This window comes from Vigna unguiculata, chromosome 6, assembly GCF_037176805.1.
Source record: "Vigna unguiculata cultivar grain cowpea cultivar isolate G323 ecotype 2 chromosome 6, ASM3717680v1, whole genome shotgun sequence".
NCBI classification, from domain to species: Eukaryota; Viridiplantae; Streptophyta; class Magnoliopsida; order Fabales; family Fabaceae; genus Vigna; species Vigna unguiculata.
In genome coordinates this window covers 39,731,891-39,876,069 of record NC_140797.1, presented here as the reverse complement: position 1 = coordinate 39,876,069, position 144,179 = coordinate 39,731,891, and the positions used below count along the sequence as shown (strand labels likewise).

Below are 144,179 nucleotides of genomic sequence, written 5' to 3'. Positions count from 1 at the left end.
TTTTTTTTGAATTTTATTGTTTACTTTGTATTTTAAATAAATATAGGTATGGAAAGATAAATTTGTCAAATCATGTGCCCATGATAACTCATTATCAAAAATATATTCATCCCTAATTGTATTCATAAATGTAAACTTCATTTGTTGTTCATCTAAATACATAATACAACGTGGTGTTAATATAAAATTAGATACATGGTCAACTTTTGGAAAGATTACAAAGTAATTTAAAGTATTCAGAAAAAAAACGATTGAATTTGAAATATTCGTTAAAGAAAAGCCAATAAAAAATTAATTGTAGCAAATAATGTTTTTTAAGATTTAATGTTAATAAACAAATATTAAGAAGTAAAATTTAGGTGGATTATTAAGAAATCAAATTTAGACATTGTGGGGGCAATAGAAAGACTAAAATGTTGTAAGCAATTGACCTTAAAATATAAAATTCCACCTAAACAAGATTGGCTTAATTTGTTGAGTTAGCATTTTGTCTCGTTCTCGGTTAGGTGCCATTTATAGGTGGACTGGTATATATCATTTCATGTCCAGTTCTAATAAGCGGAGAGCAAGGTAAAAGAAAAGAAAAATATTTTTGATAATTTATTTGATGACTTAACGATCGATTCTTTTAAAAAAATAATAATATATTAATTAATGATTCATACTAAATTAAGAAAAAAAATAAAAATAAAAAGTAATGAATGAAATTATTGAATGACAGACAAAGACGACGGAAAAGGTTCAGATATAAACGATTTCTAAACTCAAACACAAGATTAAAACCATCGGCCAGATTCGCAAGAAAATATTGTATGAGAGACAAAGACGACGGAAAAGAAGGAATTATTGAAGATTAAAATTCACTCAATTATTGTGCGGTGTTTCTTTTCTACTTCCCAAGAGAAGGGCACAACATTACGAAATACTATTCACTGACACTCTATAACTTAATTGTAGATGCACCAAATTTCAATACATTTATCACAAACTATAAAAGGTAAACATTTTGCAAGACAGAAAAGATGAACGAGATTAATCCTTTAACTCCATGATGATGGATGTTCTAGTTCTTCTTGGAATCCATAGCCAAAATGGTGCTGAGATTCATTGGATACATATAATCTGAGGTTCCTGACAGTATCTGTTGGACGATAAACCCATTGGCCCTTTCTGATGGATGGAAAGGATCCCAAAACGCATAAACGCTACGATCAGGACACAAGTTCGATGCCACAGTGCATAATCCAATACCATTGAACCGTCCTTGACCGCAACATGCTACTTTTGATGTTACAAATCCTGCATGTTCATCCACCACTTTTCATATAACTTCTCATCTAAATCAACTTTTTTTAACTCTATGCAGCAAAGTAGGGTTAACAAAGAAAGAAAAAAAGGAAAAGGAAAGGGAAACTATTCTCCCCCACGTATGATTATGCATGGGACCAACCTTTATTAATGCCATCTACCTATATAACTTTATCCCCATTAAATACTCCCCTTGGTGTACGTGAGTTACGTGACTTTTTCAAAATACAAGTGATAAAATAATAGATGAGCTTTAACTAAACATTGCTACACATATATATATTTATTGTACATTTCACGTATTAATTTTAAGAAATTATGTGTTTCTTTCAAACAATCTGGCAGAAGTTTATTGCATATACCTACTCTACTCCATGGTTCATTAATGCATAAGCGTAATTAGTAGCATATTTACCATAGCGTTGAGGGTTACTGATGAAGTCAACGTGCATCTGTTGCGTGTTGACAGCAACAAAGACATCAGAACCAATTTCGCTGTTGAGTTCTCTGATTATCTGAACAAGTTGAGGGTTGAACAAGGACGCCGCACGCTGTAATTCAGCGGAGCATTCACCGTTTACGCTTCTCTGGGCCAATTCCGCCGGCACACAACCCAAAGGACCAGTTCCTGTCACCAACACCCTACGTGCTCCAATCTCGAATAGCCTCTGAAATATATATATATAACACCAAACATGTTCACTGATGTTGTTTTTATTATCATAATGAACCTTAATTACTTCAAACATGTACTGATAATACGTGTTTATTGTTTCATGTTGTTGACCATTGTGAGTAGAAAGACCTAGTAGCTACTAAAGAAAATTGATTTGCGTACCCTGAGAACTTTCTTATACTCAGAGATAATATACTTGACATAGTCCGGTAAATTGTATTGGCGTGATCTTGCGGAGTAAGGCACCAAGTAATAGTTATTGACGAAGTCATTGCCTCCAAGAGTGATGAGGACTAACGCTTGTTCTATTAAGCTTTGAGTCTGTTCAGGTCCTATAAGAGCACTCACCCTCTGCTGGTATTCCTCCCAGTACTGCAACTGTCTGAATATTCTGATTATGTTTACCTGAAAATTCAATACTGTAAATAATCTATCTGTATACACGTACCACTATATAGTCAATGCTTCCTTCGTTTTTTGTACATAAATAAGAATATCTGTATGTTTGAAAAATTGGACACTTTGAGCATGGATTTTCAACGCAGAAGAAGCAAGTGATGTGACTTACAAACTGGATTCCAGTGTCATTGAGAATTCCAATTCCAGCAGAAGCAAAGTTGGCACCGACAAGCAATCTTTCCCCGTTGAGCTCGGGATCTAAATATGGCAATGTGGATTCGCGCGCCCCAATAGCTTCACCTACACAAGAGCACATAAATAAAATATCAGAAAAATAACTAGTACATTATATTATACATGTACACACACACACAGTACTAGTACTAGTAAGATTGAAGCAATAATTAAGAAAAAGAAGTTTAAAAACGGAACTGATGAAGTCAGGAATGTTCCGGCCATTAGAGAAACGGCCAGTGGCTCTTCCGGTTGGGTAATCAATGCCATAAGGAGGAGAATCAGCACGAGCTGTAGTTGCCAAATAATTGTTGTTGCCATTATCTACAAGCGAGTCCCCGAACACAAAGAAGGCACGTTGTGCCTCTGCACCTCTCAAACCCAACAACATAGATATCCCCAAAACAACAATGTAACAACACGCAAGAGGCACAGAAGTAGCCATGGACGAGGAAGAAGGGAATATTATTGAACTGCAACTAGTGTCAGAGGTGTTCAGACACACACATATATATGTCTGTGGTGTCCGTGCATGGTGCAGAGAGGAATGAGGAAGAGGTGTTATATACTATGGAAAAGGTGAATGGCCCACGTAGCAAAAAGGTAGAACAGGTTGGAAATGATGGGTGTGAGGGAGAGACATGATGCATTAACGAAAACGAAACAGCCATGTGCTGAAGAAGCCCTCAATGAAGTAGTAGCTTTTGACCCTGTTTTTTGATGGGTGAAAGAAAGAAAGTACATGTAAATCTGTGCCTCATTAAGGACCAAAAACAACAACTGACAATTTCGTTACATTGCCCAGAACTGACACACATTTACCACTTCAATTATATCAAACTATCTTTGGCAGCATTTTGTATTTTGTACTCTACATGCATGTTTTTTTTCCTGTATGTACGGCCACACCAAGTTTCCTTATTTTTTACCACTCTCTTTGTTTTCGTCTAACAAGGAAAGAGAAGGAGTGCAAGATATTTTAATTTCACAGAGAACAGGATCCATACATTCTAATTAGCGAGTTAGTTATGTGGGGCGTTCAAATTAATTAATGCTCGTGAAAGGCAAAAAGGGACATACAAATTTCATTCCTTACAAAAAAAATACTTTTTTTTTCTGAGAAAAAACATGTCTCTCTAATTAGATAAAATGCATGTATATGTATAGAGAGAGAGACACTACACAGGAATATTATTAGAAAATATTTGTTAAGATGTGTATGTTCATGAACTGATGTCGTTGTTTGTGTCATTTAACCACTGATTCCTCCGACCATGGTTGTTGTCAACATCCTCTAATACAGCACTTTTGTTTAATTTTAATGCTATTAAAGTTCGTATATTTGAATTTGAATTATATATAGTTCTAGCATCACCTGTGACAGATTCAAACAAAGATCATGCTTTCAACAAATTTCATTATCTACATGCACTTTTGAATCCTACTTCATGTGTCTTTCATTGCAAAATTGATTTCGACTTCAGGTAATGTATAACACTATGCCCCATTATAATAATATTTTGTTCAAATTTATATCAACTTGATACTCTCTTCACTTTTTAACTGGTTAGTACTTTAATTTTTGTTGATTATTTTTTTTATCAAGATTTCACCTAAAAGAGTTTATTTAATATAACTTATTCTCAAATTAATTATTTACTTTAGTTAGTTTACTGAAAGAGATTTTAGAAAATAAATAGTAGCTGTTTTCTCACGTCCAGACCTATACTAATTCTGTACGTTATTAATCCTTTTATTTATTTTTTTCTTTTTCCACACTTTTTTTTTTCTTTTTACAATTTAGAAAAGTCTTTTCCATGTACATACATATGAAGCTATTTCCAATGGTCATCCAGCTGCCCCCATCAAATTTTACCTAATATTATCGACCAAATTCCTCCACTACTTCTTCATTTCAATCCACTTTTTTTCTTTCTCTCACACAACTAATAATTTATTTCTACCAATAAAAAAATAAATTAAGATATTTAATTAAATATAAATTAAATTATCCAAAAAACATTAATAAACAAAAATATAAAAACTATGGTATACAATTATGATATTTTACATATATTATAGTCACTTTTTTGTTTAATTAAATCTTTAGTACCTCATAAATTTTATTTGAATTTTTTCAATTGAGTCTCTATGAATTTTTTTTTATGTGAATAAGATAACGTGATTATTATTTTCTTCTTCTCATCTCCACTTACATGTTAATTCACTACTTTCCAGTTTAATCTTCTCTAATTGGTGATGAACACATTTTTTTTCTTTTTACAAGAATAAGTTTTCTCGTAAGTTAAAAGTGAATAGAAAAAATAAATGAATGAGTTAATTGATGGATGAAATGAGGAAGAAAAAAATGTTAAATCGCATAGAGGGCATACAAATTTATAAAAAAAAAAATTTAATTAAACTTAATTGTTTCTAAATTTATCCTTATTTTTAGGGTTTCTAATTTTTTTTAATATTTAATTAAAAGAATATCATGTCATGTGATTTCAAAAAAACTATCAATACAAAATTATTTACAATATTTTGAAACGTGGTTTATTATTGGATGGCACAAATTATTCATTTCGGTTTGTGTTGATAAAAAAAAAATTAATCAATGTAAAATTGTAAATTAAAATTAATTCTGAGTAACTTTTGTTTCTTACGTTTGAAAAACAAATATAACAAATATTACAAAAATAAATCTTTAATAAAAAAAAAGTATTGTTTGAATCAATGAATAAAAATAGATTAATAAAAATAAAGCAAAAGGAAATACATAAACTAGAATTAAACTTCGAACTATGTGAAGGAAGCCAAACCTATTTCTCCTATTACTTTACTGCCAATATAGTACTTTTCCCCAATTAAAAATATTTTATTTCAATAACCAAACATCTTAACTTCGAATCAAATCAAATTTAACTTAGCTCACCCTAATTAATATAAGAGGACAAAACAAGAAGAAACTCGGCGGAGAATTCAAACTTTCAAATTCAAAATTATTTATTTTATTTTATGAAAAACTATGTACAATTACAGTTTAAAAAGTTTATGGATTAAAAAAAAATAGTAATTTAAATTTTTTTTCTCTCACTGTTTGATTTGGTGTTTGATGAAATCGAATGATTGAATCAACCAATAAAAAAGTATTTTTAGGATAATATCAATGATCTTTTATCGTACTGGTATAAGTAGATATAGGTGAAGTTCCCAAATCTACACGAGATTTCAAAGGGTTTCAGAATTAAATATGAACAGTTAATGTATTAGAATTTTCTTTAAATTAGATATAGTAAAACAATTGAAGTCACTTTAAATTCAATCAAACCAATTATAGCGTGGTATATAGCCAAACTCAGACCCTGATAGTCTTCTCAATTATTTGGAACACATTGATGAATCAGTAAAACACTGTTTTCATTACATATTTTATATGTATGTTTGCATATATGTGAATAGAGTGGACCAACGCAACGATAAAGTAAAAGCAGTTTTTAATACTTAAAATGACGTTTGGTGTAATAAATATAAAATGAAATTTGGGAAGAAAAAATAAATTCATCGCATATAAGTAGAAATTGAATAATTTTTAAGTTATTTAGTAGAAAACAAAGAATGCTTTTCTATTTGAGAGTAGAAATTATAAAGATTTTTTTAAAATAACATAAATATAAAAAAAAAAAATTTCTCCATATCAATCCAAAAACTTCTCCATTACAAATGAAAGGGAAAAAAATACGGAGAAGTTTTTAGGTGAAACTGGCATTAATCCCTACCATCTATCATATTCTGAATATCGTTTGCCATTATGTTTTACCTTCGTACATATTTTTTTTTTCTCCATTTCTCGATCAAAATAAACAAGATCCACGAAAAATGGATGAGACGAATTTGGATTAGCAACCTATTTATCATTTATTAACAAAATTTAATTCCTCCATATTTACTTAAGTAATTCATTAACAATTATTTCATGAGTATCTATATGTTAAGAATTCGTCACATTATTTGACAAGTAATATATGAGATTATTTATATATAATTATTGAATCTATAACCTAGATTTTAGGGTCGAAAGTAACTTTTTTTACTTACAGGTGTGATCTTAGCAAACACATTCTATAATGAAATTCATGTTGCTGACTTTTGTCAAGAGAATTTTATCCTTACAAATTTACAATAGCAACGTACAATCCTAACATTATGCTAGGAAATTATTTTTGAATAGCATATAGTGAAATAATAATTCCATGGATTCACTCTAGCTATATTCATAGAGCACCAAGTTGAGTTTTTTGTGAATATTGATTTCAAGATTAACAAGTTCTTTTCTTGCTGTGTTTGGATATGTATAAGGGTTGGAGTACCAAATGCTCTGCAATCAATATAGTTCTTTGTTGATGATAAAAAATTCATATGAAAGATATAAATATATGGATAAATTATTTAAAAATAAAGTAGAAGAGTTGATGATGAGCTAGATTTTTAGAGAAGTAAAATATGGAATGAGTAGCACTAGGGAGTGATAAAGTGCAAAATTGAGTAGCCGCCATGATTTTTTTGAATATTTGTTGAGGAATTAAACAATAAAGTGATGATAAATGGTAATATATGATTAAAAATGAGAGTAAAGCATGAGCTGTATAGACATTTATAATACCAACAACTCTACACCTAATACCCTGGACATCACATAATTTGGCTGGAGAAACGGTTCAACTAACATCACAAAACTCTTAATTTCCTCTCTCTCTCTCTCTCTCTAACATCTCTCTCAACCAACATTGCAGCCTATTCAATTCCAACCAATTCAACTTCTAAAACTCTATCCCACTTCCTCAAAATCTATACCTACCTAGTAGTAACCAACTCATCACATATATATCACATGCCCATGCAATGCACCACCATCACATCATCATCATCATCATCATCATCATCATCATCATCATCATCATCATCATCATCATCATCATCATCATCATCTACACATTACAAAGAAATAGTAAATGCATTTGGGTTTTGGTTTAAAAAACATTCAAATGGAATTGAGATTAATTATTTTACTCCGTATAACGTATTTGGAGGCTGAGTTATTGTTACAACACATGAGTTAGCTAGGGCACCATGGCCCCTATATATTTATTTCACCATTGTTCATCACTTTTGAGGTTGGTGCACTCTTTAATGCATTACTGGGGATTTATACGTAAATTCACTTTTTTCTTCACTCCTCCTCATCCTCGATATCCTTTCTTGTGTTTTCCAGATCAGATATAAAACATATTTCATGTCAATAAGCTGGTTGAAAATATTAATTAAGATATTAAATTTTAAATTCATTTTTATTTCATGAGTAGAATCAAACTCGCCTTAAATTTCTAATATCTTTACATATATAAAAGATCACATGGTTTATTTTACTTAGATATCAATAGAACTGATATTTAAGATATTACATCAAAGTTTTGTCTTTTTCCTTTAGATATTTTCTCTGTATTATTTTTCATGATTAACTCACCATCATTTGGTTTTACATGTAAAACCAAGGTGATCCTTTCCCAGACAAGTCAAAGTCTGTGTTCTATTTATATGTTAGTTTGTGATGGATGGTGTAACTATTGTATTAAATAGCTTTTATAGTTCATACTCCAACATAATCCTTTTCCAATTCCTTTAACTTAAATAGGGGTGAAGAGAAGAATATATATACAGAAGCATATTTTTAATAACTCAGCTTTAATAAGGTTCATTATTAATTCTATCCATCTATCTACCATTTCTTTTTAGTAAAGTTTGGAACATTTGTTAATAATGAAATTTGCTGCTTAATAACGCGGTCTCGTACTCATTAACCGTTCAAATTTCGATAGTCCATAAAAATGTTTGTGACCAAAAAAATCAGTCATTTTCAGTTAACAACTAACATTGAAAAAAGAACCTTGTTGTATTCAAAACCTTACAAAAACATTCACTTTATCAACCAGAATACAAATACAAGGGACCAGTGGAGGAAACACTCTAATTAATTAATTAATAATTTTAACAATAACACTGATAATTCATTTGTAAAATCATTTAAAATACATTTTATTTTCCAAACTACTTGTTACGTTACACGATGGAAGACTTCACTGTACTTGTTCAAAATTTTGTGTTTTGAAAGAGGTGGTTGCCATTGCAAGAGGAAAAAATAGTTTATTTTGGTTATTAAAGAATCTAAATTATCTAATGTCATATAACCACCTTATCAAAACATAACTTCTCGATGATTATAATCATAATTCATAAATATATATATATAACCCAACAGCTTTTAAATCTAATTCAATTCCACAAAATCAGTTTATAAAGTGAGATTTACATATTATAAAATTATTTTATCTCTAGTCGAAGTAGAACCATAGTATATTTGTTTTCGTTTCTATCTAGGTTCAGAGAAAGTATTTCAGAAAAGAAAATTTAAAGTAATTAGATCCAGAGATAACACGAAGATAAAGGAATGATAGAGAAGAACTTAAATTTATTTGTGGTGAGACCAAAATTACTTCCAACAGAGAATAACAATCGGAGGAAGAAAGGAGCAGAAGATAAAACACACTACCTAGGGAATGATGATAAGAAGATCAAACAAACTTAGGTGGCACACATAGATATAACATCCTTTGACTTGTGGAGACATATTCAAATCGAAAAACGATGAATCAGGTCATGGAATCGAGGTCCATGATAGAGGTGAGATTCATGGGGTGCATGTATTCAGTGGTGCCTCTCAGAATCTGTTGGACTATGATTCTGTTTGCTTTCTCTGATGGATGGAATGGATCCCAGAACGCGTAAAGGTCTCTGTTTGGACACAGGTTTGAGGCTGGTGTGCACAGTCCAATCCCGTTGTATGGGCCTTGTCCACAACAAGCTATCTTCGACGTCACAAATCCTGCAGGCCCAAAACATTTCTAACGGGCTTATTGGGCTTCAATGTGGATTTCTTTTTAAGAAATTGATAATTTAAAAAGAAAATAACAAAAGCAACTTTTAAAAGCTACGTTGACTTTTAAAGGAACCTACTAAACAATGTCGTTTCCACATGCTATCTTTTCCAGGAACATGTAATTTAATTTGAAAGTTAAAAGGTGGTGTCTATAGTGTTGCATGCAGGGTGGTGCAGAAGCTATATTGATCATACCATAAGCTCGAGGGTTGGAAACGAAATCCATGTGCATGCGATAGGCATTAGCAGCAATGAAAACTTGGGAACCAACTTCTTCATTCAGTGCGTTTAACATTTCAACCAGTTGGGGATTGAACAATGCAGCAGCTCTCTGAAGTTCCACGTCGCAATCACCCGTTCTGCTTCTCATGGCTAATTCAGCTGGAACACACCCCATTGGTCCAGTACCCGTTACAAGAACTCTTCGAGTACCCAAATCATAAAGCCTCTGCATGTTTTCAACATACATGTGTTGATTAAATAATGAAGTAGATCAGAGAGAGATAAAATATCTAATATTTTGTGTCATTAATTGCTTGTGTTGTGCATTGAAGTATACGATGCTTGAAAGAGAGAAAACATATTTGGTATCCCTCACCAACCAAAAGATACCCACATGTCTTTTGTTTAATGCACATTCTTTCACACGGACCATAAGACTGGTGGTTACGTACGTACACCAATGCAGCAGAGCATTTTCGGAAACACGAATGACCCTTATTCTACGCTTCACAAATTCATGATGCATTTTGTCGTATGCATGATGATTTCCAATGCCGTGAATTCGTAAAATATTGCCAATATACCTTTTTTTCTATTATTATATATAAACTTCCAAAACAGCAACACAAAATGATTAATCATACTGTAACTGTTGTGTTTGGTGATGCATATACATACCCTCAGAACTTTGCGGTACTCAGAAACGAGATAGCGAACATAGTCTGGGAGAGAAAACTGGCGAGATCTTGCTGAATAGGGGACCAGGTAGTAATTGTTGACAAAGTCATTGCCTCCAAGAGTGATGAGAACGAGTGCTCTGTTTACTAGGTTTCTGGCTCCCTCAGCACCAATGTGTGCACTTAACCTTAGCTGATACTCCTGGAATAGCTTGAGTTGTTTGTAGATATGGATAATGTTCAACTGCCAAAACAATCATATACCAACCATACTATATATATCAGCTTTTGGAATACACGGTCACTGAAAGACTTTATACAAGTCACCCATTTATGCACTCTAAAAACACACCATGTTCCTCAATAATTTACAATTAATGTTGAAGCTTACAAATTGAATTCCCGTATCATTGAGAATGCCAATCCCAGCGGATGCAAAATTGGCACCAATCAGTAGCTTCTCTCCAACCAGTAAGGGGCTCAAATACGGCAGTGTAGGCTCTAGACCAAGTTCCAAACCTGCATGCAATTGATGTATGAATAAAGTAATAACACAAGCTTAGTTATGGTCATGCATGCAGATGATACATATACATATATAGAAACGTTAAGCACGAATGAACAAGTATATAGCATTGCTGATTTGATTATGCCAGATTAAGTGATTCATACTGATAAGGTCAGGGATGTTTAAGCCATTGGAGAAACGTCCAGTGGGAATGTGTGATGGGAAGTCAATGCCATAGGGTGGAGCGTCTGCTCTGGCTGTGGTTGCCAAGAAATCATTGTTGCCACTGTCCACCAGTGAATCACCAAAAACGAAGAAAGCCCTTGTTGGTTGAGCAGAAATAGAGCATGGTGCTACAACCAAGCTTATGATAGCACAAAAACCAAGCACCAAAAGATTATTCATGGCTGCAAAACAGGAGTGGAATGAGTTGTTTGTGTTGTGTAGATGTATGATTCTTAGTATCCTGAGTCGTGCTTTTCATCAAACACTTGGAAGAGCTATATATATATATATGCAAAGGTTGAGAGGTTGATTTATCTTACAAACCACATTCATAAATGTTTTGTTCTACCACCTCTTTAGATTTAAAGCAAACCGCCGAATCAAGAAGAAAGTACATCAAGTAATTGCTCTAGTGAGTGGTTTTAGCAGAAGCCAAAACCCTTCCTTCAATTTCAACATCCAAAACCAGCATATATAATTTCAAGCCGCGTATGTGGACAGAATTTAAAATATTGGCATTGTTTCCTACACAGTCACAAGCAAAAACCGAAGTTAAATATTTTCACCTCTGCTTTCTGGGCATAATGCTTGAGTAACTACGCAATTTATGTTATATGATATCCCCCGGTGTAAGTTCAACTTCCAAGAAGAAACTATCAAGTACATTTGCTTGCATAATTGCATAGCACAATGCACGACATTTATCAAAGTTGGCAGTTAACAAATTAATAGACCAACATGTTGGATGAGTAGAACTACGTTAATCAGCAATTAGGAAATTTCGTTCTGGGAAAAGTGTTAACAGTGGCTCATATGTTACTGCTTCTCTTAAACCCTAGGTCTGCGTTCCAGTAAAATGTCAGTAAAAATAATTTCGAGTAAAAATTTAGAATTTATGTGATTATATTTAGATACTTTTATTCTAATACCAGGAGTAACATCAATTATCCCTTAACGAAAATCAAATGTATCGGATTACAATTGAATCGTATATAGTATATAGATAGAAAGAGTTGTCTATATATGAAGTATAACTTTTAACTTAATCATGAGTACTTGATCCAACAGTTAATAGTAAATCATGGTATAAAAGTTTTGATTCATATAGCAAAAACAACCTAAATCAATTCATTAAAACCAATCATGAACGGTGTTTCAACACAATTCTATATCATATAATGTGAATCCGAACAGTTCTGTTTTGGAAAAAACCAATTTTTAGAATTAACTTTTCAATGAGAAAAAGAGTGGAATGAAACCCTGTCCACTTAATTTCACCCTGTTTGAGAAAATGTATTGGCAGTAAGAGAGAGGTGTAACTTTCTGGACTCTTTCCTTAGTGGGTAGCTTCTTACAGAGAAATGGAATAGAAATGTGGGACACTTATTAATGTTAGGATGAGAAAGTAGATAGTTAATACAGGGTAGATCCAAAAACCAGCTAAGATAAAAAAAAAAAATGTTTTAAACAAAAACTATTTCAGGTAGATTGAATACTAGAGTTGTGTTATCCCATCTTTGTTGTCTAGCTAGTTCTGGAACTAAGATAGTAATAATCATGACCTAAAGTTAAACAAAACTTACGTTAAGAAGTGGATTTAAATATAATTTAATCTTAAGATGAGATTTATGGTCATTTATATATTATAAACTCAACAAATAATAATAATAAACTTTTCGATACCAACAGGTACAATCAGCCTAACAAACAGTTAACAAAAATTATTGTTAAGAAATATATTTTAAATTTAATTTAATATATGAAATTTGTATTTACTTATATATTATAAACTTAACAAACAATAAATAACAAATTTTTTGATAACAGTGGATATCGGTTTAATAAATAATAAATTTCAGTAAAATATGTTCAAACTCATGATTCAAATACCAAATTAGGAAGTAGACTTTAAACTTATCTTAATCTTACAAAATCGATTTATTAGGTCTCATAGTAATCGAATAGGAGATAATACAATAAACTCAACATACAATAAATCTTCCTATAAAGAATGACACAATAAATCCGATAAACAATAAATTTGACTAGAATAAGTTCAAGTTCATATTATAAATATGTTAAGAATTGAACTTTAAGTTTAACTCAATCTCATAAATCTGATTTTTAAAATGAAATCTTCATTTACTTATATATTGAATACTCGTTTTATATCTTATCAATAAACCTTCCACCCGGATGGTTCATAGAATCAAGTATCGGCCATGTCGCTTTAGATGCATTATTGCAGTTCAGTCTAACGACAATCTCGTCAGAAGATCTTAAAGCGAAATCATAGTTGTTTTAAGCACCGGAAACTTAGGAAGATTATGAGAAATGTACGTATATAAAGGACAGAAAGAAGTTGTAACCCGAGAAATAAACATGTTTTTTTAGTATGGGCAAGATCTCATTAATGAATAATCGATGAAGTTTTTCTGTTAAACTTTACTATCACTCGTATCTTTGTTGATTTAGAACTAAAACATCAAATGATCAAATGATACTATTTATGTGTGCGCATTTGAGCTAAACAAAGCATAAAGAAAAACAGGTTGTGTTTTTCCCAAATAAGGATTGGATTATGGGTGAGCACGAAAAACAAACACATGTCCACGTGATTCACATAAATAGGGTGGCGTTTTGGTCTCAGCTACCCTCATCCAGCATCACCAGTTTTAGATTATTTCCCTTCACAAAGAGGCTTCCATTTTTCTGCGGTGTTTCACAGTAAATTCTTCTAAGATAATTTTACGAATTTTAACCTTAAGAATGTTATACTATATGACGAATTACTGTGTATGCCGAAGATATTGACTTTATAAGATTGAATTAAATTTAAAAAGGTTATCGAGATGACAGATTTCCACTTTTTTATACGGTGTTTTACAGTTAAATTCTTTTAAAATAATTTTACTAATTCTAATCATGTTATATTATATGACAAATGTTACAGATATCATATAAGTAAAGATAGAATGATTATATAAACAGAGGCCTCATTCTAATTAAATTTAAGATAAAATTTGTTTTTGTCCTTAACTTTCGGTGAATTTTTGAATTAATTTATTTCGAAATTTTGGATCAATTTAATTATTCATCTTTCAAAATAGGTGAATTTAGTCATTTTAATCAAATTTTGTTAGATTTATTTGATGTTTTATACGCATTTTAGGATTGTATTTGAGTTGTTTATATTGTTTGACACATTTTTGTTTTAATGTTAAGTCAAATACTATTATGAAACGCGCTTGAAATGTCAAATAAACTTAACAAAATTTGATTAAAAGGACTAAATCCACATATTTCAAAATATAAAAGATTAAATTGGTCTTGAATTTCGAAATGATCTAATTCTAAAATTCACTGAAAGTTAAGGACCAAAAATATATTTAACCCTTAAATTTATAAAAAAAATCAATTTTTATGAATAAAAATATATATATTACGAAAGTCGTAATTGGTTTTCCATCGCATAAGAGTCAAATTCTCTTAGGAGTGTGAAAAAAGTAAAAAAGTAGCTGATTAAAATGGCTATAGTATTAAAATTTAAAGTAAAAGAGCTAAATTAAACAACATTTTTTAGTTTAATTTTTACAATAATTTACTGAACTATTTAAAATATTATGAAAAAAAAAATATATATATATATATATATATATATATATATATATTCATATACAACTCAAATAAAATTTCGAATATTTGATATTAGTTTATTAGATAAGAATATATATATTGGTGTTAAATGAATTCATATACAACTTTAAGTTCAAATATATATATATATATATATATAGAGAGAGAGAGAGAGAGAGAGAGAGAGATAATTAACCTAAGAAATAGTTCACGCGGTTCAGTTTTATTTTAACTATGTTTTTTAGTTTAATTCAGTTTAATCATTACACAATTTAATTCAGTTCAAGTCATTAATTTCTAGTATTCTAGTCGTCGAAATTATATAATCTACATTGCTTTTTACTTTCTTATTTTTTTTATCCTTTTTCAGCGTTTAGCCTATTAAGGAAATTATATGTTTCTTGAACTGATAATTTTGTCTTAGTTGATCATAACAATTTTGTTGAGAAAAAAGTGATACATTTATTGAAGCATCAATTTCGATTTTTTTTAATTGAAATTACTTTTTAGATAAAAAATATTTAAATAAACAACTAAACAGAGTTTAATTCAGTTTTATAAAGCTATTTCATAATTTAATTTTCTTTTTTAAAACTAAACTATCAACCGTCGAACTTCTCCTCTCCATATTGAGGAATATTAAGTATTGTGTCATGTTTTTCATAAGACAATACTAATAACTTTTTTATTTATATTTTTATCTTTTATGTAATCTTTAATTAACTTACAAGATGACACTAATTATGTTTTAATTAATACTGTTATCTTTCTCTTATTCTTTTATTAGTTTTTTTTTAACTTAGGAAAAGAATAAAATAAGAAATACTATATTTCTCACCTTTTGGAAAGAATTTTAAGCCAAACATATTACTATACATCAATTAATACTATATTAAGATAATCCAGGATATATATCACTTTTATGACACTGGGCCAAATAATTATGTTTCCAATGCTCCTCTTAAATTTGAAAGTTTATTATACAGAGCATATAAACCATATTTTTTATATATTTATATTTATTGAACTATAAACTCGCATTTAAATGTGTCCTTCTGCACACCATTTTTTTTTAATTGTTGTTTTTTGTAGACAAACTAATTCAAATGGATTCCAAAAAAAAAAAGGTTTACATTTAGAAAACTTAAGGTATCAAGCAATTATTTTTGTGGATGTTTATTGCAAATAAAGCCTTGCAATGAATTGAAGAAAGTGCAATATGTAATTTAAGTTAAGGTTTGCATGGAATAGTTTTGTGAAGTGGTAGTGGTAGTACATTATAGATACCTAAGTTTATTACACTATAAGTTTGAAGCCCATATATGTTTTGGGCTTATCCTCTACCCACAAATTATCTAAACCCAAAACGATAAATGGGCAATAAGATACAAACCCTAAACTGGGACGTTCAATAACAAACCATGGAGTTTCCTTCTATTTTTCTCCCTTCAAATGAGGCCTTGGAGGAGAAAATGCTACGAATCCCATGGCATCAAATAATGTGTAACAATACAGCTTAAACAATGAAATATATAGCACAAAATGTAATGCAGAATGTGTGTGACAATCCTAGGTAGAAGAAGAAGAAGAAGATGATAATTAGGTCCTTGAATCCAAGTGCATAATGGTACTGAGATTCATTGGGTTCATGTATTTGGTGTCTCCAATCATGAATGTTTCCACAATTAATCTGTTTGCTCTCTCACTTGGATGAAAAGGGTCCCAAAATGCATACACATTCCTGTTTGGACACAGGTTAGACACTGGAGTACACAGTCCAATCCCATTGAAACGTCCTTGCCCACAGCATGCAACTTTTGAGGTGATAAAACCTGCATTTCAATATTCATGCTTTCAGATTCATTATCCATAGTTACTGAACCCATACAAAGTGTTACTTCATGCTTCTTCTGAGAACAATATCAGTATTCTGGCACTGCTCCAGATATTATTCTCCGACACTGCTCATGATCAGTACATAACAAATTTTCTAATCTTTTACTTTATAAGTTCGGTGAAGAGGGGAAAAAGAACTCTATAAAGAAGGAAATACACCGCCCAGAATATGAGTTATTATGTGAAAATGAAACAATCATTTTACTCTTACAATTGTTATCTGAATTACCTGTACATCCTGTACATGGACCATAATCCTTTTAAGTGTTTGCATGTTTTTACTTGTTAAGAATTTAACTATGAATCTAAGTCCTATGTCGATAGAAATGAAAAAATAAAATATTATATAAAAATGAAGATCCATAAATTCATTATCTTAAGATTTTAAGTTGAGAGTGATGTTAATCTTTTATGTAATTAGACTCCGGTCTTATAGATCTCATTAATATTATATCTCTCATAATAAACCTTCGAGAGACCTAAAACTCGTAAAATATAACACTTACATTACTCGTCGCGCGCATCAAAGTTTAATTTCGGACATTGTTTTAGTATATAAAAAATTCAGATAAATTTTCTGAAGTGGTATTTTTTATTTAAATAAAATAAATTTCTTTTAACAAACAATTTTTATTCTATATTCCTGTATTTTTTAAAAACATTATTATTATTATTTATTATTATTAATTAATTTTGGAAAGAGAAAACAGCAAAACAAGTCAGGCCCAGACCACTTCAAAAGTCATCTAATTTGGGCCCCTTATGGTCCCAACAAATAACTGCATGTTATGCAGTTTTTGATCCAATGTTTATGTTTATAAATACCTTTTCATTTTGTCTATTTTAAGAAAAAAAATGTATTTTTACGATATATTAGCATAATATTAAATTATATTAATTTTTGTAACTAATTTTCTGTAAATATGCACATTTTTCTTATTAATTTTAACTCACGTTTAAATTTCATGTATAGATTAAATCAGAACTAAGACGCGACAACATTTGTAGCATTTCAACATATAGTTAGTACCACCAATATTAGTTTAACTTTTGATATTTTCTTATATACACTCTCGTGTTAAAAAGTTTGACTCCTTTAACAAGTGCTCTAAAGCTTGCTTTTTTGAAAAATAATGATGTGACGTTGCATAATTAGTTCAATGACATTATAAAACATTTTACAATAATGATACTTTCAAATTAATTTCTACAAAAGTTATTATCAAGCACGGCTAATATTAAGTAAACTAAAACTATATTACCATGAATCCTTGACTTATACAATAAAATTGCAATAATGATTCATGTTTACATTTAAATTTTAATATTAACTACTAATGAAAATATTTCTAAGATCTAATTTTTGCGCTTTCGGGAGCTATATAGTTTCTCTTTTGCCAATTATCTTATATTTTTTCTAAAGGAAACTTAGATTCAAATTCAAAACTTAATATTGGGATAAGAATATCTCTATAGTCATACATACGATCATAAAATTAACATAAATATCTTACAAAATTATACATTCTCTTAAAATAAGCAATCTTATAATTGTTTAAAAACAACAATAATGTATTAATATTTCGGGTAATTTTGTTTTTAAGTTTTGAAATATTAGTATAATGTACTCATAGCTTACTAATTGCTACTCTAAATCATTAAGCCAACCATTACACGTAGAAATAACTTTTAGAAAAATGGATAATGTTTTTTTAAAAAGAAAAAAAAAAGTCAGTTTGGCTATTAATGTATACCTAAATTAAATCGTACAAATGATTTGGTTATAAATTTCTCACTCACATCTAAACCAGCACATGTATATATAATAATAAGACAATGATATTTTGACTACTAAATTTTGAAAATTTTCTTTTATAATATGATGTATCATTTTTTAAATGATTTTAAAATATTGAGAATGAAAAAACAAAAAAAAATGAAAAATCATTTAAAAAATACCTCAAAGATTATAAAAGAAAATTTTTAAAATTTAGTAGTCAAAAAATCATTTTCCATAATAATAATAGAAAGAGAAAGTTTTTGTTCATACCGTATGCTTGTGGGTTACTGATAAAATCCATATTGGATGCGAAGGCATTGGCTGAAATGAAGATAACTGAACCAATTTCAGAGTTAAGTTGATTCACCAACTGCACCAGTTGCGGGTTGAATAATGCAGAAGCTTGTTGCAGATCTGCTGCACACTCCCCATTTCTGCTATGCTGTGCTAATTCTGCAGGTACGCAACCTAATGGCCCCGTTCCTGTCACCAAAACTCGTCTTGCTCCCAATTCATAAAGCCTCTGCATGCATCGTACACAACTTAGAAATTAAGTTGAGATCGAAGTTTCACGTCGGATAAAAATGAGTAAAACGATTAATATATAAGGAGAAACACTTATAAACTCGTTATTTTAAGTAAGATCATTATAATCTTTAGGTCAAAATTGATTTCCTGATCTATTAATTGGTACCGAATTTTCATATGTTTCCTAAAAGAACACAAGAAACAATCATTATTATTACGCGAACAACCTAAAATATACTAATACTACCTACAAGTAATGGTCCTATATCTACAACCATTTATTTATTGCTGCTCAACAGTGCCCATATGCCTATACTTCAAAAAGACTAGGTGCAGGACAGAGATCACGAGTTATGACACATTAATTCTACATTTATAGTACCTTACCCCACATGCTTCTTACATCAATGTTTATAAATCGGTAGAATGAGTCAATAATGTTCAATGGCTTCAGCAACCCCTCATACCATACCATAACTCAACTTATTGCTTCCCACAACCACACATATACATCATCAAATTATTCACTGCTGAAGTCTAACACAAGTTAAGTCCACTCGGATAAATATTATATACACATATATTTCACTTTTTTAATTTGAGATTCGATTTTTTTGAGACTATATATTGTGTTGAATCATTTACTTTACTTTGACATTATGCATCTTTGACACCAGGTCTTGTCCTTGTCCAATTTATGTGTGTGTATTATTTTTTTCTGAGACACAATTAATCAACATGTCTTGTATTACTCAAGAACGTACAAACGTTATATTATACTAGTACTACAAATGAATGCTAGCAGATATCTTTTAGGTGTGATGGTTTAAAAGCGTAGTAAACTTCTACACTTTCAAACAATGTATTCTAAATAGGATAATCATACTATAACTTTCATTTTTGACTCTCATTCTTTACTTTCTGACTTGATTTAGTGTGAATTATTGATTAATGTACCACTATCTTTTCTTTTGAAAGAATCAATAATCACACTAAGTCACGTGAAGGAGTAAGGGATGAAAGTCAAAAAATGGAAGTCAAAATATAATTTTCTTTTTAAATAATATTGTTGTAAGGTAAATTTGTAAATGAATGTGATGAAAAAAAACATTTCATTAAAATTTAAATGAAAAATTATACTATAATAACTAAATTTTGACAAATTTTTTTTTACAATCGGAGTTGTTTATTTTTTCATTTTTTTATATTTCAAATCTATTTAAGATATGATAATTCAGGTTGTGAGATAAAGTTGTCAAAATTTAGTTGTTGTAGTATCTATATTCAATTTAAATAATAGAAAGAGATGTGGTAAAGAGTGGAAATGGGAAGTTAGTGTCACTTTTATCAGAAGAGGGCTTCCTACATATATTATTATCATAACGTAACAATCACTCTCACTGAATGAATAAAAAATAAATAAAACATGAAAATGTCATTTTCTCAATAATCAACGATGGCCACGATTTTGTTCCGTTTTAATTTTTTTTTTAAAAATACTATACAGACCTTATTTTAAAAAATAAAAAAACTTTATTAACAATACAAAATTAATTAAAATAAAACGCACCCTTAAGTTGAGCATGTAGATAGATGAAAAATCCTTACGGTGACCATAGAAGAGAAAGGAGCGAAAACACATCAAAGTGCTCGCATATGAAAAGAAAAACTACTACAAAGACTATATAAGGGTTTAACGTTGTTTCAATTCGAATAACATATCTGTAACAAAATTATGTTCATGTTATTTTTTTATAGCCGTTTATAGTCATAAAAACACAATTGAAAAGGAATTATTTTATTTGCAAATACTTAAATTAAGATAGTATTAGAAAAAAAAACTAAAAATAAATAAATAAAGAAAACACACTCTAACTTGTGCTCTCTTCTTTGGGAGAAAATTACAAGATTTAAAGTGGAAATAACATATTTAATCATGATATCTAATCATTATATATACATATATATATATATATATATATATATGAGGTGCAATAATAATATATAAATGAAAGTGTGAATATAATTTTTGAAACCAGAGGTTGAAATAAATATATAAAATAACTTATTAATATATATATATATATATATATATATATATATATATGAAAATATGTTATAAAAAACTTTTGTTAACCATATTGAATTAGTTATGTATCTATCAATCACAAATATTTAGGTTCATGTTTAAAATGTTGGAGTCTCGGTGTGAGAATATACATTGAGTGAAAAACCTAAAAGGACACTTCTTAAATTAAAGATGACATATGTTAAATACCAACTAGTTGAAACAAAACAAAATAATTAATTATATATGAAAAATGAGCATGACTTTGTCCCCATTGTAAACTACACCTTTGGATCGTGTAGGTTCAATCATGGAAGTTGTGTATATGATTTTAACATGCATGACGTAGCTTTGATAGGTGTTAATGATCGAAATTATAAAAAGGATAATGGTTATAATAATACTATAATAAGAGGAACAGAAGAGAATATATACCACAAGAATTTTGCGATATTCGGAAATAAGGTATACGACATAGTCCGGGAGTGCAAATTGACGTGATCTTGCAGAAAATGGCACCAGGAAATAGTTGTTAACAAAATCATTGCCACCTAATGTTATGAGCACCAGTGCCTGGTTCACAAGTCGTTGAGCCTGTTCTGCTCCAATTAGTGCACTCACCCTCTGTTGATACTGTTCAAAGTATTGTAATTGTCTGCTGATTCGGATTATGTTTATCTGCAAAACATATATACCAAAAGGATGATTCATTAATCATTATTAACATAGATTCCAGAACTGGTTTTGAAAATTTATATGATTTTCAGCAAAAGTTCTGTCAAAGTGTAAAAAAATGGTTGAAATGAACGAGAGAGAAAAAAAACGTTGGCATGTTGGCTTACAAACTGAATTCCAGTGTCATTGAGAATTCCTATTCCAGCAGAAGCAAAATTGGCCCCGACGAGTAGCCTCTCTCCATCGAGCGCAGGACTCAGATACGGCAACGTGGGTTCCGACCCAATTCGCTCACCTATTTGCACCACACACTTCTCATAAGCATATTAATTATGCAGCACTAACACTAAGAGGAACAATAAATGTAGCTTAATTAGGTTATCAAATAATCAAGAGTTTCAGAACATAACAGAACAAAAAAAAAACATAGAGTGATTGAAAGCTACTGAAAGAACTAATAAGAACAGCGACATGATTAGGGACCCAACTGATAATGTCCGGAATATTGAGGCCGTTGGAGAATCGACCAGTTGCCCTGTGAGTGGGATAGTCAATGCCGTAAGGGTATGCGTCGGCACGAGCAGTGGTGAGTAGGTAGTTATTGTTGCCGTTATCAACCAACGAATCGCCGAAAACAAAAAACGCTCGAGCCTCGGCTTGTGGAACAACAACAACGTTGTTCCATGTGATTAACACAAGCAACAAACATAGGAACATAGAAGAACCAAAAACGCTTTGGTCCATGTTGGTGGTGTAATGGTAAATGGTGGGTTTAAGTTTAACACTGAACTGAGTATGAAGAAAGTAATAAGTTTGGGGGTAGGTTTATATAGAGGTCAGTGGCTGTGATATTTGATGTGGTGAATTAAATAGCTTCTGCTACCACAAGCAGATGGAGATAACGCTCGTAATAAAGAGAGGCCTATCAATTTTCTATTTTGAATTCAATTCTATGTACCATAGTTCATGTGCGTTAAATGCATCATAACCGGCTTACAGCTAGATGTGTCTTTTCTACCCTCTTTTTTTTCTTTCGTGGATTTTATTTCTTCCATCTCTGAGAATATTTTACATTTATTGCCTTTTACCTAAGTGTTCTGTTTTCCAACTATTTCAAAGGGGAGGTCAATTAATTTTATTGGTAGCATGAGTATGTTATAGAAGAACAGGTGAAAGTCCAGAGTTGCCATTATGGATATGTATGAGAAAAAGAAGAGAAATGGTACTTACTATTATCATGTGTGTTGAAAGAAAAATACTTGAATCTACCACATTGAAGCCTCTTCAATATTTGGTCACTCTTGTTCCCAGTTTTCCCTACCCGGTTAGTCTGTATATGGATGGATCCTGCAGAAAAGGGTTAATAAATAACACTCCATGTGCACCATATATACACCTTCTTTCTCACCACCACCTTCAAAGATTTATACACCTACGACCAGGTTCGCAATTAATGCCCCTGTGCTAAAACATCAATTTTTTTGTTGCTATACCAGTGAAACTATCAGCAATTTCTACAATAAGGTTTAACCAACCTGAACTACTACACTTTTTTTTTTTTTATATTAAGTAGGATGAAGTTTGCATCCACTCATTCTCTTTATTCTCTTTAATCGTTTTGTCTCGAGGTAACCTGAAACTTCCAACCCTTCATACAAGTATATAGAGTTCAGAGTAATTTATAGAGCTTGTAGAGATGTCAAACAAAGTAATTTATAGAGTTTGTAGACATATGTGAAAATAAGCTGACTCGGCTCACACGAGTTGACTCGTTACGAGTCGGGTTAAAAATGAGTGAACGCAACCTAACTCACTTTTTGGTGAATAAGGAATCTTATCATTCAGCTCAATCCACCATGGGTTAGCTCAATCCATCATGGGTTGGTGGATTAAGTGACTTGGCTCACCAAACCACATAGCAAAATTATTTATTTATTTATTTTTAAATATTCAAATATTTAAATAATTTTATAAGCTAACTCATGAGATGACAATCACAATAAAATCAATAACTAATATTTTCATCATGCTCACCACCATTATATGATGAAGTGTTTTCAAAAAAGTGTCTGTATAATCCAAGAAAACATGGCTAATATTACATATTTTCTGTCATGCAATTCAACAAAATATAAATACAAAAAACTACAAATTTTTGTCATGTTAATTTAAAAAATTATTTATAAGAGGGTTGCGTGAGTGATTTAGTATTAAGATTATAGTTAAAGATTAAAATATCAACGTATATAAACTTGACAATCAAATTAATTAAACATTGAAACTATTCAAATATTATTGAGTAATATTCTAACAATTAAAAACATAAAATTTTGACTTATATAATTAGGAGTAATAAATAATTATTAAAAAAATTGTTAAAAAATATTGATGGATCACCTTCAACCCGTGAATTAAGTGAATCAGATTGAATTCAACCCAACCTAATTTAAATCCCTAATAAATCAGATTAGCTCACGAATTAATTCACATATTAAAATTCATTTTGACATTTCTGATAATTAAAATCCATTTTGACAGAATTTGCAACAAAACTAGACTTTCTTCATTGTTAAAACATGGATTACATCGTAGGACTAACTACTTTCAAATATAAATCAATTATATTTTACTTATTTGGAGAATTCAAAATAAGTACTGTGTTTTTTTTTTAATTTACTTGCTTGTCAGAAACGTTAAATGTTTTAAGGAAATAATATTGACATTTATTTTTTTAAATTAGAGAAATTGGACACTTCGTTGTTATTGCTGTTATCACGGTTTTGCTAATCTGTGTACCAATGCGTATTATCAGTTCTTAAATACTAGTTTGAAGGAATCAAAATTTTGAAAAATAATAAATATTTATATGATATTTCTATTATATTTAACCTTGATTTAAATTTAGTGATCTCGAAATATTATTTCCGGATTTTATTATTTTGTTGTTATTATTATTATTGGTTTATTTTTACGTTTCCATTATTTGTCCATAACTAACTTTCTTCCTCTTTTTTCAAGCTAATCATACTGTATACAACAAATATAGGCATGCAACATGTCTTTTATAGCAAACTAAAACTTAAATTCTAATATGACCCCCTATTTCTATCACATCTATGAGCTAGTATGTCGCCTTTATATATTTCATTAATGACATAAGCTATCCAGATTATTACTTAGAATTTAATTTATCATAATTCACTCATAATATAAATGTGTTAAAATGATGTGCAACTTCAAGAAAATATAAATCAATTTTATTATATAATTTGTAGATTGGATTGATGGGTGATGCTTATTTATTTTTTTAATTATTCTAGTGTGTATGTTTGTTGTTGTTAATAATGTTCCAAAGTTTAAAAGTTACATACTAGGAAAAACATACTTTTTGTCATATTGAAGATCCTTGTCATTTTATATAATTTTATTAATACTTTCATATGAAATTATCATACCGAACGGAAAAGCAAAGAGTATAATAAACCACCAGGAACACCTTAACTCCTGATGAAATAAATGAAAATGAGAAGAGTTAAAAAAATGTATTTAAATGAAAATGATTATTTTATGATTATTACTGACTTTATTAATAATTTTATTTCAATTAATTAAATTTTAAAAAAGCAAGATAAAATTCTATAATAATTATTAATAGGCATCATCACATAAAATAATTAAATATTTATATTCATTACTTACATATAATTATTAAAAATGTTTATTTAATATCGATCTCATATGTTATATATATATATATATATATATATATATATATATATATATATATATATATATATATTGCCTCCACTTCTCTATGAAATATTGTTTTGAATGATTAACTAAAAATATAATTCTCTAACATCTTTTGTTACAATGCTAAAGACACACTTCGTTAGAATGTATCGACCAAAACATTATTTTTCTTAATTTCGTTCATGTCCCGACAAACTTCTAACTTATTTAAGTAGAATTTAAAAAAAAAAAAATTAATGATAAGTACATTCTGAAAAATCATAATAAAATTGTATTGAAATTTTAAAGTTTAAACAAATGTATATATCCATACCAATATAATTACCCATTAAACTGCCAAAACGGTGCCTAACCTTATTATATTTTACCAAAATGAAGCAGACAACCTTCTGCAATTTAAAACTAACAATAAATTTTGTGATTTATTATGTAATCATTTAAAAAACATATTATTTTATAATATAAAAAATGCTAATCAAATACTTAATGGTGCTATGTTTTAATTTTCATAGCCTCAATTAATTATTGAAACAAATAAAAAGTCAATTACGAATATGTGAATTCTTTGTTTAATATACAAATAAATAATTTATATAATGACAGGATATGCTATCATTGTAGTTCATTGATTGGTTTCGAATAATTTAGTCTATTATAAAAGTGTCATAATTTTATGTAATTGTCAATTACGTAAGGTTACTTTTTATTCATTGTTATTTTTTCTAAAGTATAATTAATACTAAATTAAATGACTATGATAATGCAATATATAAAATTATATGTTGAAAAAATGTCAACTAATTTGTGTTGAAAAATAATATTTTTAATATTATTAAAAAAACACTAATTGTATTACTTAGTTTAGTTAGTTCAGCATTGGCATATTAATTAAATGCAAAGTATGAATTACTATAATTAAATTTTCGTGAATGCATAGTTCAATTAAGAAAACGTTCGCTTTTTTAATGTATTACATATCAATTTTCTAAAATTTTGATGTATGCCTTATAGTAATATTTATATAGCTTTTCAAATTAATAATTTAATTTGTATCACCGTAGTTTAAAAAACATATACAATTTATTGAGATGCTTATAATTTACTTTAATATGTTATTTTCCCTTTAAAATAATTATTTTAGTCTTGTTCTAATCTAATTTAATCATCACACCGCAAACAGCCATTTGGTCTTAAATAAACAAAAAAAATTAACTGTCAGTTATAATTTTTAAAATATATTCAAAGTCCAAGGTAAAATAGTTGATTGAAAAGTAAGAACAATATTAAAAAACAAATTATTGCCATCATATATTACGAATTAAAAATAAATCATATGTAATGTCTCTGCTTTTTCTAAATGATGAATATATTATTAGTTAAAATTGATTGAATCATATTTTTTTTAAAATACATTTTCTTATTTTAATTATATAATTAATAGTTAACATGTGTCTAGTCAGTTAAAGATTTTAAGTCGTTAATATATTAATTATTTTAAAATTTATTTAACTTTTATCGCTTCTCATAATTGGAAGTGAACTTTTTATTTTTCATGCATTGTAAATGCATGTAATTAATGTTTGGCATTTCATGGGACGTGACTAAAATAAATAAGATGGAGGAATATTATGCACTCACGAGGCATGACCGCCATAATCTAACCTTGCAATTTGAGGGAAGTAAATTACTACCATGTCCTTGCTTTTTTTTTTTATTTAGAATGATGTTTGTTGATGTTTTCTACAAAACTCGATTTAATTTTTTTTTTTTTAAATTACAATGCTCTTATTTAATTAAAAGAGAGAAAAGTTATACTCGCAGCCAATCAATTATAAAATATATATTTGATATGTATATTTATTATGCGTAAAGTTTCTTGGATACTGAATGCAATATCATGTATTAAATACCAGCAACCTTGTGCAAAGTGAAAATACGTTAATAGTTATATATATATATATATATATATATATATATATATATATATATATTGATTTTTAAAAAGTAACTTTAATATGTAACGATAAATAGAAATATTAAAGAACAATTTTATTTATTGAAAAATAGGTTGAGCCTTCGAATCATATATATATATATATATATATATATATATGTTTCTCTTATGAATTCATCTATGGTTTTAGTTATAATAATTAATATGAAAAATTTAAGTTACATAGATTATAGTTTTTTTTTTCATCAAAGACATAATTTAAGTTTGTTTTTAACACTTGAAAGCTAACAATACTCACAGATACAACACAAAACCAGCAATAGAGAAGAGATAGCATAGCACCAATGTAGCTAGTAAGATGGAACCAGCAGAAACATAGTACAATTTCGTTGCATGAAGTCACTCTAACTTAAGTAAAGTGCAATCATGGAACAGTCATGTTTTGTGTCTAGGGACCAAGCACCTACTAATACCACTCAAATTTCATTTTTCTCTCCTTGATGCTTTCTTCCACAATCTGTCAAAGCCTTCGCTCCACACAATATTCCTCCTTGTTTGATAGGTTGAACAGATGATCAGTGTACCTGTCTAAAAGGCTTCGATGCTTAAATCAGTTTTAGGGTCGATCGGTCGATAATCGTAACTGCTGTAATAAATGCGAAATTAAGATCCTCACCAACCTACCTCTGGGCCCTATTTATAGTTTCCGGTGTGGGCCTATGATTAGGACTCCTTAATCACGACCCAATGATCCCTTAATTGTGATTACTGACTTGTTTAATTTTAATTAAATCGGCTGATTGGTCCAGGTTTTCCGTTTGGCCGATCGATCGATGGTCGCTTGGCTAGGCGGGTTATCTTTTATGGGTAAGTAACCTTAAACAATGAAATGTGTTTCACCCGCGTGCCCGATCGACCGATGGTCGCTTTTATGGGTGAGTAACCTTAAACAATGAAATGTGTTTCACCCGCGTGGCCGATCGACCGATGGTCGCTTTTATGGGTGAGTAACCTTAAACAATGAAATGTGTTTCACCTGCGTGGTCGATCGACCGATGGTCGCTTTTATGGGTGAGTAATCTTAAACAATGAAATGTGCTTCACCCGTATAGCCGATCGACCGATGATCGCTTAAGTTTGGCACACGATCTATCTGTTGCTAGCAACAGCCTGTGGCCGCTCGGATTTGGTCCGTTAGACCGACGTACCGATGGGTTGTTAAGTGTATAAACCCTTTCGGCCTTGTTTGATGACGAAGGTGAAACGAGGAAGTTCAAGAATATTCTTTGTGTCGATGGACCGGTGGGCCATGCAGTGCCGACAGATTGGTAGGCCATACAGTACAAGTCACTTATTTAGTTTTAACTTTGAAGCCTCTCAAACCAATGCCTATAATACAATACCAACGTTGAATAAGTAAATTGATTAGGCTGTTTAAGAATTTCAGAAGCTTAAAACAAATTTAAGATGGAAGCATTTTATTTAAATTTTATTTTTGAATTTAAATTATCTATTAAATTATTGTAATTAATTTTATTTAATTCTCATAGTCTTCTTTAATTTCAAATTATTTTATTAGAGAATTAATCTCTATTATTCAATAAAAGGCTAAACTCTAACCTAGTAGTGTGCAATTAAATCCAAGTAAAAATTTCAGTTTTTCATAAAAATATATTCAAAAAAAATCTGAAAATTCATAAATTGAAAAGTACAAAAAAAAAAACTAGTCAAAAGAAACGCAATTTTAATATAATACAAGATCAACTAATAAAATAAATCAACATTGATGACTGTTTTACAATAATCATTTCTCAACAAGTGTACTGATATGTAGTAGTATCAAATAAATCAACATTGATGACTGTTTTAAAATAAATCAACATTGATGACTGTTATCCAGTTTTTTCAACACTGCATCCTTTTGGTAAAATAAAGATTCTCACTTTGTTGATCGTCAGATTAAGCTGAAAATTTGACATTCGATCCTAGACATGTGATTCTTCATTTTGACTGGTGGGATCTTTGTTTTGAAGTTTGGGGTTAGAGAAATGATTTTCACTGTTTTGATGTACTTTATGTATGTATATGTTTGAGATTGTAATCGGTTGATATGTGAATATGAAAATGTGATTAAAGATGTATATGATTGGTTTATATTATGAAATAAAGGTATGCAGTGAACTATTGTAAGGTATTTCTTGGGGAGGAAATCTCATTGATGATGTGTTTCATTAGGTGTGCCTTGACAGTCAATATTGTTCCATTTTTGTGAAGTTATCATGAACTCTACTAGCTATTCATACTCACGTAGAGGATATGGTTAGGTGGTGAGGGTAACAAGAGGTCTTTTCATAAGGATGGTTCCATTTTTCTTATGATTATAAAAGGGATTAACCCTGTGTGTGGTAGCTGTTAGAAATATTTTAATATAATTTTAAAAAATAAATAATTAAAATAAAAAACTTATTGTTACTGAAGTTTTTATAGACCTTTAATTTATGGGTTAATATTTTTTAATGACTAACAACTATATTCTTATTACTATTTACTTATTTGTCTCCCTTTTCTACCTATAAATATCACATAGGTACATGGGGAAAGACAGAATAACAAAGAATAACAAATACTAGAGTTTTTTCTCAAGAGTGTTCTTTTCTTCTCTATATTATCTTCTATATTATCTTCTATATTATCTTCTATATTATCTCCTATATTATCTTTAAGACAGTGGTGTTCATAAGGTTCGGAGATCCTTCGCTGCACTCGATCGATCTGATGAGTTGTTGTATATTGGGAGAGAAACGCATATGATAAAAAACACATATGATTGTGTATTGATATATTTGTTTAGCCTTGTGCAGTATGGGCGTTTTCTCTCTAAGGATAGCGCTATGCGTGCCTCAACGCATGATATTTCTACTCCTTTCCTTGTTTATTTCTTATTTATTATTGTTATTATAATTGTTGATATTGATTAATATTCATTGTTTTATATATATGTCTCAGTATTATTATTGATTTAATAACTATTATCATATCATTTTATATTTTTATTATTATTAGTATTGTTTGAGTAATCACTTTCTAACATTCTTAGAGAGAAAAATTTTATTGTTATTTCTATTTTTTGATTACTCATCTGTAGTCATTTCTAAAATTAAAAATAATATAGAGCTGAAGACTGAAAACACATTTTATAAACTAATGTGTTTCTTATTGTTATATGTAAATCAGTTTCAACTAAGCCTAAAAATTGAGGTGTATAATTGTTTCTATTTCTATTGGTAACGATATTATGGATAAATGAAATTCCTTCTCATTGAACAATTTTTTTTGTGTGATGTCTATAGCTAATGTTTATGTTGTTATATTAATTTATGCTTTAATATTGTCTATTCTTACCATTGATAAAGATGTTATATATCATGTTATATATTGAGAAATTTTGGTTAGAGACCATTCAAATTATGAAATTTTGAGGTTCAAAATTAATTAAATAGAGAAGTGATGATACATGTCTTTACAAATTAGTGTTTTTATGTAAAATTCATGGTATAATTCATTAAGCAACAATTTCATATGGTGTTAATATAATGGTGCATCGAAAGAAAGAAAGAAAAAATGCTTTTGTTTGATATGGTAAATGTTATGCTTCAAGTTTTAGCTTGCCTAACATTATATTAGTGAAATTTTATATCTTGCTTACCATATTTTGAACACAAAAGATTGAGATAAAACTTGTTATGAGTTATGAAAGAAAAAAGAACCACATTTAAAATATTTCAAAGTGTGGGGGTGTCTTGCAATGGTTAACATACATGTTAATAAAAAATTCTTGGTTATATATTATAAAGTGAATGAATATATACCTCACTGTTTTGCCATCTAGTGTGATATTATTTGTTTTTCTAGTTATGGCAATATGTCCAATTTCTTGAGATTATTGAATGATATTTTTAATGTAAATTGGATATTGATTTTGGTGACACAAAATCACTTATTGGTTATGGTTATGTTTTAACCTTGGATGAAAATGCCCTATCATGGAAACATGTTAAAAAGTTGTTGTTCTATCATGATCTATTATGCAAGCATAAATTATTCTTTTTTCCAATGCATCCTGACAATCAAATTATTATATTTAAAGTTTTTAGTAAAAATGTCAATGAAATTGAAAAATTGACATACGAGAATGAGAGACAAATATATTAGAAACTTAATTACTCATGATATTATCTCTCTTGACTTTGTCAGGTTAGAAAGAAATGTTGCAGATCTGCTTATCAAAGGGTTGATGCATCAACAATAAGAATTTAAGTCGTCAAGGGGAATGAGACTATAGCCCATAAATTAGTTGCAACAATGGACACCCATCTCCACATGAATGGCGATCCCATAGAATGAAGTTCAATGGGTAACAACGAAGTTGTTGTTGACTAAAGTACACCAAATTATTTGATTAAATTTTATGTCTCATTCCTATGTAGAGATGGCAAATAAACCCGTCCCCGTGGGTATTGCCCGAACCCGTCCCCGTTTTGACGGGGAATCCCCGCATTGACTGGGTATGGGTATGGGGAATCCCCGACTTTTTCAGTTGGGTATGGGGATGGGTATGGGGATGTACATATACCCGCCATAATACCCGTCCCCACCATATCTCCATTCTCGTTTAAATTATTAAAATATTCACAATTAATCAAGTAACCCTTATATATATATATGTATATATATATATATATATATATGTATATATATATTTTCTATTTTTTATTTCTTTTAATTATTTCACTTGTCATGAAACTCATTCTCATCTCCAATATATTTTTTATCTTATCATAACCTTTATGTAATTATGTTAAAATGACGTATGTTAATAAAAGAAAAATTATGCCTCACATTTGAATATTTATATTATTTTTTAATATTTTTATTTATTATAAATTTTCCTTTCACATGAGAATGTTTATACTCTCAATTTAAGGTAATATAAAAAAAATTCTTTACTTATTATTATTATTAATTTTTGTTTAATTTGAAGAACTCTTTTGTTTCATTAAAATAATTTTCGTTATTTTTCAACCATTAAGTATATATGTTGATATTTGAAAAGTTTTCTTAGTTCTCTAAGATATTTTTCGTCTTATCATACCTTAGTTGTACATTTGATTTCTTTTGTGTGATTTTTTTCGATAGTCTCTCAAATTATTTCTAAAACACACATTTGTTAGTTTTTTAATATTTTTATTTATTTTATTTATTTTCATCATGTAGAATAATATTTCGATATATTCTATCTAATTATTTTTTATTTTATAACTCATTATTAATCATAATGTAATTTTTTCACTTTAAATTCTGTTTGAAGTGGTTAAAATTATATATATATATATATATATATATATATATATATATATATATATATATAATGATATTTAGGAATAGTATATGATAATTCACTACAAAAAAAATATGAAATGGTGACTGATTTAGTTAGTAACTCATATCAGTCACTATTTTTTCGTCATTGGTGGTAGTAGTTGATTTATTGTCTGAATCAATGACTAAATTAGTGACCGATTCAATGATCGAATCGACACTTGATTTAGTGACCAATTTAATTACTGATTTATTTGTAATTTAATGACAAATTTTTTGGTCACTAATGATATTTCTATTTATTTTTAACCACTTCAAACATAATTTAATAATCAGTTCTCTAAGGTTTTTTTCATTTTATCATACCTTAATTATACATTTGATTTCCTTTGTGCGATTTCTTTCGATAGTCTCTCAAATTATTTCTAAAACACACATTTGTTAGTTTTTTAATATTTTTATTTATTGTTTATTTTCATCATGTAGAATAATATTTCGATATATTCTATCTAATTATTTGTTATTTTATAACTCACTATTAATCATACTGTAATTTTTTTCACTTTAATTGTATAAATAACTTTTATTTACTACAATATACAAATTTAATGTAATTTCTATGAATATTTTTTTGTCACTATCCTACATATATTGAAGTTCAAAAGATACAAAATTTATGTCAAAATTTTATTATTATGTTTATTATTTGTTCTATGTGTCATTTTGATCAAGTGATGTACTATAACTTTTATTAGTGTATAAAAAAGAGATTCATTATAATTTAAAAAATTGAAGTAAACAAACATTTAAAATATATTTTAATTTGAATATTTGTTTTCCTTTTATTATTTGTTCTTTGTGTCATTTTGATCAAGTGATATATTATAACTTTTATTAGTGTATAAAAAAAAGATTCATTAGAATTTAAAAAATTGAAGTAAACAAACATTTAAAATATATTTTAATTTGAATATTTGTTTTCCTTTTATATTTTTTTGAAATATTTTTTAATTTTATCAACTAAGTTCATCAATGTTGTAGTTTGCAAATTTAATAAATGTTTTGGTTCACATGAAATTTTATTTGGTATTCTAATATAAAATGTAAACAATTATAATTTATTTTAAGGTATTTGGCATCAAAGAAAATCCTCCTAATATTGAATATTTCATAATATTATGTTTTCTTTACCGTAATTTTTTTTCTTTTATAAAAATTAATATTGAAGTAGTTAGAACACTGGTACGGGTATGGGTACGAGATTATACCCGTTACCCGGTGGGGATGGGGATGGGAAAAAAGTTTGATACCCGTTGGGTTTGGGTATGGGGATGGGGATGAAATTTTTATGCGGGGATGGATATGGGATAGCGAAACCCGTCCCCGCCCCGCCCCGTTGCCATCCCTATTTCTATGGCAAGGTGTACTATAAATTGTGACAATAATTAGGTTGAGGTATGTGCATTATTATGCTTATTTTATAAAATACCTCTTAATAAACCCAATGGTTGAGGTATCTGCATTATTTTATAAAATACCTCTTAATAAACTCAATGACAATTATTGTAGGGGTGTGAGTCACAAACCACCCTTTGGGGTTTACCTAGTGAGTATGATAGTGGGGCCGCCATTGTGAGACATGGGTAAGTCTCTAAGTGACACTCATGAAACAGATACATGCACAAGGCCGTAACGTGCACCCACTAATTAGAACCTATAATGAACATCGATATTGTATGTGTTATTTACTAAAACCTGGTCACAGAGGATGTAGTTCAAGACAATCAAGTCTTTGCATTTTTTCGGGTGGAAGTTTATAAGCACTAGGTGTAAGGGTCAGACCCGGAAGGTTCCTTACACTAAACTACAATATTTTGTTTTAAAAGATAATATATTTTTGTTTTATTTTTTAAATTATGTGGGGGATTGTTAGAAATATTTTAATATAATTTTAAAAAATAAATAATTAAAATAAAAAACTTACTGTTACTAAAATTTTTATAGACCTTTAATTTATGGGTTAATGTTTTTAATGACTAACAACTATATTCTTATTACTATTTACTTTTTTGTCTCCCTTTTCTACCTATAAATACCACCTAGGTGCATGGGGAAAGACATAATAACAAAGAATAACAAATAAGAGTTTTTTTCTCAAGAGTGTTCTTTTCTTCTCTATATTATCTTTAAGACAGTGGTGTTCATAAGGTTCGGAGATCCTTCGTTGCACTCGATCGATCTGACGAGTTGTTGTATCTTGGGAGAGAAACACATATGATAAAAAACACATATGATTGTGTATTGATATATTTGTTTAGCCTTGTGCAAAAGGGACGTTTTCTCTCTAAGGATAGCGCTATGCGTGCCTCAACTCATAATATTTTTACTCCTTTCCTTGTTTATTTTTTGTTTATTATTGTTATTATAATTGTTGATATCTGATTAATATTCATTGTTTTATATATATGTCTCAATATTATTATTGATTTAATAATTATTATTATATTATTTTATATTTTTATTATTATTAGTATTGTTTGAGTAATCATTTTCTAACAGTAGCTTGGGGAGAGCACATTATTTCATTATTTCACCACAGGTACATGACTTCATTAGTTTGACACAAAAGGACGCATCCAGATAATATTGAGTTTATAAGAGTTTGATTCATAATGATATGTTGTGTGGTTGTGCTATATTTGTTGAATATATAAATTTGTATGCACATGGATTATTTTATAATGCAATTGTAGTCTCTTATTCAATTAGCTTACCCTTCTTTTGTATTATCTCCCTCGAGTTGTTTATTTTCTTTTGCAATGATCACCTTATTGGTGTAAGCAGATGAAGATGCAGGTGTAGTGGTACCTCTTGTGGTTGAAACACTATCAATTTGGACGATCGAGCGATATTAGATCCTATTAGGTATAGTTTGGAAACAGAAGAAATAGTTGAGAAATGTATGTGTGTGATATTATTGTAATCCTATATGATGACTATACTAATATACCATATATATTAGACTATCTGCTTTCTAAATATTCATAATAAAAATTTATTTTAGTAATTTTTAAGCTGCAAAAATTGAGATGTTACAAATTCAACACATACAAATCTCATCTTAAACGTTAAAAATAAGTTTAAACAATAATCCTGCACAAAAAAGTTACTATTGTGAACACGTTACATCAAATCCAAATCTTCTATCTGAAATTTTACTGAAAACATATATAATTTTCTTTAAATTTAATGACATAAACACTAAAGTTACTAAAAACCCAAGAATCTAAAACAAAATATTAAACCATAACATTATTTTAGCATATGATTAAATAAGTTGAGAAGTTCCCTTTTTTTAACTGACCTATTAATATTAATGATAATATCATAAACAAAAATGAGAAAAAAAAATCTATGAAAACATATAAACTTTTAAAAAAATGTAGATAAAGATGTTAATTACCTTCTCAACTGCTATGAAGTTCAATTATATACCGATATAGATAATAATTAGAAAAAAAAGAAATATAAAGTTTTGTTTTATTTTATAATGAGAGAGGTACGAGTTTTTCTTTTATTTCTTGATTTTAGGATTACAAGTAACATAAGATTTTCAATATAGCTAAAAAATATATCATTCGGTGGTATTAGCTGTTTGGAGGGAGGGGACAGGGAAAAGGGTTGGGTTAGAATGTCTTTTCAGTTGTTTTTGGGTTTAAAGAGTAAGTCAGGGTGTGAATAGTATTGCCCATGTTTGTAACCCAGCAATTATAATCGCCAAGATCCAAGAAGAAAGAAGTGAAAAAAGAATTGAAAATAGAAAAAGAAAAAAATTGTCGTTGATTTGTTTTTTCGTTTCAACGAAAGTCCGAACCGAACACGACAGGTTCAAGCTATAGCAGTACCCAAAACCCTAGCTAATCTCAGTAGTGAGGAACTGAAACGCACTGTGTTTGTAGGAGTTGAAGCGTGGCTGCATTAGATTATCCTATTCCGAGCTTGCAATTTCCTTCGGATCTTTGCAATGGCGGAGTCATTGCAATCTCTCGTTTCCCTCTCCGAATTGGTTTCCACTTCCTCCACTAACCAACGTGTTCGGGTATTCCGTCGCGAAATCCCTGCGTTCTTGAGTTCCTATGCCTCAGGTCAGCACCGAAACCATCACACCAATGCGCCATTTCCATTTCACACTCCCCAAACTCAATTCACCATTTCCATTTCCTCTAAACGGCGATCGTTTTATCAAGAACGCTGCTTTATTTTTGTCTCTGTTCTTGCTTAATCAATCATGAAGGTCTGAATGCGCGATTTGTTTGTTGTTCGACCTAATCAGTGTGGTCTATTTTGCAGAAATGTCAACCGAGCTCGCTTCGCTACTTACCGATATAGTGTTCCGAACGGTTGCGATTTACGATGATCTCAGATCGAGGAAAGCGGTCGATGAAGTGATTGTGAGAGCGTTAGGAGGAGAGGTGTTCATGAAGACTTTCGCAGGAGCTCTAGTTCAGAATATGGAAAAGCAATCCAAGTCTCAATCTCATGTTGGATGCTATAGACTTCTCAGTTGGTCGTGTTTACTTCTGAGCAAGAGCCAGTTCGCCGCGCTTTCCAAGAATGCTTTGTGTAGAGTGGCTTCGGCGCAAGCTTCTTTGCTTAGTTTAGTCTTGCAAAGGTCTTTTCGTGAGGGAAGGGCTTGCAGGAAAAAAATTTTCCGTTTGTTTTCCCAGGTTCAGCCCAACTGTCGTTTCTTTTATTTTATTAATAGTAATAATAGCAATGTCCTCAATTTTATGCTTGGGTTTAAGAGATGGTAGCTGTACAATATGTTTTACGACAAAATTGTACGATAATGAGAGTGAGAGAAGATAGAGAAGTGATGAGTGACGCTACTGTCAGTGAAAAAATATCATTGTATAAATTGATGTACGACTCACTATAAATAACACAACATGTAAAATTTTGACTTCCTCCTTTGCAGTTTCAATGTATATAAGAAATTATATTGTAATTTATATGTTTCTGCTTTTCAGTCACCTAATATCTATAAAGTCTACATGGAAGAGCTGAGAAATGGACGAATTCCTTTCAAGGATTGTCCTGAATTATTAATGTTGTTGCTGGAGTTCTCATTTCAGTCTCCCTCTTTAGTTGTGGAATTCAAGGTGAGTGAGTGTATGCAATTTTTCTTGTTTATACTTTGCATTGGGTTTGATTTTAACCTTCTAGGGTCTGATGTAGTTCTTTGTTCCTTACAGCCAACGTTTCTTGATATATATGTTAGTGCGATACTGAGTGCAAAAGAAAAGCCTGGAAAGAGTCTTACTGAGGCATTTCGTCTTCTTTATTTGCAACTGTCACATGAAGATTTTCAAAATATTGTTATACCATCTTCTGTTAAAATGCTAAAACGCAATCCGGAGATTGTGTTGGAGTCTGTTGGGATTCTTTTGAAGTCTGTTAACCTTGACCTGAGTAAATACGCAGCTGAAATTCTTTCAGTAGTATTAGCACAAGTTCGGCATGCTGATGAAGGGAGAAGGGATGGGGCACTGTCTATAGTCAGGAGTCTGAGCCAAAAATCTAGTAATCCAGATGCATTGGACACAATGTTCAATGCTATCAAAGCTGTTATTAAAGGTATTAAATTGCCTTATGCTTGTATATTTGGCTTGTTATGATACCAGTTAAACCATTTGGTGATGTGGGGGTTATCTTGATTTTTGATTGACAATGTTAATGGTGCTTTTATAATATATTTGACCACACAAATTTCATTCGAACAGGCTCAGAAGGAAGGCTTACTTTTCCATACCAGAGAGTAGGGGTGGTAAATGCAATACAAGAATTGTCTAATGCACCAGATGGAAAACACCTCATCAGTCTGGCTCGTACAATATGCGATTTTCTTCTATCATACTACAAGGATGATGGTAAACATAAGTTCTAATATTCTTTTGAATTTTGAATCTGTTATATGTATATTTTTCTTTACTAAGTTGGTGATATACTTTTTTATTCAATGATAAAATCATATATTATTAGAGAGGAAAGAGATAAAGTACATATTGTGGAAGGGGATCAGATATCCTCCTAATGAAATATTGGGGATCAGATAAAGTACATATTGGGGAGGGGGACAAATAAAATTAACATAATAGGCTACAGGGGATAAAAATGTGAAATGCCGTTTAATCTCTTTGTTCCTTTTTAAATGTTGATACTTGAGAAAAATATTCCTTCGTATTTATATGATTAACGTTAATTATATCTTCCTACACAAATTTTAATGAACTTACGCATTTATCATGGAAGTGTAAATAGAGAACAACTAATTTGTATTTATTGTGAATTAGAAATGATAAAATAGTCAATAGGGAACTTCATAACACTACAAGGAGCTGCAAAGGATATTATATTTTTTGGTTCCTGATCAAAAACCTTAACAAAGTCACTTAAAATAGTAATAGAGGAAGTAATGTTTACTTAAAACTGTTTTTTGCAATTTGTTTTTAACAGATTACTTTATTATTTCAGAAAATTTACGAGTTCTCTTTTAATTTTAAAGACCTTTTTTACATGTAAAAATCCCTTGCAAAAGGATCATACTATTATTTATTGCAAACTCATGCTCCACATTTAATTGACAGGAAATGAGGAGGTTAAAATTGCGATTTTGTCAGCCATAGCTTCTTGGGCAGTTAGATCTACAGATGTCATTCAAGAGAGTTTGGTTTCCTTTTTTGTTTCTGGCCTCAAAGAGAAGGAAACGCTAAGAAAGTGTTTTCTGCGTAGTCTACATACTATTTCCAAAAATGAAGATGCTATCTTAAAGGTGACCTGTTACTTTGATTTTTTATAATTCTCAATTTATCTTGTGCACGAATTTGATTCACTCATGTTTCAATTAAGTATTTTTCAGATGTTACCGTTGTTTGGTGCTCTTGTCCAACTTGTTAAAACTGGCTATACTAAGGCAGTACAACGTTTAGATGGCATGTACGCCTTGTTACTAGTTGCAAAGATAGCTGCTGTTGATATTAAAGCTGGTTTGTATTAGTAGAAATCTTTATTATTTTAAAGTCGAAGTACTAGTGTTCTTTTTTTTTTTTTTTAATTTTTTTTCTGCCGAAAAATTTCATTTGTTCTATTGTGTTCTATTTTCCCAGAGGAAGCATTGGTAAAAGAAAAGATATGGGCTCTGATATCACAAAATGAATCTTCGGTTGTGCCAATTTCTATGGTGATTACTCAACTAAAAATTGTTTTATAGCATTACACAGGATTTATTCTACATATCTGAAAATTTGCTCTGCAGGCTTCAAAGCTATCAATTGAGGATAGCATGGCATGTGTTGATCTTCTTGAAGTGCTTCTTGTGGAACATTTACAGCAGTAAATTTCATTATAATGCTAAAAAGTTGTCTATTGTTTTCGTCTTTATTGTTGTATGCTTTATTGTGTTTTGTTTTCTTTATCCTGCAGTACACTATCCAACTTCTCTGTTAGATTGCTGTTACAGGTAAAACATTTTTCATTTTATCAGATTCCTATATTAGTATTTTAAGTTGACTCATTTATTGTTAACTTAATGCAGTTACTCGTGTTTTTTATATGCCATCCGAGGTGGGATATTCGAAGAATGACATATAACGTTACTAGGAAGATTATCACGTCTGCTCCTAAGTTATCTGAAGATCTATTCTTGGAATTTTCAAAGTACCTTTCTTTGATTGGAGAAAAACATTTAGCCTTAAAAATAAGGTAAATAGCTTATTGTACACTGATATGCATATTTATCAATTAAATTAGTCAGCTGTACTTGGATGTGGTTATTTCAGAAAGGTGTCTCTTCATACTAATAGTTGCATATTTTGTTATTAGATTTGGACCTACAATAAGCTCTTACTGTTTCTCTTATCCAGAGGTCATAAATTATCTGGAAAGTTCCTCTTCAAATTCCCCTTTGGGATTTTTTATGCTTTTCTAAATTATTGGTAGTCATACGACTGAATAATGCTATTTTATAAGATTGGTAACAGTTGATAGTATCTTTAGTTTTGCTTCTGGAAAACTGGTGCCTAATGTTGTTGGAGTAATTTCTTCTACAATCTAGTAAATAATTCCTGTGCCTATCTTGCCTATCTTATTGGTCAAGAGGCTTAGAAGAATCTATTTTGGAATTCAATTTTTGTTGTTAAGTGCTCTTTTTCATACCACTTGTGAGTTCTCACTAACTATTATATAGGGTATCAAACATGGTCCTAGTGTTGTATAACATTTCAATCATACTCTTGTATTTCTGCCCTCGTCAATCTCAATCTTTTCCACTCTGCTTTAAAACTCTTAATATTTGAATTTGCAGTGATACTGATATTTCTTTGGATCCTCAAGTTTCGTTTGTTCCATCTGTTGAGGTGTTGGTTAAGGCTTTGCTTATGATGTCACCAGCAGCTCTGAAACATACTCCAGATTCATTTGTCAGAATATTACTTTGCTCACATCATCCATGTGTAGTTGGTAGTGCAAAAAGAGATGCGGTGTGGAAGGTAGCTTTTCTTCATACTTATGTGTTGTCTTATATAATTTGCACTTAATTATTTAATTTCTAATAAAGACCAACTAGTATAAACTCGGCAGTCTAGAAACCTGGCAACTTGTGCATGTAATCAGTTGATAACCTAATCTATCTTTTTCATAGAGTTTAACATGATATCTCGACCCTTTTTTAAAACTGTCGGCTATATGTTGGGAACATTTTCATCTAAATTATATAATAAAGAATATCTGTTATATATGTATTATTAGGAACAGTTTTATTTATTCCTGTATCTTATCTTTGTTAGTATTGGATATAAAATCTCCTTTATAAATTGTATTGATTCCTTTTTTCACAATATAAATAAAGCACTCATGCTGTCTTAAAAAAACACTTGATTTTAGCTCAATGTTTCCCTTTTTGCTAGAGTTCAATGTTGGTCTCATGTTGAGAACATTTTTATTTGGATTAGACAATTTAGAATATCTTGATTAAAATTGTATTATTAGAAACACTTTTATTAATTCTTATATCATGTCGATGTTATCAGAGGATATCAGATCTCCTCTGTTTAGGGTGAGTAGTTGGTTAATATAGTTGAGCATATGTTTTGTTTTGTAAATTTAAAATCATTAGTTGTTCCTTTAAGGTTAATTGCATATTAACATTAATTTTCGCTTTAAAAAATATATGTGATAATTATTAAAGATCAAGCATGTTCTCAACTATATTAACCATTAACAGAGTTTAAATAAAAATAATAAAATTAAAGTTGTTGTACTAAGATTCTAGTTTTTTTCTTATTGTAGTAAAAATGAAATATGTCGATGCTTGTACTGAACTAAATATTTAACCCTCTATTTATTGTACTAAACCAAGTTTAATAAGCCAGTCCATTTAAAATGGTTCTTCAACAATGAAGTTCGTCTTTTATAAGCTTATTACAATAAATACAAATAATTATGGGATACTTCATCCCTACTTACGTGTTATAAGATGCCTATAAATCATATTGTAATAAATCTGATTTTAATTTTATATTAGTATATACAAGAAGAATTAATCCTCAAAGATCATCTAAGATAATCTGAAATATTCTAAGATAAATTTTATTCATATTTTTCTCACCCCCACAAGGTGAAGCTTAGTAAGTTTTAGTTTGTTATGTGAAAATAGCTCTCACTTCCTCAAAAATAAAATAAAGAACATAAAATTTGAGGTAGACTAAGAAATTTGTTGGAAAAACATGTAGGAATGTGGGAGAAGTCAATGAGAAAAATATCTTAGCCAAATAGTTGAATGATCTTCAATATGCTAATCTAAGTTTGTCTGTCATTACTATTCTTAAAATCACATTGGGACGCTTCAAAACAATATTATTGGATACTCAAATTTTTTATAATTGAAACTTAGTTTAACAACTTCTGGGATATAGACAAAGCTAGTACTTATAGGGAGTAGATGGCTAGATGGTGCGTCGAGGACAGAGATGAGGCCTGTGTCATAAGACATAATTCATGCCAGCACCTCTGATTCAAATATGGTGCCAGTTTTTATGGGACAAAGACAGAGCTGGTGTATCTGGGACAAAGATGTGTCCAGTTCATCTGGGACAGATTTAGCTATTGCATCTATGACATAATATGAGGGCATTGAATACACAACATTGATGAGGCCAATGCGTCTTGGACATAAACGGGAGTAGTGTATCTGGCACATAGATTGGGCTAGTGCATCTGGGACTTGGTAGGGTTAGTTCATTTGAAAGGTAGCTAGCATAAGGTGTGTCGATGAAAAAGTCAGTGGTAGCTAATACAAATAACTGGTGGCAATCCAGATTAGCACAATGAAAAAAGTGATGATGCCGGAAATAAGATATACTGCTAGAGGTAACTGATTGGACTTCAATTATTTTGTTTTTGGGACTAAATAGTGAAAGAATGTCAAAAGAGATCGGTGAGTATAATTGCACTTTGAAGACTGTGGATGGATTGCACAATGAATTTATTTTATATCAGTTGATCACGATAAATAGAAAAATTTATAAGAAATTATTTCTACATATGATATGTCTATAAATCATAAGTCTGGTGCTAATAAGATATCCCTATAATTATAAAATTCGTAGTTAAATAATATCGAAGCAAATGGTAAAAATATAAGAGAAGAATAAATCCTAATGATCATCCAAGATTCTTCCATATTATAAAAATAATAATATCATCATATTATTGAAATAGAAAATGTATTTCTCATATTTTTAGCAATACATGTTGCGAGGTCATTATTTACTGTACATGTGTGCTTTGATTTTTTTTTTTCTGATTGGTTAGCTAACCTGTTTCATTTTATTTTCCAGAGGCTCTGCAAGTGTCTGCAAGCACATGGTTTTGTTGTCATTGATATTATTTCAGCTAACGTGGGGAATTTCTTAAAGGTAATTTACAAATCTTTGCGCTTTCTTTTATATTGTTAGAGTAGCTGCTGTGTGATTTACGTATACATAAGGGATGATTATATTAAATATCTAAATTTTCTTTTCAATATCTTACATGTTATGGCAAAATCCGTGATGTGACTGCTACATTTGGGTGTGTATTTGCATAGGTACCATGACCGATATTTCAATTTGTTGAATCTAGTTGTGGGTTTAATCAGTGTTATTAAACTCAGATCGGACCATACCGGACTTATTGGTCCAAAATGGTTAAATGGCACACCGGACCCATAGTTGGTTTGATCACAAGAATATGCCTGAACCTGGTACCGAACTGTGGTTGAATAGGAAACCGGTGATTTGTAGGTTATCTACATGTCTTCATTTTCTGTGGTTGCTGCACCAACAGCCATCCCAGCCCGTTCTTGAGGCCTCTGCACACAGTCTGCAGCATGCCTCTCAGTGTCTGCACACCCTTCTGTGTGATGGTTGCAGCATTAATTGGGATGTACAAGGAAATTGAAAGTTAAAATCTAGTTTATGCGTGGGTGAAATGGTCCAACGGATGACCAAATGATATTTTGAAAATTAAAATCTAGTCTTCATTTTCTGTGGTTGCTGCACCAACAGCCATCCCAATACGTTCTTGAGGCCTCTGCACACAATCTGCAACATGCCTCTCAGTGTCTGCACACCCTTCTGTGTGATGGTTGCAGCATTAATTGGGATGTACAAGGAAATTGAAAATTAAAATATAGTTTATGCGTGAGGGAAATGCTCCAACTGATGACCAAATGATATTTTAGTTTAGTATAACAATAACACCAAGATATCTTGGTAATGTTAGAAATAAATATTGAGTTGAAGGGGGGGGGGGGAGGGTGAATTGAACTTTTAAAGATTTTCGGAAATGGATGAATTTTTTTAATCTAGATATCCTTTAAAGAAAAACCAATTTTAGTCTCTAGAAATGTCAATATTATTGTTCTTTAACTTTCCAAAAGCATGCAATTAGGATTTAGTTCAGATATAACTTCTAGGAGATAAGGAAAGAAGAAGAAACAAAAGAATTTATATTGGTGCTCTCTCACAAGAAAGATACATTTAGTTGCGTAATCACCCTCATTAGACTGATCTACTAAATTTACTGTCTTAGTAGAATCCCTAAAGATAAAATGAAAAACAACATAAAAAGAACAAGATGTTCAACCGTAATAGATGTCCTACACCTACTTATGAAACCCTATCTTACATAACACTCTTGATCAACCTTGTCACAATATATATGAACTCCCAAAGAAAATAAAGATTAAGGAACAAGATCACTTGGACATATTATAGCTCCATTGTAGTAAGTATCGTACGATTCACGATACGAATCGTACGAAACGATACGATACGGGTGCTTGGCGATACGAATTGCATGTTGTATCGTTTATGTTCATGAATTGTGTTCGATACGATACAATACAGGCCTGAATCGTATGAATCGCGATTCGAAACGCGATACGGGTTGAAATTCGTTTCTGAATTGGGTCGGGTTGACCCACCCATTTGAAACCCTAATTTTTGTTCCCTTCTGTATTTTGGCGCGTTGATTCAGGTCATCTCCTTCCCATTGCCTACTTCCCTCGTCTCTCTTCTCTTCTCTCCTTTCTCGTTCCTTCCTTCGTTTTTATCTGCGTTTGAGCGAGACGCGAGCCGCAGTGGTCGCATCGTGGTCGTGTGGTGGTCGCATCATTGTCGCATGGTGGTCGCACAGTGGTGACGCGGTGGTGTTTGCACAATGTTCTAGAGTTTTCGCATAGTGGTCTTGTGGTGTTGGTGCAGTGATCTCGCGGTGGTCGCACGGTGCTGAGGTGGTGCCTGTGTCGTGGTGCGGTCTCCTCTGTTTTGTGTATGTTCTGTGCAGGGAGGTTTCTCAAGTTTCAGGTTCTGTTTTTGTGCTTCAGACATGAGTAAATCAAACACAAAATGAAAAGTTAATATTAAATGGAATTACTTTGATAGTGTTCCACCAAACAGATTACAAGTGAAGTGTAAGTTTTGTTCTCATACTTGGGGTGGCATAGCAAGGATGAAATAACATCTTGCTCGGACAAAGAAAGATGTCATTCCTTGGTGAGACATCTTGACGAAACAACTTATTTTTTGGATTGCTATAATGTAGATTTTTTGTAGAAGCATATAGCCATAGTTAAAGGAAACTTATGGAACAACCACATTGTTTTTTGAAGGCTATGTTGCTGAAATTGTGAAATAATGTGGTATATACACATGTATACAATCACTCTATTTCACTATGAGGTTATTTTGTTCTTAATTGTCTCTTTGCATATTTATATATCTTATATATTTAAGTATATGTTACATTTTTATAATGTTTTAAAATGTTTATGAATCGTACGATTCACGATTCAAAATTTAGGCTCTCCGATACACGATACGATTCACGATTCAACTACCATATGATGAAGAAAAACATGTGATCCGTTATGTGACTAGCTCAATCTATGATCTTGAAGCCATTGAATCAGTTGCACAATTCCGAAAGTGTTTTTCCCACTTGTAGTACTTGTCACAAGGTATAGAAAATGTTTGACATTTTCAGATTGATTACTCAAATATAGCTCGAGATAGCCTAGTTCCTTGATAGGTAACTTTGGATCCATTAGCTACAACATCATATTGAGGAATTTTTGGAGAAGAAATGAGCAAGAATGAAGAACTTTGATTAAAAATGTGACCTGAGGCACTTGACTCATTTATCCATGGATCATGATCTTTCAAAGATTGAGAAATGAATGCTGTCGAAACACTTTCCACTGAAGAAGATTGGGCTTGGATTTTTCAAATTTAAACCTCATACTTTTGGTACTGCTCATAGAAAAACTTGGAATTTGATTTTTATTTTTGTTTTAGACACATGGATGCCTAGTTAGGAAAGCCATGCAATGAGTACAAATTTTCTTGAATACTACTTATTCTCTTATAGTATGTAGGATGAAGACATCCACTTCAACCACCACATGCTGGGTTGCTTCAATCTCCACCTCTTCCATAAGGTGCTACCAATGTTGAAGTTTCAACAACTCTAGCTAAAATTTCGTATTTTATTGAGGTAGGGACGTGAAATAATTTGATGACCAACTAGAATTGGTCTGGAAATGAATGTAAACTTCTCAAAAACAGGATCATGTATAACTAATGAAGCTTTTTGTTGACATCTTCTAATGAGTAAGCCGCTAGGAATCTTTTTAATCGTTCTACAACAGCCTGAGATTTTGTTACATTTGAGAACATTTTATGGTTGGTCTATTTGAGGGAGACTGCTCTTTGGGTTGCGTCAACGAGATGCTGAATATCATTAGCAAAGATATCTTGAGCCTTCTTCAAAAAAGAAGAGCATGTCTTGAAAGATGAGTATCTCTAATGGTTCGGGGTCAATTGATTGCCACAGAACATAGCTGGAAGTCAAGCTTTTGGCACTGAGATTTATATTCAGAGGAAAAGTACTAGCTTCCTTTTTCAAATGGTCATGATCCAAGGATCCACGATTGTACTGAAGCAGCAGACCAATATAAGTAATTCTTCCAATTGAGTTTTGCAGTTGCAATAGTAGGAGTACCGAAAATGTAAAAACAGGGCCAGCGGAGGCCATCTCAAAGATTGGGCACTAGAATGGAGACCAAAGCAGAGATGCATAGTGGAAAATGTGTGTGACCATATATACTTAACTCCAAGTGCATTGGAACAAAGAATCAAGATCAAGAATACGGTTGGGGAATGACTAGAGTCTTATGAGGTCACATGACTTCGGTGGCTGTAGGGTGGCGTGTGGTCTTCACATGGTTGGCTAGAGTGCCCAAAGATTTTGTCTGTGACGGCGCTTCAGCCTGTGTGACTGGGGAATTGGTTGTTGCTAGTTGAGACAGACCAGATCTGATAGTACTTGCCAAGAGAAAGGTGGAGGTTGACAATAGAGGATGACGACTTACAGTGATGTGTACACTGGGTGGGCCTTCCATCGCTAAGATGATTAAGACCACATGTTTGCCAGAGAAAAATGACAGTGATGGGCGGACAGCTGCCTGAGAGTAGGGTTAGAGTGTATTTGACCTAAATTTTCCCTTGAATTTTGTGAAGGCCAATGAGTATATTCTCAGCTGATATATATGTATGTGTGTGTGTGTGTGTGTGTGTGTGTATATATATATATATATATATGTATGTATATATGTATGTATGTATGTATGTATTCACAGATTAGTACAAGTATATCCTAGAGGAAGGCTACAGCTTATGTTCCTTATTCTAAAGCTCGCTGCACCCAAAAACAGCTTTTATGAAGCTTTACAGTGGTAGAGTATTACCTATTTCAACAAAACTCGTACAACATTGCTCTGTTAAATCTTCTGTTATCCTCCTCTAATCTCTAATGGGTTTTTGATTCACTGTTCCATGCTCTAATAGTTTTTTTTTATTTCTTTATTCTAACTGGGTATTATCAACAATAGGAGCTTTGTTCATCCATCATGAACATGTCTGCAATATAAGTACTTTTAGAAAGCTTTCTTGTGTAGTTAGTATAATTTATGTAGTGTGATCTAAAATTTGCCACCTATTATTTGGGAAGAGATACCGATTGGCCAGTAGAATTGGCTGTACGCTTTATATTGTAATCATTTACTTGTAGTAAATTAACTTAAAAGGTGAGAGAAACTTCAATTTGCCCTCTGTCGTCTATTTGTTCGTGTTAGTTCATATCTGTGTATAGTTTTCTGTTAGTTGTTTGATGTCTGTCATGTGTAACGGATCTCCTTGAAAAGGTTAACCATCTTCTACTAACGAAGAAATGATATATTGCTTTTTAGATCTTACTGGGACCAATGGGCTTGAAGAGTGCTAATCCTTTAGAACAACAGGCAGCAGTATTGTCGCTGTCAAGCTTGATGTCTATAATCCCTGGAGATACATATGTGGAGTTTGAAAAGGTAGACATATTATTTGTATTTAGTTTCGTTGGATCTGGATTCTGTAGTCTTTCAAGGTTGTGATTGTTATTTGTATATTCTAACTCTTGTTGCTGATAACTTTACCACACCATGTTATTAATACCAGTACTTGCTAAATATTCCTGAGCGGTTTGCGCATGATACACTTTCTGAGAAAGACATTCAGGTATTTACGTGATGCAGTTTATACAGTCTATTGATTGATATTTACATTATGTGTGCTATGTTTTCCTATTTTGTGATTATTTCTTTCAATTTTATTTACTCTATGGACAAATATGTTGTGATATTTTTCTTACATGGTTTCAGATCTTTCATACACCTGAAGGAACACTTTCAACTGAGCAAGGGGTTTATGTTGCTGAATCTGTTAGTGCAAAAAACACAAAACAAGCAAAGGGCCGCTTCCGGATGTATGATGATGAAGATGACGTGGTACATTTTAATTTCTTTTTTTTCATTGCTCCATTCATGATATTTAGTTAGTTATAATCTCCTGCTCTTTTAATCAGGATCATACGCGTTCTAACCATTCCGTGAAGAGAGATCTACCTAGTAGAGAAGCTGGTGGTGCAGGGAAAAAGGATACTGGGAAGGCAGCAAAGAAGGCTGGCAGTGGCAAGTGTTGCACTACTATTGCTCTAAGTTTGCAGCTTTCATATTTGAAGTTCACTCAGGCTGTGTTTTTTTCAATATTGTTCGGATTTTTTTAGACAAAGGAAAAACAGCGAAAGAAGAAGCAAGAGAATCCCTACTTAAGGAGGAGGCTTCTGTACGAGATAGAGTTGATGAAATACAGAAAAATCTGTCTCTGATGCTAAGAACTCTTGGAGATATGGCAATCGCTAATTCAGTTTTTGCTCATAGTAGGCTGCCTTCAATGGTAATGGCGCCTGCTACTTTGTTATAATAATATATTTGATGGTTTTTGAATTAACTGCAATCACTCTGAATTTAAAACTGTTAGGTAAGATGCCCATCTATTAGGAATATGTTTATAGTAATCCTTGCATGATTTGAAAAATCTTCCCTCCTTGACTTAGCTTTGCTCGCATGTCATGTTTTAAAGTTGTTGGGTTATTCATTACTGTAACCTTCACATCTCAAATCTCTTGTCCTAGGCAAGTGGTGTGTTATGATTCTTTATCATCTAAGAGTATGGAGAAAGTATGCCATATATTAGACCCACACCATTTCCAATATTGTGCTCTTCATTTTTAGTTAATTTTAATTGCTCTTTTCTGGAATCTTGTAGTTTCTAACTTATTGAGATTCTACAGTTTATTAATTAACTTATATCCCTTTATTTTACATATTATATTATTATATGTGGTTATGATTCTGGATTCAAATTTTGTCAGGTCAAGTTTGTTGAACCATTAATGCGATCTCCTATTGTAAGCGATGAGGCTTTTGAAACCATGGTGAAACTAGCTAGATGCACTGCTCCCCCTCTATGTGATTGGGCCCTGGACATTTCCACTGCTTTGCGTTTAATTGTGACTGATGAAGTTCATCTTCTGTTGGATCTAGTTCCATCAGTTGCTGAAGAGGAAATCAATGAAAGGCCATTTCGTGGCCTTTTTGAGCGAATTTTAGATGGTCTATCTATTTCTTGTAAATCAGGAGCACTTCCTGTAGATTCTTTTTCTTTTGTATTCCCGGTGAGCAATTATACTTTGAAATGAAATTTAATCAGTGTACCAAGGCTTCTATGTTCCTAACTCCAGTATTTTTTCAGATAATTGAGCGTATTCTTCTGTGCTCAAAGAAAACAAAATTTCATGATGACGTGCTTCGCATATTTTATTTACACCTTGATCCACATCTACCTCTTCCTAGGATTCGAATGTTATCGGTACTTTGCTTGACATTTCATGCTTTGTTTTGTCTTTTTCTATATTTTTTACGTGTTGTCTGATCAATATTCTTTTCTGCAGGTACTTTACCATGTGCTTGGTGTTGTTCCATCCTATCAAGCATCAATAGGACCTGCACTAAATGAGTTGAGCCTTGGTTTGCAACCTGCTGAAGTTGCTTCTGTATGTATGCCTGACTCTATTTTCATTGTGCAGTTGTCTTTTTATATAGTGCTTATGTTATCTCTCCATTTCTAATTTTACAGGCACTTTATGGAGTTTATGCAAAAGACGTTCATGTAAGAATGGCCTGCTTGAATGCTGTAAAATGTATTCCTGCAATTGCTAATCGATCTCTACCTGAAAACATTGAGGTATCGACAAGTATATGGATAGCTCTACATGATCCTGAGAAGGTTTGAAATTCCCCCCGTGGAACTTATGGCTCAAGTTTGTTTTTTTAATTTTCTCTTTTCCATTGAAACTAAACTGTGGTCTTTGCCTTTTATTTTAAATCCAATTTCACTTTAGATTATTGTTTTCTTTTAATGTATTGATATTTATGTAAAGACTATATTGTGCTTCCTTTGCATTTAGACGATTATAAAATTGAATTGAAAGTGGTTAAATCTGAAAAACTTACATACTGGGTTGTGTGTAAATTAGACACACTTGAAGGGAAACAAAATTGTAGTTGGGAAGAACTAAGTATGCTGAGTGCTGGGATAATAAATCAACCGTTCAATTCATCTGATGATTGCTTCCAAACTTGAAATTGGTTATTGGTAATACCTAAATCTGAAGGTTTTAGTGAGTAATGATTGAGTTTTTCACTCATCTATAATATGTGTTTTTGTGTGTAACAAAAGTCAAACAGACACACTGATAGCACGAGTGCAGACTGTTGCACCTGCCGAAATGGCTACAGCAGAAAAAGAAAATGGCGGTGACCCAATACAAGACATAATATCATAAAATACATATATTTGTGTAGCAGTGATGTAGATTAAGTTGGATAAATTTATTACTTCAATCCTTTCTGGTAAATTTTTAGGTTATTTTCTTATAGGTGACTAGATCTTGTGGTTCTGGTTTGGTTTGGTTCTAGTTAGTATCTATGAGGCTATAAGTGTAATTGCATATCAACAATAATGATCATGAAACAAATTTATGAAATCAGTAATCCACTGAGCAGCAGAAGACATATCCTCAGTATATGTTACTGTATTCTGGATTCTTAATGTTTAAAGTTTCCTATCGAATCTATATTTATAGATCCGAGGTGTTTAGAACTCGACCTACTCGATCTCTAACTGGCTGAATTTATATTTTTGACTGACTTGGACTGCCTCTTAAAATGGATATATATTATTTTTCCTTTGATTTTTTTTATTTTTTTATTTTTAAAGGTTTTAACCTGAATTAAAAATACCACTGCAATGACAGTGAGTCTTCCGAGTTAGCTTAATATATTTGGTAATTTCTCCTGTGGCCTAACTGTACAACTGTTCTAAATATTTTGGGTTAAATCTTGAACATTAAAATTCTCAATCGGCTTATGGAGAAGGTTTTTTTGTTCTCCGTCAAACCAAAATGTTCTGATAATTATACCAGCTCCTGTTTGCAGGTCATGAACTGAAATACTGGCCTATTTTATGCTTTAATTATGTTTTGGTTATGAATTATTTTCATTGCAGTACAATAGGGTTTTAATTTACTTTGTATGCTTTCGCCAATATTGCTTAGTAATTTTGTACTGTTTTCTACTTGAGAAATTTTTATTTGGTTTTTAAGTACTTTATTTTGAATGACAGCTAATTTACTTTTTTCAACATTTCAGTCAGTTGCGCAAGTGGCAGAAGACATATGGGATCATTATGGTTTTGATTTTGGAACTGATTTTTCAGGGCTTTACAAAGCACTGTCTCACATTAATTACAATATTCGTGTGGCAGCTGCAGAAGCATTGGCTGCTGCCTTGGATGAACATCCAGATTCTATACAAGTATGTTTGATTTATAATTTTCACTTTATTGCTGTTTATTTTGTCTCATTATTTACTGATAATTTTCAGGAGTCCCTGTCCACTTTATTTTCGTTGTATATCCGTGACATGGGTGCCGGAGATGTCAATGTTGATGCTGGTTGGCTTGGTAGGCAAGGAATAGCTTTAGCATTACATTCTGCTGCTGATGTTCTGAGAACAAAAGACTTGCCGGTTGTCATGACATTTCTAATATCAAGGGCTCTGGTAACTTTTACTGGCATTTACATTTTTAATTTTGTTATAATACTAAAACTGAAACCTATTTTCCTGCTGAATTGCTCATTTTTGGAGACGAGATCTTGATGGGAATTAATATAGCGTTGTAAGGATAAAACACAATTTTTTTTCTGTTGAGATGTGACATTTGCTAATTGGTTAATATTTGATATTACTTGTTATCTTCATTAATTATTTGTGCAAATTGTGCATGTTTGGTGCAATTGTTTTGCCTTAGCAGGTTAAGTTATCTATAAGAATTTTATTGGGGGTGAATTTATGATGGACCACAGCTTGATTTAAGGTTCATTGAATGCATATCAGTGAATTAGGGATTCACACCTAGCTGAGAAGGGCTTTGGCGGTCTGGTTGCTTTTGATGGGGTGTTAAAAATCTCAATCTTGGATGATATCTTTGATAGTAATCTTTCCCAAGCTGATGATAAATGTGTACATTGTAGGGTTTTAGATTAAGAAATGAAACATAGGGTCACACTTATGGATTGGCAAGTACTACAGGGATTGTACAAATTTATGTGTTCCTACTATTTGTGATTTGTGGCTTTTGCTCATAGTAGCATTCCAAATTTGTGTTGGAGTTCAGGAAGGTGGCTCACAAATTTGGTCCTGATTCAAGCCTGCAGAAATGTTTGAGGTGTTAGGTTGGTGCCAGTTAACCTGCATTCGAGAAGTTGGAGTTGGTGAAAGGCCACAGGGAATACAGCGAAAGGTTAAAATGAGATTAAGAATACAATCCTAGAATTTGTTAGCTCTGCTGGCCGGCACATTATTTAATTATTCTTGAGGAATTAAGGATAATCTTACTGCCTTAAAAAGATAGGACCCTACTGCCTTAAAAGGTTGGCCGACCACTAAATGAACATTGGGGGGTGGGCATAAAAACAAAGCTCTGGAAACACCTGAATATTGTAAGCTTAAGTGCATATACAACTGAAATGCAGTAAGTGCAATAAAATATCCCTTGTTTGAAAATGAAATGGAACAGTTTAAAAGTTTTTGTAATTTTTGATACTCTCGAAAGTGGAGGTTAAGGTGATAGAATAAGAAAAAATCTGCTTAAAATTTCAAATAAATGAAGATGTTGTGGCAACCTGATGTACTCCTTGATGGTAGTGTGTTTTGTATTGTACATGGTAAATTTTTTGCGAAGAGTATTTATTTGACAGTATCCAATGACAGTTGGCTTTTGGGATTGATTTGCTTCGCAGGCTGATCCAAATGCTGATGTTAGAGGCAGAATGATAAATGCTGGTATATTGATCATCGATAAAAATGGAAAGGATAATGTCTCATTGTTATTTCCCATCTTTGAGAACTACTTGAACAAAACAGTGAGTTCCTCTTATTATTTTGGAGATTCACGTCCTGGATAATCATTCTATTGTTCATTCCTTTCGCAGTAGAGGGCCACTTAAAATAAAATATAAGCGAAGTTATATGTGATATTTAATTATGAATACTCCCCCAATGTCTTAGGCTCCAGACGAAGAAAAATATGATTTGGTTCGGGAGGGTGTGGTTATCTTTACTGGAGCTCTGGCAAAGCACTTGGCAAAGGTTAGTATTAAAGCTTTTTCCTCGTTCCCAATTTTACATAGCTAGTCGAATTTGAAATCTGTTACTATTTTCATTCCTTTTTGAGCAGGATGATCCTAAGGTTCATGCTGTTGTGGACAAGTTATTGGATGTTTTAAATACACCTTCTGAAGCAGTTCAACGGGCTGTCTCTGCCTGCTTATCTCCATTAATGCAATCAAAACAAGTATGCAAGATCATTCTTACATTTAATATCTGATCCTTTTACTTCTGATCTTGTAGAATATTACTAGAGTTATCTATTGGAAGGAGTTTAATATCATTCGGCATTAAATAAACATAGGACAAAAAAACCTCTTGCTTGCATATCTATTCGTGATTTCTGACTCCACTTGTTTATTAGAATGATAATATGGAATATTGACACAAGCAATAGGTGCAGTACGAATCATTTTGAATGATAACACAGAATCTTGTTTCTCAATGATATTTCACACAGAATCTTGTTTCTTTTGATATGCTATTTCTATGAAGCAAATGAACTTTGATTAGCATCACCCATGCTTCTATTGTAACAAAGATTCCCTTTTATGTGAGATATGGCCGTATCATTAATTATGATTTTACTTCTGTACAACTCCATGAAATCTTTTTCATGCGCAGCAAAAATCTTTTAGATTATTCAGTAAGGTTGTTTTTTAATTACTAGCGTAACTGGAATAGTGTTTTCACTGCTAAAGTATTGATTTCTACACATTTGTTTGAGAGTAATTCATCTAGTTGAAAGTTCAAGGTTTTATTGTCATTTTAGCTTGTCTACGCCTCACCAGAACATAATTACATTTTTGGCTCTTCAGGTTAATGCTGTCTTACATTTTGATGTTTTCTGCATTTTCTCAAGTGACTTCTTTTGTTATTTGATACTACAACAACTAGGATGATGCAGCTGCTCTTGTTAAGCGGTTGATGGATCAAATGATGAAAAGTGAAAAATACGGAGAGCGCCGTGGGGCTGCTTTTGGACTTGCTGGGTTGGTTAAGGGATTTGGCATTTCCTCCTTGAAAAAGTATATGATTGTGATTAAACTTCAAGAGAGTCTTGCTGAAAGGTGGGAGAGTTTACTGTTACATCTTTATTTTTAAATCACTGCCTATTATATTCAATTTATGGAATTGAAAAAAATCATTGTATGTCACTTTTTTGACCACTAAAATGTGACAATGGAGTATACCATTATTTTTTGTCAGTTTATTTTTAAACAGTTTGACCATCAAAATGTGAAAATGGAGTGTACCCATTATTTTTGTGTGAATTTATTTAAACTGCAGGAGCTCTGCGAAATCTCGTGAAGGAGCCTTACTTGGATTTGAGTGCCTTTGTGAAACACTGGGCAGAATTTTTGAACCGTAAGCTGCTTAATATTTCTTCACTGATTTTTTTTAAAATTTATATTTGTTGTGTTTTTTTATTGTTTCTCAATAATTGTTTTCAGGTACGTGATTCAAATATTACCATTACTTTTGGTTTCGTTCTCTGATCAAGTTGTTGCGGTTCGGGAAGCAGCTGAAGGTGCTGCTCGTGCAATGATGTCTCAACTTAGTGCTCAAGGAGTGAAGCTTGTCCTTCCATCTCTTTTGAAGGTGATAAACATTGATTATCATTATGATTTCCGAGGCATTTTATCTGCTTCTGAATGACAAAATGTGCTTTGATATGCACTTTCAAAATCTGCTACAATATTGTATATCTGCACTTTTCTAATATTTTGTGAGAGTGTAAGTTGTCTTGTGCTTCGATGTTATACTCCCGTATTGCTCCTTTTTAGATTCAAAATCTTGACGTGATGTAATTGATTCATATTTACTATGTGAAATGCTTGTTTTTCTCGTCCCCTTTTGATTTTAAACAATTATTAGTAACTAAGAATGCTTTGTCATAACGAAACTGTTGGTTTTGCCTGTGAGTTAAAGAACATTCTGTAGGAATCTTTTATTTGTGGAGTGAGTGATTAGATGATTGCAATGTGCACATACTTACTGGAAATTGTTGTGCCTCTTCAATGACCCCTTGTAAATTTCTTGTATTATGGATTTTTCTCTTGTTTTATTATTGTTACCTGTGAATTAAAGAACATTCTGTAGGAATCTTTTGTGGAGTGAGTGATTAGATGATTGCAAAGTCCATATACTTACTGGAAATTGTGGTGCCTCTTCAATGACTTTCTCTCTTGTTTTATTACTGTTTCCTTTGCTTGATATTATGATGGGGCTAGGGGTTTTTTTCTTTCTTTTTTTATTACTGGTCTTTCATTTCATAAATGTTGCTTTCCCAAGGTTTTCTTACCAAATTCCGTGCACTTATGGTTGTGAATACACTGAATTTTTTTCTCAGTTTCTCTAGTTTTTGTTTCTGAATAAGCTTTAATGCCTGTTGCATCTTGTAATCTGAAAAGTAAATCAGTGTCATGTTTCTGAAATCTTATAATCCAATTGTTCTTAATGTGGCTTGAGTTTGCAATTTGAACGAGGATTTATGTTTGCTTGCTACCTACTTATAGATATGACATTTATTGTGCTTCTACATCAATGAAATTTTGCATAGCTAATCTATTTTCTCAGGGTCTTGAAGATAAAGCTTGGAGGACAAAGCAAAGTAGTGTACAACTTCTTGGAGCTATGGCTTATTGTGCTCCTCAACAGTTGTCTCAGTGTCTGCCTAAGATTGTTCCAAAATTGACTGAGGTATGACATAAAGGAAACACACATTTTGAGTTCTAAACTCCTATTAAGCTATAGATTGTGTTCATTAACCCATCTTGCTATATGAAGGTTTTGACTGATACACATCCTAAAGTCCAGTCGGCTGGGCAAATGGCCCTTCAACAGGTTTGTTTTGAGTTAGGAACTATATTATATCCAGTTGATTCCTGTTTCTTTGATTTTTGTTTTTAATTTTCATGTTTTATATTTGTTCAGGTTGGGAGTGTCATAAAGAATCCAGAAATATCTGCTCTTGTCCCTACTCTACTTAAGGGACTCAGTGATCCAAATGAGCATACAAAATATTCCCTTGATATCCTTCTCCAAGTAAGGTTTATGAAATTTACCTTGTTAATTTTTTTCAGTTTTATGCTTAGTTCCCTAAAATTTTATTGTTTGATTGCAGACAACCTTTGTTAATTCGATTGATGCCCCTTCACTTGCATTATTAGTACCAATAGTACATCGAGGGTTGAGGGAACGCAGTGCTGACACTAAAAAGAGGGCAGCCCAAATAGTTGGCAACATGTGTTCCTTGGTTACAGAACCGAAGGATATGATTCCGTATATAGGATTGCTACTTCCTGAAGTAAAAAAGGTACTTTTTTCATATTTTTTTCTCTTTTGCTGCATTGGTCGTGGTTCTCATTTCGTGCATATATTACAAGAGCAGGTGCTTGTGGATCCTATACCTGAAGTTCGGTCAGTTGCTGCTAGAGCCATTGGATCCCTTATAGGAGGAATGGGTGAAGAAAATTTCCCTGATCTTGTCCCATGGTTGTTTGACACATTGAAGTCTGATAATAGTAATGTTGAACGCTCTGGAGCTGCACAAGGGCTGAGTGAGGTCAGATTTTTCCTTTTAATACATTTACGTTTTAAGACCTTTGGAATTTCGTTAAGATTCATTTTTCTTCTAATCTTATGGCCGAGTTGAAAAACATGTTCTCTTTGTTAGGGTGGCTGACAAATATTGTGAAAAGGGAGAGTACAAATTTGAATAATAAATATGCAGAAGGATAAGAAATTTTACTAGTTGGCTAGTAAATTTTAGAAACTTTTTATTATACAAATATTGGTTTTTTTTTTTTTTATTGAACCCTGTACATTTTGACTGGTAAAATTGTTATAGAAGAATTGTAGAGTTAGGTGACCTGTGTATTTAGAGCAGAACTGGAAAGTGACATATTTGTTATAACGTAGTGATTTTTAAATTTTAGAATCTTGTTATCATGCTTATCTGTTAGATGTTTGTTTCTATCATCGTACAGTTGGTGTTTGTTTCTATCGTTGTACAGTTGGTGGTTAGATCTGCCTCCTTAAGCCCATTCAGGTGCTAGAAAATCATTGTTACCGATCAATAAATAATAGCTTTTCATATCACTGAATTGAACATGTTATCAGTGCTCTTTGATTCCCACTAGTTAGATCTGTCTTTGCATATGTATGCATTGTATAAATTCTTCCACTTTAAACTACATTCAAGTGTGATTATTATTTTTACTAATTAATAAATTATACCTTTTCATTTCTCTAAATTCAATATGTTATTTAAGGAGATCACTGCTACCGTATTGTTATTTTGACTTGTTATTCTTTTATAGGTCTTAGCTGCTCTTGGTATTGAGTACTTTGAGCATGTACTTCCTGACATTATTCGAAATTGCTCCCATCCGAAAGCACCTGTACGAGATGGATACTTGACTCTGTTCAAGGTAAAATAGGTCACATTTAGAAAATTAGAAGTTTATTTATTGAGTTCATTTAATCATTTTGCCAAAATGTTCTTGTAGTACTTGCCACGGTCATTAGGAGTCCAGTTTCAAAATTATCTGCCCCAGGTGCTGCCTGCTATTCTAGATGGTAAGATATTATCTTTTCTCGGCTAATTTATGTATTATCATTTCTATTTTTTGGATTGTTATCTCTAAATTAGGTGTTTACTTTTTTTTCAATGATTTATAGGTCTTGCTGATGAAAATGAATCTGTACGAGATGCTGCACTAGGGGCTGGCCATGTTCTTGTCGAGCATTATGCAACAACGTATGTTCTATTTGTTATATTGTTTGCTTTTATGTGTTCATGGTCCCTTCCCTTAGTTTTCTTTCGATGTCTCAGGTCACTAATTTGTGATAATAATTTTTTCCTACAGTTCTCTACCCCTTCTCCTTCCTGCTGTTGAGGATGGCATTTTTAATGACAGTTGGCGAATTCGACAGAGCTCAGTCGAGCTGTTGGGTGATCTATTATTCAAAGTACGTGTTACTCATCCTAGAGCAACTCTTACAAAGCTTGATCTGACTTTTGGGTGAATTTATTTATTCATTTTAGGTTGCTGGAACTTCAGGTAAAGCTTTACTTGAGGGTGGCAGTGATGATGAAGGTTCTAGTACAGAGGCACATGGTCGTGCCATTATTGAAGTTCTGGGGCGTGATAAGCGTAATGAAGTACTTGCTGCGTTGTATATGGTCCGAGCTGATGTCAGTTTGTCAGTGCGTCAGGTAACAAGTTCTAGGTTTGCTCTTTTTTGTCAATATAACTTGTTATTGTTATGCAGATATGTTCAACAAACGTAAGGCGGAAAATGTTTCTTTTCACTTTTCAGGCTGCATTACACGTGTGGAAAACTATTGTTGCAAATACCCCCAAGACTCTAAGGGAAATTATGCCAGTTCTGATGGACACCTTGATTACGTCCCTTGCATCACCATCATCGGAAAGGCGGCAGGTCTGTGCTTGACACTTGTATCTGTCAATCTATCTATTGTAGCTTATGGAAATAGAAATTACATATTTCTATTGCTAATGCAGGTTGCTGGACGATCACTGGGTGAGCTTGTCAGGAAGCTTGGTGAACGGGTACTTCCCTTGATAATTCCAATCTTATCCCAGGGGCTGAGCGACCCTGACAGCAGCAGAAGACAGGTTAGAATAGTTTCTGGCATTGGGATCTTTCTTTCCTCCTAATGAACAAGCTGTTACATTGGTTTTCTTAGATTCAATAGTAGCTCAACTTGTTATTTGATACAATTGTGGAATTTATTGGTTGTAAGGGTGTATGTGTTGGTCTGAGTGAAGTGATGGCAAGTGCTGGTAAGAGTCAGTTGTTGACTTTCATGAACGATCTCATCCCAACTATTCGGACTGCACTCTGTGATAGGTTCGTGCATTTTAATTCTGATTTCACTGTTCGCAGAATTTTTAGACTGCATTATCTGACATTTAGATGGATATGTCAACAGTGTGCCTGAGGTTCGTGAGTCAGCTGGCTTAGCATTCAGCACCTTATATAAGGTTGCACTTTTTACTGTACTTTTTTTGTTTTTCTCGGTGGTGGTTGAGATTAAATTATTTCCCATACCTTATCTCTCAAATTACGTTTGTAGAGTGCTGGAATGCTAGCTATAGACGAGATTGTTCCAACACTTTTACATGCATTGGAGGATGATGAAACTTCTGATACCGCACTTGATGGTCTTAAGCAAATTTTAAGGTAAAATGTGCATTAGCATAAAGGTCATGTTTTGAAGTTATTATTTGTGTTGATTTCTTCTTATTTTTAAGCTAAACTTTTGCATTTATCCTTATTTTTGCAGTGTCCGTACAAGTGCAGTATTGCCACATATTTTACCGAAACTGGTTCATCCTCCATTGTCGTATGTTTCTTTCTGTTTTGATCCAGTCACCTAAAATATATGGCACTTGCATCTTAACTGAGAACTTTTATGGTACCTTTGCAGTGCCTTCAATGCACATGCTTTAGGAGCTTTAGCAGAGGTTGCTGGTCCTGGACTTGACTTTCATCTTTGTACTGTGCTTCCACCTTTGCTATCTGCAATGGGTGACGATAACAAGGTAGACCATGGTCATATCATTCGGAGAAAATACATTTTTTGAATTCAAATATCGTGTTTGCTAAGGACTGATTTGCACAAATTTATCATTTGATCTGGTTGATGTTCTAGGAGGTGCAAACATTGGCTAAGGAAGCTGCTGAAACAGTTGTCTTAGTTATTGATGACGAAGGTATTGAGCCACTCATATCAGAGCTGGTCAAAGGTGTTAATGACAGTCAGGTAATATTCTTGTGGTAATTGATATAATTTAATGCCCTTCGTCTCTCTCCTACATGCCCCTCCGTAAAATTTTGTTCCCTCTTTGATAATTGTTTACAGGCTGTTGTAAGAAGATCAAGTTCATATCTGATAGGATATTTCTTCAAAAATAGCAAGTTAGATCTGGATGATGAAGCTCCAAACATGATATCTACCTTAATCATCTTGCTAAGTGATCCTGATTCATCTACTGTTGCTGTAAGTGTTGGAGTTCTTGATACACAGATTCTCTCTATATATATAGTATGTCTGTACAAAGTTCTCTTTGTTAGGTTGCTTGGGAAGCTTTGTCAAGGGTCATTATTTCGGTTCCCAAGGAGGTTCTTCCTTCTTATATAAAACTTGTTCGAGATGCTGTGTCAACATCCCGTGACAAGGAACGGAGGAAGAAGAAGGTGAACCTGTTACTTTAGAATTTATTCCTATCTGAGACTTTCAGTTATTGTTTTTGGTTCCTAATGACTAATTTGTTAATGCGTTTTGTGCATAATTGTTCTATAGGGAGGGCCAATTGTCATACCTGGATTTTGTCTTCCTAAAGCACTTCAGCCCATATTGCCAATTTTTCTCCAAGTATTGTTCTTTTTATTCTATTGCAATTTCTTCATTTTGTATGATCATTACTTGCTTTGTGGTTCAGTTGCATACTTACAATTTTCACATTTTTTTGTGGATAACTAAAGAAGCCTAGTGTAGGTTTCAGGTTGTTTTCAAAACCTTTTTATCCTGTCTGATACTTATAGGACTTTTTATGGTTGATTACTTTCTTGTAAAGTAATGTAATGCCAATGTTCGTATCAGATTGTTTTTGAAACCTTTTTATCCTATCTGATACTTATAGGACTTTTTTATGGTTGATTGCTTTCTTTTAAAGTAATAAAATGCCAATGTTCTTTTTTTGAGCTATTCAATGTTGTGACTCTCATAACGTCCATTTTCTATGCTATTGTTGTCATGTCCGTTTATTCTCTTATGTGGTCTTGCTGTTCCACCATCTCATTGTTCAGTCTTCCCTCCCCAACCCCTCCAGCTGAGTGAAAAGTACAACTCTTCTTACCCTTTTGTGTGGGACTTTTTCATACATTATTTTTCAACTGGCTTGAATATAATACTACAAATTTGCTGATTGTTTTGACTTGGTCGAAAATAATACAAAATTTTTAGAGAATGAATTTCCCTCTTTAGGATCTCATATTTATAACAACTTTAGATACCTCAGATACAATGTATGAGAGAAGAGAATCTGAAAAGATATATCTAGGAACTAGGTGCAGCACAAAGCACACATCACCTTTACAATAAATTATATTTATTCTAACATTTGGGTTGGTTACCTAAAGAATTAAAAGATTGTGGTATAGCAATGCTTGCTCATTTATGTAACATTGTGAGGTGTGAGTGTATCTTCTAACCAAGGCTTTGTCTCCTACTTGATTTTTTTTTCTTGGGGACGAACTCAATGTAATTGAGATCCTTCAGTTTCTCAGCCCCCTTGAGTTTGTGGGGGAGGGAGGAGTGAGTGCATCTTCTGTTAGAAAATGTTATTTGTTTTTTATTTTGTTACAACTGTTTGTTTCTGTTTTGATTTAGTGTAACTGTTTGAGGCAGTTATTATAGTTTGTTTTATTGTGGTTATTATAACTGATTTAGTTACAGTTATAACTGACTTGTCCTGTAAGTGAACTCTATATATATTTTTCTGTAAGCAGAGTTTCAATATCTTTTTTGTATCTTTGATCTTTACATAATTAAATCACTGTATCCATGCTTTGTGCTTTGTATCGCGAGGTAGATATGAAGTTTGGAGATTCAAATGTGAGTTCATTTTCCAAGTTTTACCTTTGGTATGCAGGGTCTGATAAGCGGGTCTGCTGAATTGCGGGAGCAGGCTGCTCTGGGACTTGGCGAATTGATAGAAGTGACCAGTGAGCAATCACTCAGGGAGTTTGTCATCCCAATAACAGGGTATTTTAATAAAAAATTGTTATGGATTGTTTTTATAAGTGTACATATTTTAGCATGAGCAGCTATATGAATCAAGTAAAATGATGTCATGTTATAATTTAGTATTTTGTCAATGTTCTGGTCTGTTATTTCAATACCCTAACTGAACCATTTCATTGGTTGGGGCCTTACTGTTTCCCTCTTTAGAAGTGTTATATCCGCGTACTGGCTCAATTGTTTTGATTGTCTTTTTCCCTTTTAACAAAATTGCAATAAGTTGAGCTAGTGTCATTTGTTAAATATATACAATTATTATGTCTTTCCCTTGCAAATGGAGTTATTGATTTGATTCTTGAGTCCTTGACTGGGTATTAAAGCCAATTTGACAAATAGGTTATTTAGGGCCGTTTTGACCAGTAAGTTTATTTAGAGCTTGATTGTACTCCTCTCATTGTTTTAATTGTCCATGGGTCATATCCAACTGAATGCTATATTTTATCATTTATTATTTTGGGGACCTATATTTTATATATCTTGACTTTGCCAATCTTGTTTGTCGTAGGCCTCTTATCCGAATTATAGGTGATCGATTCCCATGGCAAGTGAAGAGTGCCATCTTGTCTACTTTAACATCAATGATAAAAAAAGGTGGAATCTCCTTGAAGCCTTTTCTTCCTCAGCTGCAAACAACATTTGTCAAATGTCTACAGGATTCTACAAGGTTTGTTTGAGATATTAATATATTATAAAATCATCCCTCCTCTCCCCAATTTGATCTGTTCACCCCCTCAGCTAGCACCTTTTGTATGTTTGATGTTGTGGTTTTAAAATTAGCTAATCACCTTTCAGGATCACACAATAACTATAGTTTCCATCCATTGTATCAGTAAATCATTCAATTAAGTATTTGCAGGATTTGTCACATGACTTGCTAACTGACACCTAAGTATTTAGTGGGGGAAATATCAAATGGGTGGAACGTAGAAAACATTTAGTAACTAAAACTTCGACATTCAGTTATGAAGAGGAGAACCTGACGTAAAGGAATTACTAAGTTTGTTAGTACCTAATTTGTGTTCTCTTTTATTAACATAGTTTATTATGAAAGAAGATGAAGATAGATAATGAGATATTCAAAATCGTTATTACAAGAAAATGTTGCAGTAAAAGTGAAAAGGAAAAAGTTGAAAACAGATACTTATTCTGATTGTTCTTAAAGCAGGGAAAGATCGGCTAGCATACATGTGCCCAAAGCTCATTCTTAGTTGAGTATCCATCCTTAAAGGGTGAATACAACAGTTGTTGTGTATTGGTGGTGAGTTGATGTAATTATGCAAAACTGTAGCATTTAAGACTGTTGCCCGCTCCATCTTTCCTTGCTTGAATACTACCTTAACCTCTGCCCCTTTATCTTCACTTCCATTCTCACCATCTAGTTATTCATTTCTTACAATACGAGATTTGGCACACTGGACCAATAAATTTACAAACTCATAAAGGGAGAAATATATGAAAGCAGAGAAAAGTCCTCTAAGAATTTCCCCTTACGGCTGAAGCTCTACACTCTTTTCTCTGTGCTGCAACCTTGAATCACACTACCTGGGAAACATCTTTTATAAGATGAACTACCGCCCTTCTGAGTTACTTTTCTAATTACCTTGTACTAAAATGTTGATATTTGGGAGTCTCCTAACATAATCTCATCTTTCTTTTATTATGCGTGCTTATTAATATGCATATGACTGCAGCCTTGAATGTCAATCCCTTGATAACATCTATTTTGAGCTGAACCGATACCCTTCCAACCTCTGTTACTTTTCTAATTAACTTGGAATAAAATGTTGATATTTGGGGTTCTCCTTACATAATTTCATCTATATTTTATAATTCGTGCTTATTAATATGCATGTGACTGCAGAACTGTTCGATCTAGTGCTGCCTTGGCACTTGGGAAGCTTAGCGGACTCAGTACCAGGGTTGACCCTTTAGTTAGTGATTTGCTGTCCAGTTTGCAGGTGATTTTATATTTGCTTTTCTTACTTAAGCTGATGGAATACTGTGATAATATGTTAGTGTTGCTGATGTCACATATCTAATACAAAACTGTGGGAATTTAATTATTTAGGGATCAGATGGCGGTGTACGAGAAGCTATTCTGACTGCTCTAAAGGGTGTCTTGAAGCATGCTGGGAAAAATGTGAGCTTGGCTGTTAGAACTCGTTTTTACAATGTTCTCAAGGATTTTATTCATCATGACGATGATCAAGTTCGGATATTTGCTTCTAGCATATTGGGAATCTTGGCACAGGTGTGTAGGCTATTGAGTGGATTTGTATTCACTGATGTGTTTGTATTTCTCTGTAATCTTCATTACATATTTGAATGACTATAAGGAGATTTATCTGAGTGCTTAATTCTACTTTATTGTTTGATTTTGTTTTGGTGTTTTCTAATTATTATGTTACTATAACTCCAGTACCTTGAAGATGATCAGCTCACAGAGTTGATTCAAGAACTGTCAACTTTAGCTAATTCACCAAGCTGGCCAGCCAGGCATGGTTCCGTCCTTACAATGTCTTCCTTGTTTCGTTACAATCCCTCAACAATTTTTTCGTCTTCCTTGTTCCCAACTATTGTTGATTGCCTTAGAGACACCCTAAAGGATGAGAAGGTATGGTAATCCTGAATTGGTTTTAATTGCCTAAGTTTCTGAATTCTGCCGTTTTAATTCAGTATTTGGCATCATTGGGATTCCATTTTATATTAATATCAAATGTAGCTGTAAATGTTAAGATGTGATAGTTATAGTGATGTATAGGTTCTGTGACAGACTTGTTGAAGGCAACTTAGTTATCAGGATATTATTTTTGGTTTTTTGAAGGAGGAAGTTCATGTTTAGAGATAACCCTGTACTCAAGTCTGGCTTAAAATCCAGATTATTTTTATTTTTTTTCAGAAGTCCAACAAGTTTATTGTTATATGTCTATTGTTTGATTATATTCAATGTTCTGTAAAATAGTTCCCTCTTCGAGAAACTTCAACCAAGGCATTGGGAAGGCTGCTTCTTTATAGAGCTAAGGTAGATCCTTCTGATACATCGCTTTACAAAGATGTTCTTTCACTGCTAGTTTTATCCACCCGTGATGACTCCAGTGAAGTTAGAAGAAGGGCATTATCTGCCATAAAAGCTGTTGCTAAGGTATGTGCTTGAAATCTTTCCTTCACATGGTATCCACCTATAGAACATTATGTCTACAAATTTAGATGACTTATAATGCTGAAACATTACAGGCAAATCCATCGGCTATTTTGTCACAAGGCACCATGGTTGGTCCTGCACTAGCGGAGTGTTTGAAAGATGGGAATACCCCAGTTAGACTTGCTGCAGAACGATGTGCTCTGCATGCCTTCCAACTAGCAAAGGGTACTTTCACTTGGAATTGTGTTATATGCCCTTTATCTTGTATTGTTGATATTAGTTTTGGGCAAGGTTCACTATAATTGTGTTCTTACATATATTTGACCATTTAGTGAATATGATAAATGATGTTCCACGAGTAGTCGTGAAACAATAATCATTTTTGAAATTTCTTTGTCTGGGTGGCGGTTCTTGCAGCATGTAGTTATTCCTTCAAGTTGAATGATTATTCTTATGGATGAAATCAATTGTTGGGATTTTTTCTTACCTTGTACCTTTTTTGGAAACTATGTGTTTAATGATTGTTAGTATGAGGTGCATCCTGGGTCCATCATTCAAAATGATAGAAAAAGGAAGGTTAATGTAAAGCCTAAGATTGGGTGGATGAAATGGAGCAGTGCGTTCATTGTTTTCCTGTGACAAAGCGTTACAACTCAAGCTTAAGGCAAAGTTTTACTGTACATCATAAGAATTGTGTTGTATGTAATTTGAGTGTTATATGGTAACAAGCCAACAAGCGAATGAACTCAATGCAAGGGAGATGGGAAGGCTACATAGGATTAGTGGGCATGCTCAACAGGTCCTGTTTATCAATGAATGCATGAGAGGAAGTTGATTATGTGTCTGGCATATCTGTAGAAGTCTCGATTAGGAGAAGAAGGGTCTGTTGGGTTGAACATTTCACTTATTTAAAATTAACTTCTATAAATTCGTTTATTCACAAGCAGACCCTTGATCATGTAGTAGTTAGCCATATAGCTAGATGTAGAAGGAGACCCAAAACAAGAGTGAAACCTTGACAAGTTTGAAGGTTCAATAGTTTGTCTATAGAGATGTTCAGAGTAAAAAATTATGACGGTGTTTGATATAATGTAGTTAAGGCTGCTTAGTGTGAAAAAAGCTTTGGTTATTGTGTTAAAGTAGAGTTCCTCAATGTAAAGTCACGATCTTTATCATTTTAATGAATCACTTAGAAATTTTCTGCCTTTATTTGCCTCAGCAAATCTTTTCTTTCGGAACCCTAGTTAGTTCTCACATGAATCTGTTTCTAAACTTGCTATCTTAGAAATAAAACTGTTTCTCCAAAACGCCATCTGTGTAACACTTCCATACCACTCATTACCTTACAGTTTTCCATGTTAACAAAAACCCCCTCCCAACTTTAATGATCTTATCCAGTATGTCACCTATGAAAATCATTTGTTTCTGGTTATATACATTTTTATTTCCAGAACTGTTTACTATTGAATATATTTTTTTGCCTTTCTACTGGCACAGGATTTTAGATTAACAACTGATAAATGGAATGGAGATACACTTCTAACTCTTTTATGGATTTGGGTTTTTCAGGTTCAGAAAATGTTCAAGCAGCTCAGAAGTATATTACTGGTTTGGATGCTAGGCGTCTATCCAAGTTTCCCGAATTTAGGTACGTGTATATAATCAAATGTGCATTTCTCTTGGAGGATCATTTCAATCTAATGCAAGTTACTAAATCCTGTATATTTATGGGAGAAACGATGATGAACTTGACATGCAATGAGTGACTTCATTTGTTAATTGGCAGATATTATCTTAAGAAGGAATTTCCCAATGAATTATTGGTATAATAAGAGATTTAGTGTTTAATACTTTTGAAAGTAGATCTTGTGTTTTGTCCTCAGGACCATGTTTCTTATAAGGACGAAACTATTTTGAGACATTTCAATGTAAAGTCACCATCTTTGTGAAAGGGTTTAATTTTAAATTTATCTAGATTAGGGGATGATGAAATGGTTAATTTTGAAATTATATTTTCAAAATTTGAATACACAAAACTACTCTTTATAACTTAAGATGATCTGTTGATTTTTTATAAAATTCCTGTATAAAAATAAACTGTTAACCTGGTTCTGTTATCACAAACTGTTAATTCGGAATGAATTTTTTTATACATTTGACTTTTGTTCTGTAACACCTAAGTTTAAGTTAAGAATCCACGCACAATTATGTTATTGATCAATTTCTCTCGTATTTACTGCTGTGCAGCGATGACAGTGATGATAGCGACGAGGATACCTCAAGTAGCTAAGTAGTTTGTCTTTCATCAAGTGCTGTGCTTCTCCATTTCTTCATGGTCTAAGTACAGAATTCTCGTTGATAACCAATTTTTCTGGTAGCACTGTGATATAGTCTAAAATATATATAGAAATATGCAATTTGAAGCTTTTTACCCAATTTTTTGCGCCTGGGTATTTGATTATATCAACGTCTTTGTAAATTAGACGAGTCTCATTATTTGTAACTATATTTGTATTTCTTAATCAATTTTGGCGGTAATATATTTTTTATTTACAAATGTTTATATTGCCCTTTTCTCTGTGCCTATTTATTCCTTAGAGCTGTTATTGTGCAGAATCACTTTATTTACCATTTAAATGGACTACTTATGTTCAGGAACCCATTATGTTCTTTTTATTATCATTCGTTTATATGAAATAATAATAGCGAGTTTCTTAGTTGGTTTGCCACTAGAAGCTTTAGCTTGTGATCAAATCTATTTACTTTACTGTGTTACAAAGTTATTGGTCAATTCCATTTCTGATTTACTTTATTTAGACATGCTTTCCTGGATCTTAGTTTTTAAAATATTTCTTCTATCTTTTGTAATCAGAAGTTATTGGAATGCGGTTGAATATTTAATACCCATATTTTGCTTGAGTGCATTTATTACACAATAGAGTTGAATTTATAAATTAGCAGTGATATGTTACACTTTTTGCCAACTCAAAAAAATAATATTTTAGTTATATTTATTTTATTTAATTTTTTAACTTGTAATTCTAATATATATATATATATTATAATTAACTTTATCGTAGTGGATTTGAATCTTTCATCACACCGAGACATACAAATTTTGTAAATCTTGTCGTAACTGGGACTAAACATTTGATGAATGATCTAGTAATGGTTCGATTAAAAGACAACAGACGTTAGGATAAACTTAAATCATGACTATGAAACCATGTTTAGATGTGAATATTAAGTTAATGATTTATTATAAGTTAATGTATTTTGTTTGTAGAGGTACATTATTGCTTTGATTCTTGTTTTGTTGTTCTTTTTTGGTAAAATCAGTTCATAATTGAATAACATGTTTTTTTTTTCCTTTTAAAATATTATTAAAGTACCTCGCAACAAGTTTATATATCGTTTTTCTATTTTTTTAGTATTATAAAATTTTAGGTATAATTATTGATTTAGTTTTTTAATTTTTTAGTTTGGTTCATTTTATTTTCTTTTTTATTTGTTGATTCAATTTAGTTCTCTAGCAATTAAAAAAGATTTAATTTGGTCATCTCTGTTAGGTTGAAATTATTTGTGTTCGTACATGATACATGTTAGGTTTAATTAATCGTAAAGTACCCAGTTAGGTACTAGAGTGTCAAATTGGTACCCGCTTTTAAAAAAGCGTCAATTGCATCCCAACTTTTAAAAATTGCTTCAATTAGGTCCCTTTCAGACAGAGTTGACTAACGCCATTAGTCAACGTGTCAATATGTGGTTTTTTTGATTTTTTTTAAAAAAAAAATTAATTTTTTTTTTAATTTTTAAATTTTTTTTAAATTTTTTTTTTTAAAAAATTAAAAATGCCACGTGTCAAGTCCCTGTGTGTGCCACGTGGCATTGTCAGTGCCACGTGGCATTGTAATGCCACGTGTCAGTGTTACTATTAGATGTCATTGTTTTGATTTCGATTTGGTCCCCACATTTGTCTTTTTGTTTCAATTTAGTACCTAAGTATGTGTATCTGATTCAATTTTGTCCCAATTTTTTTTTAATAATTAAAATATTTTTGTAATCCATTTTTTATAAGATTAAAAATAATTAAGTATAAATATTTTTACAAAATTAAGTACTAATATTTATAATGTTTCTCTCAATTTCAGACCAAATTTATTATTTGTATGAATGTTATGCTATTTATAAGTACTAAAATGACTTTTACCACTAAATTTTAATATAAATATCAAATACTTAATTTTTTTTAAACTTTTATACTTAATTACTTTTAATTTTATTAAAAAATATTTTAATTATTAAAAATTATTAGGTCAAAATTGAATCAAATACACATAAGTAGGTACTAAATTGAAACGAAAAAACATAAATGGGGACCAAATCGAAATCAAAACAATGACATCTAATAGTGACACTGACACGTTACAATGCCACGTGGCACTGACAATGCCACGTGGCACACACAGGAACTTGGCACGTGGCATTTTTAATTTTTTTTAAAAAAAAATTTAAAAAAAAATTTAAAAATTAAAAAAAAAATTAATTTTTTAAAAAAAAAAAATCAAAAAAACCACAGATTGACACGTGGCACGTTGACTAACGGCGTTAGTCAACTCTGTCTGAAAGGGACCTAATTGAAGCAATTTTCAAAAGTTGGGATGCAATTGACATTTTTTTAAAAGCGGGTACCAATTTGATACTCTAGTACCAAACTGGGTATCTTACGATTAATTAAACCTACATGTTAAGTTGTGAAATTTTCAATTTTTAAAAATTTTTTAATTCTTTTCAGAAGATATATAAATTGTTACATGTCAAATTGCAGTCATGACCCATGACATGTTATCATTGTGTCGTGTGGTATTGACAATAATTACTTTCAATTTAGTCCTTCATTTTTTAAAACGATCCAATTTGGTTTTCTTTTATTTAAGAACAAGGTAGTAATTAAGTTTAATTATACTTAATTATACATGTTAAAATAATTTTTTAAAAATTTATAAATCAAATCACTCCACCTAAATACTGAAATTATTTTATTTTTTTTACATTTTCATTCTTGTAATTTTTTACACTTGAAATTTTTTACACTTTTTAAAGATAAAATAATTTGAATATTTAGATGTAGTGATTTGATATATAAATTTAAAAAAATTATTTTGACATGTATATATAAGTTGTAATTAAGCTTAATTACTAATTTGGTATCAAATTGAGAAAAAAAAAATTGATTGTTTTAAAAAATAGGAAGAATAAATTGAATCAAAAATTTAAATAAAGGACTAAATTGAAAATTATTATTACTAGTGACACTACTGTAACTTGATATGTGGCAATTTATATATTTAAAAAAATAATAAAGAAATTAAAAATTTCACAAATTGACACGCAGTATGTATGGGTGTTAATCTCAACTCAACGGATAAATAAAATCAAACCTCTAGAAATAATTGGAAGACTAAATTAAACTAACAAATAATAAGGGGACAAAATTGAACCAAACAAAAAATTAGGAACTAAAAATGGTAAATTATTAAAATCAAGTGCTTATGCTTTTATTAATATTTCATAAATAAAAATAATATAAAGACCCTGTAAGCCATTATTATATTTCATATATAAAATTAAGATTAAACTTTCAAGATCCTCTGGGTGCTACCTTTTTTTTAGTTTGGAGCTATTTTTATTGATATTAAGTTATACTTTATCTTTATTCTCAGTTATTATATTAACAAAATTCATCGATGTAAAGTTAATATCAAGATTGAATATATTTTTTAGGAAATATTATTTGTTGACAAACTTTATATAAATAACTTAAATAGATTAATCTTTTATTTTTAAATTTAAATAAAATAATAAAGTAAAAAAGTAGTTTGTCAAACTTTATTAAAGTATCACTGTCCATTTTTTAGTACTTAAAAACATAATTATTTGTAAGTCTCGTATGGTAAAAACGTGAAATATTTTATATTACACTAACTAATTGATAATCAAACATTTAATTAACTTATAAATAAATATTCTAAATTTTCCAATTTTAAGGAGGATAATATGTATTCGTGATATTAAGATCAAATGATTATTCAATGATGGTTACTTGTCATTGAAATGATAAATTTTATGATTGAATTTGACACTTATTGCCTAAAGAAAATATTGATAACATGTTCTACATTCTCAAAATATCTATACCCCTCAATTTTTTAAATTATTTTCTTATAATTTTTTAATATGTAATATTTATACCTCTCAGCAAATGACCAGATGTCTTTCACCAAGTGGCTAGGGATCACTCAGCAAATGATTAGGGATCTCTCAACAGAGATACTGGACCTCTCAACAAGTGACGACTGGGACTAGATGTGACCAGGGACCTCTCAGCAAGAGACCAAGGAGCTCTAAGCAAACGACCATGAACCTCTCAACAAGTGACCAATGACCTCTCAAGAAGTGACCAATGACCTCTCAGCAAGTGACCACGCACCTCTCAACAAAGACCAGAGCAAGTGATCAGGGACCTCTTATCAAGTGATCAGGGACCTCTCAGCAAATGACCAAAGACCTCTCAACAAGAGACCAGGGACCTCTCAGAAAATGACCAAGGACCTCTTAGCAAATGATCAGGGCCTCTCTGCAAATGACCGAGAACCTCTCAGTAAATTACTAGGGACCTCTCAGCAAGTGACCATGGACCTCTCAATAAATTATCAGGGACCTCTAAGGAAATGATTAGAGACCTCTCAACAAGTGACTAGGGATCTCTCAGCAAATTATCCTAGGGATCTCTCAACAAGTGACCGGGGACTCTATGCAAATGACCATGGACCTCTTAGCAATTGACCAGAGACCTCTTAGTAAGTGACCAAGGACCTCTCAATAAATGACCAAGAACCTCTCAGCAAGTGACTAGGTACCTCTCAGTAAATGATTAGGGTCCTCTCAAAAAGTGATCAGGGACATCTAAGCAAATGATCAAGGACCTCTCAACAAGTGACTAGGGACTTCTAAGCATGTGGCCAAGGATGTCTCAACAAGTGACAAGGACCTCTCAACATATGATGAAGGACCTCTCACCAAGTGAGCATAGACCTCTTAGCAAGTGATCAGGGACATTCCAACAAGTGACCAGGGACTGTTGGAAGTCCCACATCAATTAAAGATAAAACCAATTCACAATATATATATATATATATATATATATATATATATATATATATATATATATATAAGTGGGTGTAATTTCACCTTAAAAATCGAATTTGTGGATTTGTGTTAGGCTTAAAATTTACTTTCTAACATGATCATCCACTAATTTTTTATCCCACACATGATATGATTGTAAAAAATATAAATTAAAAAAATTATTGATAGTTACTTGTCATTGAACTAATAAATTATATGATTGAAATTGACACTTATGGCCTAAAGAAAAGACTGATAACGTGATCTACATTCTCAAAATATCTGTATCCCTCAATTTGTGGAATTATTTTCTTATAAATTTTAATATGTAATAGCAATTGATAGATCACAATTACATTTTTATTTTATAATCTTATCCAATTTGCTATAAGTTACTATACCAAATTACTCATATGTTTTCTAAATATAAATTTCGAATATAAAATTAATATTAAGATACCATCATATTTGTAATGTAAAAGTTTTTTTAAACATCTAAATAAATGAAACTTCTTATTTTATTTGACTTTCTTTATAAGTAATATATTAATTTTTTATATATTAGTTATTAAATTAAATGATACATTACTACATGTATATAGTTGTTATAATCTTCTAGTTAGTGTTGTATTTATATAATTTTATGATATAAAATTATTATTCTCTATTTTGTCATTATTATAGATAATATTAATCAATAAATTATATTATTTTTTATTGCACATGGTTATTAATTTGATGAGTAATACATAATTTTAGATTTCGTGATGGGTTTGATTGTTTGTGAAGATTCAGTTACATGTTTTTTTAGAGAGTTACTTGTTTATGTTGATAAAGATATAAAACTGATATCCCTTTAGTCAGTTTACTTATCGAGAGATCTTTGCTCTCTGCAGGTAGAGATATAAGATTGATATCTCATTAGTCAGTTTAATAGAATTTGAATATTTAGGTGTAGTGATTTAATTTATAAATTCAAAAAACTTATTTTAACATGTATATCTAATTTATCCCCAACTATCTAATTATTACAATGTACTGTACACGTAACACACCACAATTCAACGTAATACAAAAAACTGATTTAAACGGTATCACAAAAAATGACGAAATTAAACACGAATTGCGAAAATGAAGACCATTTTAAACATTTGTAAAAATGAAGACTATCCGCAACAAATACTACGAAAATGAGAACGAAAAAGATATTTAAGTCTTAAATTTATTTACTATTTTGGTCTCAAATTAAAAATGACCAAATTAGATCGTTTTGAAATAAATGATTAAATTGAACCAAAAATTTAAATAGATGATTAAATTAAAAATAATTATTAACACTGCCATGTGGTACAACTGTAATCTTGTAACTTGACACGTGGCAATTTATATATTTTAAAAAAATAAAAAATTAAAAAATTAAAAAATTAAAAAAATAAAAAATTTCACAAATTAACACATGACATACGAATACAGTATTAACTTCAACTTAACGGAGATAACCAAGTTGAACGGACCAAAATGAACAATTTTAAATAATTGAAGAACTAAATTGAATCAACAAATAATAAGAGAACTAAAATGAACCGAACCAAGAAAACTAAATCAATAATTATACGAAAATTTTAACCAGATATAGCAAGCCAAAAAAATAATGGTTTTGAAAGGAAGTATTAAACTCTAACTAGGCTTCAAATCCTATAAAAAAAATATTAGTATTGGCGCAATACGATATGCACAGCACTGACAACTACAAAATTGTTTTGAATAAAGAAAAAATGGAGATTCGCAATTAGAAGCTTACTCGATTTAAATAATATAATCCTGATATTTGTATACTTTCCATACCATATGGATGGTCGTGCGTTTTATAAACACATCTTCAAATGGATCTCTCTCTTCAAAATGTTGTCTAAATTATTTATTACTTCCATCTCAATCTCTCAAATTTCAAACTCCTAAATCTAGTTAGATTCCACTACACATTTTCTTTTAATATCTTAAATCACCTACATATCCATACAAAATATCATTTTGTCGAATTATTTTAAGAAATAGTTTGGCGTAATTTATTTTTAAATTTATCACATATTTGATTATTTTTTATTAAAATTTTATTAGAAAATTTATTTGATTGAGTATCTAAAATTTAATATTTTTTTAATTAAATATTTTTTTTTTATTTTTTATTTGCTTTCAATTATATTGACGATATATATATTTCCTTAACATAACTCTCTCCTTGTAAAAAAAATAAAATAACGTAATTAATTTTTTATGTATCTTATAAATCTAAACATTTTTAACTGGTTCTCATTAAGAGATTGTTTGATGAAATGTCCCAAATCTTTATATTTTTTAATTAAGTCTTTGTCAATATATAAATATTATATTTCGCAATCTTCATCATAAACTTAGACACTGAAAAAGAACGTATAAGTGTGGAATATTTATTTGAATTTTGTTTTATTATTTAATTTTAAAAAAAATAATATTATTTCTTATAAAAATAATAAAGATTTAAGATATTTATTTTTATTATTCTCGAACTTTGTGATCATATTCTTGAGATTACAAAATCAGATGATAATGATTCAATTAAAAAATATAAAAAAAGTTATATATTTAATATAATATTAATTTTTTATTAGGAATTTAATTAAAAAAAATATCTAAATAATTTTAAAATTTAATTAACTTTAAATTTTGGTCTATTAGTATATAAAATTTTACAAACATCGTTCTTACTTGCGATGCCACATAACAGGGGTATAAAGATTCCTACTTCATAATAGCCATTAGAAGAAAAAAATGTGACAGATGGAGAGAAACTAAAATGCATTATAAAGAAAATCTTCAAAGAACAGTGTCCCTGGCTCAGAAGATAAAATAAACACTAATTAATAATATTAAAATTTATTAGTACGTACAGGGTTATCACTTTTTTTGAAAACAAATACAAAGTTATATTTCTTCTGTTTACTTTTATGCATTTTTTAAAGGCTTTTTAAAATGAAAAACGTAATTGGTAAAATAGTTACAAAATTTTCTATTTCATCATTTTATGACTTTTGGGTTAGTATTCAAAGTTAACCGTCAAAATTAAGTATATGATACTTCTCACACTTATTTTCTTTACAATTTTTAAGTTACTCTTTATTTTGTATACTCAATTTTTCTCTCTCTCTAAACATAAAATCCGTGATTTTTAAATTTAAATTTTTCTTAAACAAACTTCGAATTTAAACAAGAAACACATTTATATATAATTTATATAAATAAGTAAATTAAAATTAGTATTCATGATTACATACAATCAATTCATTTACATAAACGTGTCTCGCGCAGTTAAAATGTGATTAGGATGATGAAGAATTCAAAAACAATAAAATTCTAACACTAGTTTTAAATTTTACTTACTATAAAATTAATGTTATATATATATATATATATATATATAATCAAGATTTATTTTAATTATATTTTCTTTCAAGGAGAAGATGAACAATGCAGTAGAAAATACTTTGGATTTGAATAAATAAGTATTGAAGTTGTAAAAAAAGAATTTAAACTTTAATTGAATTATTTTTTTATTGTTGTTGCTAGGTGACAACACATGTAATTAGGCGGACTTTTAATTGCATTAATTTTAATTAAATTTAAGTTTTATTTAAACTGAATGATTGAACCACAAGTAAAATCAGCGATCAACATGATTTTATAAAAAAAAAATTCAACGATTACAGTGATTTTACAATTTTTTTTTACCATTCTAATAATTTTATTACGCCACGATCATAAACATCTAAATTGAAAAGACCATATAAAATAGTACAATATTACATTTTACGATGTAAATATGAATTTTAAGTATATGGTAGCTAGGGTTTTCCGGGTGCCAATGATAACACACCTCTCCACTTGAATTGATTTGTCAGTTTTTAACTTTATTTTATGATTCAGAAAATAAGATAAGCAGAAAGAAGGCATAGAGCAGAAGTAGTACAGTGAAAGAAGAGAAGAGAAGGAATTAATATATGGTTTGTTTGAAGGGAAACATTAATGGCAAAGTGTATGGTGGCAGATGCACATTGAAGAACTGCAATAAAAAGGGCTTTGTTTTCAGATGGGTAGGTCTGCCATTTTATATTGCTTTCAATATTTCGAATTTGAACCCTGCAATTCCATCCTTAATTTGCTTCAACGTTTGTGCATCACAAGTGTATGTGTAAATGCCTAGATCATCATCATGCCTTATTAATACACATGATGAATCAAATGCAAGCAATCATCATCTTGATGCTGAAAGTCCAACACCCCTCTCTGACCACCACCTTAATTAACCCCACCCACCACTTCTTCTCACCATTAATACCATTAACAAAGAGAGAGAAAACAATATCATAATCTTTACCCTCCCTTAATTACCACTCTCTATTTTTCTTTCTTTCTGTGTGCTATATGGAAATATACCCATGAAACTCAGTTTTACTTTCTGCTCTTTTCTTTGCTAGTAATGCTTCTCCACTTTACCCATTTTCTTTCTTCACGCTGAAAACACAAGTTATGGCCACTCTTGTCTCTTCTTCTTCTTCTTCTTCTCCTCTCACTCATCACCATCTTCTCCTTCTTGCTTTCTTCTTGCTCCTAACGATTGAGGTTCAATCCACCAACCTTAACTACACAACTGACAGGAAATTCAGCAGTTTGAGACTCCAAAGGATTCAGAGACACTTGGACAACATTAACAAGACCCCTCTCCTCACCATACAGGTAAATTAATTATTCATGTCTATGCATGTGTGATTGGTTCAAATGCTGTTGCTAAAATGCTTTCTATTCATGATTATTTCAGAGTCCAGATGGTGATCTCATAGACTGTGTCCACAAAAGAAAACAACCCGCTTTAGATCACCCCCTTTTGAAGAATCACAAGATCCAGGTACCTTCTTAGATTCATTGAAATTGAAAGAGAAAATTAGGGTTATTTTTTTGGATGTTTGAATGAACATGAATGCAACAGAGAGTGCCGAGTGAGATGCCAAAGGGTATGAAGGTGAAGAAAAAGAGTGAAATGGGAATGGGAATGGGAATGCAAAAGTGGCACCAAAATGGGACGCTGTGTCCAAAAGGAACCGTTCCCATACGGCGAAGCACGGTGCATGACGTGTTGAGAGCGAAGTCTTTGTTTGACTTTGGAAAGAAACGACGACGTTTCTCTCTCGCACGCAGCGACGCCCCCGATGTTGTCACCGGCAACGGCCACGAGGTACCTTCTATTTTTATTTTTATATTTATTTATATATTATATTCCTCTTTTCTCACTCTCATCCTAATCATAAATAATTAATTTAATAAACTTGTTGACTTTCACACTCACAATAAATTTTAATAACTTTTTTAACGTTCATACTTACAATAACTTTTAATTAATTCCAAGTATAATAAATGCTTAACATTATTAAACTGCACTACTATTTTAGTCAACATTATTGTTAAATATTCCAATGCTGTAAATACGCTTTCAATTAAAGGAAATAAGTCTATCTGTCTCTACTAACACGGATTATGTTGTATAATGCTTGATACTTTATATATATATATATATATATATATATATATATATATATATATATATATATATATATATATATATATATATATATATATATATATATATATATATCACAAAACACAACACTCCCCTTTTGTTTTTATTTATCTATTTATCATTTTAAATATTAAAATAGAATTTAATTTTTATTAGAGTGAAACTCCAACACGGTTATAAGAAAAGCTGTAAAAGAAAATAGTTTATAAAAACAAAGATTTTTTTTATTTATTTGGTCATAGATATACAAGAGTTGGCAATTAATGTCATTGTTATATTACGTTTCTATATTTGACCGGGACCACAAAGCATTTACAATCAATTTTTTTTTTTAATTTCTTAGGTATGTATTGGCAAACATGATTGGATTTAGGAAAAAAGTTTAAAATTTTAACTTTTCATGTTCTTTCTTAATGTTGTGAGATATAAACTTGTGAGTTATTTTGTACATTTGTTTTCGTACATTTTAAATAATTATATATTATGTTGTTATTTATATATTAATTGAAATACCATATAGAAATTCAAAACATAAAACGTGTATATATATATATATATATATATATATATATATATATTAAATTACATATATTATTTTTAAATTTATAGTTTTAAGTTTGTTATTTTAATTGTTTTATAATTTAAATGGTATAACTAATAAAATATATAATTAGCTTATGTATAAATTAAATTAAACATAAACTTGAATATAAAAGCATCTCTTTTCATCCTATCTTATTAACGTAAGAAAAAACTACCATTTTTTTGAGGTACAATGATAAAATATGATTTGAAGGATTTCATATTTGTTCTTAAGTGCTACTATTATGCAGTCACAAACACAAAGCATCATACTTAATATGTTATTGTTTAAGTGTATAAAATCTGAAACTAATAATATTTTGATGGAAAGGACTGAGTTATAAAATTATCTTGTGGATGCATGATGCAGCATGCAATCGCATACACAGGATCATCACAGGAGGTGTATGGGGCAAAGGCAACAATAAATGTGTGGGAACCTTCCATCCAAGTGGTGAACGAATTCAGTCTCTCTCAGATTTGGATTCTTTCTGGTTCCTTCGATGGCTCAGATCTGAACAGCATTGAAGCTGGATGGCAGGTACTGAAGGTTTGATTATTAGGTTAATCATAATTAAGGTGGATTAATTAAGAAATAATAAAGGCTTTACGTTTGGTTTTAGTTTGTTTCTAAAGCTTTGATTGTTCTACTAGTCAGGTCAGTCCGGAGCTTTATGGTGACACCAGGCCAAGATTATTCACTTACTGGACGGTCAGCATCTCTCCAATAATCACTCTATAATCATTTTAACGCAGAAAAATTCAAACTCTGATTTATCAGATAGATTTAACAAGAATGATGTGAAGTAGGATAATCAGTTTAGATGAAAAAATTTTGTGAGAGTGATGATTTCGTGGATTATGCAGAGTGATTCATATCAGGCAACAGGATGCTATAACCTTCTCTGTGCTGGTTTTGTGCAAACAAACAGCAGAATAGCCATTGGAGCAGCCATTTCCCCCATCTCATCTTACGATGCTAACCAATACGACATCACCATCCTCATTTGGAAGGTTCGTGTTTTTCTTCTTCCACATGCAAATTACATACTAAACTTTTCAGCGTTCTTCACTTCCTTTTGTAACATCAATTATCTCAGGACCCCAAAATAGGGAACTGGTGGATGAGTTTCGGCGATGGCACACTGGTGGGGTATTGGCCGGTGGAGTTATTCACACACTTGGCCACACATGCGACGATGGTGGAGTGGGGTGGCGAAGTGGTGAACACACGTGCGAACGGGGAACACACCTCCACCCAAATGGGATCTGGGCATTTTGCTGGAGATGGTTTTGGAAAAGCAAGCTATTTTCGTAACCTTGAGATTGTAGACACCGACAATAGTCTTAGCTCGGTGCACAACATCTTAACCCTAGCTGAGAACACCAACTGTTATGACATTAAGAGCTCCTACAGTAATGAATGGGGCACCTACTTCTACTATGGTGGCCCTGGTAACAGCGCTCAGTGCCAGTGATCACATCATATTCTTCGTTAATTACGTGACCTACCACCTTTTTCATTTTACGTAGTATTGTTTTGAGTTAGTTCAGGTTGAAGTAATGTGTTAGATTCTTTGCGTGTACGTAAATATAGAATTATTGTTGTTCAGCAGCCATTTCCATTTGTGTTTCTGCTTTCACCTTTTTGTTTTTGTTTCCTTTGGAAGGGAAGGGAAGGGAAAATGTATTTCTGTTGTAGCCAATAAGTCATGAAGGATTTTCTGGACGCATGTATATCCATGCATAAACACGATTGGAAATGGTCACCTTCATCTAATGTTAAATTTCTTTTCTTTTTTTTCTTTCTTTTTTCACAACTAGTGGAATGATTAATCCTTGTGAGAATTATATGCCTCAGTTTAAAGATTTCTAAGTTGTTTTTTACTCCTTTTGTTTTTTCAAAATAATAGTGTAATATTAAAGCTCTTTTTACTCGTAATTGATAGGAATATGAACGTTTAACAAAGTTTTTTTTTATAAATTTTTAAAAATTACTTATTTAAGCAAAAAAATATTACTTTATTATTTTATTTTAGTTAAAAAATGAAAAGTTAATCTATTTTAATTCTATTTATGAAACTTTATCAAATTTAAAATAAAAATCGTGAAAACATAATTTTTTCCTAATTGATAGGTAAACTGAACTGAGTACATTTGTATTTTAAAATTAGCATAAAACAGTATTTTTTTTTTTCTTTTACAAAGATACTTTCCTTTTATAATAGATTGTCTTGCTATAGTGTGGATGGGAAATCTCTACGAGACAAAGACTTAACTGGTCTTTGCATGGATGATTTCAACAATGTTCAGATATTAAAATATTTTATATTTGAATTGTTTGTGATTAAATTTTCTTTATTTTCTAAATAACTTGTTTGGGTAAAAAAATTAAAATATTTTCACATTTTAATTTCTTGTTTGAAAAAAACAATTGAATTTCTTGTGAGATAAAATTTAATTTTTACAGCATTTATTTTAAGCTTAATTATGTTGAGTTCATGATAAATTTGGAAACGGGTTCGACGACCCAAATGGGTCGGGTTGACCCAACTACCTAGCCGAATTGGTCTGACCCAATGACCCAGACAGGTCGGACTGGCCAGAAAACCCAAACAGGCTAGGTCGTCAGGCCGGTCGGGCACCTGTTTGAGTTGTCAAGCTCGCCTGACCCGTTTTTGTCATCAGGTCAGTCCGATCCATCTAGATAATATGGCTAACCCAACCTGTCATGGTTGTCGGGTTTGTTGGATCCGTTTGGGATTGAGTCCAAAGTGTGAGGTTGAGTGAGAAGAATTCCAAATTCCACCTTTTCTTTAGGGTATGAATTTTTTCTAATTTACCTAATTGAAATATTTTAAAAAAATTGCATGCATTTTAAATGTTTTTCAATTTCTCTATCCAAACAAAACATTTCATTACAAAACGTTTTAAATTCTCCAAATAAATGAATCACCCTCTTGAATTGTCTCATCCAACCATTAAGGTCCATAAGAATATGTAAGCAATGTCAAAAAAGTTTGTACCCGTAGTTATCTGTGAACAAAACTTACAACGGGTAGAAAATGAATATTGTAGATAGATACGAACAGGTAACAAAATTTACGAGCAATAAAACTTATTTTAACATTGATCGAAATCTTTGTTTAGGAATTTTGAAATTTTAAACATATTTTCCGTCAGTATTTGTATAAGATCATAGCTAATTTGAAGAAATTAATTTAACATCGATCAATATCACCTTCAATAAATGCTCTATATATGTATGAAATAGTATTTTCAGCCTTTCCAAAATTTGTACAATTAAATTTGTTTCAATGTGTTTTTTTTATAAAATATAACAAAATTGTCAATAATATTATTTTAAGATTAAATTTATTTCTATCTCATCTCTTATATTTAACTTTTCAAAATCAAAATCATTCCTTTTATCTTGGCTTTTGATGTTACTGCAAACATAAAAATAAAATGCAACAATAAGTATGTATAAAATAATTTTCAAAAGTAATAAAAAAATAGAAATTAGAAAATGACATGCTAATTTGATTTATTGTACAAATTTTACATTAATTATCTATTTTAATAAATCACTTTAATTTTTTAAAATTATTTAAAACTGAAGACTACTACTTTGAGTATAAAACATTATATAATCTTATGCAGACTGCTCGAGTTAATTGATTAAAAATTTATTTAATATAATTAATTTGTTTTAAATATAATGAATGAGAAGGTTTTAATTAATTTAAACTTTCTCCCATTTTAGTGCCCACTTTTCTTTTTCAATTATGCTCGTACTTACAGATTTTAATCAGTTTAAACATTCTTTATAAATTGAAAGTAAATTTACATTGTTTAGAGCACAAATGAAAAAGAAAAGCACAACTATTTCACTGCAAAAAAAAAAATCTTGTATAAAAAAGAAACAGAAAATATTTAACATTCGATTTTAATATTATATTTATATTTAACTTGCAATCTACGATTTGAAATATAGTTCTTATATTTTAAATTATATAGAATATAAATATATTTTTGATTATACTATTCAAAATACAATTATGTTTTCTATAATACAAAAAATAATATATTTAATGTTGTATATTTTGAAATATAAAGTAAAAACGTACATTCTAAAATACAAAATTTATATTTTTGACTGTTTAATCCAGAATGCAAAAGTTTATGGGAGTACTAATGATAAGCCTGCTGCAAAGGGGAGTTTCTTCCTGTACCCTATCAATTTCTTCTTGCACCCTATTTTTCTGGATTTTATTTTTCGAAACAATATTTTTTCAGAATAGGAGCAGTGAGTATCTTCAGGAAAAATATTTTTGGAATTGATTTAGTTCAGTAAAATCCAAAATGATTGAGAAGGGAGAAATTTGATGGGGGTGCAAAAAGGAAATGCAGTTGATATGTTGAGTGAAATTAACACAAACAAAACCTTCTTTAATAGGTAAAGATTGTCCATTAAGATAGCATCTTGCAAATATAACCAATGATAATGGTATAAGTATACATTTCTTGCTCTTACTTTCAATATTTAATGCTCTTAACTATGTAAACAATAAATTTTAAGCAGCTTTTATTTTTACTCAATAGGATTGGGATGACAAAAAAAGACAGGTTGAACGTTGCAGATTTAACTATTTTTTCAATTCTCGTTGAAAATTTTTATCTACATCCCTTGTATACACATACTAGCGTAGATACAGATATAGATGCGATAGTACATGTGTACACAATTTTTTTAAATATACGTGATATTATATTAGTAGGTAATAATATTGTAATATTATTAAATTAATTTATAACATAAAATTATATTTATTAAAAATAAAGTGAAATATATCAGAAAAGATAAAAGAACATGAAATATATCAAAATTTAATAAATAATTATATTTTAAAGGATAAAATTGGTATTTTGAAATGTGGACACAAAAGATAATCCTCTTTATATATTGTTTATTAGTCGTTCCTATAACAATTTAAAAAATTAAATATTATATACTTATACATAAAGCTGATTAATGTAGAACTTTTTTATCAAAATAAAAATAAATTAAAAAGGTAATCACAAAAACGAATTCGAATGCATTTGATATTTTTAAATAGAAAGAGTAAACAAATAAACTAAACTTGCTAAAGGAGTAATGTTAAGAGCTTAAGGGTTATCTAATCATCATTTCTAGCCACATAATTTTACTCTTGGAATTACGTGTGAAATGAAATATTCAGTCAAAAATTAGATATTCTTATTTTATTTTTGATACTTGTGAAAATACATGTCTACAAATTAGTGTATTTTTTTAAATGATAATAAAATTATTATTATTATTATAAAATTAAATATAAATAATATTTATAATTTTATCGTAAATTACTTTTATTTATTTTATAGATAGTTTTATAATTAAAAAAATTGTTTATTTTAGAATAAGAGTCAAATTTTAAAAAAAGATTAAATTTAAAGAAACGACTATTTAAAAGGTAAATTTGATAATATGTTTCTTTTATTTAAAAGAATATATTTAAAAGATAAAATTGAAAAATAAATATATAGATATAGATGATATATATTTTTTGGTTAAATACAGTCTATTTTCAACTTCCAGACTTTCCGAAAGCTATTCATTATAGTATGAGTAAAAATACAAGAACTTATAGCTTTTTGTATATTAGTTTTGGATTAGACTAGACCTTTCTTAAAGACCTTTTTTAAGTAAATCAATCATAAAACTTTTATAAAAGTTTATTTGGTCAACGGATTATCTAAACTAGTAAGATACAAGCACTTTTTTAATCTTTTAAAATCGTTAGAATAAACATATTTGTAGTTTAACCAAATTTTCATGTAGACAAAATTAAGTCTTCAAAAAAGACTTACAACAAGTAAAAAAACATCAAACATTATTTTCTAACAAAGCTCATACATAAAACTAATTAACATCAGAGTAATTCTTTATCCATAAAGAACAACATATGTCATATAGTTTTTTGCAACTCACGCACTCTCTCAATCAAATGAACTAGACCTCTTGACTACATTTTCTATACCAAAAGCTCACAAAGATTAGACAATTTTTTTAACCAATAATAACAATGATATGGAAAGACTGGACACAGTCATCAACTAACTATTAAATCTGTTAGCATTTAACTTGACGACTCATATTCATCCGTGTTGCAATCAGACTGTTGATGTTCAAACAGCCGGATAGTATTTTCAAAACCAGGCACAAGACCTGAGTGGTTTTACAAGTTATATAACACAATAACATGGTTAATGGCAAAATGCTGCTGACACCTGATCAAACATTGCCATTTACAAGCTATCTTCCCCTAGCAATCCTTGTCTTCAAATGGATAATATACAAAATGGAATTGCGAAACAAACAAGGATTTATTTCATATTCCTCTGCAGCAACTCATTTTTCCCATTCCAAATCTAAAACTTGAGAGCCACCCTTCCCTTGAGGGCCCACTGTGCCTCTGGATTGCTGATTAGTTATCTGGTCCCAACCCATAATGTGTGGCAATGCAAACTGCATTAAAATACAAATTAATAAGTGGCAAAACTCTTAAGAAGGTGCAAAAGTATACATGTAAGAAAGGAATAGATGACAATGGAATTCAGGTTTCGTTGAATTCAACCCAAAGGATTATTTAAGCCAAGTGACAGCAGTTTCAAACTAAAAGGCCAGAATGTAAGCAAGGCATGGGATGACTTGCCTCCGTCTTAGTTTTCACAAATATGATCTCCCTCCCCTAAGTTTCTATATATGTTTATGATTGACTGAGTTTCCAGTGTGGAACTTCCAAGCATCAAGGAACACAATGGTTACCCCTTCAGCTTCGTTTTTCTTTAATACTCTATGTCATGTACTTGTAGAATGATCATTATTTGACCTCACATTGCGTTTTTATTTTCTTGGAGGAATAGAATATGGTGTGCATGTGGGATATGGATCTTCTGCAGTCCCAAAAATGAACTGCACATGCAGTTTGGATCTAACGGCCTTCATTAACACCACACAGTTATTTATATTATTTTTATAAAACAAACTTAATATTTTAATTTTTAAACCTACTCTAGAGTATCTGAATCCATCCCTGTGTGCGTGTGTATTTGTTCAACCATGCTTATACTTTTTAACCACTACTACAGTTCTATTTATCCCCAGTATATTATGAATGAAAACGGCACTAACAGTTTTCAAAGCAAAAAAATTAGCATGTAAAAATCTCAAGAGAAACCCACATGTGATCTGAATTTCTAGATTCTGGTTTAGAAATGTGCTAAATTTAATGGACATAAATGATGAATCAAGGTTCAAGACAAGAATTGCGTAGATTAGTGGAATGTTATGCTTGCAAGATGACAGGATAATTAATATTTTTGTCCCTTCCAACGCCAGAGAGAAAATTTCTGATATGATAAGAGAAACCATTTCTATTCTTATTTTTTAATTATTGCAAGTAGAAATTCATCAGTCCATAGAAGCTATAATATAATTTGCAAACTTATGAAAAACTAAGCAAATAAAAGGCATACACTGCAGGCTGTCTTCATTACAGCAAACTCAGCAGTTGTGACAGGAACACTGAAGTAGTCTTTGGTGTTTAACAGGTTGTTGACAACAGCTGCCAAAGAAGGTGCAACAATCAGAGAGAACACAGGGTGCATTGTGCAATATGAGCAGCAAAAGAGGAGAAAAACTAATGGAAAAAAAAATAATCTTACTCAATGAGACAAAGTATCCATTGTTGTTTGCATTAGGCTTAATCGATAAGCTCTTCCTTACTTGACCAGCATTACTGCAACATAATAAGATTACAAAGCAGTCATCACTATTTATCATTGATGTAGTACAAATATAAAAAGAAAATCTGACTAAGCGGCTAATGATGATGTACTTTTGATTCAACCCCATTATAGTTCACTCAAACGATATTTAGTTGGCCGTCAAAACCTAATCCAAGAGCCATGAAACCAACCTTGATAACATTGAAGGGTCATGAAAAAATTCAGAGGAATCTTGAGAGCCCATAGTTATCAAAGAACCAACTTCAGTGGCTGAGAGAGCAAATCTCTACAAAAAGATAATCACTATGAGAGAGATAAACAAAAAACACGTCAAAACCCCAGTAACCTTTAACCATGCAAATGGAATAGCAAACACAATTACCTGTCTCTTCTCCCAGTCATATTTGCGCTCTCCAATAGAATGCATGAAAGTCATCATCATTGAACCACGTCGATCAACTACAACAGTCCCGGACTGCACAAGTGGAGTTCATAATTATGAACAAATGGGTTAACAACACACACACAAACACACATACATAAAATGTCCATTCAATAAAATTATTAAAAGAAAACAGCAATCTTACATCCAACTTAGTAAAAGTTGGAAGACAAGGACTCAACGAAAATGCCGCTTTGCCCTTGTAAACAGTATAAGGAGCAAATATACGATCCGAGGCATACCCTGCAAGACAAGTTCATAGCAGAAAAACAAAAAACAAAAGTAAACCCCAATGAGTTCAGTTGCAGCCTCAACAAGTAGCAAAATTATAACACTGGTATAAAGCAATGCCTTTAGCAGCATAATTGTTTGTAGTAGTAGAAATGCCAGCTGAATGGGTAAAATCACGCCGATTCCGCAGAAAGTCTCCAACTTCAACATTCCTAGACGACAACACTTCCAACAGCCTATGCCTGTTTCACAAAATTGCAAAATTTAAAAGCATCTAACGATGTTACTACGAAGATTCATCTTACATTATCGAAAGCTATCTCTGGCGTATGGCGTGTCCAGATTCACACTACATTAAGCAATTTACAACTAAATTCTCCAAAGCCCTTTTTACAGAACCTTAAATTTTTGTTTTCTGGGACGGACCACTTTGATGTTTGTTATTTAGTGTTAAGACGAAGTTGTGAAGAACAATGGAATAGCAAGTAGAGGTAATAAGCGATATTGAAGAAGAAGGGAGAAGTGAGTTCATAGTTGAAGTAATAAGGTAGTAACAGAGAGTACCTAGAAGAGGAAGTGAGATGAAGCACGCGCGATAGCTTGAACATTTTGGAACGCTTTTCTCTTCTTCACTTGCTCTGTAAGGAGACCAGTACCCGAGATTTTGGGGTTTATTGCTCATGCCCAGTTCAAAACCTTCACCATAAACGACGCCGTTCTATGATAACTGGCCCAGTCCAAGCCCAAACCCAAGCCTCATCAAGATTTCATCATTTACACAATTTTTGTAATTTGTGATTAAGTAGTGTATGTTTAATTTATATTGTATTCAATTGTTATAAATATTTTTTTTATTATCTTTATTTATCCCTCTTAAGTGCGTCGTGTTTGAACAAAAAATATTATTTTTCTATTTTAATCTGAAATAGTATTTCCATCTTCTTCTTTTTTTTTTTCTTATTGTATGCGTTCAACGCTCATTTAAATCAATTTTAAGAAATCAGTTGTAAAATCGATAAAAAAATGTTAGAATTCTAACAACGAAAATTAAGTTTTAATTTATTGATGTATTTATTATAAAATAAAATTATTTATATTAATACTCGAAAAATAATAATTCTTGTCACAGTATAATGATAATAATTTGTCTAATATTTTATAATAACTATTTGGTACATACGATAATAATTGTGCTTGTTTATTTGATGGCAGTCAATTCTTTATTATTATTAATTATTATTATTACTATTATTTTAGAAAATTTATAACACATATTAGAGACCACAATAATCTAATGAAATAATTTTGAATACATGTCAATAATTTTTTTTAATGATACATACATATAACTTATTTTCAAAATTGAAAAAAAACAATATATTTTTTATGACTGCGGGAAATTTAAAATATTGAAATGTGTAAAAATGTAAACTAAGACCTTATTTTATATAAGAGTAAAATAGTTAACCATTGAAAAATTCACTTCTCAGTAACTTTTATGTTTCAATTTTTTGAGGGTTCTTTTTTTAGCAACTCATCAAATAACAATTGAAGTAGATATATATTAACAACATAAAATAGTTGTATACAGTTATTTAATTACAAACTGTTATTGGGACGGTTTTATGATAACTAATATCAATATCATTAATTTAATCATATGGTAATTTATAATTATTTTTTAGTTTGAAATTAGGTATGATTTAAAAAAAAGTAATGCTATTTTATCTATTTATTATGATTATTTGCTATATTTAGCTGTCCGATTTTTTAAAATTTTGTTTACACATGTATAGAAAACATTTTTCAGTTCTAGAATAAATCATACAAATAATATGGTAATTTTAATTCATTTGGTTCCCCAATCACATTCTCTTTCATTTTATTTGGACTGGTATCGGTAAAGGTTAGTTGTTTCGTGTCGTCGTGGATCCGTTCAGATCTCATTCAATCCAAGCATCGATGTGTCTGCATTTCATCTTGACGATGCATTGTTGAACCTCAACCTGCGCTTCTTCTAATCCAGTTATCGTTCTTCCGTACACTTCACACTTTCGTCAACAATGGCGGATGTTGCCGGAGTCACAGTGGTGCGAACCTTTCTTTTCGATTGCACTACTGCTGAAACCATTCCACTTTTCAGTTTCACTCAATTACTGCTTTCGATTTCCATTTCTCTTAATCATTTACTGATTCCGCTCTCTGCAGAGTCCCTCTATTGGCGAAACCAGCGATGCACAAAAGAATGTGTTCGATTTGGGAGCATTTGTTGGTGACCTAACTTTGGAAGAGGATCCGAGCAGGTTTTCTTCGCTTTCTACTACGTTTAGTTTCAGTTCGTAGACTTTGGAGCTTCAAACTTTGGAATCAAAATTGGATTACTAGTTGTTTCATGTGTTTCGGTTAACTTGACTTTTCAGCGATGATATATCGTTGGAAGGACTAGAGCAGGAACTGGAAGAGTGTAGGAACAATGATGTGAGTCACTTTGTGGTCGCTGTGTTGAAAGCATTACTGCTGTTTAAATGGATCGACATGTATTAAGTTATTAGATTGCTTTGTTTTGTGTAGGTAGTTGCTAATATACTTTCTAAAGGTACCAAACTTAGGGACTACACGAAAGGAGTAGAGAACGATTTGCGTAAAGTTGAATTGGATTCAATTCAGGTTTGTGGTAAACTTTCTGAACATTTTAAATGCTGCTCCATTTTATATTACTTGTCCTGGTTGTTTAGTATGAATATCTGATCAAAGTGTGGTTGTTTTACTTAGCTAATGCTTTTACTTTTTTTTTATCCGATGATTAGTTTTAATATCGTTCATTTTATTACAGGATTACATTAAAGAAAGTGATAATCTAGTCTCTCTTCATGATCAAATTCGTGATTGTGATAGTATTTTGTCACAGATGGAAACTCTTCTAAGTGGATTTCAGGTATGTTTTTGGCCGACTAAGTTGTAACTTGAAGCTTGAATTTGACACATCAATTTTCCTCTCCTTTTTATGAAGACTTCTCCCCATGAGAATGATTAGATTCTCTTGATTCTTTAGTACTTATTTACCTGTTATTCATCTGTAATAGTCATGTAACAGAAACTATGTTAAACCACAGCAGTACATTCAATCATTTGAAGGACTTACTAAAATATTTGAAGTACATTTTTTCTTATATTTATTGGATATTAGATCATGAAATTATTTTTAAATTTTTATCAGGCTGAAATTGGTTCCATTAGTTCAGACATAAGGATACTCCAGGAGAAGTCTATGGATATGAGTTTGAGACTTAAGAATCGCAAGGTATGAATGTTTAATTTAAACAAAATAAATTTCATAGTTGTTCACTAATGTATCATAACACCCTTTTGGCCTTTATTAATAATAATTCAACCAAACCCAATTTGTAAATAAGTCTTTTTGACCTGGGAAGCAACCCTCACCAAAATAAACACTTTGATATCTTATAATGTTAATCCTTTACCTTTCTGCATTTCTCTTGTATCATCCAACAGGTGGCTGAATCCAAATTGGCTAAGTTTGTGGAGGACATAATAGTGCCTCCTAGGATGGTTGATGTTCTTGTTGATGGAGAGGTATTTATATTTTTTCCATGCACCAACGCTCTCTACCAATATTGCTTAAGATGCCTTTGCTGGTGTGAAAATATATATTTATTTTTTTAGTAGTACTGTACTACTTTGCATTTTACATCCATTTCAGTTTTTACTACTTAAAAAACAATATTCTATTTGAGGATCTCTCAGGTGTTTTACTTTTGACGTTGATTGTTCACATCATTGGTCACTTTTTTCATTATTATGCTATAGACACAATATCTTTAGTGCCTTTGGTACTTCTATTCATATTTTTGGGAAACTTGTTGTAGCTTGAATCTTGATTAGCTTTATTAATTTTGACATATCTGCACATTGGTAGCCTTCGAAACATTTAAAAAATTGTACAACTATTAAATTGAATTTTAATATAATGCCTAGATTGACGGTTAATATCTTCCACTGGGATACATCGTCTGGGTTTTCTTTGATTTTTTGTCCTAGAGTTAATTTATTTCAATTCAATTGTCTGTTTTTTATTTTCATTCAGATCACTCGGTACATAATGAGTATAGTTTCTTTCATTATATTTCCTCGTTAATGTTTAATAATCTTTTAAGTAGACTTGTACGCTTTGGACTTCTTTTCAGGTCAATGAAGAATATATGAGAACACTAGAGATTCTCAGTAAAAAACTGAAGTTTATAGAAGTAGATCCAATGGTTAAAGCTTCAAAAGCTCTAAAAGATGTTCAACCTGAGCTTGAGAAGCTCAGGCAGAAAGCAGTTTCAAAGGTTACCTAAAATAATAAGAATAATATTTTTTTATAGCTCATTTTTCTTTGTATTTGGTAGGCCATTTAGTAGGTAAAAATTAACTAATACGAAATTTCGTCTGTAGGTGTTTGACTTTATTGTTCAGAAACTTTATGCACTGAGAAAACCCAAAACCAATATCCAAATACTTCAACAAAATGTCCTTTTGAAATACAAGTAAGTTTTTCTTATTGTTTGTGGTAATCTTGAAGAATTTATTCATGAAGTATTAAATCAAAGGTTGTGGTTGCCAACTTGCCATCATTTACGAAATTTTTATGTGGCCTGCCTACATTGGAAGGCTGTGAAATATTCTAGTCTATACTTCACTTCTTGGCCACCTTTAAATTGTGGACTCACTTTTGGTATTGTTTAGAGCTTCTGGTTCTCTGCTAATCTAATGAATTGATGTATAAATGTGTAGGTATGTTGTTACCTTCCTCAACGAACACGGCAAGGAAATATACAATGAAGTTCGTGCTGCGTACATTGATACAATGAATAAGGTAACTGTTAAAAATAGGGCTTGAAGCAATATCGGTATTTGAAGTAGAAAAGGTCCAGTTGCTTCTGAGTGTTTGTCGTTGTTTCTAATCTTGATCCAAAGCATCTTTTTGTTTGGTTTATTGAATTTTTGTCAAAATCACGGTCCACGAGTCATCAAGATATTTCGGTAAGCTTAGTATTTTGTAACCTAAGCCATTTTTAGACTTGTAATCTGTTGAAAAAACCTTGTTTTGTATGACTTGCATTCTACCTAAATCTGGGTTCAATAATGAAGGAAGCCAGACCAGATCAAAAATACACTTATTTTTTATAAATTGGGTTTAAACTGAGATATGTTATGATTGCATTGAAGACATTAGGTAGCTCTGATTTGGCATAGTAACAAGCCAAATAAGCTTATTCTTATTAGTTTCTCCACAAATTTTATTGGAAAAGGCTACAATGAGCTCATAGGAAGGTCATAAGCAACTATCACAAGCCCAATAAGCTCTTCCAAATGCACCCTAGAATAACATTAGATAACTTAAAGAAAAACGCTAATGCTGCTGCTGAATGTTTGCAGGTTCTTAGTGCTCATTTTCGTGCTTATATACAAGCATTGGAGAAATTACAATTGGATATAGCAACATATAATGATTTAATTGGTGTAGAGACAAGAAGCAGTGGTCTATTCACCAGAGCAAGGGAACCGCTGAAGAATCGATCTGCGGTATTCGCACTTGGGGATAGAATTAATATATTGAAGGTACAACTCTGTCCACGAAAAAGGAAATCCTTGCTGATGATTTTGCTTTTTGATCACTGATCAGATTGGCCTAAAATCCATGTGTTTATTTAATTTATTTATATTTTTATTGACGTTAATAGTTTTCTTCATGGAATGGAGGCTCGTTAAACCCATGAACTATAACTGTTAGAAAAGAAAGAAAGTTTGCTTTTTAGCAAGTTGTATTTCAAGATTTTTGGACCTATTAGTAATTTTTAAAGCAATAATGCTGAGTTATATGTTTGATAATTTGATTCTGCAATTAAATTCATATAATACTAGAAATCATGTTTTTAAGATATTCTATATCTACCGGGAATAATGCCAAAATACTCTAATGATGTCTGAGAAACTCTTTTCTTAAGCTAGCTTTTGTGTTTGAGTTATATTCAGTCTACTTCTGTCATGACATTAGAATCTATCGGTTTTTTATTTTGGGTCACCCATTAATTTCCACTCTGGTTAATATGGTACAAGAGCCTGATCCAATTTGAATACCATTGTTATTTCTTTGTTGTAATATTAAGTCCTCATTGAGGGTTGTTTGGCTTAACAGAAATTGATGTATTGTTAAATGAATCTGCACTGATTTGCAGACTTTTGGATAACTGCATTTCGTTTGTTACACTTTCTACAGGAAATTGAGGAACCTGCATTAATTCCACATATAGCTGAAGCAAGCTCCATTAAATACCCATATGAGCAACTGTTCAGGAGCTTGCAGAAACTGCTTATGGATACTGCTACTTCAGAGTACTCTAAAAGTTCACTATGTCTTGTTATATTATCATCATAACATAAAGTCCCTATTGTTATGCATATTGACATTATTTTCGTTCATCTGCAGATATAATTTCTGTGATGATTTCTTTGGAGAAAAACCTATATTCTATGAAATTTTTGCAGGTATTTTTTTTCTGGAATGTCTTGATTATTGTGAGGAGTTTTTTTTTCACTTAAAAAATAAAGAATAAGGAAGACTTCTAGCTTATTTGTATGTGAGAGGAACATTGTTGAATTCATAAGTCACATATGGTGTATATGTATTGTGTGAGAGGGAGATCAACATTGTTGGATTCCTTTTACATGTGTTCTTGAGAGGAAGACTAACACTGTTGGATTCATTGTCTCTTTGATGTGTGTAAGGAGCATATCCAAAATGAGAACTCTACACGAGAAATAAGATTATACAAACATTTAGTTACAACTATCAGTTTAAAATTAATGGTTTACATGGCATATTAAATTTCAAATCCCTTGTGATTTTCTTTCTTTTTAATTAAAGTACATATGAGATTTTTAAAAGATCACTTAGAACTTGAAATTAAATAAATGACCAGAGCTATTAATTTGAATCTAACCATTGTAATTAAATGTTCTCACTCACAATAACCAAGAGTCTCTCTCTCTCTCTCTCTCACACACACACACACACATGAGGATTGCTACTATTACATTATCGCGTGTCTAAAGATGGGTCTAGTAAGTTACACCTGTGAGAGTGTATAAATAATAAATGAGAGGTTGTAATATGCTAAATTAACTCCTTAAAAACAAGTAGGGATATATCAGCTGCAGTGATCATATATAAGTAAACTTCATTGGAAAAATGGTATTAGAACATCAAGAAACATGGATGAGAGTTGTTTAATATAACTGATTAATTTGAACGTTGAAAACCAAGAAGTGACTTTTTATGAACGAAAAATTAAGCCCTAAATTAATGAGTTTGCTAAAAACACATTTAGTGCTGAAAATGAATTAAAGGTCTGTATATAATTTAAATATAGTAAAACTACGCTAGAAAATTGCCATTTAGTAATTGGAGATATATCATGCCACAAGCCAGACAGTTTAAGTATGTTGGATCTTCATACAATGGATACAGAAATAGAGATGTATGCGATACAGAAATAGAGATGTAAATCATAGACTTCATACTTAGGTAGATGAAATGAAGGAATGCTTTAGGTTTTATTTGTGATTGAAAGGTGTCCCTTAAGCTAAAAGGAAAATGTTATTACACAATCATGCTTAGAACAACCATGCTGTATGGTTCTTAATGTTGGATGATAAAGTGCCAATAAAAGCATAAGGGTTGCAAAGATGTGGATGTTGCATTATATAATTGATCATGCAAGAAAAGTTAAGACCAGGAAAATTCGTGTTGGATTGAAAGTTAGAGTGCAATCAAGTGAGGGAAAGAAGGTAAAATGACATGATATGGTTTAGGCATATGAGAAGAAGACTGATAAAGGCCCTTGTGTGAAGAATCAGTAGATGATATACAGCCTAATAATTTGATGAAGTAGTTATAATAGAGAACATGATGGCTTCATTCAGTTTGTGTACTTGGACCTTGTGGAAAACAGGTTTGGTAGTTGTTTTCTAACGATTTGAATATAGAAAGGACAGTTGTTAAATTCATTTTGGTATATATTTACTTGTACCAAAACTACTAGATCACTTCAGTGTTGAATTTCTTTTCATTTCATTTTAGAATTGTGTTTTCAAGAAGATACTTATGATTTTTCTTTGGTATTTTCAGGTCCATTTGGCGTCATTGATGAGCACTTCAATTCAGTACTTCCAAATTGTTATGATGCTATTGGCCTCATGCTTATGATTCAAATAATACACAAGCATCAGGTAATGTTTTATTTTGTAAGCCTCTGAATTTTTTCTTTGGGTGAAAAGAACGTGTCTAAGCAAACACCATATTGATGCTAATTAGACAGTTCTGGAATAAGTAAATGTAATCTCAGTGGATGGCTGTTAACTGTTTTGCATTTTATTCCAATTTCCAGGAATATGATTCTGAATCTTAACCCCCTCCTGAAATTCTGGAAGGTTGTGCTCCGAATAAAAAATTTAGAAATAGTTTTATTAGATTTAAGTTATGAATTAATGCTTATGTTTGAAATTCGTTATATAAAAAAGGGGTTTGAATTTATTTACAAATCAGATTCCATGTTTGGAATGCCTTAAAGATCAAATGAATTGATTTTATGTTAGCAGTTTACTTTCTTTTTTTTTTATCTCCGAAATGTTAGCAGTTTACTTAAACTGACTAAATAATAAATGCAAAAAAAATCTCAATTCAATTATTAAAAATGAGTGGATTTCTATTCGTACACAACTACAAATGAATTGACTTTATGTTAGCAGTTTACTTCTTTTTTTTTATCGACAAATGTTAGTTGTTAATATTTATATTAGTGGAGGGAGTTGAATTCACAGCCTCTCCCACCTTCCCTTTCAAACCCACCTTATATCTCCCAAATGTGAGCAGTTTACTTAAACCGATTAAATTAATAAGTGCAACAAAAATCTCAATTCAATTATTAAAAATGAGTGGATTTCTATTCGTACACAACTACAAAAAAAAAGATTTCTAAATAAAATCAATTTTATATATCATAACTATGCACAAAGGTATTCATTTATAAATCAAATTCATTCGTAAAATATTTGACTCCAAGCAAAGAGTCTTGATAGTTTGGGGGTTTGGAATATCATTTAAGAAGACACTACCATATGAATGAATAATATTGAAATGGTCCTTTCTACAGCATGAGAATATTTATGACTCTCCAACTCTTGAACCATTTCAGCACATAAAACATACGTAGAAATAAAGCTTTGTTAAAAAATATAGCAGTCAACAGAATAAATTGTGTAGTATTCTGCATGTTTTAGCAGATGCACTTGGAAATTTTACTTGTATATTTGATGTGTATGACTTTTTCAATTTCAGCTCATCATGTCTCGGAGACGGATTCCATGCCTGGATTCATATTTAGACAAGGTCGGTTTTCTATTTATGGACTTACCTATACAAGATAGCCTTCTCTTGAGAGTGTTTAAACTGGGAAGCCATATAATAACTTATAATTAGATGATGATTGGACTTCTATGTTTGGGAATAGCTTTTGTACACATTGAAATGTGAGTCTAGCTTTGATACTATTTAAGCACTAGAGTTACTGGGATGTTGTTCTGGTTAAAATAACAATAGATGTAAAAGAGTAAATAAAATATGATTGACACTTGCCCACTGGGTTCGTTTTTTCTTAAATATGATTGACATTGGTTGATGACAGGAAAACTCAACTCTGACCAGAACTTCCCCTTGTTTTCATTTGCGATAATATTCGTTTACATTTTTATTATAATATATAGGATTAAATATGTTTTTGATCCCTTAACTTTTAGTGAAAAATGAAATTAGTCTCTCCTCGAAATTCTTGTCCAATTTAGTCTCCCAACTTTATAAATGTGTAGATTTAGTCCTTTTAACCAAATTTTATTAAGTTTATTTCACGTTTCAAATGCGATTTATGATAACATTTGAATTGTTTATACCAATTAACACATTTCCGTTTCAATTTTAGCTAAGAAATGTGTTTGAAATGTTAAATAAACTTAATAAAATTTGGTTAAAGAAATTAAATTCATGATTAAAAAGACTAAATTCATGCATTTCTAGAATTGAGGGACTAAATTGGATCAAAGTTTCGAAGAGGGGCTAATTCTAATTTTTAGTGAAAGTTAAGGGACCAAAAACATATTTAACCCTAATATATATAGATTGTAGCCTTTGCAAACTTTAAAGTGTGATTGAAGTTGCCGAATGCAGCAAATATTGTCTTTACTTGTTGTTCCAAATTTATTTTCTGCTACATAATGCAATTCACATTATTGTACAATATATATATACAGTTTATGTTTCTTTTTTAATTGGCAAATATTTGAAGCAGTACAATATATATACAGTTTATGTATTTTTTTTTTAATTGGCAAATATTTGAAGCAGTGTGTGGTGAGTATTTACTTTTTATGAAGCCCCCAATTCAACTTCCTTCTCGCCTTTTCTTTATTATCTATACTAATTATTTACACATTTTTGGTTTTTGATATCCTTCTATCACATGCCACTGGCTCATAATTGGTAATTACCTGTAGATTTAGATGGACTACATTATTAATGGCTTTAAGGAATACTGCTAATAAGATAATGTGCCCGTGTATCATTTAGAATTTACTCTTTATCGACCCATGATGAAGCTAATTTTATTTTGTGCAGGTCAATATATCCTTGTGGCCTAGATTTAAATTGGTATTTGACATGCACCTCAACAGCTTGCGTAATGCAAATGTGAAGACATTATGGGAAGACGATGTTCATCCTCACTATGTCATGAGGCGATATGCTGAGTTTACTGCTTCTCTTATCCACTTAAACGCTGAATGTGGAGATGGTCAGGTTAGTGTGATGGATGAATAGTCACCTAGTTATCTTCCGTAAAATTCTAATACAATATATCCTCTTATCAATTGCAGCTTGATTTGAATTTGGAACGACTTAGAATGGCTGTTGATGACTTACTTATCAAGCTTGCGAAGAACTTCGCAAAACAAAAACTACAAACAGTGTTTCTTATAAACAACTATGATATGACAATTACAGTTTTGAAGGTAGGATTCTGTCAAATAACTATTTATATTTGCATCAATAAGAAGCTCAGGGGTGAGACAAGAGATGTGGTTTTCATAGTCAGATAGGATGTTTTCTGACTTTTGCCAACTGAAGCTTGCCCACTTTCTTGATTCCAGGAAGCAGGACCTGAAGGTGGAAAGATTCAAATGCACTTTGAAGAACTACTGAAGAGCAATACAACAATATTTGTGGTAACTACAATCAATTTCCTGTATAAATAGTTTCAATATAATGATAGTTTTGGGAACATATCAGTGTATCAATTTTCTGTTGCTATATGTTCACATTCTTGTTTCTTTTGGCATATAATGTTCACATCTTATGCCCACCTAGAATTTTGTAGTGTTTTATGTCCTAAATTGCGATAATGACTTTCAAATAACACAAGCATGCTGAGTCGCCTCACCATTCAATTCACGAGAACTCAATTTGTTTGAAAAAAGTTTAGAAACCATTTATGCGATCTCCAAATTGGAGAAAGGACTTATAATAGTTATAAATTCTTTTATATTAAAGAAAGGGGAAAGCATACCGATAGATTATACTAAGCAAATAATCTAATTTTCCTGCCTGTTCTCATATGTGGTTATCCTTAATGTTCTCTTCATTCCTTGTAGGAAGAACTGCTTCAAGAGCATTTTAATAGTTTGATCAAGTTTGTAAAGTCTAGAGCTTGTAAGTATCACAACAAGGACAATGTATTGTTTTTTATCTCAATTTTGAAATATACGGGCTTGATTGTGTGTAATTTTTCAGCCGAGGACCCAACATCAGGTCCAGATAAACCTATAACTGTCGCCGAAGTCGAGCCGCTAGTGAAGGATTTTGCGAGTAGGTGGAAGGCTGCAATCGAGCTGATGCATAAAGACGTTATTACTTCTTTCAGCAACTTCTTGTGTGGTATGGAGATCTTAAGGGCTGCGTTGACTCAATTGTTGCTCTATTACACAAGACTCTCGGATTGCATTAAGAGGATCGTGGGTGGATCTGCATTGAACAAGGATCTTGTTTCCATATCTTCAATCATGTACGAAATTAGGAAATACTCGCGGACTTTCTAATCTCTTCAGGATGTCATTGTTATGTACTGGGTCTAAATCACAATCAATGATATTCCTTTTAATATTATGCCAAAAAAAAAAACATTTTTGTATCCTTTCAATGAAAGATAGCTTTGCTTCTTTCGGGACGCCCAAACATGGGCACTTTTTGGTGCAACCTATTTGGGAATTACAGAAGTACAGATAATATAGGTTCAAAGCTCACCATTGTTGTATCATGGCAAACGCATCAGTTGTTCATGTGTGGTTTTTTATACTGAGTAAATTCTTGTAGATTTTCTTTTCTTCTTTTCAAAACCTTGATTTAAGCATTCTCAATAGAAAGCTGATCAAACTAGATGTAATAATAATAGTGAAATCCATGTATCCGTTTCATTGTGCAAGTATCACTGTATGAAATTACTATTATTTTGCCTTCAAGAGCTTTAATCTTTAGCATTTTTTACGCCCGAATAATCGAAATCAAGCAAGAGCACTTGTTTCAAATTTTATATGTCGCACTGTTGCCCGCCCTACTGCAACTATTCATCTTATATTAATAAAACAACATTGTTATATTCTTTTAGTTCTTTGTATGTGAATTTTTATTTTCTAAATTTTCTTTTCAATACTTCGTTATCAGCAAATAGAAATGAACATGAAATCTTATTATTTATTTATATATTACTCAACTTGTTAGTCAATCATAATATATCTCGTTCATAATTGTGAACAAAACTTCATAAAACTTTCAGTACAGTGGTTGGGTGGATTAGTTTCGTTATAGAAAGTTATTAAGTTGTAAATGCCAAAGAGAAAACATGTAGTATCAACTAATTTTGTCATAGATTATTTTTGTGCACCATGCTGCACTGTGACATGTTTAGTTGAAGGAGCTACTAAGCTACAGGAGTGTAGGGACGACTCAACAGTGATGATGAGATGGTTTGTTTGTAAGAGAACCAAGCTGTGAGGTTCCCACTTTGCATATTATAATTTTGAAATCTGAATTAAAAATGAGATCTAAGCTCTGTCTCTGTGTGTGTGACTATGACTTGTGTAGAAATGAAAGTGACTTTGCGAACACCTCAATTCGACTCAATTTGAACGAATCAGGAATTAAGGGAGTTAAACTAAATTATTTAAACATAATTTCTGAAACTACTTTTTATAGGAATATAGGGATATACAATGGCGACATAAAATTCAATCATACATTATTATATATCAAAAATAAATTTGTTTGTTAACTGTTATTTGAAAAAATAATATTAATGATAGTTTTCGGTGGATTGATGTGTATATCTGTTTCATTGACGCGTGATCATCTCAACTCGACAGAAACAGTAGTAAATTTGCTCACCATATAAAATACTTCCTTTAGACAGCAACACCCAGCTTTTCGGTGAAGAAAAAACAATAAATAAAAACGGCGTCAAAATAGGACACTAGGAAAAGGACAGAAAGGACATTAACTATTAATTTCATCCCAAAATATCAGTTTTTTTCTTTTTCTAAAGTAATTGTTTAGGTATGAAATTAGCTAAGTAATTGTCGTAGTATTAAATGATTTTTCTTTTTTACTTTGGGGTATTCCTTTACTTTTGATTACTTGGTTTTTTACACTCCGAAAATTGAGTTTAATAAGGAAAAAAATCTATAAATCTCTATGTTATTATTTTTTAAAAAGTAGGAACTACTTTTTATGAAAACTTTTGAGAGTATGTATTTATTGTACTTCTATTTCTAAGATTATCTTAGATGAATTTTATTTTAAAAAGTACTTGAATAAAAAGTTATGCATTAAAAATCATGAGCGATTATGATCGGGTTTAAGATCTAATTAAGATTCAGAAAAATATATTAAATTTACAATTCATATTTATTTTAACTAGATTTATTTTATTTGAATTTTTTTTACTTAAATTTGAATTTGATTAAATTTACTTTGTTAAGTAGTTGAAATTCGATCTGATATTTAATAAATTTGATGTAGGATTAATTTTATTCTGCTTAATATGGTTTTGATTCAATGTAATAGAACAAAGGTCAAATTTAATTTTATTATACATGATTTAATTCGTCTTTTGATTTTAGTTAATTTTGACTAAATTTGATTTATGAGAACATGACTCGATTTAAATTTGACACAATTATATATTTTAGTTAATTTTGACTAAATTTGATCTATGAGAACATAACTCGATTTAAATTTGACACAACTATATATTGATCGGATCAGTCTGACTTTTGTATCGGTGAGTCAATTTGACCTAGGTTTGGACCAACTTGACTTGTGTTTGATGTTGGATCGACTCGGCTTGTCCAAGTCTTGGAATGACTCGGCTTGTCCTAGTCCCAGATCAACCTACTCAATTTGGTTTTGTGCCTATTTGACTTGAAATAGGTATAGACTAACTCGCCTCAACTTGTGACGGGGTTGACTTGATCCAATCTCGAGCTAAATCAACTCAGCCTCGACCAAGGTGTTTGGTCTAGCTCATCTTGATTGTTGGCATGAGCTGAATCAACTTAACCTTTGTATAAGGATGATTGAGATCAACGTCATCTTAGGGCGACTCACGTCAACCTGGAATTAGGTAGGCTCGACTGAATCTTTGACTTAGGCCAACTCGACTCTACTCAGGCCAGGGTTGACTGAGCTCCACATTGGTTTGGGACAACTAGACTCGATATTGGCTTGGGCCAATTTGACTTAAGAAGTCTCAACTGACTTAATTCAATATAGGCCTGAGCTAACTCCACTTGACTTAGGTGCAACTTGATCTGATATTAATCTTGACTTGGTATTGATCAGACTATGATCGATCGCCTAACCCAATTTAGTTGAATATGGATAGACCGTGACTCAAGTTCAAACTAACTAGTTTGCTTTACTCTTGATCCAAAATAATTTGACTTAACCTAATATAAGCCCAATTTAATGTTATTTTATTTGAGTCTATCTTGTCTCAATATTTTCTAACTTGACATGACCAAACACACCTTAATATTAGATTTTCAAAATCTAAAAGATTATTCATTTTATATCTAATTCAAATCTAATTAAAGAGAATGAACTTAATCTAAAAATTTAAATTTGAATTTGAAATAAATACATTCTAGAAGTAATATAAATTTAGACAAGTATGAATTATATTTCATAAGTTGCATTTTTTTTCTCACCTAATGAAAGAAACATTGCAACAATATACTTTCTTGCATAATTTTGTTAACACACAATAACTGACACTTGTTAAAAAAAGAATAGACTTACACACTTTCTTACTCCATTAAACCACCAAGAATTAGAATTATATAACGAGTATGAAGCGTGTTTGCAGATCGGGACAGGTGACAAAGCAAGCAATAGGAACATTGGGTGTCGATCGAAACAGATGATGATGCGATACAAAGAGGTTCAAACTTTCACAATTTTCTTTCTGTTTTTCCCCTTTCTCTAATAATCAATATCAACATGAATGAATCTCGCAATGTGATAGTTATTATCAATTGATTGTAGGAAAAAGAAGCGAAGAAGGAAGGTTTTAGAAAATATCTGGAAACAAGTGGAGCTGTGGATGCTCTCACCAAAGGTTTCTTTCCCATTCGCATATCCCTCTATGCGTTTTTTCAACTAATTGTTCACTTAATTAACAACTCTTGTTTCTTTCTTTGTTCCCAATTTGGCGTTGTTGAAGTTCTGGTTGCTTTGTACGAGCAAAACGACAAGCCTTCTTCTGCCGTTGAGTATGTTCACTTCTTCACTTTCCATTCTCATTTGTGACTCTACACGTGTGACACACACGTTTCTCTCCGCAGGTTCATTCAACAGAAGTTGAGCTGTCCTTCCATCTCCGAGTATGAAAAATTGCAGGCCGAATTCTCCGATCTGCAAATCAAATACAGTGAGCTGTTGGCAGCACACCAGAGAACCTGCAAAGAGGTTATTTTTATTTTTTATTTTTGTTCTTTTATTATTTACCATGCTTTTTAATTTTTACTCTGGTAGACAGTTACTGGGAATATGTATTATTATCCCCCGTTTAACGAAGTATAATTAATAATTAATAATTAATAATTAATTACATAATGCTATTAAGTTAATCGGTGCATATGTTGTTAAAATATAGTCTGCGATAAGTTGATTAGAGGGTTTGAACAAAAATTGAAATGCATAAGGTGATTTTAAGGGAGAAGATTAGTTCATTTTACGACTTTATTTCCTTTTTCTTTCAGTATTTACTGAAAAGTCTATCCAGCCGCAGTTATACTTGTAATGTGAAGGGTTGTAGGTGTTAGGATTCATGATGGCAGGTGAAATGAATAATTTACTGTGTATAAAGCATGTGATAAAAAAAATGGAACTCTTGATTAGTAACAAGAATATGGACTTGAAATGTTGGTTATGATGGATAATAATGTCTTGTGTGGTTAGGGAACTTGGTTATTTTAGGTTCATTAAAGGTAATGTAGGAGACAAAGTAAGGGGAAAATATGGATTGGAAAAGAGCTATGGACCTGTATAGAAGGGATGGAGGTCGGGGACTGGCAGAAGAGAACAAAGCTGCTCTTGTGGATAAGGTTGTTTTACATTAAAGTTAAAACCAATGTTGACCATCCACTTTGACTGAATGATCAAGAGTAACAGCTCCACTGGGGCATGCAATTACTGTCATTTCTGCATATATGGACAATTAATATTAGAAGTTACTTATAATAGCATGAATTTTTGAAGAAGTTACGAGATTTCTGTGTGTTGTTCTTTACTATTTATAATAAGATTTAATTATCAATATGTGCTCACCTCACTCTCAGCATAAAATAGGTCCTCTCTCTTTATACTCTCTCATACATATGCTGGCAGAACTGTGCATGCACATACTTGTGTTAAACTCAGAGCATGAGGCAAAACTGTGCCTTCTTCTGCTGTCGAAATCTCATATAAATACAATTTAATTGTAAGTTGTCAATCTGATTTTCAGCCTAGTAAATCTGCTAAACTGCCATATATACATTTAAACATATTATTCTATTAAGAGATGAGAATAATAGTTATAAAAACAAATACATGTACAATCACATATATTAGCTTTCTTCCATCAATGCTATTTACACCCCCTCAAATTGGTGTTTGTGGATTCACAAGCATCAATGATACTAAATCCTATGTTTGAGCTTCGTCTAAGGCAAGAAGTTCAGTTTCAACAGCCTTTAACCAACATTCATTCTCCATGGCTTGTTGATGAGAAGTAATAAGAATGTATGATAATTTTGCTGTCAAGGAATTTATGATACCCATTTGTTGGTTTAGAAACATGCAAATTGCGTCACAATGGTGCTGGATCTGGTTCCTGTACTGGCTAAGCGGCCAAGGAATTATCTTAGGGGCCCCATGGGATTTTGTTTCCTGATTTTGTGTCGCAACACTTCGTCTTTAGTTGATCAAGCTAGGTTTAGATGATGATTGACCTACTGAGAGTTAGAATACAATGGAAAAATAGAAATTGGAGAGTCATGATGTGTTGCAAAAAAAAATATATTTTCTTGGAAGATGACATTCCTGAATCCAGCTAAGGTTAGGATCATAACATAGAAAACCCCTCTGCTAAGGAGAATACCCAATAAACACAGCCAACAGATTGTGTTGTCATTTTGGTGCATGATGTCAAAACTTCTTGCACCAAAAACATTAAACAACCCTCACGTCAGGACTTCTTGACTTCCCTTCTGCCATGCATGCTGCTGGGACAACAAATGATTTATGTCCTTGAAGGATGGACTGAGATGTTGTTCTTCACGATACAAATCATTGAGATATGCATCCACTGATGACCGGATCCGATACCTTCAAGGTCAGATCACAATTTCAAAAGGAAATTGATGTCGTTTAGTAGTTTTGTGAATTGATTAGACTGAATTTAAGACTATGAGTTATCAAGTTTTCATAACTTATATCAGTATATTCAGCCCAAAGATTCATGTTTAAAGATAGCTATGTCATACTCAAGCTGGAATCATCGAACTGCATTGGTTTCATTATAGTCTTTCTTCAAGTGTCCTCATCGTTATTGTAGTCTCATAAAGACGACTGTTGAGAACAATTCTGGGATCCACGGAAGCTTGGATCGATGCCATGACTTGAGAGTCTTTAACACTCCATTCGACATAGTCAACCTTATGTTGGATTTTGTCAGAGAGGTGTGCTACAATCAACATGCCCCAACAGATATTTTCCTCTGACAAATATTTGGGATCGGAACTCCCATACTGAGTAATTTTTGGCATTAAGGCAAACTGATAAAACATCATATATTTTTCATAGACGTGGATACAGTTCAAAGGAAACAAAATACTACTAGAGGGTAATCAGGACAGGGAAACGGGTAGCCTAGAACAACTTGACCGGAAAACAAAAAAGATCTAGAAACTTGGACTAGGGTGAAAAAACAAGAACAAAGAACGTATACAAAGTCTGGGACAGTAACCTAGGTTGATACCGGTTAAACATCGAGAACACGAGGCCAAAGTTTTGTATTTTCCAGCGGCAGATACCTCATAAATACAATCTAATTAGCTGTGAATCAGATTTTCAGCCCACTAAATCTGCGAAATCATATATAAGTATAAACATATTATCCTAACAGTTTCAAATACAAATAAATGTGCAATCCCATATAATTTGCTTTTGTCCATTAATTCCACTGACAACTTGTTGCTTTTGTCCATTAATTCCACTGACAACTTGTTGGTCAAGTTAACATTTATCAGGATTGGAGAAATTCGAGATAGGTTAATTATTGTGTGTTCCCTCCTCGCATGCCATGCCACTGAAAAGGATAGAAATGATTCTCGAAAATCTTGGTTTCCATTAGATGTATTCTTAAGTATGTTAACTTTCCATCTATGATGATTGATCTCTATACGAGTGGATTATGACTCTCGGATCAACGTTACACTTGTGGAAAATATTAACCAAAAGAAAATACTAAATTTCTAATCCACAATTTGGTAATTTTGGCTTCTGATACTATTCATATATTCCATTGGTTCTATTGAATTTGTTGTTTTTATTTTTCGGTTTGACTGATGTTAGGGTTTATCCACCATATATGTGTTATTTGTCTTCACAGTTAGAAGAAATCAAAAGCTCGCATGTCTTGGCAACGGTATCTACCAAAGAAACAACTGACGATGAATCTCCGAAAGATGGGCTCTAAAGCTTCCACGTTGAAACCTGCAATTCTTGTGGGTAACCTGGTTTTAAATTTTCCCAAGTGTTCTTTTGTCAGTGTAGGTGACTACTGAGTGTGAATAAGATTTTTGGGAATTTGGTTTTTAACCGAAACTCCATGGTATCATATTATTCATGTATCTCAACTCACTGAGATAAGACCATTGTTGTTGGTGGAGGTGGTTAGTGACAATTGGTAGATTTTGGTTATAGGGGATTCCTTTGTAACTTGTAATCACCTCTTCAGTCTACTTAAGCTGTAACTTATGTGCAAAATGGTGTTGATTTCTTATCAAGTTATTCTGATTTGGAACAGAATTTTGTTTGCTTCTTGAATCTGTTGGGGAGCATAAAAAGTCTATTTTAGGGAAAATAAATTATTAAATCTTAAATAATATATCATTTAAAATTAAGAGAGTTATTTTTTACCATAAATTGAGAATTTTTGCTTTCGGTACTTTTCTTCTTAAAGTAACTTCATCTGACACTTAAATGCTGGAAAAAAAAAAATCATTTCATCCTGTTTGATTGCGGTTCTGTTTAACATATCAACAATGTATTAAAAAAGTAATCAAAACCATCAGACTTCTAGGTAATGATTCAGCTGATTCAAAAATTGTAATGAAATTGTGGTTGAATTATATTTACTGCATAATAGGTTTAACTGGAGTTTTAATTTTTATACACAAAATTTGGTTTTTGCAAGTAAAACAAAAACAGTAAAATGAATTGAAATATCAGATGGGTTCTTTCAGAAACTTTCCAAATTTACATTCACAAGATCAAGTAAATATTTTGCAAAAAGTGAAAAGGGTTTGAAATTATGTTGAATGTTTATTTTGCATCTCTGGATTTTCATTGCATGAGTGCATAGATGCATCAGCCATTGCACTTCTTCACCATTTCTCAGAAGAGATTCTTGATCTGTGCCCACTAACGTGATTGCTTTTGTAAAATTATGCTCAATATGTCAATTGAGAATAATGGAGTTGTTTACAATATAATTTGTCACTCACAAATGTAATAAAATCATGTTAACTTCTCTTGTGATCAAAATAAATATTTTCCTGAACTCGGTATCTCGTCAAATAATGAATTGTTTTCGAATCTTTTAGATGGATAAACATAGTTAAAAAAAATCCCACTAAAATTGATTATAAAAATATGGTTATTTAAAAAAAACACGTAATTATATTAATCTTGCATATAAAACATTAATCTGAGTATTTCTTAGCTTAGGGCAACAACTCCCACAATGTCACATGTTGCAGAATTACATGGTATTACAATTCATTGATGATGTCTCCTCATTCACAAACCCATAGCATAATCCAACGCAATCCCACACACGTCCAATCTTGCCTTCTAGATAACCCTTCTTTAAAGTCAAGACTTCCAAAATCTTTCTTCAATACAGCCACAAATTTCTCAATAGTAAAAAGGACCACTCGTGTTATTAGTCCTTAGATATCAAAAACCAACTACAACTTTTCTCCACTTGAGAAATTACCTCACTGAAATGTTAATTTTCTTATTAATTATTTGAAACGCACATCTCAAAAGTCGTCCATCTTTATATCTAATTATATAAATCTTAGGATTAAATATGTTTTTGTCCCTTAACTTTTAGTAAATTTTGAAATTAGTTTATTTCAGAATTTTAACCAATTTAGTCTTTTATCTTTGAAAATACGTAGATTTAGTTATTTTAATCAAATTTTGTTAGATTTATTTGATGTTTCGTATGCATTTTAGGATTTGTATTTGAGTTATTTATACTGTTTGACACATTTTTTTATTTTTACTTTAATATTAAGTCAAATACTATTATGAAACACATTTAATGTCAAATAAACTTAACAAAATTTGATTAAAATGATAAATATATGTATTTTGAGAGATGAAAAACTAAATTGGTCCAAAATTTTGAAATGAACTAATTCTAGAATTCATCCAAAAATTAAAAAACGAAAAACATATTTAACCTTAAATCTTAATAAAACAGATTTTGAATGATTCTAATTATCACATTAGTAATTTTTAAACCTAATTTAAGTTTTTTTTTTCACTTACATTAATCACTAATGAAATAACTTATAAATTTAACTCAATCTTACAAAATTAAATTACAAAATATATTTACGTTCACTTATATATATTTTTACCCACAAAAATACACATCTCTTGATATTATAATAAATTTTGGATGAATATAATGTTAATTTTTTAAAGAATCAATCGTTTTCAAACCCTAAACTAATCTAACTTTAGATAATTGACTTATGAAATTATTTTTTCTTTTACATTGTAACTATTAAAGTAGATTTGCAATTCAATATAAAAGGGTAATTATTTATTTGAGTGAAGTATGAAGAATAATGTTGTATTTGTGAGAAGAAAGAGAGATGTTTGTCGTGTGCATTTGTGAGTTAGAATTGGGAAAGAATATGAGAGAAAAAAGAGAGTAAGAGAAAAAAGAAAAGAAAAGAAAGAGAAGGTAAGGTTGGTTGAGTGACTAGGATTCAGAAGAAGCCCAACCCTTATCGGTTTGTATATTTGGTTGTCAGTGTCACTGTCTGTGACTGCTCCTACTCACCACTTCCTTGTCACCCATTCAAATATCCACCTCCCACTTCACCATTTTTTTTTCTTTTTCTCAATATTTTTTTATTTATTATTTATTTTATTATTATTACTGTTATTAAATTAGAAATTAAAATAGGTTGAAAAATAGAATAAGAAAATATGGAGAGTGGGAGGGTGAAAATAAGAGAGGGAAAGACCAAAAAATGAAAGGGTTGAGTTCAGACTCTGCACTGCCCTTCTTTCTTACAAGATAAACTGTTTTTGTTTTCATTATAAAAATAAAATAAAATATCTAAAAAAAAATTGCAGTGGGAGCAGTGGGAGCACACACATCTTTCTGTCCCAAACATGGAACCTAATGACAACCAACTCACCTCCTTCTTCCACCACCACCACCCTCACCACCACCATCACCACCAGCCCCAACCACCGCCGCACACCGCCGCACCCACAACAGCCTCTCCGACCAACGGCCTCTTGCCCAACGCCGACGCCTCACACATACTCTACCCTCACTCCGTCGCCTCTGCGGTCTCCTCGCAGCTCGAACCGGCCAAGAGGAAGCGGGGGCGGCCTAGGAAGTATGGCACGCCGGAGCAGGCTCTTGCCGCCAAGAAAGCCGCTACGTCTCAGTCGTTCTCCGCGGACAAGAAGCCCCACTCACCAACGTTCCCTTCTTCTTCATCTTTCACGTCCAAGAAATCCCATTCCTTCGCTCTAGGTTCGCTTTCCCTTTCTCAATTTCGCTCATTAATATTAATTACGCTTCTTGTATATTCGAGGTTCGGCGTTTGCTTCTATCTGTGTTGGTGGATTCTGCTTTCATTCTTTCGTTCTAATTTGAAAATATTTAGGATTGGGATTGCGAGTGTAGCGTTTCGTACGAATTTAAAAGTGTTTTTTAGTCATATGAAAGTGTTTCTTTTAGTTTAAGGGTTGACAAAAATACCTAAGTTACCGAGTGCGCGATTGATGGCAGAATTTTAACTAGATGTTTCTGCTGTGAATGGGGTGATGCAGGCAATGCAGGGCAAGGGTTCACTCCGCATGTCATTGCTGTTGCTGCTGGTGAGGTATGCGTTATTCATACTTCGGGTCTTCCAATATTGTTTGTGGTTTTTAAATTTCTGCATCTACTTGCTTCAGGGCAAGTACAGTGAGTGACATGTAACGAAGTCCCAACCGATTTGGTTATTATATTACAAAATAAAGTAATAACCCATGAATTTCGGCCCTAAAATGTTACTCCGTATCCTTAATAGTCGTCCCCAAAATTAACAAATTATATGAGCAATCTCCCAGGTATTAGAAATCACATTATAAAGTTTCTTATGTATTTAAAAATCCTTCGTAGGAGGTAATACTTCAGAGACTAAATTGATAATTTGTTATGTGTTACATGCATCTGAACCTATATACTAAACAGCCTGAAAACCTATGTATATATATATATATATATATATATATATATATATATATATATATATATATATATATATATATATATACACACCATATATCACTGATATATGCCAACTAAATTGTTCATTTAAGTATGTCCTACCCTAAAAGTTTAATTAGTAGGAATGTAAACTAGTCGAGCCAAACAACAAATCTTAGACTTACCTTCTGAAGAATTGATTACAATGCTTGGCTCATCTTTTTAAATGAGTTTAAATGGTTTGTTTGTCCCATTTTTAATTCAATTATTTATTCTTTTTGTGGAAGATTTCCTTAGACTTATATTACTTTAAAATTTCTACAATTTAGTATTTATTAAAACATTTGAATACTAGATCATAATAAACAAATAGAAATACACGCTCAAGACGTGATATATATGTAATTTTAACTTTATCTTTATGTATATAAATGAGTTTAATATCAAGTGTAAGTTTGCTTTTGTTTCTTTAATTAAGCAAACCAGTTTGATCAAGCATTTAACCAGTCAAGCTTGAATAGTTATACTCATTTACGACCCCACTAATTAGTAATTAATTATCATATGTTTTGTTCCACCCCCTCACATCTATTTATAGTCCTTCCAGATTTGTTCAACATGCATGGTTTTCTTGTGTGGTGATGATTTCAGTCGTTTCAAATAGTAATTTCATGGCAGATCATGTTTTAAGTGACTAAGGGAGTTTATGAGCGAAGATTTTATAAATAATGTAACAGTGTCTCTTGTAATTGAGATTGTTTGGTGAGACGATGCAATCTAGCACAATTCAGGAATAATGCCTTTTAGGGGTCAGCCTAGTCATCCTGTGTCTCTTGCTGAAGTTCACCAAGTTGCACCTTCTTAAGGGTTCAAACAAGGTGCAGCGCAATAAGTGTGGCAAGTAGCCCCAGTTAACCTTTGTATGTCATGTGAACTATTACAATCAGTGTAGTTACTCTTTTTTTCTGCATTTTCAACATATAAATTGTTTCAGAAAATTTTTAGTTTCTGTATTTTTCTGATGTTATTCAATTTTTCCTTGTAGTTCACCACTCTTTATACATGTAAATTTTCCTCCATCCTTGTTGTTTGAATTTTTTATGTTTTGTCTTTTGTCCAGTTTTATTTTCAGCTTTCTTCTGTATGTGTACTACTTTGATTACTGTTTAACTGTGCACTCAATAGGATGTTGGCCAGAAAATTATGTTATTCATGCAACAAAGTAGGCGTGAAATGTGTATTCTCTCTGCGTCTGGTTCTATCTCTAATGCCTCTCTTCGCCAGCCAGCAACCTCAGGAGGCAACATTACATATGAGGTAAAATATTAGTCACTTTTTTTTATCATATCTATTTATTATGTTCTTATAGATATTCTTTAAACAATCTTTTAAAGGAAAAGGAAATGTTGAAACTTTCAGTTTTTGTCAAAATCTAGTTTATGTCAGTATTACAGTAACCAAGACTTAAAATCTTGTTTATAATATATTTGATTTGTGTTACACTTTGGTTATTTAATGTGAATGAGCCTCTAAGATAGTTTCCTCTGTTACACTCTTCATTATTGACAATGGCAACTATTTTTAAACTTTTACTGTCAAATAAAATAAGATTTTGACTGTTAAATAAAATAAGATTTTGGATGATTTTCTAAAGCCACTAGTAGGAATATTGTAAACATTATTTCGTTCATAAAAGTCCTATGTGGAAAATTAGTTTCCAGTTACGCTAAAAGTTGCAGAGAGCAAAAATGCACTTGGGGAGAGATTAAAGTTGTGGAGGAAACTTATCTACTAAATGGGTTTGGGACCAGGTATAAATACTTGCAAAAGTTATATGGGAATAGGTGTGGAGATGCCGGTATGGGTGGGTACTTTAGTATGCACCCCATTTCATAGCCATGCATATCATTTAATATATTAAACCTGAAATTTGAAATATTATATTTAATTACTTATTCAATGATACAAGTTGTCATCTTGAAGTTTACCCATAATATAATTCTCATCTCAAACCCTAAAGGCTTTTGTTGTAATTCTGCTCTCTAAAGTTTTCTTGGCTTTATATTATTCATCCAATTATGGGAGTAGTTGTTCTTCCATTCCATCCAACTTGTGGTATAATTTTTAGTTAATGTTTTTGTTTGGTTGATTTTTCATAGTTGATTTTCAGTTATCAGAATTAAAATATTCTATTTAATTAGAATGTGGATAATGGGTGAGGCTTTGAGAGTATGGGTTCAGAGGCAGGTTTTAGTTTTAAATGTGGTGTAGGAATGGATTTTATAACCTTTTTCAAATTTTACCCATTTCCATCCCTACTAGGAGGCTTATTCATAATTGTTTACCACCATTAAGAGGATCAGTCAATGCACTGAAGTGCAACATGTTTCTGACGTGGATGGAGAGTGTAATTTTAAAATTGGAGGGAAAAAAGGTATAATTTAAGCATTACTTGGGAGAGGAAAATGTACTCTCCCTTTGATTTAAGGTTATTCACTTGTGTCATCAAACAAGGTGAATGAGTTTTCTAATTTGAATTTTTCTCTATCTACTAGTAATAAAGAGACTAGTGTTTTGTCTTCACTTTTTCTCATAAATTTCTGATGTTCATTCTGAATACTCTTGTTTCTTAATTATGCTAATAAAAACATTGGATTAGCGATGTTCATTTGAAATTATATTTAATAACAATAACTAATTTTCCCTTTCCATGCTCTTCATTTTGATCTCATCCTATTTTCCCTCATGTACACGCGTGTGCTTATGGCTTATTTGTATAAACCCAAATTCTATGGGCCTATTTTCTCGTGATCTAAATTGGAAGCTTTAGAAAAATGGTTTCAGAATCTGTAGATAGCTCTTGCACCAGTTTCTTACAAGAAAACTGATCTTCATTCTTTAGTTTCCTTCAAGACTACAGACGACAACAATGAGGAGCCTTAATGAAAACTATCTATATTAGATTACAACTGGTCACTTAAAGTTAGTGCCGGTCAGCATTAAGTTAGTAATATCTTTTTCCTGTGTTGTCACTTGTCAATGAATTAACTGTTAAGCAGGAGTCATTGTCTCCAACATAATGAGCACATGGCTAATTGCTGAAAATAATAATTGTTAACTTTTTTTGTCAAGGGATTCTGCTTTATTATATTTTGTAGTCATGTGCTCATATTGCAGTTATCAAAGTTTGACTCTTTGTTTTGACATCAGGGTCGATTTGAGATTATTTCACTTACTGGATCTTACGTCCGTAATGAGATTGGAACTCGAACTGGTGGTCTAAGTGTATGTTTATCTAACACCGATGGACAAATCATAGGTGGTGGAGTTGGTGGGCCGCTTAAAGCAGCTGGTCCAGTTCAGGTAATTTCAGAAATAACTTTTTTGATGGCAAATATGAGCTGTGCCCTATTCTATTTTTCTTTGTCTTGATCAATATGCAATTTGTGCCTAGAAAAATTGTAGGCCTAACCATCAACTAGGACTTAGATTTAATTACGTGTCATTGAGCGTGATTTATGATTAGGACATTATGTACCGTTAGATATAACCAACCTCATTTAATGGGAAGGTTTGGTAGTTGTTGATATGTTTGCACGTTGCGGTCATGAGGTTGCTAGCATAAGCTCCAAGGAAAAATAGGGGTTGGAGAGAAAGTTATACGTGATCAGTTCTCTACTCATGTTCCTGCTTGTTCTGTAGTTTCTTTTTTTTTTAGCCTTTACCTAATATACACAAATGTGATTTTACATGTATAAATTTTTCATAGGAATAAAAAGGGAAGATAAGATGGGCATTTAGGGTGGCGCTTGGTAATAGTAAAATTGATAGGGAAACCCGGTGAATAAAGTATACATATAGACAACTTTATATCAAAATTGTCAAATTTCACTATTTTATTTTGCACCTTCCTGTTTTAATTCCTACCAACCACTGCCTGGAAGTCATTTTGATGAAAGGTTAATCTACACAGGTCATCGTTGGAACATTTTTTATTGACAACAAGAAGGATTCTAGCCCAAAAGTTGATGCCTCTGCAAGTAAGTTACCACCACCTGTTAGTGAACCAGTATCAAGTTTAGGTTTCCGCCAATCAGTCGACTCTCCCAGTGGAAATCCAATCCGTGGAAATGATGATCATCAAGCCATGGGGGGAAGTCATTTCATGATTCAACAGCTTGGTTTGCAGGGGACGCCTCCCCGGTCCACCGACTGGGCTCGTCCAGATTCAAGAAATTCCAGTTTTGAGCTGACAGGTATGGACTAACCTGCTCCTTCTGATAGTTTGGCTATGGTGCAATAAGGTTTCCTATCTGCAGGAAGGACAGGTCATGGGTCGCACCAGTCTCCTGAGAATGGGGGCTATGACCAAATTCCTGATTGAAAACTCGATATGGCTTTGGATTTGATAAACCAATGTGCGATAGATGTATGATATCTATACATACCAGCCCTCTTTGTCGCGTGATGCCGTTTATAGTATGCACCATTCATTAAAGCTCGTGGCTTCTGAAAATTAGTACTAATGCTTGTCCTTGAAAATATTTTCCTGCCTCATTTACTGCTGTTGTATGTATAAATCAGGGTTGCTTACTTCATTTTTGCAGGCCTGTTAGTTCTTACCGGGATAAATATCATAGATATATATATATGTTTCCTAGATTAGCTAATCTGTTGTGGATTATATTTTCCTTCCATTTTCAAGCTGCACCCTTAAGATATATTCTTCCAAATTCTGTCATAGCTTAGATTATTATCATATCATGCTTCTTCATTTAGTAAGCCTATTTTGAAAATATTGATTATCTTTCTCTGCTCACCTTCTGGGCCGTTATGCTCATAAAGTACACAAACACCTATAAAGGTAAAATGTAATGGAACTGAAATAAAGCTCGTGTTGTAACTTTTTCGATTTTAGGGTACAGTCCACATTATGCGTAGTGTAAGATGGTTAACTAAATTTTGTCCTAAGTGTTGTTTTATTAACTTCACTTGTATTTTCCTTGTGCGATGGGTTATCAATTTTGATGGAGGGTTAAATTGAGGGGACTTTCTAACAGAGTTTCGAATAATTGGTCTCTTTTTTAGCTTGTTAACAAATGTTTGGTTTTCCTTTTCTGTTATGGAATTTATTGGTCAAAAGAGGTAAATGACATCTCCATGGTTTTTACGTTATTGTTGAGAATATATTTCAGTGATTTTAAGAGCATTTTCGTTTATGATGTAAGAAAAACATAAGGGCTATTTTTAAATTGCACTTCCAATGACGTTTTCAATTGTTTTATTAAAAATACTATTTCCTAGATTCTTGAAGGACTGATTTATTTTTGTTTGAAATATTGAGGGATAAAACACGACTTAAAGGATAAAAATAAAATGAATACAAGGATTTTGAAACACCTTTAAACTATAAATGAATCTTATAATCGACTTACAGTTTATTTAGATCAATTTCTTCAAAAGAATTTTCAAAAGAAATTAGGTTTTTCCGCACTTTAAAATTAACCTATTCACTAATTAATAAAAAAGGTTAAATATGTTTTTAAGAATTTTAATATAAAATTGGAATTGGTCTTTGATGAAAATTTTAATACATTTTTTAATTCAATTATGTTAATTTTTTTATACGTCAAATGTGTCTTTCAGTTGATAATAAAGTAATAACGTGTTAAATGGTGTAAATAAGTTAAATGTTAGTATGAAACGCGTTTAACATGTCAAAAATTTTAATATAATTAAGTTAAAATGTATTATATTTTATCATTTTCAAAATTTGAGAATTAAAATATATCAAAATTTTTGACAAAAATTAATTATAATTTCACATCAAAATTTAGAATTAAAATTATATTTAACTCTTAATATTAAAAGGTATACTTCAGATATATCTACTCTTTCCGGTACCATCCAATAAATTTGGATGTATCTCCTTTACCAATGACAAAAAGAACTCACAGACCAAATTATTTCTTTGGTATTTATTATATGATTAAAAAGAAGTATGTTGAACTAATTACCAGGTTATTTGGCACTGAACATGTTTTTTATAACATTGTCATTTAGTAATGATTCCTTATTTATTTATTACATCTTTTCAGTTACTTAGGAATGTCTTGTGTGTAACATGTCATCTTCTAACATAGTTTATTACCGATATACGAAAAGTGCCGCCTCAAAGTTCACGTCAACAGGCAATTACACACACTTGACTTGACTATAGCAAAGATATGTTACAAATATATATATATATATATATATATATATATATATATATATATATATATATATATATATATATATATATATAGAGTTTATATAAGGTACAATATTCACTTAAGCTTGATTATTCAATAAAAATATTCTATTCAATTTACACATCAATGTTTTTTTATTGACAAACTGATAGAAAGAGTTGGTGGTGGTATTTTCGGCTATAATGATGGCACCGATTTTGAATATTGAATATGGATCCTACAATGATTACCTTATAAATTATATATTAAACACTCCCCCAGATAAAAACTACCTCGGACTTCAAACTATAGTGCCTTTTTATTTTTCTTTTTCTTTTCGGGGAGTGTTGGACAACTTTTTGGTAGATTAAAACAAAATTATTGGGAAATAATGAATCTTAGACATTATTAATCTTTGTATAACTGAGTTTTATTTGGTTGATGAAAAATATTTCTTACAATATTTATGTAGTTTTTCTAAAAACATCATAATAATGTATCATTTTTATTAAAAAATTTAGTTTAGCATCATGTTAAATATTTTAATAAGATTAACATTACATTTTTTTTATTAAAATTGTTATTTTAACTGAAAAAAAAAATAGATTTTTACTTCTTTAATGACAAACATCTTTTCTTGAAAAAACGTTATATCATATATAAGTTATTTTTTAAAATTTAACCTAAGAGAAGTTTCTCGGTATTAAGTGTACCTATTAAGAATATTATTATATACTAAGACATATTAAATAATTTATATATTCTTTTTTTATTTTTTTGTCATTCATCATCTAAACCAACTGTAATATAGTTATTAAGATTTTTTTTTTGTTTGATAAAAAAATTATTTTCGACTTTATGAACTATTTTAATAAATACAAAAATGTTTGACAATTACATTAAAATAATTTATTTTAAGAACTTTTACTTTATAAATATTTCAAAGTAATTTATCTTATGAACTTTTAGTTTATTTTTTATTTATATAGTTATATTCGTTTTACATCTACTAATTAAATTATTGCTTAAAATTTATTACATATTTGAAATTTAATAATATAGTTTTTAAACTAATTGATAATTAATAAGTTACCAGCTAGTTCATAAATTGATAAATTCTTAACTTGTAAATTTTATAAAATTTATCAAAAAATAATTTTTAATCTTAAAATCTAAATCTTAAATTTTCTCCATGTGACATTGATTTTTTTTAAATATATTTATCAAACTTTAATATCTGGACCACGTCCGAACAAGATATTTAAATGCTACAACAACACAACAGGATGGTCACTTTACAAAATTAGAAAAAACCCAATTTTGATGTTCACCTTCTTTCCTTCCACAAATACAATACAAAACAACACATATTTTATATTGAAGAAGATATTTGTTCCATAAGTCACTAACTAGAAATTTCTTTATTGAAAATAAAATAAAGTACTAATATTTAACAATAAATATATACTTTATCATTATTAAAACTTTAACAATTCATATAAAAAATTACTAGTTAATATAAATTATATTTTAAATTTATAATAAATAATTGCTTAATATTAATTTTATTATTAATATTATTTTAAAGTTGTTTGATTATTATTAGAGTTAAATATTTTTTTAATCTCTAAACTTTGAAGTAAAATTAAAATTTATTTATGAATTTAATTCTCAAAGTTTTAAAAATAAATAAATATAATTATTTCATCGTTAAATTTTTAAATTTTTGTAATATGTAAAAAGACATTTCAAGCTTATAATATAAAATTCTTATAATATCATTTAATATATACAATTAATTTAATATCTTTAAATTACAATAATTATATTTATTTAACTTTTAAGTTTAAAAACAAAAATATTAAAGTTTAAGACAATTTTAAATTTAGAAACTAAAAGTATATTTCATCTTTATTATTATTAATATTATAGAGTTGATATTGTTTTGTATGAGTTAGCTCAATGATTTCATGTTTGATTTAAATTATTGTTTCCACTTTCAGTTTCCTAATGCAACTTAAAGAAGTGAAGATCATTGCTCCATGGGCAATCGTGCACACTAAAATGTTTCAAAATCTTGTGTTACAGTAGTAATTAATGGAGTGTCTGATTTATTATTATTACTGGTAAAGGTTTGTTTGTAAGAGGAAGGTGTCTCTGTTCAGTTCATGTAAAGCTGCGTGGGTCCCATCTCTCTCTCCCTTCGACCAAGTACAATCTTCAAACCTAAGATTGGATTTTTTTTGTGATGGGTAGCATTATTTTATCAATTAGTATCATTGACCAAAAGCACACCAAGTCATGATTTATTCTTTGTCTTCTCGATTTCTGACTCCAAATTGTTAGGGTTCTGGGAAATTAAACTTAGTTTAGATCGATTGTAATGTGTGTGTCAATTGTGGTGTCAATTGTCGCTGTATGTTATTGGGGTATGATTTAGAAAAAGGAAAATAGTAGCTCTAATTATTTTGTCGCCATGGAAAGAAGACTGTTTCTTGTGTTTTTCTTGCTGTTGGTTATGGTGCTCTCTGTCTTTGCCATCGAAGTGGAATATTCACACTGCAACTGTGATGAGGAAGGGATTTGGAGCATCCACAACGTTCTGGTTTGCCAGAAAGTGAGTGATTTTTTCATTGCCATTGCATATTTTTCCATTCCCCTTGAGCTCCTTTACTTTGTGAGTCGCTCCAATGTCCCCTTTAAATTGGTCTTCCTTCAATTCATTGCCTTCATAGTTCTCTGTGGATTGACCCATTTACTCAATGCATATACTTACTATGGCCCCCACTCCTTCCGCTTGTTTCTCTCCCTCACTGTTGCTAAGTTCCTCACTGCTCTTGTCTCCTGTGCCACTGCCATCTCCTTTCCCACCCTCATACCTCTTCTGCTGAAAATCAAAGTGAGGGAGCTCTTCTTGAGGCAGAATGTGTTGGAATTGGGCCAAGAGGTTGGGATTATGAAGAAACAGGAGGAAGCTAGTTGGCATGTTAGGATGCTCACTTGTGAGATTAGGAAGTCTCTTGATAAGCATACCATATTGTATACCACACTTGTTGAGCTTTCCAAGACCTTGGATTTGCACAACTGTGCAGTTTGGATGCCTGATGATGATAGGAGAGAAATGCTTTTGACACATGAGTTGAAACCAAACTCAGCAAGTAGTTTTCACAGTTCTATTCCTATTAGTGATCCCGATGTGTTGGACGTAAAGAATAGCAAAGGGGTGTGGATTTTGAGGCCTGATTCTGCACTCGGAGCTGCAAGTAGTGGTGGTGGATCTGGGGATTCAGGTGCCGTTGCAGCCATCCGCATGCCGATACTTCATGTTTCCAATTTCAAAGGAGGCACACCGGAGATGGTTGAGACATCTTATGCTATACTGGTTTTGGTTCTTCCAAATTCAAACTCCAGGGCTTGGACCTCCCATGAAATGGAGATAGTGGAAGTGGTTGCTGATCAGGTTGCTGTGGCCTTGTCTCACGCGTCTGTTCTTGAAGAGTCTCAGCTTATGAGCCAGAAACTTGCAGAGCAAAACCGGGCTTTGCAACAGGCTCAGAAGAATGCAATGATGGCCAGGAAGGCAAGGAGCTCGTTTGAGAAAGTTATGAGTCACGGAATGCGGAGGCCAATGCATTCAATCCTGGGCTTGCTTTCAATGTTTCAAGAGGATAGTATAAGGCCAGAACAGAAGATTGTTATTGACTCAATTTTCAAAGTTAGCAATGCACTCTCGAGACTGATTAATGATGTGATGGAGATTTCCACGACTGACAACGGAAACTTCCGGTTGGAGATGAAACCTTTCAGTCTGCATTCAATGATGAGGGAAGTTACTTGCACTACCAAGTGTTTGTGTATATATAAAGGCTTTGGTCTTGAAGTTGATGTCGACAAGTCTTTGCCTGATCTGGTCGCTGGTGATGAGGCAAGGTCTTTCCAAGTAATTTTACATATGATTGGCTATTTATTGAACGTTTGTGACAAAGGAACACTCGTATTTCAAGTTTATCTTGAAAGTGGTAGTGGAGATAAAGATGATAGAAGTTTTGCAATACGGAGGTCAAACATGCAAAATGACTATGTACCTATAAAATTTAATTTTCGAATAAATAGCATTAGTTCCGAGTCAGATGAATCATTTTCAACAACAAATTATTCTGGTAGAAGGCACCACAACAATGAACCTAAGGAAGGCCTGAGCTTCAGCATGTGCAAAACAATAGTGCAGGTAGGTGCACCATTTTCTTTTGAAAATTTACAAATCTGTGTTCTTTTGTATGTGGCAGTGACATTTAATTTTGCGCAGATTTCTCTGCTAGCATGTTTCAGCTAAGGATATATGGTTTTCTATCTCATGAGCTGTAATTTATCTCCAGTCTGTTAACAACTATCTTTTTGTGATAAAGAAATGCATCGTTCTTTTTGTTAATGACAATCAAGGTATAGCTTGGGTCTAGCAACATTTTACCGTCGCTATTTTCCTCTATAACTTTAGGATTCTGTCTTATTTCTCCCCCATGTCTATGATATATTATCCTCTTTTGAGATCTTAACCTAGATTGTAAGAATTTCTAGCATCATAGGCATCAAGGACAAAATGAATATTGAAATAGCAGACATGGCTAAGAGAGTCTACATGTTTCTCCTATGAGAGATCTGTTAGTTATGCAGTTTTAATATAAAGGAGACTCAAATTGCCCATTCTTCAGTTGTATTGTGGCAACAATTAACACTAAATATATACAAAACGATAAGTCTGTTCATACATTTTGTTCTGTATATTTTGAACAGTTGGGCCTAAAACTGAATTTTGTTTTGTCCTTGCTTACCAGCTTGAGTGGGTTGGTTGAGCAGCTTTCAGGATAAACCAACTGAAGTATGTTTCGTTTTAATGTGGTGTAATTGTTTTTGGTAATTCTAACAGTTGATACAATATAACATGCAGATGATGCAAGGTAATATTTGGATGTCAACTAACTCTCTGGGAGTGACACAAGGAATGATACTTCTTCTCAGGTTTCCGACAGGATCATATCATGGAAGATTCATTCTTGCTCCCAAAGATGTTTCAAACTCCCAGTTTAGAGGGCTTAAGGTTGTGTTAGCTGATGATGATGATGTAAACAGGACTGTGACCAAGAAGCTGCTTGAGAAACTGGGGTGTCAAGTAACTGCTGTTTCATCAGGATTTGAATGTCTTGGTGCTGTAAGTGCCTCTGGTAACTCCATCAAAATTGTTCTGTTGGATCTTCACATGCCCGAAATGGATGGTTTTGAAGTTACAAGAAGGATTCGAAAATTCCAAAGCCGTAATTGGCCCTTGATCGTGGCTGTGACTGCAAGTGCAGAAGAACACATCAAGGAGAGATGTCTTCAAGTGGGAATGAATGGACTGATTCAAAAACCTATCCTTCTTCATGAGATAGCAGATGAACTTCGAACAGTCCTGCAACGTGCAGGTGAAAAATTGTGAGAACAATTTTAGTTATCTCAAATTTGTTAGGTTCCTCAAAATTAATCACTACAACATTCTGAAAGAGAACCTGGAATTCTTAACAAACTGAAATATACTAGATAGATAGTAGATACTAGGTTCATTTTGCTAACCACTTTTCTGTTTGATCCTCATGCCGCATAATGAATTGTGACTCTTTCAAGGTGTATAGAACCTCTTCTCGTCCTCAAACGAAAAAAGGACTAAATACAAAATTCTGAAAGTGCTTACTTTCTTGCGCATATATATGTGAAAAGATGAATGAATGTGGCAAAACTATACATTACACTAATTTTAGCTTATGTTCCACAGTTGTTAATGTATTGTTGTAATATTAGTTATTCAATAAACTTATAGAAATTAATACGATATTTAAAATTGCTCATTTGATCAGATGAGCCCATACAAATTAGAAAAGTTTTTTGTTAACTGAATTTAGATTTTTTGGTTGGTGGATTTTGTCTTTGTCACTTGATGATAACTAACATTTTTGTAATTATAATTTTAATGCTCGTCATATTTTAATTTTTTTTATCATATTTATTAGTTTCATGAATATTAATAGTCATTACACTTTAGAAAAACTTGAAACATTATTTCTCTGATGGTTATTTAAGACCAACTTGATCACAGCATTATTAATGTATTTAAGATTGAGTCTAGTAAAGATTATTCCCAGTGGAAGAGTATATTGTACAGATAAAATCTTAATCAACTTTTATTTTGATGTGCTACATTTTATACACAAGAAAATTACTAATGCGCTATGCTGATAGAGAAATGTCCAATTAATGTAAATTTAGGTATAAAGATCTTTAACTCTTCAACTATAGTTTGTGTTTTTTTAGGTGGAGACATTGTATTAATTACTCTTAATTGTGTTAAGATGAATTTTGTAAATTTAGAAAATGTTAAATGTTTAAAATTCATTTTTAAAATGTTTATTTAAATAAATCAATTCAAATTTTTGGTATGAATAAGACAATTTAACTCCTACTATGTGCAATATTTATTTTTCATAATATATATTTAAAGAATTGATATTCCAATATTAGACTTTATGAAAATAATATTAGTAATTGTTGAAAGTTTGACAATTTAAAAAAATGATTAGATAGTATACAAAATTCAAACATTTAAATTATTAATATATATTTGAAGTGTCTTTTTGTTCTCAATTCAACAAAGTTTATACTGATCTCTCGTGATGAAGTTGATATTCAGAATGATAATGGTTTTACCAGTTTATAATCTATTATTAATTATAAAGTTGGGATGTTAACAAATAAAATTAGGAAGATTATCAAACAAGAAAAAGAATGATTGAGGATTTCCTCACGTTGATTTAAGATCTTCTAAATTTTAACCTTTTTTCTTATCGATTTTTTTAATATATTTTCATTTTTCTTTTACTTACTTTAGGTTTAACTCTTGGCCTTAAACAACTATTTGATTTTTTTTAATATTATTAGTGAAGATCAAATACCTATAAATATTCTCGTTCCAAACTTTAAATATGATGGTTTAATTAATTTTATTTATCCTAATATTATATAATAAGAAAAACTAAAAAAAAAAAAAAGGAATAGTAAAAACATCATTTAACCAGTAAATTGAGTCAGAATCTCTGAATCATTAGACGTTAGATCAGGCTCTATGAAAAGAACATGCAAACAAGATAATTTAAGTACCATAATATATAAATTAAATTTTAAAAATTAATCAATCAACAGTGACATACTTTGATTATCTTGTAACTTTTTACAAAGCACTAAATATTTATCATAGCCTTCCAACATTTGTCATATAGAAACTGTTTAAATAATAAAAATTTAAAATTTCACACAAGTTTATAACATAATTTTGTAATTTATATAACATAATTTTATATACCTAATATAAATTTATAATTTTATACAATTTAAGTATATAAAATTGTATTATATTATTATATTAAACCATTTTCAATTTATCATATTTTAAAGTTTTAATTCACTGTATTTCTTAAATACGTATACTCTCATATTATTATTAATTATATTAATCTAATTACTTATTTTACAATTTCATATTACATCATTTGGTTCATTTTAAATTGTTTAATTATTTTTTTTTCTCACTTACAAGAAAATGATCAAACTAGTTATTTGATGAAAAAGTATTCGTCCTATAAACTTTTGGTTTCATATATAAATTTTATGGTATTTTTTATAAGCATATTTCTAGAATAGTTTCTTATAAATGCCAACGCATAAAAATAATAAATACATCCAATTAAAACAAATCTCAAATACATTACATAAGTGGACAATAGAAGAAATACACAAGGACAATCTTACAAATTGATTTTAATTTCATTCATTTTTATGTCAAAAAATATTTAGAAATCAGAAGAGTTCAATGACAGTCATAACAGTACAATATAATTTGAATTTTGCATTAAAATTCAAACTTCTATACTTAAATAATATGAAATTTAAAACAAAAGAAATATAGAATGAAGTTTTCATATTAGTAATATTTATGTATATAGAAAACAGAATTTTAATGTAACAGGTCAAATTAAAAGTTGATTATGAAGTTTTTTTATTTTTTTGTGATTTAATTTTCAATTGTACAAGTTCTTTTTTCTTTGATTCATCTTCATACAAAAATTTCAAAAGCCTTCGATGCTTAAAATATCAATGGCAGATGATGATCAAATATAATCAACTAGAACTATACATTGCTGGCCTCGAAGGTTTAAACACAATATGTCAGTATCAATTTCTGCATCTTTATTGAATACCTAACATAGTATGCCAGAAAAGCACTAGTGTCACATTCTTCCATCTTTTCATAAACAAATGCAAGAAACCATAGGCACTTTCAGAGTTTTGCATTTCGTCCTTTACTTTCTGATGATGGATGATGGGTAGCAGTTCTATATACATTGTTTGAAAGCCATAATTCATTCTTGGGAACAAAGACTAATCACAAAAATGGTTAGTAGAATGGATGTAGTATCTAGTATATTTAGTTTAAGAACTTCAGGTTCAGGTCAATTAATGAATTTTGAGGAACCTAAAATTTTTTTGATATATTTAAGATTGTTTTCAATATTTTTCACCTGTACGTTGTAGGACAGCTCTAAGTTCATCTGCTATCTCATGAAGGAGGATAGGTTTTCGAATGAATCCATTCATTCCCACCTGTAGGCATCTCTCCTTGATGTGTTCTTCTGCACTGGCAGTAAAAGCTATGATCAAGGGCCAATTATGGCTTTGCAATTTCCTAATCCTTTTTGCAACTTCAAAACCATCCATTTCCGGCATATGAAGATCCAACAGAATAATTTTGAATAAGTTACCAGAGGCACTGATAGCACCAAGACATTCAAATCCTGATGAAACAGCAGTTACTTGACACCCCAGTTTCTCAAGCAGCTTCTTCGTCACTGTCCTGTTTACATCATCATCATCAGCTAACACAACCTTAAGCCCTTTAAACTGGTAGTTTGAAAAATCTTTAGGAGCAAGAATGAATCTTCCATGTGATGATCCTGACTGAAACTTGAGAAGAAGCGTCATTCCTTGTGTCAAACCCATAGTGTTAGTTGATATCCAAATATTACCTTGCATCATCTGCATATTATTCCATATTGTATCAACCATCAGAATTACAGAAAACAATCACACCACATTAAAACTAAACCTACTTCAGTCGGTTTATCGCTGAAAGCTGCTCAACCGACCCACAGGCAAGGACAAAACAAAATGCATGAAGCGCTTATTGTTTTGTATATATTTAGTGTTTATCGTTCTCATAATAAAACTGAAGAATGGGGGAAATTCTACTCTCTTTCACGTTAAAACTATAGAACTAATAGATCCCACAGTACAAAAAAGCAGACCTTCTTGGTGCTTTTTGCTATTTCAATATTAACTTTTCCTCAAGTTCTATGATGTTTGAAAGTAGACTAAATAGGAGCTTTGTATGCGAAGGCTATTTCCTATTCCTAAAAATGACTCTGACACTTAAAAAGTCTAATTTTACTGACAGTTTCATCATATGTTCTCAATATCAACTCCTCAATGCATCATTCACCAACTCAAAAATTTGAGGGTTCAACCCTAAAATCGTCTTCTAAGCATAAAATGTGATGCTGAGGTTACAGCCAACACAATTCAGAAAATAAATGAGCAGCACATAGTTTCTCAAAAGGGGGGAAATAGAGCTATTTAATAAACAGTAAAAACATAAATGTAGGAATAATTCATATAACTACATGGCAATGACAGAAAGTGATATTGAAATTTTCAGAAGAGAATGAAGCACCTACCTGCACCAACGTTTTGCACATGCTGAAGCTGAGGACTTCCTTAGATTCATTGTTGAAGTGCCCTTTAACATTACAATTTGTAGTTGAAAATGATTCATCTGCCTGGGAACTTATACCACTTATATGAAAACTAAATCTTATATGTACATAAGCATTTTGCATGCTTGATCTCCATATTCCAATACTTTTATCATCTTTATCTCCACTATCACTTTCAAGATACACTTGAAATATGAGAGTCCCTCTGTCATATATGTTCAATAAATAGCCAATCATATGTAAAATTACTTGGAAAGACCTTGCCTCATCACCAATGACCAGATCAGGCAAAGACTTGTCAACATCAACTTCAAGACCAAAGCCTTTATATATACACAAACACTTGCTAGTGCAAGAAACTTCCCTCATCATTGAATGCAGACTGAAAGGTTTCATCTCTAACCGGAAGGTCCCATTGTCATTCGCAGAAATCTCCATCACATCATTAATCAATCGTGATAGGGCATTGCTAACTTTGAAAATTGAGTCAATAACAATCTTCTGTTCTGGCCTTATATTATCCTCTTGAAACATTGAAAGCAAGCCCAGGATTGAGTGCATTGGCCTTCGCATTGCATGACTCATAACTTTCTCAAACGAGCTCCTTGCCTTCCTGGCCATCATTGCATTCTTCTGAGCCTGTTGCAATGCCCGGTTTTGCTCTGCAAGTTTCTGGCTCATAAGCTGAGACTCCTCAAGAACAGACGCGTGAGACAAGGCCACTGCAACCTGATCAGCAACCACTTCCACTATCTCCATTTCATGGGAGGTCCAAGCCCTTGAGTTTGAAATTGGAAGAACCAAAACCAGTACAGCATAAGATGTCTCAACCATCTCCGGTGTGCCTCCTTTGAAATTGGAAACATGAAGTATCGGCATGCGGATGGCTGCCACGGCACCTGCATCCCCAGATCCACCACCACTGCTTGCAGCTCCCAGTTTCGAATCACGCCTCAAAATCCAAACCCCTTTGCTATTCTTTATGTCCAACACATCTGGATCACTAATAGGAATAGAACTGTGAAAACTACTTGCTGAGTTTGGTTTCAACTCATGTGTCAAAAGCATTTCTCTCCTATCATCATCAGGCATCCAAACTGCACAATTGTGCAAATCCAAGGCCTTGGAAAGCTCAACAAGTGTGGTATACAAGATGGTATGCTTATCCAAAGACTTTCTAATCTCACATGTGAGCATCCTAACATGCCAACTAGCTTCCTTCTGTTTCTTCATAATCCCAACCTCTTGGCCCAATTCCAACACATTCTGCCTCAAGAAGAGCTCCCTCACTTTGACTTTCAGCAGAAGAGGTACGAGGGTGGGAAAGGTAATGGCAGTGGCACAGGAGACAAGAGCAGTGAGGAACTTAGCAACAGTGAGGGAAAGAAACAAGCGGAAGGAGTGGGGGCCATAGTAAGTATATGCATTGAGTAAATGGGTCAATCCACAGAGAACTATGAAGGCAATGAATTGAAGGAAGACCAATTTAAAGGGGACATTGGAGCGACTCACAAAGTAAAGGAGCTCAAGGGGAATGGAGAAATATGCAATGGCGATGAAAAAGTCGCTCACTTTCTGGCAAACCAGGATATTGTAGATGCTCCAAAACCCTTCCTCATCACAATTGCACTGTGAATATTCCACATCCATGGCAAAGGCAGAAAGCACCATGACCAACAGCAGCAACAACAAAAGAAGCAGCCCTTTTTCCATGGCAACGAAAAACTAGTGCTACTTTTTTTCCTCTTCTAAACCATCCCCCAGAGTTAACCAACAGCTCAAATTTTCATCACAATTGGCACACACATTACAACAGATTTAAAGTAACCTCAATTTCCCAAAACCCTAACCATTTTTAGCCAGAAATCGAGAACATAAAGAATAAATAATTGCTGTGCTTTCGAGGAATTAGCAAGAACCAAGACAACGAAGAAAGAATGAATCTTTTGGTTTGAACTTACCTGCTTGTGACCGCAGGAAGCGAGAGTGTGAGAGAGAGAGAGAGAGTGGGACCCACGCAGGTTTACATGAACTGAACCGAGACTACCTTGCTCTGCTCACACACCTTTACATGTAATAATAAATGTCTTTATTATCTGCCATCAAATTAATTACTACTATAACGTATTTGACAGATTTCATAGTATCCATTGTAATCTTATCCTTATTATTATAAGATTATAAGATTTCTTAAACCAGTAAAAACAAATAATTTAGTAATTTTTAAAATGATCAAATTAATCTTTATTATTTTTTAATTTTAAATCTTGTTCTCATCGCTCATGAATACAAAACATAAAAAAAAAATATCCTCCATGTTATGTTAACCAAAAGTTCAGACAATAAACTAGAATTAAATGCCTTTTTAAAATGAATTAAAATATCAAATTAAACTCGGGGTAGACTCATCAATCTTAAAAAATATAATTATGAAGTAATATTAAATTAATACTTTAAGAATTATGTATTATATGAAGATTAAAATTGATAACAAAAACAATGTTAAAAGCCATAAAATTTGGTGTTACCAGAATCCAAGAGTGAGTACTATGTATGACCTTTTTAATCTTTTTGTGTTAAATGATTTTTTAATTCTGAATCAAATTTTTATTACTTGCGTGAAGATTTTCGAAAAGAATTAATGGGAGATTCGATATTAATAAATCGTTAATAAATTATAGGGTATTATTTTTAACTCAATAATTTAATACAATATATTTTATATGTCTTTCATTTATATCCTAATTATTTCATTATTTTTATCAACTTTTAACTTATCTTGAATGTCTAATATTTTTAATATTATATCTTTTTAAATATATAAACTTAAAAAAAACCATACTTTTATTTTAAAATACTTTTTCAAAATTTTGATGAATCTATCCGTTTAATCCACTTATTTGTACCACGTTAGTTGGATTAATATTTTGAAATTGTAAGTTAAATGGTAAAATTAGGTCTATCCGTTTAAGTAAAGGTGAATCAGTTTGATCTATTTTAATATCTATATAGAATTTATAAAAATGAAAATATTTTCTTTTTTGTTAGAATAAATTAATTAACATTATGAAATTTATAATTATATATAAAGACAATATTTTTTTATGTCCATTTTAATAATTTTAATTTTATTTTTTATAATATAATTATTTTGTTAGATTATTAAAGATTAACAGTTACTTTTACGTATTTTTAATAAATTTGTCAACTTTTTTTCATTCTTTTTCTCTTTATTCATCAATATTTTTTTTCTTATTTTTTTTCATTCATTTTATTTTGTTTTTAATGAATATAAATTTATTTTGTATATTAACTTAATAATATTACAATATTATCTACTACTAATATAATATCATGTATATTTAAAAAATATGTATACACATGTATGAAAGTGTCTATAAAAAGAATCTTCTCTCTTTTGTCTACATTTTATAATTTCAATTTTATCCTCTACAATATAATTATTTGTTAAATTTTTTTAATACAATTGTTCATCTTTTCTCCGTTCTTTTTTCCTTATTCATCATCAACAATTAGTTTTTCATTTCCTCTTCATTTATTTTGCATATATGTTTATGCTAGTATTTTATAATCAAATGTGAGATCGTGACTCTCAATTCTATTAGCAAATGTGAGTCACGGAAAAATTCAAAGAAACCAATTTCTCTTTCATCATTATAAAACTAATCTTGTATTTTTTAAATTAAAATTCATTTTAATTTAATGTATTTTATTATTGAAAAAATATTTAAAAGTATTAAAAATAAATAAAAATGTAAATTGTTTAAAATTTTAATAATAACCTTTCAATTGTTTTGTTTAATTTTTCATTCTCGGTTAGTAAATCATTTATTGTCTTAGTATCATTTATTGTCTTAGTATCATTTATGTCATAGTGAAAAATAATTAATCATAAATCAAGTTTATCACAAAAAAAACATGTTGGTATATTTTGATTCAAGTTACTCATACTTATCAATCTTTTAATAATCACGTTTATATAATTTCAGATCAAACTCATCACATAATCATTTGTAATTATTCTGTTCTTATGATATTTTGTTGTTATTTCTGTAAACAATTTGTTTTAGTACGTATACTATTTTTTTTTCATTTTGAATCAGTCCTTTAAAAAATAATTTAATCTACATACTAAAAGGACAAAATTAACTAAATCGTTATAAATTAAGAACAATTTTTTTGGCGTTTGCCAATTTGCTGAAGAAATGGTTGAGCCAATGCATAGGGTTATTTTTAAGAGTATAATTGGCCTGTGAAATTTTAAAATTTATGGTTTAGCTTTAAATTCCTTGTTTCGCATATAATATAATTAAATTTTTTGTTAGGTTAAACTAGTACAATAAATAGGTATTTTATCAATATAGTTAAGGTAGATAAGTCAAGTCTATACGATACAACTTAATTGTGAGAAATTATACATGTATGACGCTATTTTTAATTTACAAAATTGAGATTATCCTCGTTAGATGACAAAACTTAAGTAAATTGCTGTTTAAATTATTAGATGATATAACTTTGTGTGATTTGTTGTTTAAATCAAAGTAGTGTCCTTGTAAAATGATATTTCGATTAAAATAAAATTTAAACTTGATTCCAAATTGAGAATATTTTTCCTTATATCTTTTATCTTTTGAATTAAATGACGTGTAAATTTGGACTGAATGTTATGATGAGTTGGTCAGAGTAAACGGTTGAGACAGATCGCCGATCAAAGGTCAAGACAGATTAGTCTGGATCGAAGGTTGTGATGGGTTGGCATGAGCAAAGGATTGAGAATCGAGATAGACTAACTTAAAATGAAGGTCAAAATGATGGGTCTGAGACAAAATGTTGAGACGGACGAACCTAGGCTAAAGGTCGGTTCGACATGAAATTTTGATTTTCTTAGTGATTGTTGCTTATATATATATATATATATATATATATATATATATATATATTTATTTAAAAAAATAAATTTTTTTGTGATAAAAAACATGGGTTGATGTGGACCATGAGACTTTTGTGGACATTTTAATCCTATGAACTTTTTAAATGTGAGGCTTTTTGTTCGGTGAACTATTTTGACCTCGATCCATGTGAATCGGAACTAATGTACGATGAATTAAACTAACCTATATTTCTTATAAAAAATAGGTCAATTTATATCTGATCAGATGAGAAAAATTAACCTATATTTTATATTTTTTTATGTAGAATGAGTCGATCCAACCCATATTTTATGGATTAAATACCCAAAATAAAACATACGACATTTTCATCCTATTATGAACTCAACTAATTATCTAAAGTTTTAGTTCTAAATAACGGTTATGGAAAATACAATGATAACAATTTATGCAAAAACATTGTGATCCTATTTTAAACTCAACTAATTATCTAAAGTTTTAGTTCTAAACAGCGGTTATGCAAAATACAATGATAACAATTTACGCAAAAACATTTCCTATTTATTTTTTCTCTGGTATAACTACCACACATATATTTTTCCAAAATTAAAAAAAAAAAAGAAAAAAAAAACATTGAAAAGAAGCAAAACGATTAGACCGAACATCACAAACATATATTGGCATAACCAAATTAAAATCAAAACAAAATCATATAACTAAAGTTGTCTGCATAATTATACAAAAATAAATAGGTCCATGTAATTGACTTGTTTAAAGCATCACCAAACTTCCATGAAGTTGAAGTTGGTGACCTAGCCTGAGCAAGGTTGAATCATCATCTATGGCAGATTTGAGGGACAAGAACTGTTATGATGTTAATGATTAGAGGATGAAGCCTCTTCGCCACCCTCAAACACAAAGGGTAATCTGTCAAATCCAGCATTAGAAAACGCAGCCAAAACTATGAAAACTGTTCCTGATGCCACCAACGGACCCACCACTCTGCCTCCGACAACTTGTCCCTTAGCTCCGGCCAGATAAACCGACAACGTAGGCGGTGTTGCTCCGGGCAAAAACGAACCTTTCAACGATAGTATCTGCAACTGACCTTCCAGTGTCATGATGGTATCAGGGATCAACGACTGCTGGAGAGACACATTCCTAATGCTCCCAATGGCGCTCAGAACACAAAAACCTCGTTTTTTCCTTCCAGCGAACTGGACCAGGTTAGTGATGATGTCGCTTCCACTTGCTATCTCCAGCATGTGACTTTCGATAAGATTTTTGGTGTCTCGGCTCATGAGGGATGCCGGTTTGGGCTTGTTCTTGGAGCCTAGAGGGCGACCCCTGGGCCTACGCATGGTGGATATGTTCGTAGCTTCTTCTGATCTTGGCTCGTCTTTCTTTTGTTCCAGAGATGTTTCTGATACGACGGCGTTTGCGGAGGAGCTTGGTTCTGGTTTTTGTGTGGAGGAAGGTGATGAAGTGTGAAGCTTCCCGCACTGGTTTTGCATGTTATGATGTTGATGATGAGGTTGAAGAAAAATAGAGTTGAAATGAAACTCTGTGGCACAATTACACAGATGGGTGGTGGGTGTAGTTATGGTTTGAGACGGAAAATTAAAGAAGAGATGAGGTTAATTAATAAGCATTTATGTTGTGGTTTTTGAGCGTGTTGAGTTAAAGTGGAAGAGTTAAGCGGTGTTGTAACGTACCTAGCATGCAGACAAACACCATTTATTTATTTTCATTACCCATTTAAGCCTTCTCTCAAAATTTAAATATTATTAAATTTTATCCCAGTATTAATTAATTATTATACTTTTAGAACTATTTTCCATGATAAATGTAACATCCAATTAACTTCAACTATTACAAATTGCGTATTAAACCATAAATTATTATATAAACATATAATATATATTTACGGTACTCCATAATCTCAATAATTTTTTTATTTAATATATAAATTCTTTTAATGAGAAAATATTTATAAAATACAAAATTATATATTTATGCATTATCTATATTTTATACCACCGTGGATGGTTTTTTTTATATCAAATAATCTTACTAATTTTCAACCCTCCTATCTCTTTATCCTTTGATCACATATAATATACAATTATCACATATAGATAAATCACAACGAAACATAGAAAACAGAGTAAGCTAGTATATTCAAAAAAGAATAAAGTTATAAATAATTTAAAATTATTAAAAAATCACTCACAAACACTAACTTTACTCAATCACACACATCATATAAAAAAATCATGATAACTATATAAGGAGAATTTTGTGTATAGAGTATGACCTAGAGATTTCACACCTGTCATAGAATCACCCACACAAATTTTGTTTTGTAATTTTTTTTTAGAAAATACTTATAAATTTTATTATAAGAAAATGACAAAAAAATATTTTTTTTCTTGTAAATTTCGTTTAACAAATTTACAAAAAAAAAAAAATCATATAATATGAAAAATTTTAGTAGTAGTGATGGCTGCATAAATATAGACTTAAGTTATTTTAAAGAATCAAAATACCTTTAGCTAAAATTTAATAATAAGTATGAATAAAAATTAAAAAATATTCTAATTAGGAAATAATTATTTTATGAAATAAAAAATAATCGTAAAAATTAAAATTTTCAAATAATTAATTTTGAATAACGCCTATAACTTTTTTTACATTCCAATTTGTAATAATTAAAATATAATAAACTAATTTAAAATTAACTGATTGAATTTTAGAAGTTTTCATACAATTAATTGTTAAATAGTAAAATTTTAAAATTTTAAAATATTTATTTTCTTTATCATTATAACTTTATTATTTTAATTATTTATTATATTATAATGTAAAATGAATATTTTGTTACATTTTATTTAAACCTAAGGCCAATTGATTACCTTTTTTGTTTTACCGATTTTGTGTTTGTTTAAACACTAAAAACATGAACGATTAACTGCAATTAATTTTCAATAAGTTCATGTTAGGCATATAGTATCATACTAAATCATGATAAAAATACATTATCTATACATAAGCAAAACATATCTATGATGAAAAAATTAAGTAAATATATAAATAAAAGAAAAGTAAAAAATACAATACCATTAAAAAGAATTAAAGCTCAATCATCAAATTTCTTATCATATTAAATCTGCTCACAATCGATAATTTTTTTTTAATATTATAATAGTTTTTTAAAATTCTGTTTTGAAATATTTAGTATTAATTTTTGTTTTTCTACTTCAAGCGGGACGGATTGGGATGTTGAACCCGTTGGCCCGCAGCCTGTGGGTTAAAGGCGGGTGGGGCGGACTGGCTCATTGGTCCAGTTACAAAATTAAATATTCTTCTTTTTCAATCTCTACACAATTCATTACGCTGTTTTTGTAAGTTCCTTTTATTATTATTATTATTATTATTATTAGTAGTAGTAGTATTAATATAATCATTGTATATAAGATAATAATTTTAGTTCTCAAATATGGAATATCTTTTTATGCATTTTTAGGTTAACAGATTTGTACATATCTTGTAACGTGACATGTTGCTATTGTACTTTAGTTATAATCTTATAATCTTGGTTGCTATTGTTTATTGTCTTTGATTAGTTAGACTAATTGAAATTATTTCGATAGGAAATAAATATCAATTATTATGAAAAAATAAAGAAGTTTTTGTTTTGCTCATCATAAATCTGGGCAAGTCCATGGGTCCACAAGTCAAGAAAATAAACCCATTTTTGAACTGTTGGACGGACCAAAACAGAGGACAGACCAAAATAGATTGGGTTTATCTCCTTTATCATCCCTACTTATAATTGGATTTCTTTACATATTATAGCAAGAAATTTATAGACAATTTTATTTCATTTTAGGTCATGCAACATCCTATTTTCTCTAAATTTGTTGTGTTTTAATTAATTGGGCAATAGTATTCTCACATTCAAAATTTTTTTACTTCCCATTTGACTCTGTTTTTTATTTTTATTTTTTACAAATACAAAATTTTACTTTTTATTATACTTTTTATCTGCATCTAAATGTCAAATAACGTTTTCATTGTTCATTTCTTAAGTTTACCTCCCAAGAAACAAACATATCATAAAGATTTTAAGGACGTCGGTCGTTAAGGTCCCACACTTGTCTCTCCCTCCATGCCCACTTTCTTTGGCAAAAGCCAATCTACGAACCTTAGAGTTTCTAAACACATATTGACCATAACAGTAAAAGCACCTGATTTTACGACAATTAGGGTAAACAAGCAATTGCTTGCTCAACAATTATATCCACTGCCACTAATTTCATTTCATTCAAGTACCAAGATCTTCGGGAAAAAAGCATCACATAATTCTATGTTTTCTTCTTTTTTATTTCTTCAATGTTCTTTAATTAGGAGGAGAAAAAGTAACGTCCTCCTGTGAAATGGAGTGTGTCTGAAGAAAGATTATTCCAGGGTTGATCTTTGAACCTTTTAAATCACTATAAATACCTCTCTCACTTTCACATGCTCCTCACAACTACACTCGCTTAGCTTCTCTTCCTATATAATACTCTCTGCATTATTCCAATGGCCACCGTTCAGGTAATTAACCCACAATCCTTCATGCATCTAGGAGATTACATTTTTATTTTTGTTCTGAGATTCATTGCTCAACTCAGAGCTTAATCAACTCGTCAAAACCAGATTTTTTTTTTGTTTCTGACGTGCTACTGATCCCATAATCCACATGTATTTGTGTAATTGAGTTCATGTCTGATTATGTTGTTGGAAGTCACACTTATATATAAGATAGAGACAATTTTATTGGAAGTCCCACATCAACTAAAGATAAGACAATTTCATAGTATATAAGTGAGGTGCAAATTTCACCTTACCGATCGGTTTTGTAGAATTGAGTTAAGCTTAAAACTCATTTCTAACATGGTATTAGGGCTACGTTTGAACCTCTATTCTAATGAACTTTTTTGGATATTCTCTTCTACCCGCTATCGGTTGTGTTTAATTAAAGTTAAAGTTTTGTAGGATTGAATTAGGTTTAAAAATGAATTTGATTAGAAAACTTTTTGAACTGAAATCGGATCATGCAGGATGCACAGGTTCCAAAAACATTTAAAGAAACTGAAACAGCCGAGAAGACCAAGATTGAGGAAACAATCCCAGGAAAACCAGGTATTGAGGTTCCAGTCCCAGAAGCAACAACAACTGATGGTGCTGTTATTGTTGAGACCACGAAGGAAGTGGTGATATTGAAGACAGAGGAAAAGGCCAGAGAAGTTATGATAGAAGATCCGAGTACTGGAAAAGAATCAGCAGGAGAAGATGAGAAGGCGAATGGAAAAAAATGAAGCTTTGGTGGGCAATTAAAGTGAAATTAAGAAAGAAATTTTATGTGTTATTGAATGTTGTTTCCAACTATTAATTACTTTTGAAGTATACTGCTTTCTCTTTCACACTTGTTTGATGGAAAAAAGAATTACATTTTCCTTACTATTAAAAGGCTTCCATTCCATTCTATTAGTTTTACATATTTTATCACTCTCGTAAAATAAATAAATAAATAAGTAAAGATGTTAAAATAGGCTTCAAGCTCACCCGTCTAGTCCATTATGGGTTAGTTATTTAGTGAGTTAATCTAACCTGATTTATTTATTAGCGAGCTAAAATATTTTAAACTTGTTCTGATTTACCATGAGTTTGTGAATTAAACGGATTGATTCACTGACTCACTTAATTTAAAACAATTTTTTTTTCTTTTGTCCCAAAAGAACTAAATTATAATTGTGATTAAAATCTAAATAAACTTTAATACAATCTAAATACAATCCAAAAGAATGTTTAACTCCAAATACAAACCAATCCCACATTATGGATTCAATCAAGATGAACTGAATTTTTGGCAGGTCAAATCAAAAATTAATTCATATTAAAAATTATAAAAAAAATTTAGCCTAACCTGAACTCATGACGATCGAATTCACTCGAGATTTCTCACCCAATTGACGACTCTAAGAAAAATTGACGACTCTAAGAAAAGAATTAAAATCAAGTGTTTAGTATTTAGTATTCTGTGTGTTCGTTCCATTCCATTAATGGTAGACAATGGTCCTGAAACAGGGCTTCCATTGGCTGCTAACAAAGTTTCAAAATGCTTTCAATCTTAAATTTCAAAAGTTATATAAAATATTACTTTTCCTAGTAAAATATCATGTAATTTTTTTTTTGGCAAAGAGTTTTACATATTTTATGACTTTCGTAAAATAAATAAATAAAATAGGCAGCATTTGTTATAGTTTTTTTCTACATTTTTTTTTCATGTATTGGAGTAACCTCATTATTCCTTAAATATATTTATTTTTACTAATATATATATATATATATATATATATATATATATATATATATATATATATACATAGGGATAATATAATTTTTGAAAATAATTTAAAAATGAAAAATATATTTAACTTATTTGAAGCATGACCTTCACCGTACGGCAAACTATTAACTTAATTGATAATTCTTTTGTCATAATTGGATATTGTTTAAACGTTATAAAATACTCATAATTTGAGTGGTTTGGCTACTTTTGAAATTCCAAGAAGTTCCAAACGAACCATATTTAAAAATAAAAATAATTGAGATTAATCGGATGTCTAACATTGTGAAGATGAAAAAGAAGTTTAGAGACGAGGTCATACAATAATATTTTTTTTTAGAACTAAATTTTAACAAATTTTTTTTACAACCGAAAAAAATGCCATCTTCTAAATAGTTTTAGTTATTAAAAAATCAGTTTCCCATACATGATTTACAATCCTTCGGAATGAAAGCTATTTGTTTTCTTAGAGAATATTTCCTAATATTTTATAAACACAATTATTGCATCCTTTCCCTGTCGATTGATATTTGACTGTAACAAAGAAACGATGACCATCTTTTTCGAAAGGTGAAGTCAGTATTAGCAGCACACTGAAATTATGAATTAATCTTTCATTTTTTTAGACAAAATACAAACAAAGAAAGATACATATTCATAATATATATAATGATTGCTTTTTTTTTTGTACACAAGTTAATGGAACGAAAGAAAAGTTTTTAAAAAACACTAGCAATTCCAATTGTTGTTCGATATCAAATTTAAAATTTAGAAACGTAATTAATCTTCAAATTTTGTTCAAATAATTTAATTGTTAACTCGGGAACATTAACAATAATACGTTGTCTTTTAAACAATTTTTTTTTAAGAAACATTTGAAAACTTAAGTTATTAGAAAAGACATTTCTATGTTTTTCCAAACATGTATAAGGGTTAAAAAAACAAATAAACTCAGTATTCATATTATATATATATATATATATATATATATATATATATATATATATATATAATACTTTCTATGAGGAATTACCTTATATATAAACATTATTTTTTTGAAGTAAATGAAATAACAGACAATAATATGAGTAAACTGTTAAAAAAATGGTATTTTTTAAATTGATTAAATATATTTTTATTTTTTATTTTGTCCTAAAATTGGATTTCTTTTTTATATTCCATACAATTTCGTTTCAAATTTTAAACATTCATATGTATAAGTCAATTAACTTAAATGTTTTTAGACATATCAATAACATTTTAGATTAATATTAAATTATTTATATTTAAGTTGTTTATATCATTTAACATATTTTAATTTAAATGATAGTTTAAAATTAATTTAACATAAATATATTAATGTCATTAGATTAAAAAAATTATATGTATTTATTTTTTGATTTGAAGACCAAATCAAAATTTAGGAACCAAATCAAAATTAGATACAAATATAAATTTTAATTTTACTTTTAAATTTAAGAATTAAAAGCATATTTAATGTTTTTTAAATTTCGTAAACTTACAGTATTTCTTAATATAATAAAACGTATTACTTTTAATTGTATTACATTGCTATTGTTTTATAACATATATATTCATATTTTCGAGCCATATAAGAACATATTTTAGATTCGTAAAATATCAGTAAGCAGCGGCGTCGTATTAGGATTTCTCTTTCCAACTTCAACCTTCAACGTTTAAGTAAAACAAGTTCGAAAGCTCTTCTCATTTTTGTATTAGCCACTTACATTTTTTTTAGTTTTTAATTACTTAATGATTGCAGAAGAAACAGTGTACTATAATTAACTATGCCTTGTCTTTTTCTGATGCACGTGTGTTTGCAACCCCACACAAACAAAACCATAAATCACAAACTATATAACTTTGACCCAGCATGCAGAAAACAACCATGTTCATCGTCTTCATCAATTCTTTGTCGTTCATTCCCCCTATCACCTCTTTTTTTTTTCAATATTTTCATTCTTCGTTATTATCCACATTTCTTCCATATTCATTTAAAATCCCAGATCTTCTTACAGATTAACATGCACTACGTTATGCACACCAACTTCGAAGAACTGAGGTTGAAAAAAAAAAGGTGAAATTGTGTTTTGGTCCCAAAGAAACTACAATTTCTGCATCAACATCCTGTTACGTTAAATCAATTAACTAAAATTGATTGAAACCTTTCAGCAGCGATTGTCAACAATTGTAACAGGTTCATGCATTGTTCTGGATAATCTCAAAGAAAGAATGGACCATTTGCAGTTTTATTTATTTCTGTTTCTTTCTCTTTTGTTTTTAGTGTAAGATTGCCTTTTGATGACACTCTAACTTTGTTGAAATTTATTCCTATTTGCATTTAGCAACATTTTTTTGTTAATTCTACGTTGTTTATAATGATAGTTATCGAAAAGTAAAAATGAAAATTAAGGGTTTTAAAAATAAGAAATGAAACTAAATTTTATAGATGAAAAGGGTAATGTTTGTAAAAGCATTCCCACTAAATGGAAAGAGAGGTTGGAGAAGATATGAAATTAGTGTAGAAAAAATGTGTGTAATAGATTCAACCATGATTCAACCACGTATATTACTAGATAATAGTCAAAATCACATGATATATGAGGAAAAAGAGCCTTCAAGTATTTATTGGAAGCTATAATATAGTAATACACGATGAGACTAGTTTCTTCTTCATTGTTGTGTTCTCTTTTTCTCTGAGATTTTTTTTTATTTTGGATTTAAAATTTCCCTATTGCATATTGTGTCAAATATTATATAGAAAGTATGATTTTTTTTTTTATGTTAGATTTTGGTTTTTGAAGAATTGAATTTTGAAATGTGTTATTTTTTAATTTATTTTTAAAAAAATCTATTTTTCCTTTTTTCTATGATTAAAAAGAAAACATATTTTAAATTTCTAATTTTCTAAGTTAAAATTACTGAATTTTGGCCTGAAAATAAAAATGTACAATCTATATAAATGTTTGGTACAATATAATACATAGATATTTTTTCAATCTATATATGCTATTTGAGTAAAAAAAAAAAATATTTCCTTTAGCTTTAGCTACTCCTTTTAATGTGTTTTTTATTTTAAGAAGGAAAGAGAAAATAAACAAATATCGTCTTGAAAATTACCTAATTTGATTAGTTTGAAATAAAAAAAGGAGAGCAATAAAAGGAGGAACGAAAATATGAGTAAAAACATAGTTGGATTCACAAATTGAATTCTAGGTTGTTTCACCAGTGTAATGGTTTTTGTCACGGTTTTTTTGACTATTTGTCTTTGGCTCTATACCCATATTAGGACAAGATAAAAAATGATAGTCTTTCTGTCTCGATTGAAAATCAAGGTAGAAAATCGAGACAGAAAGTTTATATTATGCTTCAGTTATGAAAAGAGCTCAATCGTCAAAATGTTAGTGGAAGAAACAATTTACAATGTCAAAATGTTAACAAAGATCTCTATGAACATTATCTAAACATGAAAAAAAAATTGCTTAAAATAGTTTCAATCTAAATTAAAACTCAATATGAGTAAATCTGATTTCAAGTAAATTATGCTAGCTTGAGAATGCTCATTTCAAACCAAATTGGGTGACACCTAGATCAAGTTAAGTTAGATAAAAGTTAAGTATGTTTGAGTCGATCTTAGATTAAAATGGACAAGATTGGGTTGGATCCTAGTCAGATAGGGTACAAGTTAAGTCGGGGTTGATAGACTCCAAGTTGTGTTGAGTTGAATTGAGCCACATCATACTAAGTTGAGTCAGACCCATGTCATGACGAGTCGCGTTGGACCTTAGTCGGGATGAATAAGATGAATTGAATGAGACAACCATCATTTAGTGTCGAGTTGGGTAGACCTCAAGCTGAGTCAAGTAGGGTTCACATCAGGACAGGTAAAGTTGGGCCCATGTCAAGCTTATTCTAGCCAAGCTCACATCAGTTTGAGTCAAGTTTGGTCCATGTGAAACCAAGTAGATTTGAGTTGACGTTGGCGCACAACCAAGTCAAGTCAAGTCCACTTAAGACGAGTCGATTCATGTTTACCTTGAGCTCAATTGAGTTAGGTCCATCTCAAATTGAGTCCATATTAGGTTAAGTCAAGTTTGATCCATGTTGGGCGAAGTCAAGTCTAGCTCTGGTTGGGATGAGCCAAGTCAGACCTACATCAAGTTTAGTTGTGTTGGATCCAATGGGTCAAACCCACATCATGTAGAGTATAATTGATCTCATGTCGAGTCAAGTTGAGTTAGATCACATGAGATCAAGTCGAGTCGAGTTCATGTTGAACCTAGTCCATATCAGGCCATGTTAATTTAGGCTTAAGTTATGTTTCCCAGGGTGAGACCCTCGTTTGACAATGTTAAGTTGAGTTGGACTCAAATTATGTTAGACCGACCTAATTAGACATATTGGATTGAACCTTAACCTTTGGATTAAGTTGCAAATATTAAAAGTCAATTAAGGACCAATTAATAACTTTTGTAAAATATTGAAAAATCAATTTACAATTTAAAATACTTTAAAGACTTGATGCAATTCTAAAAAATATTTAAGAGAAAATTAAAGTCTTGTTTGTTTTGTTGTAAGATGTTTTCAACCTTTTCATTTAGTAATCCAAGAAAATAATACTTATTTTAAGAATAAGTTAAAATTGAGACATACCTCACAGATAAAATTTACAACTCTAATAATTATACCTAATATGTTAACACGAGTTTGAAATGGAATAATTTAACTTAAGAAAAATCATAGATAACATTATTCTTTTTGCTGTAATAGCATAATGTCACTCTAAGCTGAAGTTTCATCTAATGTTTTGGATTGTGCATTAACAGTCTTTTACTTGAATATTAACTTCCATCAACTTTTA

General features: G+C 31.0%; 12 protein-coding genes and 1 pseudogene across 14 annotated transcripts; 7 read left to right on the top strand and 6 right to left on the bottom strand.

Annotated features, from left to right (window-relative positions):
• Positions 1-831: 831 nt before the first annotated feature.
• On the bottom strand, positions 832-3,169 carry LOC114187414 (GDSL esterase/lipase LTL1-like). The gene is made up of 5 exons (XM_028075668.2): positions 2,816-3,169; positions 2,553-2,683; positions 2,147-2,389; positions 1,724-1,976; positions 832-1,299 (listed from the first exon to the last, which is right to left on the bottom strand). Exons 1-5 carry the CDS (start codon positions 3,060-3,062, stop codon positions 1,064-1,066), a joined length of 1,110 nt encoding a protein of 369 aa, XP_027931469.1. The 5' UTR covers positions 3,063-3,169; the 3' UTR covers positions 832-1,063.
• A 5,954-nt stretch (positions 3,170-9,123) lies between these two features.
• Positions 9,124-11,499, bottom strand: LOC114187630 (GDSL esterase/lipase At5g33370-like). The gene is made up of 5 exons (XM_028075925.2): positions 11,183-11,499; positions 10,902-11,029; positions 10,512-10,754; positions 9,807-10,059; positions 9,124-9,557 (listed from the first exon to the last, which is right to left on the bottom strand). The coding sequence occupies exons 1-5, from the start codon at positions 11,421-11,423 to the stop codon at positions 9,325-9,327; spliced, it is 1,098 nt and encodes a 365-aa protein (XP_027931726.1). The 5' UTR covers positions 11,424-11,499; the 3' UTR covers positions 9,124-9,324.
• Positions 11,500-16,082: 4,583 nt separating this feature from the next.
• On the bottom strand, positions 16,083-22,628 carry LOC114187523 (GDSL esterase/lipase LTL1-like). The gene is made up of 5 exons (XM_028075791.2): positions 22,315-22,628; positions 21,994-22,121; positions 21,587-21,829; positions 18,826-19,078; positions 16,083-16,711 (listed from the first exon to the last, which is right to left on the bottom strand). The coding sequence occupies exons 1-5, from the start codon at positions 22,568-22,570 to the stop codon at positions 16,479-16,481; spliced, it is 1,113 nt and encodes a 370-aa protein (XP_027931592.1). The 5' UTR covers positions 22,571-22,628; the 3' UTR covers positions 16,083-16,478.
• Positions 22,629-36,750: 14,122 nt separating this feature from the next.
• On the top strand, positions 36,751-69,162 carry ILA (putative protein kinase regulator ILITHYIA). The gene is made up of 60 exons (XM_028077513.2): positions 36,751-37,057; positions 37,263-37,639; positions 37,943-38,074; positions 38,168-38,549; positions 38,696-38,842; positions 39,560-39,744; positions 39,832-39,958; positions 40,079-40,152; positions 40,228-40,304; positions 40,395-40,431; positions 40,507-40,673; positions 41,275-41,458; positions 43,808-43,885; positions 48,760-48,879; positions 49,007-49,066; positions 49,210-49,335; positions 49,413-49,518; positions 49,614-49,783; positions 50,262-50,564; positions 50,642-50,758; positions 50,841-50,942; positions 51,026-51,175; positions 52,600-52,764; positions 52,834-53,010; positions 54,252-54,374; positions 54,520-54,600; positions 54,689-54,805; positions 55,516-55,688; positions 55,909-55,986; positions 56,073-56,220; positions 57,199-57,321; positions 57,409-57,465; positions 57,556-57,666; positions 57,746-57,937; positions 58,013-58,186; positions 58,944-59,054; positions 59,133-59,202; positions 59,305-59,383; positions 59,493-59,595; positions 59,672-59,842; positions 59,947-60,069; positions 60,153-60,266; positions 60,395-60,501; positions 60,584-60,635; positions 60,728-60,834; positions 60,938-60,997; positions 61,082-61,196; positions 61,307-61,417; positions 61,517-61,654; positions 61,729-61,851; positions 61,958-62,029; positions 63,309-63,421; positions 63,963-64,121; positions 65,319-65,415; positions 65,526-65,708; positions 65,877-66,071; positions 66,420-66,599; positions 66,692-66,824; positions 68,169-68,247; positions 68,847-69,162. Exons 1-60 carry the CDS (start codon positions 36,937-36,939, stop codon positions 68,887-68,889), a joined length of 7,899 nt encoding a protein of 2,632 aa, XP_027933314.2. The 5' UTR covers positions 36,751-36,936; the 3' UTR covers positions 68,890-69,162.
• An 8,981-nt stretch (positions 69,163-78,143) lies between these two features.
• LOC114187502 (carboxyl-terminal peptidase (DUF239)) lies at positions 78,144-81,777 on the top strand. The gene is made up of 7 exons (XM_028075765.2): positions 78,144-78,557; positions 78,640-78,726; positions 78,808-79,053; positions 80,348-80,518; positions 80,636-80,689; positions 80,845-80,991; positions 81,078-81,777. Exons 1-7 carry the CDS (start codon positions 78,351-78,353, stop codon positions 81,453-81,455), a joined length of 1,290 nt encoding a protein of 429 aa, XP_027931566.1. The 5' UTR covers positions 78,144-78,350; the 3' UTR covers positions 81,456-81,777.
• Positions 81,778-86,111: 4,334 nt separating this feature from the next.
• Positions 86,112-89,250, bottom strand: ATWHY2 (WHIRLY 2). The gene is made up of 8 exons (XM_028075371.2): positions 89,027-89,250; positions 88,583-88,704; positions 88,377-88,474; positions 88,172-88,264; positions 87,981-88,075; positions 87,727-87,800; positions 87,538-87,626; positions 86,112-86,527 (listed from the first exon to the last, which is right to left on the bottom strand). Exons 1-8 carry the CDS (start codon positions 89,068-89,070, stop codon positions 86,411-86,413), a joined length of 732 nt encoding a protein of 243 aa, XP_027931172.1. The 5' UTR covers positions 89,071-89,250; the 3' UTR covers positions 86,112-86,410.
• Positions 89,251-90,305: 1,055 nt separating this feature from the next.
• POK (Vps52 / Sac2 family) lies at positions 90,306-101,049 on the top strand. Of its 2 annotated transcripts, XM_028077223.2 has the most exons (20): positions 90,306-90,552; positions 90,671-90,765; positions 90,883-90,940; positions 91,034-91,129; positions 91,296-91,397; positions 91,680-91,763; positions 91,976-92,056; positions 92,668-92,811; positions 92,918-93,009; positions 93,257-93,338; positions 93,902-94,084; positions 94,743-94,858; positions 94,953-95,011; positions 96,654-96,754; positions 97,863-97,913; positions 99,192-99,371; positions 99,449-99,583; positions 99,722-99,796; positions 100,223-100,280; positions 100,362-101,049. In XM_028077223.2, the coding sequence occupies exons 1-20, from the start codon at positions 90,526-90,528 to the stop codon at positions 100,664-100,666; spliced, it is 2,124 nt and encodes a 707-aa protein (XP_027933024.1). In that variant the 5' UTR covers positions 90,306-90,525; the 3' UTR covers positions 100,667-101,049. The 2 variants fall into 2 exon arrangements, with proteins under 2 accessions (XP_027933024.1, XP_027933023.1); XM_028077222.2 differs by having other exon boundaries at positions 100,223-101,049.
• A 2,836-nt stretch (positions 101,050-103,885) lies between these two features.
• On the top strand, positions 103,886-108,197 carry LOC114188857 (c-Myc-binding protein). Its single transcript, XM_028077516.2, has 5 exons — positions 103,886-104,064; positions 104,169-104,241; positions 104,347-104,395; positions 104,468-104,591; positions 107,779-108,197. The coding sequence occupies exons 1-5, from the start codon at positions 104,044-104,046 to the stop codon at positions 107,863-107,865; spliced, it is 354 nt and encodes a 117-aa protein (XP_027933317.1). The 5' UTR covers positions 103,886-104,043; the 3' UTR covers positions 107,866-108,197.
• Positions 108,198-110,725: 2,528 nt separating this feature from the next.
• Positions 110,726-116,576, top strand: LOC114189121 (AT hook motif DNA-binding family protein). Of its 2 annotated transcripts, none has more exons than XM_028077825.2 (6): positions 110,726-111,186; positions 111,486-111,538; positions 113,092-113,223; positions 115,117-115,269; positions 115,880-116,162; positions 116,211-116,576. In XM_028077825.2, exons 1-6 carry the CDS (start codon positions 110,814-110,816, stop codon positions 116,288-116,290), a joined length of 1,074 nt encoding a protein of 357 aa, XP_027933626.1. In that variant the 5' UTR covers positions 110,726-110,813; the 3' UTR covers positions 116,291-116,576. The 2 variants fall into 2 exon arrangements, with proteins under 2 accessions (XP_027933626.1, XP_027933627.1); XM_028077826.2 differs by having other exon boundaries at positions 110,734-111,186; positions 116,226-116,576.
• Positions 116,577-120,177: 3,601 nt separating this feature from the next.
• Positions 120,178-123,877, top strand: LOC114188112 (protein EIN4-like). The gene is made up of 2 exons (XM_028076641.2): positions 120,178-122,367; positions 123,085-123,877. Exons 1-2 carry the CDS (start codon positions 120,616-120,618, stop codon positions 123,610-123,612), a joined length of 2,280 nt encoding a protein of 759 aa, XP_027932442.2. The 5' UTR covers positions 120,178-120,615; the 3' UTR covers positions 123,613-123,877.
• A 2,461-nt stretch (positions 123,878-126,338) lies between these two features.
• On the bottom strand, positions 126,339-130,056 carry LOC114188279 (protein EIN4-like). The gene is made up of 2 exons (XM_028076880.2): positions 127,955-130,056; positions 126,339-127,256 (listed from the first exon to the last, which is right to left on the bottom strand). Exons 1-2 carry the CDS (start codon positions 129,704-129,706, stop codon positions 126,729-126,731), a joined length of 2,280 nt encoding a protein of 759 aa, XP_027932681.1. The 5' UTR covers positions 129,707-130,056; the 3' UTR covers positions 126,339-126,728.
• Positions 130,057-133,778: 3,722 nt separating this feature from the next.
• On the bottom strand, positions 133,779-134,417 carry LOC114188547 (AT-hook motif nuclear-localized protein 20 pseudogene; annotated as a pseudogene).
• A 2,996-nt stretch (positions 134,418-137,413) lies between these two features.
• Positions 137,414-138,430, top strand: LOC146885888 (uncharacterized). The gene is made up of 2 exons (XM_085674661.1): positions 137,414-137,502; positions 138,009-138,430. The coding sequence occupies exons 1-2, from the start codon at positions 137,488-137,490 to the stop codon at positions 138,264-138,266; spliced, it is 273 nt and encodes a 90-aa protein (XP_085530787.1). The 5' UTR covers positions 137,414-137,487; the 3' UTR covers positions 138,267-138,430.
• Positions 138,431-144,179: the final 5,749 nt, after the last annotated feature.

Bases quoted from the DNA above. Each gene is read 5' to 3' on its own strand.
- LOC114187414 (XM_028075668.2), bottom strand. From the start codon at position 3,062: ATGGCTACTTCTGTGCCTCTTGCGTGTTGTTACATTGTTGTTTTGGGG. The intron at 2,684-2,815 runs GTTCCGTTTTTA...GCTCTTGTGTAG, and splicing joins GAACATTCCTGACTTCATCA to GTGAAGCTATTGGGGCGCGC. The intron at 1,977-2,146 runs GTACGCAAATCA...TATATATTTCAG, and splicing joins AGTATAAGAAAGTTCTCAGG to AGGCTATTCGAGATTGGAGC.
- LOC114187630 (XM_028075925.2), bottom strand. From the start codon at position 11,423: ATGAATAATCTTTTGGTGCTTGGTTTTTGTGCTATCATAAGCTTGGTT. The intron at 10,060-10,511 runs GTATGTATATGC...GAAAACATGCAG, and splicing joins AGTACCGCAAAGTTCTGAGG to AGGCTTTATGATTTGGGTAC. The intron at 9,558-9,806 runs GTATGATCAATA...TTGGGCCTGCAG, and splicing joins TTCCAACCCTCGAGCTTATG to GATTTGTGACGTCGAAGATA.
- LOC114187523 (XM_028075791.2), bottom strand. From the start codon at position 22,570: ATGGACCAAAGCGTTTTTGGTTCTTCTATGTTCCTATGTTTGTTGCTT. The intron at 19,079-21,586 runs GTATATATTCTC...CGATGCATGCAG, and splicing joins AATATCGCAAAATTCTTGTG to AGGCTTTATGAATTGGGAGC. The intron at 16,712-18,825 runs GTATGAACAAAA...ATTGAAATGCAG, and splicing joins CAGTAACCCACAAGCATACG to GTTTTATCACCTCAAAAGTT.
- ILA (XM_028077513.2), top strand. From the start codon at position 36,937: ATGGCGGAGTCATTGCAATCTCTCGTTTCCCTCTCCGAATTGGTTTCC. The intron at 41,459-43,807 runs GTAGCTTTTCTT...TTTATTTTCCAG, and splicing joins AAAGAGATGCGGTGTGGAAG to AGGCTCTGCAAGTGTCTGCA. The intron at 61,418-61,516 runs GTAATATTCTTG...AATTGTTTACAG, and splicing joins AAGGTGTTAATGACAGTCAG to GCTGTTGTAAGAAGATCAAG.
- LOC114187502 (XM_028075765.2), top strand. From the start codon at position 78,351: ATGGCCACTCTTGTCTCTTCTTCTTCTTCTTCTTCTCCTCTCACTCAT. The intron at 78,727-78,807 runs GTACCTTCTTAG...TGAATGCAACAG, and splicing joins TGAAGAATCACAAGATCCAG to AGAGTGCCGAGTGAGATGCC. The intron at 80,690-80,844 runs GTCAGCATCTCT...TGGATTATGCAG, and splicing joins GATTATTCACTTACTGGACG to AGTGATTCATATCAGGCAAC.
- ATWHY2 (XM_028075371.2), bottom strand. From the start codon at position 89,070: ATGTTCAAGCTATCGCGCGTGCTTCATCTCACTTCCTCTTCTAG. The intron at 88,265-88,376 runs GTAAGATTGCTG...CCACTTGTGCAG, and splicing joins CAACTTTTACTAAGTTGGAT to TCCGGGACTGTTGTAGTTGA. The intron at 87,627-87,726 runs GTAAGATTATTT...CTTCTTTGGCAG, and splicing joins TGGATACTTTGTCTCATTGA to CTGTTGTCAACAACCTGTTA.
- POK (XM_028077222.2), top strand. From the start codon at position 90,526: ATGGCGGATGTTGCCGGAGTCACAGTG. The intron at 91,764-91,975 runs GTATGAATGTTT...ATCATCCAACAG, and splicing joins TGAGACTTAAGAATCGCAAG to GTGGCTGAATCCAAATTGGC. The intron at 92,057-92,667 runs GTATTTATATTT...ACTTCTTTTCAG, and splicing joins ATGTTCTTGTTGATGGAGAG to GTCAATGAAGAATATATGAG.
- LOC114188857 (XM_028077516.2), top strand. From the start codon at position 104,044: ATGATGATGCGATACAAAGAG. The intron at 104,242-104,346 runs GTTTCTTTCCCA...GCGTTGTTGAAG, and splicing joins TGTGGATGCTCTCACCAAAG to TTCTGGTTGCTTTGTACGAG. The intron at 104,396-104,467 runs GTATGTTCACTT...TTCTCTCCGCAG, and splicing joins AAGCCTTCTTCTGCCGTTGA to GTTCATTCAACAGAAGTTGA.
- LOC114189121 (XM_028077825.2), top strand. From the start codon at position 110,814: ATGGAACCTAATGACAACCAACTCACCTCCTTCTTCCACCACCACCAC. The intron at 111,187-111,485 runs GTTCGCTTTCCC...GGGGTGATGCAG, and splicing joins ATCCCATTCCTTCGCTCTAG to GCAATGCAGGGCAAGGGTTC. The intron at 113,224-115,116 runs GTAAAATATTAG...TTTTGACATCAG, and splicing joins GAGGCAACATTACATATGAG to GGTCGATTTGAGATTATTTC.
- LOC114188112 (XM_028076641.2), top strand. From the start codon at position 120,616: ATGGAAAGAAGACTGTTTCTTGTGTTTTTCTTGCTGTTGGTTATGGTG. The intron at 122,368-123,084 runs GTAGGTGCACCA...TATAACATGCAG, and splicing joins TGTGCAAAACAATAGTGCAG to ATGATGCAAGGTAATATTTG.
- LOC114188279 (XM_028076880.2), bottom strand. From the start codon at position 129,706: ATGGAAAAAGGGCTGCTTCTTTTGTTGTTGCTGCTGTTGGTCATGGTG. The intron at 127,257-127,954 runs GTAGGTGCTTCA...AATAATATGCAG, and splicing joins TGTGCAAAACGTTGGTGCAG to ATGATGCAAGGTAATATTTG.